The sequence below is a fragment of the Ruditapes philippinarum genome, unplaced genomic scaffold, assembly GCF_026571515.1.
Source record: "Ruditapes philippinarum isolate M1 unplaced genomic scaffold, ASM2657151v2 ctg211_1_1_1_1, whole genome shotgun sequence".
Taxonomy (NCBI): Eukaryota; Metazoa; Mollusca; class Bivalvia; order Venerida; family Veneridae; genus Ruditapes; species Ruditapes philippinarum.
Window position 1 is genome coordinate 599,506 of NW_026852000.1, and position 134,354 is coordinate 733,859.

Below are 134,354 nucleotides of genomic sequence, written 5' to 3' on the forward strand. Positions count from 1 at the left end.
CTTCTTCCCATAAATAGCTTATCCACTAAAAAAGAAATAAGGGGAGAAACATTATGTAGCTTACAGAGAGTAACTCTGTCACAGTTGTATAAAAAAATCAAGGTTTGAAGCCTCCCTATTTTATGCCTAAAAACTTATAAAAAGGGAGGTAACTTGTAGCACAATGAGACTAATTTTGTATCAGTTGTCACCCTTTAACAATACATGAGAAATTTTGATTTTCAGTCATAATTATGGTTTACTTCAATCATAAGTGTCCCTCATTTGATTTAAAAGACTTTTGTTCTCGTGAAATAAGTCATATTGCTATAAAACCACAGTCTGTTCTTTTATATAAGATTAGTTTGCCAAACTGGTCGTTCGGTGAAACTTTAACCCGTTTTCATTGATGCAGACACAAGGATAAGTAGAGCATCACAACTTTTCTTCAAGTGTTCAAGTTAAAATCAGCAATAATACCAATCAGGCTGCTGACGCATAGGCTTAACTATGTAAAATTAAATTGAATTTTTTTATTACTATCACAATTATTATTTAGACGAATATGATGAAAAAAATCTCATTTATGAGTACTGTAAAATATAGATATGTTCACAAGGCCAAAATTTTGTAAAATCAACATTTCAGTCCATCTGGTGAGGTTAGATATTTCTACTTTCAATTCTATTAAACTTGTATGGTAGATATTCAAAAAACATTTATTTTGTGAAAAATCTTAACTTTGCAACAGTTGCAAAATTTTATTATTTTAAGACAGTCAATGGGAGATAACATTATTTAAAAAAAATGAAGATAAATCAAGTATTAATTTGTTGGTAAAGAAAGTAAATCAGTAAAATAATTCAATGAGAAATTTTATTTTCTGTAAGGCTTTCTGTCCTAAATATTTAAATATGAATTTTTACACAAGAATATTTCATTTACACTTATCAGAAGTGGGGAAATCTTTTGCAAGGGGCAGGTGGGGGACCTCGGGAGATTTTGTTGCCAAGTCAACATGTATGTAATCTTCTTCAAGGACTGCAGTGCTTATCTTATTCTAATTCATGAAATTTATTATTTTCACAATGAAATATAATCCATATCTCTTACCCATTGTATTCACATTATATACATGTATATTTATTAATAGGAAAAATGAATGTGAAATTTTCTAGATTGTTTAAATATATCTACGTGTATCTTAACTGACATAATAATGACTTTTGTTCTATCCATGTTATTTTGAATATTTAATTTTCCTATTCTTTTCGTATCAGATACATATAGATACTTAACATACAGAAACTTACTTGCTCCAAGCAATAGAAACCATAACAGTAAGTGTAACATAAAACAATGTATGGTGGAATTAATCTAATGTCACATGAAAACACATAAAAAAATTCTCATTCTTATCACATTTATTGCACAGCATGTTGTAACAAGCACTTTGTATGTATAAATAAAATTTAATAAGCATAATATTCAATTTTAATATAAAATTCAATACATATCAATATAATTTTACATATCCATTATATCTTTTAAAGCTGCATTTTATACATATGTAAAAATATTTTGCTGTCGGCTTAAAAACCAAGCATTCTACAGTTTCATTAACCTGTTTAACAGCACGTTTTTCCGTGTTATAACGTCTGCAGAGTCCCGAGGAACGGTTGGCGCCCGAGCCCGGTAGGGCGAGGGCTCCAACAGTTCCGAGGGACTCTGCAGACTTTATAACACGAAATAAACGTGCGTTGACGCTATTATAGCATAAACTTTTCAAACAGATTCGTGATGTATAGTTTATGCAAAACACAATTACATTAAATTCTTGTGCTTGGACGGTATTTATCCAATTCTATGTTTTACGTATGCGTTTCATTTTTCCGGGGCCAACAACTTGGAAAATTCTCGGAACCCAACGAAATTTTGAATTTTAATTGATTTAACAAAGCTTGGCCTTTGGATATTTATTTTCTCAAGAAAAAAAAACGTTACATTACTCTACCTTCTACCCAAGACAAAACATGACCCTCAGAAATTCTTAGAGTGATTTCAGATTGACGATAGAAAAAAGATCAGTGACATCATCTTCAGTCAGGAATCGGTTTTTTTTTTTCAAGCAAACATGCAAGTTTATAAAAAAATCAGGCACTAAGCATTATTCTCTCAAAGAAATATAAAGATCATTTACCAACATTAACATAAATAAAAAACATTTTCTCATATTAATTTTGTGTTATCTAGTTTTGTAAGTTAATCGGAGTGTTAAACTGAATGACAGGTAGATTCTACTGTATTTGTTTACATTGACAACTGTCCGTTTCTTAGAAAGGGCGACAACCAAGATTAGCACCGATGTCTATACGCCGTTTTTCCGGCATAGTTACTGGAATATGCGACTGAGGCCCTCGAATCAATAAATCTCAATACAACAAGAACGAATGACTCTTCGGCAAACAGGCCAAATCGTCATTTTTTGTTTGTTTGTTTACTGGGCCCTGTATGTATTGCGCATAGGTGAAACCGGGCTATAACAAGAGCGCGTGACTATGTTAACACATGGTTTTGGTCCCGTTATAACATGGGCAACAAGAGCTGTCAGAAGGACAGCGCGCTCGACTTTTTTAGTGCTTGCCTATAAAACAAAACTTTGACAGTTAAGGGCACACAAGACTTTAACTAGGAATTTCTAAGTACAAATCAAGAAACATTTTCACAGAGTTATCTTCTCTTGCTTACAGATAGGTCTCATGATGGCACATAAGAACTCCAACTTCCAAAGTAATATCTCAAATGGTTAAGTCAACAAGTGGACAAGAATGAAAATTTTAACTGAGTTTCTAAGTCAAAAAGGGCCATAATTCAAATAAAATCCTTAACAGAATTACCTTCTCCTGCCCATGTTTTGGGACCATGATGGTAAACAAGTATTCCAACTTTCAATTTAATATCTCAACCAGTTCAGTCAAAAAGTTGACTGGTACAAAAAAGTTAACCAAGATTCTAAGTCGATAAAAGGCCTTAATTTTTAAAACAAATCCTTGACAGAGTTACCTTCTCTTGCGTACAGATGGGGGTAATGATGTGAAATAGCATTAAAAGTTTCAAAGCAATATCTCAAAGGGTTAAGGCAATAAGTGGATTTTACCCATATTCAATGTATTTTCTAAGTCAAAAAGGGGCATAATTCTGTCAAAAACCTTGACAGAGTTATGTCCTCTTGTCTGTTGATGAAGGTCGTGATGGTAAACAAGTATGGTCAGTTTCAAAGCAATACCTCCAATGGTTTTGAAATAAAGTGAGGTGGTACAAAAAACTTAACCAAGCTCAATACACTTTCTAAGTCAAAAAAGGGCCATAATTCTGTCAAAAACCTTGACAGAGTTATGTACTCTTGTCTGTAGATGGAGGTTATGATGGTGAACAAGTATGGTAAGTTTCAAAGCCATACTTGTAATACTTCTGAAATAAAGTGGGGTGGTACGAAAAACTTAACCAAGGTGTGACGCCAACGCCGACGCCGACGCCGGGGCGAGTAGGATAGCTCCCCTTTTCATAGAAAAGTCGAGCTAAAAAAGGGAAAAATAGCCGATTTTATGCTATAATAAATTAAATCAAATATTGCTCAGAAATTATAATTTTAAAAGGAAACCCTATGATAGTTTGTATATGAATTTTAACATGCAAATGAAGACTATAATTACCTCGCGTATACGTTATGTCAGTGTTAAACTGTTAGAAATCAACAGTTGTGCAAATTTATATCTTTTCATATCGCCACAATGAGGTTGCAGACATTTATGCTCATAAAGCTCATTTTGGTTGTCTGCACACCAAAATAAGAATGGTATTAGATATAAAACCCATTTTATTAATGAAATGTAGCTGTTTCTGTTTTTACATAATTTTTTTTTTACAAAATTTATAAAATGCAGCTTTAAATAACAGGATGTACAATATTTTACTTGGAATGATAATTACAGTATAATGGTTTAATACATAATATAAAGAATGAAATAATTTTGAATTTGAATATCATAAATAACCATAAAATAATATTTTAACTTTTGAGTGTTTAATTCATCAGTCTGGGTAAGTCAAGATTACTAACAATATCGGAACTAGAAATGTGTTCATAGGACACATATCCCCCCAAATTCCACAGCATGATGGACAAGGGCAAAACTAAATGCCCCCATTGTGGGGGCATATACAGTTAGCATCCTTGCACGGGGCATATACAGTTGGCATCCTTGCACTTTCTTTTAGTTTGGCATAAAATAAACAGGACTGTAAAGATGAGAAAAGTGTTGACTTTTTAAACCAATCAGAACGTAGGTTTATATTTCTTCACTTCAACCATCACATGATGAATATTGATGAGTTCATTTCGTATCTGTAGATTACGTAGTGGTCCCTGGTTCAATACTTTCTGGAATCTATGGTAGTACTGTATCAACTGTGTTAAAGCTCCCTGTAATATAACCCAGCATTTTATATACACTCAAAGTTTTGTAGAAGAACAATATTATGATGTATGAAATCATTATCAGTACAATGTCTGCTTAAAAAAGGTGAAGTTTTACGACATTCAATATGACCCACTAAAATCATGAGGGCCTTCTATTTTTTCCCACTTTAAAGAATTTATTCTTTTAATTTGTTTCATATTAAGTTATCAAAATTGTTTCATATCATATCATTATTTTCCAGCTATACTTTTGAAGGATAATTCTATTCCCTCGCTAAATGGCTATGTCCATTTTTTTAAACTTAAAGGTTTTGGATAATTCTAGCCACTTGCTATAAATATGTTATGACCATTTTATAAAATTTAAATTAAGTAACAAATACACTGTCAAGGTCTTGTGACCACGTTACTGGGGGAGGAGGACCAACTTTTACATCTAAAGTAGCAGATATGACAAAAAATGGTCAGGAAAAAAATCATGCAATGGGCATTTATAAACAAGGCACTGAACAGAACATGTATTTCAATGAAATCATTTAAATAGGTATGAAACAGTAAATGACAGACAATTATTTATAGGTAATTATCGATATATTGATGCATCATTGATATTTGTCATCAGATATCGATATATCGTTGATATGCTTTGCACTGAATAAATGGTAGCTATAATTGAGCCGCGCTATGACAAAACCAACAAAGTTTGCTGCGACAAGCATGGATCTAGACAAGCCTGCGTATCCATGCAGTTTGATCAGGATCCATGCTGTTCGCCTCCAAACCCTATTACAAGTAGAGAAACTGACAACAAACAGCATGGATCCTAAACAGACTGCGTGGATGCACAGACTGGTCTGGATCCGTGCTGGTCACAAACGCACTATGTTGGTTTTGTCATGGTATGGCTCAATTAATGTAATTTCTGGTAATAGTAGACATTGTACATACCTGTAATATTTGTGTTCCATTTTTAAAGTTGGTAAAAGATCTCATCACCTCTTGGTTTATATATTCTAGTGCACGCTTCCAGTCACTGTTAAAACCTCTCACAAGCTGTGTAACCCTTTCTGTGATAAATAGAACATATTCAATGGTTGAAGGTCCAATACTGAATTCCTTGCTTGATAATAATCATATAATGGGATCATCTAGCAAACATGATATTATTTAATTGAGCAAGTTCAATAAATTAAGTAATGAACTACACCAATTTAATATTTTACTTTACTTAATTGAGCAATTTCAATAAATCAAATAATGAACTACAGGAATATAATATTTTACTTTATTTAATTGGGTGAGCTCAATAAATTTACTAATGAACTACACCAATATAATATTTTACTTTATTTAATTGAACAAGTTCAATTAATTAAGTAATGAACTACACGCACACAAAATAAAAAGTGAACATAGTAAGAAAAGAATCATTTTTCATTGAAGTGGATTACATTGTAATGCTGAAATTTAGCAAACTTTTATGTTAAGTCTGTAAATAGAAATAGCAAATGACATCATGTCAAATTAATACACTAGTGAATTATTGTTTTTATTAAATGACTCTATCACACTCTTGCGCCATAGTTATGTAATGTTTTATAATAGCCAACAGGGCTATTAACTTTTTTTTAGCTTTTCATCAGATTCTAGTGGCTATTATCTTTATAATACCGCACGTTTGTAATGTCACTTTTCATTGGATGATCGTGATGTTTGTATAGTTTATATAAACAATACATGATGGCTGTGGCTGATGTCAATTTATGAACAAATCTCACATGTAACCCGAGCCTAACTCCCAACCTAGAGAGTGAGGGTTCGAGCCCAACTCGGGTAACAACCTGTTTCCTTAAAACAAAACAATAAATAAGTCTCACGTTCTTCATTACGTAGAGCCTCCATATTTCCACGCTCTATGTGACCTTCAAGATCTTTAACAAACATGATCATTCCGCCAAAATGTGGCGTAAGAACCTCCTCAATAAACTCGTGTGTACGTGCTGTCAGCAATTCTTTAAAACTCTCAGACTCCTTTGAATCTTCCGTTGTCCTTTCCTATACATTGTAAAAATCATGACATTTAAAATGTTTGACACTGACACTAATTCTATCTTCTTCTCTTCTAAGGTAAAGAAAGCATTTGATACAGCTTTATGTTTTTTTATATCTAGATTGGTATTGTGCCACTAAACCAACGAGTTAGTTTTTGCAAGCTTGAAACATTCATCTCACAGACCCAGAATAATGAATATCTAAATATGTTTTTATCTTGAAAAAATAAAATGTTAATTTAAAAATAGGATATATATCATTGAAACATACTGTAATAACGCCCAACATCATGTCATAGTTGTTGATCAGGAAGATAAGCTGTTCTTTTCTGTGTGGGAACTCTGCCGCCAGTTTTAAGATAAAATTTTCTACTTCGGTCTGTAGCTGTCCTAGAATTCTGTCTGCTCTTTCATCCGGGTAGGACTGGTTGATACCAAGGATTGCCGCTGAGTATTCTGCATATCGTCTTGTTATCTGTATGATAAAATATTCCCAGTCATGCTTAGTTAGTGAAGATTATACCAAAATATATTTAAAAAAAAAAAATGAAATTTTCAGTTTCCTTTCATTGTCTCCTCTAGGGATGTAACACACTATCCCAGTATCTGAAACCAGATAAACGTCAATTTTTTCTGAAGAAGACTAAACGTCGAAAGCTTAAGAAAAGCGTTTGTTTTTATTGAACTGATTATATAACAAAACATATTGTAACATGTAAAATGTCACGAAAAACAATACTGGATGTCATGATGTAATGGTAAAATGCACGATACTATTTCAGTTGCTATAAAATATTGTTCAGAATTTGGCATCATATCAATTTGTCTTTATTTTTTTAACTTACATAGTTTTGGCCTAACATAATTATGTCTTGAAACCTGTAACTTAAATAGTAATAATTCTTAAACCTAACAATGAACATAGTTTGGTCCAACATGAATATGTTCTTACCTTATATCTAACAATATACATAGTTTGGCCTGACATCATAATGTCTTTAAAGTCTGGCTGAGTATATAATGTCAGCAATGTTAAAACTTACGTAATTAGGTCTGACATCAATATGGCCTAACTTTTCGGGATCACAGTCTCTGACACTCTGAATATTGAGGACAAGAATATATTCAAAACGAGGCCACATTACATGTAACACACTATCCCAGTATCTGAAAACAAAACATAACTTGATTAAAAGTTAAAATTAAAAACTATTTGCTGAAAAATAATCTATTATATCATGCAACTGCTATGGTAACTTCCCGATAACACTTGCCTGATAATTATTTTTGATATCACGTCAGTAACCTGATATCAAAAATTAGCCCCGCCCATTTTAACGGACTTTTTTCAATTGCTTATATTCAAGCATTTTCATCAGCATGTGAATTCTACAATGTAATCTCATACCCTTACAAGTCTTGGATCAATATGCGAAATTTATTTATTTATTATTTCGATTTCAATTACGAATAAATTAGATAGCGAATAGTTTTAGCACCAACTAAATGAAGTGACGTCATAATTTATATTGCAAATGACATCATCGATGTTCACGTCATACTATACATGTAATCATAACAAACAGGCTGACGATTTTCTTTGAGAACTTGTAAATGTTTACTTTATTTCGCCGGATTATTATTTAATAAGTGAACAAATTGTTTCGTTTAAAAAATAAGACGCATGTTTGTGTAGCTTGTGTTTGATTGCCGATTTGACATTTCTTTGATTGAAATTATCGTGAACTTTTGAATTTGACAATTCAAGACAAAAATTGCAGTAAAGTTTAGTTTATGTGATTCTAAGCGGATTTTTGGATCGATGTTTAAATTAAAGGTAAGAATGTTATCGTATAAGGCCTACATTCTGTTGTATCTTTTACCCGAGTCGAAAGAAAAAATGGCCGCCAAATACAAATTCTAAGTGTCAGGGGCGGATGAATTTGTTTTCAAGAATTATTTCTTTGAACAAAAATTCTCCTTTTTAACAAAATTCGCTATTTAAAAGTAGATTATTTTGTTATTTTGACAGTTATTATGTGTAACATGATAAATAGAAAAACATGCTACTGTCTTTTGATATCAATTTTATCAGGCTCGGCTGATATGGGCAGAAAGGGCTCGACAAGCCTCGCCCTTTCTAGCCCATATCAGCCTCGCCTGATAAAATTGATATCAAAAGACAGTAGCATGTTATTCTCTATATATCACATTATAATATAACGGTTCAAGTAAAACAATATTATAAAATTTTGGAATGAAAACAGCAATTTTCCAGATATCTGACTAATTGCTTATTGAAAACTTTTGGAAGCAAAAACAAAAGGTTTTCCTAAGGAGTCTTGTAATTTTATACAATATCATAAGATGTGTACATGCTGTTACCCGATGTTTTCAATATTCAACTCCCTTGACTAAAGTGGCAGCCATTTTGAAAGCCATATTTCAATACATACATGTATATATTTGACCAAAAGAAAAAGAAAAAGAAGGTTACATGAAGATTAAGGAATTGTGAGAGATTTTCATGTAATGTTAAATAATATATATGCTATATAACTATCTTCAGAATGACCCTCCAAAGGATGTTATGCATATAATGCAAAAAGCATCTGAACAGACCTTTCAAGTGCTGGTACCCCTCTGTTTTCCATGATAGAACGGAACCGGTGTACTATATGAATTGACAGAAATATGGCGATGGAATCATAACATTCATTTATATGCTCTTCCATGGATTTCTGAAATACAAAAATCACTTAATAATCAGAAATAAACAGCTTCAAAAATCATCCATAGCAAAACAATTAAACCATTTCAGAAGATATTGAAGACTAAATTGAGATTTATCTAGGGGTGTCACAGTTAACAAAAAAGTTAACTGTTTAAACAGTATTTAATAACCGTGTTAAATGTTTAACCAACCGTACAAAAAGAATTCTTTTGATTTGTGACATCAATTATTTTTTATTAATATAAAGATAACACATTTTGTGTGTATTTTGTTGTATTCAACAACAATTACAAAACACATTCTATTATGTAGTAACTGTTTTCCATAAGGACCATACCATACATACATGTAAGATAGAATGCAATCGAAAAAAAAATTGATTTATAAACAAAATGTCTTTTCTTGACTAAAAGAAACAAATGTTATGTTTAAAATAAATCTGAAATTTCTTAAGATTTCAGCTAACCTCGGTTTTTGAAATTTCTGATCAGTTTTAGGCTAAAACCGAACGAATCTTCTAAAACTGATAAACTTGACACCCCCAGATTTATCACAAACAGCTATCTTATGTTTCCTGAATACTTATTTCTGAGCCTTAAATCACATCCAACACCATCTTATCATATTCTACATTATTTCCTATTCATTCAGTATATATTTTAAAATTTCCCCTAAAAACAATGAATGTTTTTGCCCAGTCTGAAATTTCAGATGGACAAGTCCATGAAAGATTTTTAGTGTAGAGTGGGTTAAGATGTCATATAATCTCTTACTGTCATAAAGCCATTTCATTGTTTGCAACTCTCAATATTATTATATTTTATCACGTTTGCAGAATTTTTATGTAAAAATAAAAATCTTTTAGGTCTACAAATTTAATCAACACGATGACAAGGAATCAGATATTTTCTCAAAGCAATACATTCGCAAAATCAACATTTCGGACTGATTGGCAAGATAAAAGATTTGTTTTACCTTATATTCGGTTGAATTTATATGGTACTGGTCGGAGACCATCAACCGGACACTTTTTGAACATTTTTCCATAAAGATTTCATAATTTCAAACCTAGAGACCTGAAAATTTGACACAGTACAGCTAGGTTCTTCTCCTAACTAACAAACTAGTTTGTTTATTTCTGATTATATTGACACTTATATCTGAGGCTCGTCAAGGAGGGTATCAAAATTACCTAAATTGTCTACACTACAGTACCATGTGTCCGGACAGATATGTACATGATGTGATTTAATTCATTTAAATGCTAGGGTGTTTAAATTTTTTATTTTTTAACATAATATACAATATTTCAGCAACAAATGCTGACGTTTTGGATATTCTATTAGTTTACTCTGCCAATAACTATAGCTGGTATATGATGCCAGGTATTGCACTCTTAACCCCCAAATTTTCAATGTCAGCATTCTTGAAATAGACATTAAAATATTACTGTTGAAATGAATTTAATTACTTAATTATAGAAGAAACATGCATGTATTGTTGATTTAAAGTGACTGATAGATCGACAACCAACGAACAAAGAAAAATATCTAAATTATGAATTTACGGGGCCGTCCGGGTTTGGTGGTTGTCCGGTTTTGGTGGTCCCCAACCAGTAGATACATAGCTAACAGTTATTTTTACTTAAATCTTCAATTAGTAAAAACTGATACCTCATGATAATTTCTGATTTTACAGTAACTATAGTTATCTCTGAACTTTATTAATATCCCTACAACACTTTGTCATAAACCATTTCTTTTTTGCACTTCATAAAAGACAAAAAACCTCATCATAGTTTATATTATTAGTTATAAAGATTTTTGACAGGTTATATGGCCTTACATAAATGGTTGTTTGTAAATATAACCCAAGCCGCTAGGCAAGGGTTATATTGCAAAACAACCATTTATATACGGTCATATAACCTGTCAGAAATATTTGTAACAATACAGCAAATATCATTTTTTTTAGATTTTTAGAGAAAAAAGTGAGATTTTCACATAAATTGACAACAGCTGTGTATATAAAACTATTTAAATGCCACAATTATCCAATGAAAAGCGATGTTACAAACATACAGTATTATAGAGATAACATACCAGATATATTGAGAGTGTTTTACCAAACACCGTATTAAACAAATCTATCGCAGAAGTTCCCGACGCCATAAAGAAATCAGTGAGGAACAAGTACTCCCTACAGGCATTATCCATCAGTGCAAAATGTAGACTGCGGAATAAACTCTCAAATGTGTACTGTAAAATATAGAACATATACAAATATATCACAAGAAAATATCACATTTCTTACCACTTACAATTTCAGTTGTTTTTTGTTTTTTCTGTTTTTTTTCTCTACAAATTGATAATAATAACTTGATAACATCAATTTATATTCACATCAAACAAAAATCAACATTAATATTGTAAGTCCAGTCATAAAAAAAAATTCTTTTTTTATAATTTCTATGGAAAATCATATTCTTTATGAATATGAAGATTTAAATATATGAATATACAATTCAGGGTCTCCATGGCAGAGGGGTAACAGGCGCTGTCTTAAACATATAACAATCATTGATGTGAATTTGAATCTTTCTAAATGAGCTTCCTACATTTGTAGGAACTTTCTATCTGTTAACACAGTATAAATCGTCCTATCCAGAAGCCTTTTCATGCCCTATAATAATTCATTGACTGCACCTTGGACTATTAAAATTCACAGCATTTTTGCGACTTAAAAGCACTACCAAATCGAATACGAACACCCCCCTGCCCCCCCCCCCCCCTCCAAAAAAAAATAAATACAAACCCTGTTTTCAGATTTTTGTGCAGCATGAGGTACAATGATTGGAGCTTCTAACTCGGTCGTCAGAACGTCACCACGGTTACCTACTGTAAACACTGTTGATCTGTTCTTTAATGTGCTCTTACTAGTGAAAAAACTTACTCAATGTTAAAGAAACTATCATATAAAATTGGAGAAGTTCAAAATCTTCTATAGATACAATTATAATAATCCGCAGAATTGATTTCTCAAGGACTACAAAACTATTCAGTAGAAGAACCCTATATCAAACAACAAAAAGAGCTGTCATTAGGACAGCAGGCTCTACAATTCTCAGTGCTTGATATTAAAACAGAGCCCAGATATTGTAAAAAATTTCTATTTTCAAAAAGGGCCATAATTCCGTTAAAATTTACATAAGTGTTATGGGTCTTGGACAGTGACCCCCTATTATGCACTCAGAGAAGTATGTCAAGTTTCAATCCATTCCCTTAAGGTGTTTTGGAGATAACAACTTGCACAAAAGTGTGACAGTTACTTGATGTCTTGGTGAGTACGATAACTCTCCCTATTTTTGGAATAGTCAACCTAAAAATTTAGGTTCTAAAGAATTTATACAGTAGCTCGAAATTCAAGGGACTGGGCATTTTACTTCGAGAGAAACGGAATTTGACTAACAACAATTTATCTAATATTTGAAGTGAATTGATTATCGGACGAAAACGAAAGTAGCAACTATCGTGAACCGGAAGTACATATTAATGTATGCAATATGACGGAACATTAATTATACAAATGTCATTTACGTTGATAACAAACATCAATACCTAGGCTGATATTTGACTAACACCTGTCAGACTGGCAAGAGTCAACTTTCTTTAAGAAATGTAATTAAATCTTAATTTAGTTATCTAACTGTTAAAACCAATTAAGTCCTGAAGCCGATTAAAGCCACTTTTACGACATGTTAATAATACATGATGACCGGCAATTAAAATTACTATAAAAAGTGTGAATCACGAGTGACAACATCTCACCTTGATGTTGCCGACCTTTGATCAGTCGGCTGTTTTCACACTTCGACTAATTGAGATGAAAATATGTTGGACTTTAAGCGACCGGACAAATTTTTTTTTCCCACTAAACAGGAGTCTCGGTAAGTCAAAATTTGACCTAAGCAGAGTTAAAATACAAAGATAAAGAAGGAAATTTGACGGGACTTTAGAAATTCTTCGACTAACGCGGAATTTTGAGTAAAGCGATTTTGACTTATCGAAAGTCAACTGTATATCATAGCTATAATAAGTCAAACATTGAATTTAAGTATCATATTTAAAAACTTGACATGTAAAATATAAAGGATATCTTTCTTTGCAGTCTCGTCCACTGCCATCAGATCATCTTTTGTTGCCCCTTCCTCAAACTGAAATAATAAAAGATCATTATGGTCAAAACAATTGAAATCTAGACAATAACAAAATTAAAGCTGGAAATTTATTAACAAGAGGGCCATGATGGCCCTGAGGTCGCTCACCTGTATTTAGGCCCCCGGAGCGGGGCTAGTTTAAACCCCAGGGCTTTTATTTGAACAAACTTAGAAGACACTCATTAGGAGATGTTTCAAGATGTTAAGTTTTTACTACACACATATAATGAAAAACAATGACCTCCCCCCCCCCCCCTTTGGCAGGGCCAATTTTAACCCAAGGGCTTTTATTTGAACAAACTTGGTAGACACCCACAAAAAGATGTTTCCTGCAATCTAACCTCTAGCTCATTGGGTTTTTTAAAAGAAGATTTTTTAAGTTTTTACTATACACATATAGTTAAAAACAATGACACCTCTGGGGCGGGGCCAGTTTTAGCCCCAGGGCTGTTATTTGAACAAACTTTGTAGACACTTACTAGAAGATGTTTCATGCTTAATATCTAAACTCTAGCTATTTGGGTTTTTTCAAAGAAGATTTTTAAGGTCAAGATTTTCCTTATATGTGTATAGCAATAAATTTTGACCCCAGGGCTTTTACTTGAACAAACTTTGTAGACACCCATTAGCACATGTTTCATGCTAAATATCTTAGCTCTAGCTCTTTGGTTCTTTAAAAGAAGAATTTTTAAGTTTTTACTATATGCATATAGGGAAAATCAATGACCCCCTGGGGCAGGGCCAATTTTGACACCAGGGCTTTTATTTAAACAAACTTGGTAGACGCTTATTAGAAGATATTTCATGCTAAATATCTTAGCTCTAGCTCTATGTGTTCTTTAAAAGAAGATTTTTAAGTTTTTACTATATGCATATAGGGAAAATCAATGACCCCCGGGGGCGGGGCCAATTTTGACCCCAGGGCTTTTATTTGAACAAACTTGGTAGACACTTATTAGAAGATGTTTCATGCTAAATATCTTAGCTATGGCTCTATGGGTTCTTTAAAAGAAGATTTTTTAAGTTTTTACTATATGCATATAGGGAAAATCAATGACCCCCTGGGGCGGGGCCAATTTTGACCCCAGGGCTTTTATTTGAACAAACTTGGTAGACACTTATTAGAAGATGTTTCATGCTAGATATCTTAGCTCTAGCTCTATGGGTTCTTTAAAAGAAGATTTTTTAGGTTTTTACTATATGCATATAGAGAAAATCAATGACCCCCTGGGGCGGGGCTAATTTTGACCCCAGGGCTTTTATTTGAACAAACTTGGTAGACACTTACTAGATGATGTTTCATGCTAAATATCTTAGCTCTAGCTCCATGGGTTCTTTAAAAGAAGAATTTTTAAGTTTTTACTATATGTATATAGGGAAAATCAATGACCCCCTGGGGCGGGGCCAATTTTGACCCCAGGGCTTTTATTTGAACAAACTTGGTAGACACTTACTAGAAGATGTTTCATGCCAAATATCTAAGCTCTAGCTCTTTGGGGTTTTTAAAAGAAGATATTTAAAGTTTTTTCTTTCGGTTGCCATGGCAACCAGAGTTCTGCATGGAATTAAATTCTTTGAACAATTTTTAAAGGTGACCACCAAAGGAACATTCCTGTGAAGTTTGGATGAAATTGGCTTAGTGGTTTATGAGGAGATGTCATTTAAAGTAAAAGTTTACGGACGGACGGACGCCGGACGAAAAGCGATCACAAGAGCTCACCCTGTCACTTTGTGACAGGTGAGCTAATAAGTGAATGCACAGACAGTGTGATTGTTATTTTTCAGCGTATACTAGTAATACAAGAGTCATATATTATACCCTATGACAGAGAATATTCTATGATCCCAACAGGGAATAATTCAGTAAAAATCAAAGCTACAGTTATACATTTCTGATCCTAAAGATATTGTGTAAAATTTCAAGGTAATACTGAAAAATACAGAACTTGCATGCAACACTTCAGCTTGAAATAATTTTTCAGAAGTGGTATATTTTTGAAAATATCTGCACAAATGTTACCAGTCTTGGACAAAAAAATGATTTCACAGGATATGAAAACAGTAGAGAGTGTCCTTGTCACCTTAGTGCAGTAACAGTTTAACTCCTATTAAATTATATAAGGAGTTAACCTGTTACTGCACTAAGGTGATAAAGTGACAAACTATTTGGTCATAAATATAATTGGAAAATATCTAACTGTGTCAGTACATACTTGCAGTTTCATTAACCTGCTAAGATAGCCCTTGTAATAGGAGAAATAGATTTTACTCATCGTATCCATGTATTCATCTCGAACTTCCTTAGCAACATGCCTCTCATTTGTCATCAAAAACTCATTGAAGAACCTGTCAAAATGATTGAATTTCATTACTTGAAAACAACAAAAGTAGCCTCATTATACTAGTACATGTACTATTATTGTATTTACCCAACCATAAGACTGGCTTTTCCCATAAATTTGAAAAAGCAATATTGTATGGGTAGCCTTATAAGCGGGCTCAAAGATTTAATATAAGATTTTTTTTACTGTTATTTTTAATCATCTCACTTACAGTAATAATAATAAAGTTTAGTATCACAGTAATCTCTCATTTACAAATCTGTATGCTTGAAAAGCTCAAATTCAACACGTTTTGTAATATTTATGCATAAAATAATAAATTAAATACATGTATAATTAAAATAATGACAAACCTAAATTTCAACATGGTGTCCTGAGGAATTTGATAGTTAGTCATTGGTTTTTTGAATGAATTAATCTTCATTAGAAGGAATTCTCTAATTTTAGCAATGGCCTGAAAATAAAGATTAATAAAAAATATACGAAAGATATACAGAGAGAACGCTCTTTCTCTATGATACACAGGTAATGGTAAATCAATAAAATATTTCCATACCTTTAAATATAGCACATTCATTATTTAAAAAAAAAATAATAAAGTTTTTGTTGGAGTTCTTTATGAAAACTTTAACATTTACCATTTTAATACACAATTCTTTATATCACACTTAAATAACAATTCTCAAAAAGTTTTTTAATCAATTTTAGTTTATCAACTTGCAATGAACATAATAATAAATACATGAAAGAATGGAACAATTTAAATTTAAACTCTATGATTTAATTAGAATGTAACACACTTTATATGCTTTCTTGTCTTATGCAATATCCTGGTCCAGCAAACTTTACAAGTTCCAGGTCAAAATACTCATAATTTTATAATTTTATATTTTAATAAACAAATGAAGAATTTACTACCGTATAACCTAGAACATTTTATTGTTTAGTACTGACTGTTTTGTTTGTATAAGCATGGATGTATTTTGAACAAGAGAAATTTATTCATAAAATAACCATGTTGGGACATAGATGGGTTTTTGTACATAATATACCTTTATTTTAAGTTTTTCCAGAATATCTCTCACATCTAGACATGATTTAGCATCCCTAAATGATTGTTCTTTCACAAAGTTTATCTTATGATTGAGCTCGTGTAACTGCTCTAGAAACTCCCTCTCTGTCACTGGTGTGTCCAATATATGACTGAAAAATTATAACAGCATGTTCAGAACATTATAAAATAGCTACATTTCTTAGTTATTTTTCATGTCTACACCCCAATCAGGGGTATGACTTCATTGACAGGCGAACAGACAGGCAGATAACTTTATTTCACTCAGCTATTGAGAGATAGATAGCTATGATTTAAAAGGCCCATGGTGCCCCAGAGATGCTTATATTTTCATTTTCAAAAAGCATTTTATGTGTGGTGTCTAAAATGTTACTCAATGGCCAATTATCTGAACCATCTTTTCCTTCTGTTCCTTTTTGGAAATAAGTAAAGTTATAGTGATTTTGTATTTTGCCTTTAATAAAGAAGGATTTTTTTTTCATTTCTAAGGCACTCTTAGCATGCTGGCAGCAATTGATTCTCTACCTATGCAACCAGTGCAAACCAAGATCAACTGGCAGATATGTGCCTTCTGATCAATTCACTATTCAGTATGAAATTTTACCTAAAATCGATGAATGGCTTTGCCTAGATTGAAAAATGGATGAAACTTATAAGGTATTTAGCATGGTAAGAGTTAATTAAGGCTCCAAATAGAAAATAGCTACAATTTATGAGTTTTTGTCAAGATTTAAAGATGGATACGTCAACTTAAGATATTTAGTGTGGTATTGCTTAACTCTAAGTCTTACTTTGGCAGTACAGTCCAACCTCGATTATTTGAATTGCGTGGGATTGAAAATTTACTTCCAATAATCAATGGGTTTGAATAATCGAAATTCAGATATTGTGACAGAAGACAACTATTCAACTTTGGCCATACGCCAATCATAGCGACAATAATAGGTGTGAAATTCTTTCATAACTGTATAAACGGGACCGAAATTTTAGTTATAAAAATAGGAGGTATTTGGATAATGCATTTTGAATAATACATTCGTATTTACATAGACTTATATAGAGATAAAAACAGGATCACCGATCTACTTCGGATAATGCCGGGTATTCCAATAAAGGGTTGTCGAATAACTGGGGTCGGACTGTATTTTAGCAATATACCAGTATCTACTACTGATTTTCTTTTTCACGGACTTTACATACTGTGAATCAAAACCGTATACAAGTATTCAGACGAGCATGCGCATCTGCACAGTCTGATCAGGATCCATGCTGTTAGCTATCAGTTTCTCTACTTGTAATAGGGTTTGTAAGCGAACAGCATGGATCCTGATCAGACTGCCAAGATGCGCAGGCTGGTCTGGATCCATGCTGGTCGCAAACGCATTACGTTGGTTTTGTTGTGACGCGGCTCACTCAGTCTTTGTTGATTAATACTTATTTCATATAAAATAAGACTTACTTTGCAACTCTATAATATATAAATAAATAATAAATAGTTTAATGTACTTACTTGATCATTGATTCTGGTATAACCATTTCATCTACAAACTGACTGAGCTCCCCACGTATTGACTGAAACATTGAAACACATTTTAGCAAAAACATTTTTACCAAAACTAAAACTACATAAATTTTGAACTTTTATCCTGCTGGCCATGATTGAATGTACCCATGCAACGAGTGCAGACCAAGACAACAGCTATGCCATCTCATTAGGGTCTACACTGTTCACTATTCAGTCAGTAGTTATCTTGAAATATGATTGAAAGATGGAAAAGTTTATTTAAGATATTTTCAGTAGTTTCTATTAAATTTCAATACTATCTTGCACAAAAAAAATGAATTTCACAATTTTCAGTACATTGATATTGTGCATGCTAAAGATTATAACATTAATTGGAGGATTATACATGCATAATATATATATTTATATCCTAAACATTCGTGTTTATCAATTATTGTTCAATCTTAACTTAAATAGTCAATCTTTTGAAATATACAACTAAATTATCTCAGTTAAACAGTGAAAATATGAGTATTATGTCATTTTAATAAATTCTAATATTTTTCATGCATCCAGAAACAAATTTCAGTAACTTCAGTACAGTATAAATATAAATCAGTGTCATAATGTATAAATTAATGAGCTGTGCCATGACAAAACCAATCAAGAGCGTTTGCGACCAGTATGGATCGAGACCAGCCTGTGCATCCACGCAGTCTGATCAGGATCCATGCTGTTCACTTACAAACCCTATAACAAGCAGAGAAACTGATAGCGAACAGCATGGATCCTGATTAGACTGCACGGATGTGCAGACTGGTCTGGATCCATGCTGGTCGCAAATGCACTATGTTGGTTTTGTCATGGCACGATATGATATTATCAAGATACCTGTCTATTCTTCAACTTGACATTCATGGCTATACTTTGTTCTTGTAGTGACTGTATCTCAGTACTTATACTGCTAAGATCAGACTGGAAACCATTCAACATCTCCTCCATCCTCTAAAATATAAACCAGTCCATCAAATATTACCATACATGTATATAGTACAACCTCTAAAGAGGAAGACAAAAAAATCTGGTTGTTGCTAAAAAAGGTGCAATTTATTTCATACTGCTGTTGTAAAGAGGCTATTGCTTTAGTTACAGAGGGCCACTATGCAGAGATTAAATCTATTTATTCTTTTACATATGTTTATATAAACTAGCCATTTGAAAAACATATGGGCAAACAAATTCAAGAGAAGTCAAATTGTTACTGATTGTCTACAGAGATATAGTTCAAAATAAAATTTGAAAAGATTTTTAGTTTAAAAATAGGCGCTTTTTCCTCATTTTGCACAATGTAGAACACCTACACATAGATTAATAGGGTTAAAATTCAATAAGAATTTATTTAAAAGGACTATAAGTTATATTTAGCTGGATAAGTATTTTAGTAATCTTGACCATCACCCAATTTCTTTTCTAACAACCATGAAGTTCTATTCCCAAACAAGAGGAAGTTCTATTCCTGAACAAGAGGTTTTGTTCATTCTGCTACCACATTAACACATTTTCTCTGCGATCACTTAACCCTTTACCTCATATATATGTGAAACAACACACTTTCGACCCCCCCCCCCTTTTTAGGCCTCAAATAGTATAAAAATGTCATATTTGGGCCCCAAACACATGTTTTCGTTTGAGAAATTTTGCTAAAAAAAGTGAGCACTTTTTTGGCGCCGCCCCCCATCCAAAAGATACATGAGGGGGTTGCCAGAAGGGGACTTGTAAGAGGCTATAAATGACCCCAGGTCCATCATAAGGTAACGTGTAACCAACCCTGAAAAGCCTTTGACTCTATCTCAATCCCTTGAGAAGTTGCAGCACTTTGAAATAAATTTTGATGGAAATAATCGAGGCAAAATAGTGATTTTTAGCAATTTTGAGATGTCCCCTCGTTGCCATGGTAACAGGAAATTTAAGACTGAGCATGTCGTTACAAAGGCAATGGGTCAATAAACATTTGTGCCAAGTTTGATTAGTATTTAAGCATTTTTCATAGTTTCATAGCAGTTTGAATTTGTAACAGGAGGCTTTTCAGTGAAAACGGCCATTTTTCACAATATGCTCATGAGGGAAAGGGTTAAGCGGCTGTTCTGGATAACTAGCAAGTGATTACCAATTTCTAAACAAAAGACCCACTACTAATCCTAGATAATTTCTGTTTCAGCAATGAGAGACATTGGCCAATATTGTTTGTTTGTTTGTTTCATTTTACGCCTTTTCCCAACAGTATTTCAGTCATATAGGCGGGTATAGTTTCCTAGAGAGTTACACAGGTACTAGACTACCTTCCTCCGCACTAAACAACTAAAGCATCTCCCGGGGATTGAACCCACGCCAGAGAGGTAACTGGATTAGAAGATATCGACTCTAACCCCTCGACGATGGAGGCGGTTCCAATGGTCAATATACTCCATGTCTGTTGTTAATTGTCACAAAGAAATTTCACCTTGCCTGTGGATCTATCTTAAGCTTGGTAGATATAGCATGAAATCCACTGCAATATTATCAAGAGAAAAAACTGTTAAATTAACAGTTTCTAAAAATATGACCTTTGACCAGCAAATCAATAGAAGGATCTTATGTTTTTTTATATTATTATTTCAGGTAGAAGCAAGCATCTAAGTAGAACCACTGACCATCAGTATGTAAGTTGAATAGTTGCCTTATGTGAAAGAATCAAGGCTTTGGTGGGACTCAAACACATAACTGGCAGGGAAAAGTGAAGTCAAGTCAGCAACTTTGACCACACTGACATGGAGATCTTGACTGACCGTCCAGTAGATGACATGGAGGTCCTGACCGACCATCCTGTCTTAGTTGGTTGTCTTGTAGATGGAATTTTCAACCATATTTATAGGATTGACTTTATACACACAACCTCAGCGAAGTATTGTAAGTGAAAGAAAATAAAAATGCTGAATTACCTCTAGTATGGTATCACAAGCTGCTATCTGTTTATGGAGGCTGGCAATATTCTCACTCTCCTTGATATCTGGTTGTTATGTTAAAGATTGATATTCTCCTATATACTGTACATTAATGATATCTTTAAAAGAATCAAATCAATAGGACAAGAGCTGTCAGTCAGACAGCATATTATTTATTATGTACTTACCAAAGGGGAAAAATTCATTAAAAGTCCATGTTATGAGATACATAAAATACGCATAGATAAATCCCCATCCTCAACTGCAATTATTTTCAAAAGCTCACAATGGAGCGTTTTATAAATACAACAAATCTTTGTAAGACCAAATAAAAAAAAGAATTTTTATGACCCTTTTTTTCTGTCAATAGATGTTGAGTGTGAAATAAATGCTACCACCAATCTGCATTATGATTTAGCCACTCAGATATAAATATATTTTTCCTGAAAATATCAAGTCATGTCTTGATTTCAAAACATGCAAAACAATAAAATTTATATCAATCCCTTAACTAACTTGATCTTCTTTAATAAGATGAATTATTTTAATTCACGAGTTGCTGAATACTTTTCCATCATATTTAATATACAATAAAATTAACATTCAAGAAATAACAACAAACTCCTTAGTTTCCATGATTTCGATATCGCTTTCAATGCTTGTACATATCATCCACCGAATTCTTTTAATCAATTTTCTTTATTTCAACACTGCAGAAGGAACATTTGTCATGTTTGAATGCAAGTACATGTATATAATATATTTAAGGATACAGTCCTGTATCGAAGCATTTTCTACCTGAAGTAATTCTGACTCTATCTGTTTAGAATATTGTCGTAGATCAACTCCCTGAAATACACAGAATATAAAATATTCATTTATATGTTATTTGTAAAAAAAAATGTTTTTTGAGTCTAAAGGGAGATTAAACTTAGAGCACCTGAATAATTCATCCAATAATGCCAGTCAAAGGTCAAGAGAGTGTAAAGCCCAACCTCATTTGCTCTAACTCTGAGGTACTCACAATTTTTGTTTTCAAAGAGCGTAAGTTCGAGCTTAACAGGGTTTAATATCAAGTATAAATTAGACTGTATTTTGGGGATGGAGGGGGGTTGAAGGGTAAGGAGATAGGGCGGCCGCATTGGTAAGTATACTGTTTTACATCATCCAAAAATGATGAAAATTTATTCATAGACAACCTCATTATGACATTACATTGTATTTCATCAGCTTGTGCTATCACTTACCAGGTATTAAGTTTGTTGTCATTAACTATTTTGTATTTTATAGTTGATGAAGAAAACAGTCAAACACACACACACACAATGAATGATGCATAGAGTAACAAATTGAAAAATCATTTTATGTCACAGATAGGTCACATTTTACCAATATTTTTTTCAAACATATTAAAGGTGAACAAAATATATTGTTTATAATTAATTCTAACACGACCCGCATTAGGTTCAAACTCGAGTTACAATAACGTCAGTATGTTAGTGAAACGCACCCCAGGTACGGCAGCATTTACTTGATGATGTCATGTTAGAATTGAAATAATATATCCAAATCGGTGATTTTTATCACTTGATAAAATCACTGTTTGTTGTTCGGATGCGCATCATTATATCACTCCGGCTGTGCCCTCGTGATATAATTCCTCGCACTCGAACCCCAAACAGTGATTTTCTTGAGCAATAACATCACAGTTTTGGATATATTATTTCTTTATTAATTAATACTTACAGTCTTTAATGCTTCCTTTACAAACTCATCTTCTAAATTTTCTTGAATATGAACTGTAGAAGAATAAAACAATAACTATGTTTATATGTACATGTATCACTTACATATTTTCATTGAATTCATCAAACGATGATGCATTTTTCTAAAATTTCTAAGCTCCATTTGTCAGGCTAAAAAGTACATCACTTAATATTTATTTTGAAATAAAGAAAGAATACATGAACCATAAAATAATAAAACATAGTGTATTTTTACCACTGGGCACTTGTGACATTGATCAGCACTTTTACCAATTATCTTTGCCCTTTATTTATATTTTATAGTTGATGCTTCAATACATTACTTATAAGGAGGTAGTCATACACACAAAATGAATGATGTACATGTATGCAGCAACATATAGAGAATGATTTGAGCAACAGAGAATGCTTTAAAAGTACATTATGCCTCAGAAAAGAGTATCTTTTCCTTCTTCAGAAAGGACAAAAAATGATTATATTACCATTTAAATGCTAGGTAAATGTTTATTATTGTAAGAAATTAGCATTGATTGTGAAAATTTATGTCAATACTAAGAGTAGCAAAATGTAAACAAAATAGTATTTTGACTTCCATAAAAATTACTTAAATCACTATAATTGTACTAATTGTCAGAAAGCAATAGAAGCAAAAGATGGTACAGTTAATTAACCAATGAACATCTTTTCAGAAACTATAACAGGACACCAAAAGAAAAGCCTTTGAGAAATAAAAATAAAACCGTATCTGAGGCATATTGGACATTTAAGACAAAACAGATATATAACTCCAAAAAAGCAATCCCCTCCTGATTTAACATTATTCTGAGGCTAAAATTTTCAGACCTTAATAGTGGAACCTTGATTTTTGTCTAAGTGGTAACAATCACTGAAATACTGATTACTTGCAAGCAGCAAGCCTCAGTGGCTCATTCCTGTGAGCTTAAATCTCACTAGTGACTTTCACAATTGAACGATATCCATTAACATGTAGTTTACATAAGCCAGCAGTTCCTCTCATTTCCCCAGCCTTGCTTGAAATAGTATACATAGAGTGGTGCAAGGTCTTCCTTCATTTGTAAAGCTAGATGGTCACAATATGACATAACAGCACAGGCATGACTTTAATTAAAAAGTTTACACAACCAAAATAAAATATATATTAACATATTATGGGAAAAAAAAGAACAAACACTGTCACAATATATTTCTTATACATTTTGGAATTGGATATAAAAACAAGTATCAAATACTTATGTAACACATCTCCTAAGCATGTTTAAGTTAAAGGTTAATACTCACCATCCACCTCTTCTAGTAGGAAGTCATCTGATGTTAAATCAAGTTCTCCTAGATTGAGAGCTATCCCTTCAACCTCCTGTAATTAATGCACATAAAATAGAATCCAAAATAATTAATGAGAGCACCGCTAGGCGGAGCATTATATGCCCAAATGTGTTTTTTTTTTAAGTAAGGATGAAGCATTTGTAAGACATGGGAATTAAAAAGTATTAGGTCCTTCAAATAGCAATCCTCCTATGAAGTTTGAACACTTTGGGCCAAATGGAACTTAAGTTATGCTCCGGGAAACTGTTTTCAGTTTGAAAGTAATAGTGACCTTGACCTTGTAACCCCAAAATCAATAGGGGTCTTCTAACTAAAATGGACAATCATCCTTTGAAGTTTGAACACTGTGGGCCAAATGGAACTTCAGCTATGTTCTGGAAACTGTTTTCAGTTTGAAAGTAATAGTAACTTGATCTTTGACCTTGTGACCCCAAAATCTATAGGGGTCTTCTACCCAATATGGACAATCATCCTAGGAAGTTTGAATATTGTGGGCCAAATGGAACTTAAGTTATGCTCCAAAAACTGTTTTCAATTTTAAGGTTATAATGACCTTGACTTTTGACCTTGTGACCCCAAAATCAATAGGGGTCTTCTACCCAATATGGACAATTATCCTATGAAGTTTGAACACTGTGGGCCAAATGAATTTCAAGTTATGTTCCGGAAACTGTTTTCAGTTTTAAGGTAATAATGACCATGACCTTTAACCTTGTGACCCCAAAATCAATAGGGGTCTTCTCCCAAATATGGACAATCATCCTATGAAGTTTGAACACTGTGGGCTGAATGGAACTTAAGTTATGCTCCGGAAACTGTTTTCAGTTTTAAGGTAATAGTGACCTTGACCTTTGACCTTGTGACCCCAAAATTAATAGGGGTCTTCAACCCAATATGGACAATCATCCTATGAAGTTTGAACACTGTGGGCCAAATGGAACTTAAGATATGCTCCGGAAACCAAATTGTTAACAGACAGACTGACAGACGGATGCCAGAGGGTATAACATAATATGCTCAAAATTCTTTCGGTGATCATCATTTCAGTGATAATTTGGTAAAATACAGCGTAAATCTCTGCTTATGTTTGTAAAGGGTCTAAAGTAACAGCTATGAAAATAGAGAGTAGCTAGCCGTACGGGCCTGTATGACTCGCCAAAAGTTCTAGCCGTACTTGAGTCATGTATGGCTAGCCAGAACACACAGCATTGTCTAGCTGTACAGCACTTTTCAGAATTATATGAAAGTAAAAAAAATGCATATGTTATTTTTTGTCTTTAACCCTTTACCTCATACAGACGTGTTTTAACGGCTTTTTGACACCCCCATCCCTTTCGAGGCATCAAACAGTTAAAAATTATTTAGACCCCAAAAACTGTTTTTCATTTGGGAAAAGTAACTGTTGCTAAAAAAAGTTATCAATTTTTTCGGCGCCGCCCCCTATCAAGATGGTACATCACATGATCAGGTGGTTGCCAGAAGGGGGATGTGCCCCCTTCTGTTTGGGGTGTTTGAAGAGGGGCAGTAGTCCCCCTCATCGCCAAGAAAATTTTGGACTTGTGAGAGGCTGAAAATGACCCCAGGTCGATCATAAGGTAACGTGTAACCAACGCTGAAAAGCCTTGACTCTATCTCAATCCCTTGAGAAGTTGCAGCTCTTTGAAATTAATTTTGATGGAAAAAATCGAGGCAAAATAGTGATTTTTGGCAATTTTGAGATGTCCCCTCGTTGCCATGGTAACAGGAAATTTAAGACTGAGCATGTCCTTAATAGGCAATGGTCCAGTCAACATTTGTGCCAAGTTTGATTAGTATTGAAGCATTTTACATAGTTTCATAGCAGTTTGAACTTGTAACAGGAGGCTTTTCACTGAAAACGGCCATTTTTCACAATATGCTCATGTGGGAAAGGGTTAAAATCCTTGTTTAAAGACATAGATCTACAATATTATGCATTTTCGACTTTTATATAATTTTTAAAATTGCCCTACGCCTAGACAATAAAGTTTGCCCTGGCTAGCCGTACTTGACTCGCGTACGGCTAGCATTTTGGCTAGACATACGGGTCTGTACAGCTAGCCACTTCCATGAAAACATAAGTAAACAAATAAAAAAACATTTTCCTCTGTTTCTGGATTTCTAAACAGAAATAAATGGCATTGTATTAACCAAAATAGACCAGTTTAAATCAAATTAAAAATGTCCCTTTGGGCATCATCAAATAGCAAACATAAAAACAAGCCTAGGTACGAAACTAAATGAGGACGAATCAAGGTGGTTGGAGAACAATTCACATTAGCATCACCCAGTAAAAACATCTTTATCTTTTTTAAAAGCAAATTTTATTTTCGAAAAAGTAATCATGAAAAATGTTTGCAAAAACAATCAATTTCATTATGATTTCGTGATTCTGGCAAAATAAAAATATTTACTCTGGTTCGATGACAGCTGTCCGGCTCCATTTTGTTAGGCTGTATCCCGGCTTGAAAATTCTTTACTTCAGAAGCCGCAAACATGCTCAAATGTAAGGGACCAGTATACAACAAACTTCCTTTTCCGCTGAACCACCAAAATGGTATGTCAGTAATAATAACACTACATCAAATCCATTGTATCACACTTGTTAACTGACTAATCGGTCCAAAATAGTTAAATTTATTATGATGTATTATATCACTGTATGAATTATCACATTTATGACGTTCCGCACGCCCTTAATTAGTATTATTTTGCATTGAGAAGTAGTGTAGGTAAGTTTTCTTGGATACTGCCGGATATAATTATAATCTGAGGGTATGCGGCATAATGCACAGTGGTTATTATAAGAAAATAGTTAAAATACTTGTTATTTGGGCCTTATCCAGGAAACGATCCCAGGAAATATACCAGGAGTACATGTAATGATGTATATAAGATGTTCATACCCTTCTACATCGGGCTTTATACTCTCTTAAAAACTCCCTTGTGGCTGAGGGGATGCAAGATTGAGGCATGAAAATTGCAGATACCGTGTATCACTGTGTGATAGAGTAGTTTGATTGTTTGAATTACCAGAGTCTATGCATTTCTTAGCCTCAGCAGGTTAGGTAGTTTCGATCTGGCACTGGTGTTGCTTTAAGTTTGTTATGCCTGAGGTTAGCCAGGTGATCTTTCCTGTTCAGGTACCATATGCCTTAATAGTTTGTTGGTGTGCCGTAAAGCCAAACAAAATGCAATAATTAATTTTCATTAAAAAAAATAATACATATAGGTCATTGTCATTGACATTATTTTATTGCAAAGAATTTACAAATTCAATGGAATACATGGATTGACAGTTTCCGAACTAGCAGACGACAGGCTTTTCTTATCAGTAGAATTGCAAGTAAAGATAACTGATTGCGTATCTCACTGTATTAAACATATGTAAAATGGTCTGACTTGTGGAAGGTTTAACTGTAAATTTAAATACCTTCAGTGTCAAACAATTTGTTGAAATATATACTGAGACGAAGCTAAGATCACAAGCTTTTCATTGGTGTAATAAATTTTAAAATCGGACATTAAATTACCCCAAACTAGTGGTTTAAAAATGGCTAAATTAACATTGTTTTGCATCGTTGACTTCAAACCACTTGCCCCTCACCTCTGTGGGTTTGAATCCCGACAGTGACTTGGATTCTTTCATGGGAGAAAGCTATCCAGCTAGCTTATGGAATGTCGGTGGTTCTATTCAAGTGCCCGTTTCTGCCTGAAATATTGCACAGAGGGGCATCTGAGGTCTTCCTCCACCAGTAAAGCTGGAACGTCACAGTATGACCTGTATACTGTATAGATGTGACGTAAAACCTAATCAAACAAACTGTATTTTCATCCAGTCCGGGAAACACATCCATTTTGTCTTTATGATCATTGTGAAATGGTATTTTATTTTTGCCTGTCTTTAATGATGATTACAGTGATATGAACCAACTGGTGTAAGATTTTTTTTAACTCTTATTTTGTATTTTAACATGTTGATATGGAAAAAAAATTTCATGATAATTGCATAATAATGATAATTATGATTTAAACATGGTATTTATTTGGTTGTCAGAAGTATGTTTGTTCGTTTCCTTATTTCCAGTGTTTAAAAGATGTCTGCTTTTATACATGTTATATTATTTTTTTGCTTTAAAAAAAGTATAAATTAATATTTCAGTCGTTGGTGATACCAGAGAAGTTCCAGCACATTCTTCGTGTTTTAAACACAAATATTGATGGAAGACGTAACATTATGTTTGCTCTCACGGCTATCAAGGTGTGTTCAGTTGTTTACAATTCATATAAAGTGTTTTATGATTTTGTAACTTTTGAAATAGTATAAGTTCTTTACAAATAATATTTAAAATTGAAAAATAAATGAGATGTTAGACAGTGAACACAGTACAGAGCTGAGTCTGATAATAGTGAACATGTGATCGTGTTCACTTATTTCTTCTGTCTGCAAAAGTCAGATATATAATAATTACCAAATTTGTTGTGGTGTTCATAATATCATAGGCAAAAATATAAACACTCCATGTTGACCCCAAACAAAAAATAATTTATGTACGAGCATCTAAATATGATTTTTCTGTTATTAACCATTTCCTTGTTATCATAAGTAAACCCCCGTAAAAATGTACATGCTCTATGTATATTACAGTAACCGGAGTGGGGTAGCTTACAGTTGCGCACTCAAGTTAACATGCCTGTATGGGTATACGATTTAACTCTGACACATTTTCATTGGAAAAGTCTCCAAACTATGATATAAGTATACTTACATGTAAATACTCGAAACTTTGTTTTTTTTTCAGGGTGTTGGTCGCCGTTATGCCAACCTTGTTTGCAAGAAGGCAGATGTAGATCTATCCAAGAGAGCTGGTGAACTTACTGAAGAGGAGGTAATTCAATATTCTTAAAAAAAACATTCCCTCTTTTCAGGGCTCGACATTAATTGTTGTTGGACTGCCTGGGATAACTAAAAGTTGTGTCAGGGCAAGTTAATTATCCCCCGCCGATGGAATCGGGAGGGGGATATAGTTTTGGCGTTGTCCATCCGTCCGTCCGAATTTCGTTTCCGGAGTAGTTCTCTGCAACTACTGGCTTGAATTCAACAAAACTTTATGGGAATCATCAATGTCAAGAGGAGATGTGCATATTGTCGGCTTGTTTCGGTCCGACCCTTCAACTCAGAGTTATGGCCCTTGATTAGTTATGTAGTATGCATATAGAGTACAAATCGTTTCCGTAGTAGTTCTCTGCAACTACCGGCTGGAATTCAACGAAACTTTATGGGAATCATCAATATCAAGAGGAGATGCGCATATCGTCGGCTTGTTCCGGTCAGACACTTTACCTCAGAGTTATGGCCCTTGATTAGTTATGTAGTATGCATATAGAGTAAAAATCGTTTCCGCACTACTTCTCTGCTACTACTGGCTGGAATTCAACGAAACTTTATGGGAATCATCAATACCAAGAGGAGATGCGCATATCGTCGGCTTGTTTGGGTCAGACACTTTAACTCAGAGTTATGGCCCTTGATTAGTTATGCAATATGCATATGGAGTAAAAATCGTTTCCGGAGTAGTTCTCTGCAACTACTGGCTGGAATTCAACAAAACTTTATGGGAATCATTAATATCGAGAGGAGATGCCCATATCGTCGGCTTGTTCAGGTCAGGCCCTTTAACTCAGAGTTATGGCCCTTGATTAGTTATGTAGTATGCATATAGAGTAAAAATCGTTTCCGCACTACTTCTCTGCAACTACTGGCTGGAATTCAACGAAACTTTATGGGAACCTTCAATACCAAGAGGAGATGCGCATATCGTCAGCTTGTTCCGGTCAGACACTTTAACCCAGAGTTATGGCCCTTGATTAGTTATGCAGTATCCATATAGAAAAATATTTGTTTCCTCGCTACTTCTCTGCTATTACTGGCTGGAATTCAATGAAACTTTATGGGATACTAAGAGGAGATGTGCATATCGTCGCCTTGTTCTAGTCAGATACTTATAACTCAGATTTATGGCCCTTGATTAGTTATGTAGTATGCATACATCTCATTGGCATTTCCAGATTTTACTATTTAACACAAAGTTATGGCTCTGTTATTGCCCTAAATATTTATCAAGTTAAAAGAATATTACTGTTTATGCCATGATTAATATATAAATAAAGCCTTATGTCTTCAGTTGTTGTGTTAATAATAAGCAGTACTCGGCGGGGTATATAAATTCAACGAATTTGCTTGTTTCTTAAGGTAGCTTGCCTGACAAGGGCATTTGAAAAATAAAAACACAATTGAACATATTTAAGTCTTAATTCTACAAACAATTTGAATTCTTGCAAGTTATGACTTAAGTGTCAAACTTCAAACCACTTGCCTGTCACCACTGTTGGTTTGAGCTGCCCATGTCTCTTCAGAATTGTTATGAGACAGCTATCCAGCTAGCTTACGTAAAGGAGATGGTTCTACTTTGGTGCCTGTTTGTGATTTAATTTAAAGCACAGAGGGGCACTGAGGTTTTTTCTCCATCAGTAAAGCTGGAAAGTTGCCATATGACCTTTTCTGTGTTTGTGTGACATGTAACCCAACAAAAAAATGCAAAGCACTTGAAACTGGATTTTGACATTCATAGTTTAAAGAAAGGCCTTCTTTCACTTTGCATCCACTTAGTGAAAATCGAACATGGCTGACAAAGACAAAATTTAATGAAGTTAAATTCAAATATTTTATCCCAAGCATTTGTCATTAAGTATTGGTCAATCAAATGTAATATACAATCGTTTTAAATATGTAGCTAATTAAGCTCAACATGACAACTGAAATATGAGCATAATGTCACTTCAATGTACATAACTGATGAGTTTCACTTTCAGATTGAGAGGGTTATGACAATTCTCCAGAATCCTCGTCAGTACAAGATACCAGACTGGTTCCTCAACAGACAGAAAGATGTAAAGGATGGTAAATTTTCACAGGTCTGTATTTGTAATATTATATAATGTCTTGTCTTACCAGGCCATTACATGTAGTTTAGTTGGTAGGCAATTACTTGTCAGCTTTGTGAAAGCCAACATGCTCCATCATCAGATCGTAAAATTGCATAAATTATGAAAGTTGATTTTGGGGCAGAATATCAATGGCCCCGTTCCCCTCCTAAAGTAGTATGTTTTTTCTTCTTTCTGAGAAAAAAATCCCCTTTAAAACAAAAAAAAAATCGGAAGGAAAATCACCCATTTAATAAACTTCTGGCGTAAACAAGGTTCCAGTTTTACTGCTGACTTGTCAGTCACGTCTTGTTTTACATAATATGTATTTGTAAGACTAATATTTATGTTTTAGACTTTTTTGTCGGCATGTGTGGCTAGCATTTAAGGTCAGCGACTTCAACCTGCTGGCCTCTTTCCATTGCTGATTTAAGTCTATTCTGGGACTTAAAATGTAAGGAATCTAGCTTGCGGAAGGTCGGTGGTTCTACACAGGTGCCAGTTTCTGCCTGAATAGAGGATTTCCATATAACCTTAACAGTGCATGTGTGACTCTAGGCGAAACCAAAAAATTAAAATTTGTGATCTTAAGTTATTAGTCCCCTACCGGTTTAACCGGAGGGGACTTTAGGTTTACCCTCCGACCGTCTGTCTGTCAGTCCGTCTGTCCACAAATCTGGATCCCGCGATAACGCAAAAAGTACTGAAAATATTTTTATGAAACTTGATATATGGATAGATGGCAGTATGGAGATTATGCACGTCTTTTTTTTCTTCCTATGTTGAAAATTCTGGTTGCTATGGCAACAAATAGTCTGAAAATATGGCAAATTTAACACATAAACTGGATCCAATGATAACTCAAAAAGTACTGAAAATATTTTTATGAAACTTCAAATATGTGAAGATGGCAGTCTGGAGATTATGCACATCTTTTTCTTTTCTTCCTATGTTGAAAATTCTGGTTGCTATGGCAACAAATAGTCTGAAAATATGGCAAATTTAACACATAAACTGGACCCAGTGATAACTCAAAAAGTACTGAAAATATTTTTATGAAACTGGAAATATGGGTAGATGGCAGTCTGGAAATTATGCACATATTTTTCTTTTCTTCCTATGTTGAAAAATCTGGTTGCTATGGCAACAAATAGCCTGAATTTCAAGATTTCTGATTTGAATTTTTCTGCTTTTTCACTATAAGTTCTTTTTTTCTTAAGGTGTTTACTTCAAACTTTAAATATAACATTCTGGTCATCAACCACAACATATGTGACCAGGTTTACAACTCTAGCACAAAAATTATCAGTATTACCTCCCTTGAACTAAGAATTTTTATCAAAAAAAATGTTGTCTTTTTTAAATAACTTCTTTATTTCCTAATGTATCTACTTCAAACTTCATATATATGTTTCTTATTATCACTCAACATTTTTGAGAAGGTTAAATACTCTAGCAAGACTATTTCCAGAATTATGTCCCCCTTGAACTTAGATTTTTTCGAGAAATTGGTATTTTTCACTCCAACTTCTTCATTCCTTATAGGATTTACTTTAAAATCCCACATCGTAATAATATGACAATATGAAAATATCACTGGTAAAATTGAATGGCCAATGGCCCATCAGAATGTTGCTGGGGTTCTAACCGGTAGGGGACTTATGGATTGCTTGCAATACTATGATAATTGCTTGTTAACCAAGTAAAACATGTGTGTATCCTTTCAGGTAATGTCAAATGGCCTTGACAACAAACTTCGTGAAGATTTGGAGAGACTGAAGAAAATTAGAACACACAGAGGTCTTAGACATTACTGGGGGTATGTTATAGTAGTTTGTTTATCCTTCAGAATGCAAATAAGTCATTCTTTGTTAGCAATTTTATGATTACTTCCTTTATGCTATATTTGGATAACAACGGAAACCAGAATGAAAGTTTTCAATGAAGCCATTTAAGACCATAAGAATAAGGAATGATTTCTATTGAGCAGTAAATGATTGTCAATATCATTTGCTATTGATTATAAATAGTTATTTCTTTGTAAGCCATTTTGTTGTGTATGTGGTGCAAATGTTTTGCTTCTATTAGGGTTGTTATTGATGGAAAATTTTGAATACTGAGGACATTGTGGAATCAAATACCTCATACTTTTGAAAAGGTTAAATATTTTAACTGTTACTTTATAACATGGTGTTATGCATGCTAAAAGAAAGTTTGCTACTAGGTTATTATTTCTCACCGACTTCTGAAAATTAAATAACAAAAAAGAGTGACAAAAAAGAGAGATTTCTTCATGGGAAAATATTCTCGCAAGACGGGGAAAGATAGGTTTTAAATTGTATTGATATTCTTAATTGTGAATTGATACTGAATATGAAGGATATATCGATATCCCATTGCCAATGTTCAATTTCAGCAATAACGAGCTTGAATAATGACCCAAGCTATATAATTGATTTGATTATGATAATTTCATCAGCTTTTAAATGTAATAAAATAATTGAACTTTTTCATATTTTTCAGTCTCCGTGTAAGAGGTCAGCATACTAAAACAACTGGTCATACTGGTAAAACTGTCGGTGTGTCAAAGAAGAAGTAAACTGTACATACATTCTGTCAATAAAAAAAGCAAAGAACTTCAGCCTTTCTATTTTAGTTTATACAGAACTTTACTTTAGTTCCAATGTGTAGGAAGCTTTAAGCTTATAGACACGAGTTATGTTGTGGCATGTTACACAGATGGAAATTTGGAAACCAATGCATAAATTCTCTAATAGAATATCTATCATTTTGCTCACCAATTCATTAATTTTGAGAAAATAAGATATTGCTGGAACTGTAAGCTGAAAACTTGCACTTTTGGGAATATTTTCTATCCCCTTCACTAGAAAATCTATCTCGAACATTGGACTAACTGTTCTTTCATTGCCATTCAGAAATTAAAGATTAGTAGTCGACACTTGTGGAAAAATTTGTAAGTACTGGTTAGTTAGCCAGGTTGATGGATCAGCCGTTGAGATAAAAAAGGTGTTTAAATCTGAGAATAAACCTAATAACTTATATAACTGTTTAAGAAGAGGATAATTCCTTTTATGAAAATGGTGAAATCCAATAATAGTTATTATATAGTTTTTTTCCCTAAATTAATAACTGTTGTGGAATGTCGGTGGTTCTACACTGGTGCCCGTTCGTGTCTGAAATATGCACGGAAGGGCACCCGAGGTCTTCCTCCACCAGTAAAGCTGGAACATCGCGATATGATCTATACTGTGTCGATGTGACGTAAAAACCCAAAACAAACAAATATGACCAAATTATTAAGGGTAGAGTTTAAGATTCCAATGAAATCAGAAATGATCACATAAAGGACTTGACAACACAGTGAACACAATAAAAAAACAGATTTTGTACTTTTATAAAATTGGTACAAAATAAATGACTGTTTTGTGCAAGACCCATGTCAAAAGGTCACAGCAGTGGATTGGACTTGCATGTCAAATGCAACTTTTTATGCCCCCGCCATAAAATGGCAGGGGCACATAGTGTTACCCTGTTCCCTCATCATCAGTTTCTGTTCATTATCTTGGTAAGGATTGCACACATTCAACAGGGTTCGTACAGTCTTAAAAAGTGCTTAAATTTGAATCCCTTTCTTAAAAAATGCTTAAAAATGTAAAAAGTGCTTAAAAGTCCTTGAATTTGCTTACTCTCTTGAAAAGTGCTTAAATTTGCTGAAAATGATTGAATGACATTGTGTTGATAAAAATCAACAGTTAACAAAATCAAAAGAATGATCCAATTAAGGATCAAAATCAAGAAAATGTTTGCTCGACGTAATAGTAAGTCAGGACAAATTGTAGTTGTAGTTGTTTTAAACTAATCTGTATTTGACGGGCCCTTTGTTATTGTTCTACGAAATCATTAAAATTATGGCCAGAAAATGTGCATTCAACAAAAAATGACAAAAAAACTATACTTCTTAAGTTGAAGATTGCATCGATATAATATGTGTAACAAATGTGCTTGAAAAATGGAAAAAATATGCTTAAATAGTGCTTTAAGAGTCCTTGAATTTTGGCATTGGATGTCTGTACGAACCCTGTTCAACTAAAATCTGACATAAGGATACATCAAAAGAATGCGCAGGTCAAGTTTGTAATTGGTCGTGGTTTAATGATTCTATGCAGAGTTCTGCCCCTTTCACTTTGAAAATAATATGAAATTTTCAGTTGCCGTTCATTATCGCCCCAACAGTTGTACATGTACATATGGATATGTCATAAGAATACACTGGTCAAGTTCGAATTTGGTCATGGTTTTGATGATAGCTGACAGTTATCCCTCTTGAACTTTGAAAAAGATCAGATATTTTTAGTTTCTGTTCATTATCTCCCCCAATGGTTGTACACATTCATCTCAAAGTTGACATATAGATACATCTTAGGAATCAAAGGCAGTCGGTGCATGGCTTGGACAGTATATATGTGCATGATCACGCCCCCTTATTTTTATAAATGATTTTTTATAAAAATAAGTGGGCATGGTCATGTACATATACACTATCCAAGTCACTGCCTGTGTTAGGAATAAGCAGTTCAAGTTTGAATTTGGTTGTGGTTCAATGATTTTGGACAAAGTTATCTCTCTTGAATGTTGGAAAAATTTTGAATTTTCAGTTTCAGCAGTCATTATTTTGGTTACAAATATGCAATTTACAAAAGGTTAACACTGAATAGTTTCAGTGCCTTGAACTTTGTATAAAATGGTTTGTGTTAACATTTAATAGTTTTAAGGACTTCGAACTTAAAATGAAAAAAAAAATAGTTTGTGCAAACAAGTTTGGAACTAAATATTATAACATAGATCTGAAATTTTGGCTGCATTGGGGGGGGGGGGGGGGGGGCATCCGTGGCGTGACGACACATTTCTAGTTTATTACATCACTACCAAATATATTTGCTGTTGGTTCAAATTCAGTATTACATGATGGGATACCATATATTTTTACAAAAAAAAATTGGAATAGTATTTGTCCACTGGTGTTCAGTAAAGGAGAAAAAATAAACTACTGTTAAATATTTTATTAAAAACATAACATAGTATTAATTTTAAATATTAATAAACAAAAAACTACAGAAATAAGAACATGACATAAACTGGAAAAAGAAACATTTGTCATTGGTAATTTACTTGAATGTCATGGGTAAAATGTATACATCAAAAAGTACCTTTTTGTAAATTATAATCGAAGAAAAATTCAAAGAAAAAGTTATGCATTATTTTATACCAATAAAGAAAATACTTTAGTGTCCAGTCAAGATGTAAATATTTTAAACAAAAATATATTGTACATAATTAAAATACATGTATATAACAGCTTTTAAAATACTAGTAAGAGATTATAAACATTGAGTACATAAAATGTGAATACTTTTACATAAAAAAACTCTATGAATCTTCTTACATGAGTAGAATGACATCTTGAATGGATTCAAGGTTTATTGAAGTGTGTCGTCTTTGAATGGGTTATAAGCTTCGAGCATTGTATTGGTATTAAACATTACTGTCCTCAATATCATAAATAGAATCGTCCAAAACTGATAATTTTTCGGGAAAATTACAAAATATGAACTGACTGAATAGCAAACAGTGCAGACCATGATCACATTGAGGCACATCGGTTGATCTTGGGTAAGATCTGTTGCTACCAGTGGAGTTAAAACTATGAGCATTATTAAGCATTTGTTTTTATTACAATTAATTAAAGCCATGTAATAAACTTTGACTATTTTATTACATCTCCGCCGTACTACTGTTTTTTATCGAGCCTTGATACCAGTTTTATTAACAATATGTGCGTACTGTGATCTTGTTAACAGCAAGGTGAAATAAGTTCAGAAAAAATAACTTGTGATGATATGGCAGATTAGAGGTTACTGAAAACACTACCAGCAATGTAATTATATGACAATAAAAAAGAAGGAACTAACTCGGATGAATGCATTAAAAGTAAATGGAGTATTATATAACGAGTGCGACGTTCTTCAATTGTAATACACCACTGCATTTACCTAGATATCAAAAGAACAATTTGTTGCTTTTTTCTACACAATGTACATACATTAGAAGTCATTATAACAAAGATATACAACTTGTATATAAATGCGTTCTATAAATACTGATTAAATGCAATATAATAATGTGATAGGTAAAAGGCTTATGTATGCATCTTTTGCTTTAAAGGTTTCCAAGTAAATTCCAACAATATTCATGCACGCAGCTCTCGTTTCCTCTTGCCGAAACAAAATGCAAGAATGAATATTGAGCTTAGCCCCAAACCTGCTGACTTCACGTAATGGAAGTGTCTCGCTTTCAATTTTTAGCAGTTAATTCAAAATTTTAGGTGTAGCCTTGTCTGGTTGGACGGATTTGCAGGCTGGCCTGGCGTTAAACTTATATTGGCGACACAGGTTAATCATTTGCGATTCAAGCAGATTAAGGGTTTATCTTCATAATTATTAACAAGGTGATTTATTGTTTAATAAATTGTACATCTGCCTTTCCCCTTATTGCCATCATGGTATCTTGACGAAACGAAAAACAAGATACAGATGAAAGGGTATTATGATTTTGTTGCAAGTTACTTTAAATTACTTACCCCTATATATGTGTCTGCTTCTCAGTAAAACCCCAACTTTCAAATATTTCGACCTGAGAAGCAATACTAAGGGGTGTGGAGAACATATTTTTATTGCTGGGAAAATAATTTCAAACATTTAAAACTACATATTCATTTCGCCTTCCATCCTAAATATTTCAAAATATCTTCTTAATTTCATATTTAACATGCACACATAAGCATTTTAGCCCACAATCTACTAGTATGGTTAGTAGTTAAAAACAAAACAAAATAAATATAAATACACTAAAATAATAAATAAAAAAAATACAACAAAGGAAAAATTTCGAAAAATAAATAATAAACTGAACTGCGCAACAAAAGATTCCGATCAAACATTTTATAAAAAAATGAAGAAAGTAACAAAACAAAAACTAGAGTCTCGAGCCTTTTTTCACACAGCAGTCTCACGTCTAGTTTTGTGTCCATCCAAAAGTCTGTAAACTGATAAGTACTTTTCGTAATCTTCTTCCTTCGTTTGTTCTCCAAGCTTTTGCTTGGCAATGCATAATGGTTTCTGACACTTTCTGTTTATCACCGACCTATCGGCACCAGCTTTGAGAAGAGCATTTGTTGCAAAGAAGTTCCCGTACTGCGCGGCTGTATGCAGCGGTACTTCATTCCTTTTGTTTTTAAAGTCTACCAATGAGTCATCCATTTCTAGCAAGTTTTCCACAAGTTTATCGTGACCGTGTTTTATGGCAATATGAAGCACCGTGTCATTAGTATCTAGTGTTACTTCGTTGATATTTGCCCCCTTTCCAACCAATCTTTTAAATGCGCTTAAATTTCCAGTAGCAGCCACCACGTGTATTGGATACAAGTTATCGATTGGTGAATTCACGTCTATGTTTTCATCTCCCAGTAGACGTTTGATACCTTCTATGTTTTGGCTTTTACAAGCAATTATCCAAGGAGACTGCCCATCTCCATCTTGCTTAGTTGTGTTTGCGTTGGCTTCCAAAAGACTGTGAATGACGGTTCCTTTACCAGATTCGGCGGCATAATGTAGAGGTGTTCTTTTCTTATCATCAACCACATCTACATCTACACCATGTGATATCAGACAAGTGGCTGCTTCATAACTACTATTGATAGCTGCGTGATGAAGGGGCTGTCGGCCTGAGCTATCTGTTGCACAAAGGATTTCACCGTCTGATTTCACGAGCAGACGTAACATATATGGTTTGTTGTGCCTTGCACATTCGTGAATTGGCAGTAGCCCGTGTTTATCGGCCTTTTTTTGGTCGGCCCCATGTTTCAGTGCAATGTCCAGGAATGCTGCCCTGTTTTTCAGAACAGCTTCGTGCAGTATAGTTTTTCCATGTACGTTAATTAGATTAATGTCTCCTTTAAAATATTCAAGAGCTACTATAACCAAACCGTTGCCGTCTTTAGTTGCAGTGTGGATGACTGGATCAACACCTTTTACTTTGTAGTCGACTGGTACGAATCTTTGAAGGACATTTATTACCTTAGTACGTTTCTTCATTGGCTTTTCAGCAAATTTAAGCAAGGCAAGCTCCATACATTTGCATTTCTGGTCGTCCGTTATATCTGCTGATATCGATTCCAAAATGTCTTCAACTATTATATATGATCCACATTTAATTGCTAAATGTAGACATTGATAGTTTATATTGACATTGTACTTATTCCTTAGTTTAAAATACATGTCTTCGTCGCCATGTTTGCAGCAGTACAGAATGATGTCATATTCCTTTTGTGTAGACCATCCGCGATAATTTTTTCTCTTCTCACCCCAGTTCTTATGAAGGAAAACGGACTTGGCCAAATTGTTTTGTCTTCTATTGAAGGATTCTGACTCGTGCAACGCACAATCAAGAACGCACTTTGCGTTTTCTTTTGAGGAGCTGATAATGAAACTCTTAAGCCAATCTTTAGTTTTTCCAAAATAGTCAAGAAACTGCATAGCAAACATTTCGTGTCGGAATAGTTTATGGGTTGCGAACGAATCTATGTCGCCGGCCTCGAAGAGTTCAATCAGTCTGTCATTTGCCTCAGAACATTGTGATTTGTCAGAAACATCAATATTAATGTATCGTTTGCCATCTTCTCCGAAATTAGTATCGACGCTGATATATTCCTTGAAGAATCGTATATCAGACAGTTTCATTATATATTGTGGAAAGTCCTGACCGATGGCTATCAATGTTGCATTTTTCACACAAGGGGCAGCAAAAACATAGATTCCTTTCACCTCTTCCTTTATATGGGTGTTTCTTAAAAGCTCTTCTCCCGTCCTTACCGATTCTAGCATGGACTTAGGGCATTGTTTTGCGTAGAAATTAACGATCTTTATCCACCACGGTATCTCATCTTCGCATAATTTTGCTTTGGTTTTTGCTTTTCCTCTCTTTTTTGAGTTCTTGTGCGTTACCGGTAAGACACGTTGACTACGAGAGTCATCAATCCTAGCGACATCTTCAAACTTCAGTTTCTCCCCACATATTGCAATCAGGCTTAATGTTAAAAATTTGTCACGATCATCTTGGCTTTTTGACTTTTTCATACAATTGAGTGCTTCAAAAAGATCCTCTGGTGGATGCGTAAAGAACTGCAGACCTTGTCTTATTTTTTCTCTTGTGTCTAGAAACTGTTTAAATTTCTTTGGAAAGCCCGAAGGATGAGCTGCTTCTGCGATATCTGAAAGAAGCGATTCTGAGATACAATGCCATCCTTTGCAATGTTCTGATCGGTCTTCCTTCCCATCACTGTTAACAAGTTTGACCTTCAACTCTTCTTTATGATTTTCGAGTATCGCCTTTGATATTTCAAACATCTCGTCACTGTCAAGCTGTATCTTTGGATCCTCCAAGTCCACTATGCATTTTCTGTAATCATCAAGCTGACGTTTGCATTGACTGGCAATATGGTGTTTTACGGTGAAAATGATCTTCACATTCCTTGAGGATTTCTTCCTTTTACACAACTTTACATATTTCAGACATGTGTCCAACGCGGTATCTTGCAGCTTTGCTTCTCCAAATGCGTCATCAACTAGAATTGTGACATATTCTTTTGAGTGAATGCATTTTTCAAAGTTAGAAAGTTCTATCAAGTTATACTTTTCTTTACTATTGGACTCCGAGAACACGTCCCATGCAAGATGCGAAGAACCGGAACCATTGTCTCCCATTATCATTACAAACCCTTCTTCCTCGAAAATCTTACGTGCTTTTTTCAGTCGTCTTTGCTCAGGAATTTTCACGCACTGTTCATGTTCTTCAAGACTGACCTTTGTGTGGGCTATGAAGAAACATAATTCATACTTTGATGTAAATTTTGCGGCAATATACAAGTTATTATTTAATGTTGCATAGAAACGTAAATAAAAAGCTGAATTACAAAATGTATTGATATTTGGAAACTTCTATACCATCACAATGCACAAAATTGACACCGTAAAATCGGGGCAAAGAAAACCATGTGTCGGATACGCTAAGGGGTCAATGCCAAACACTATGCGAGATACAATCAACAAATCATGCGTTGGTTAATGTAAACCAATGCACTAAACGTCATAAAGGGGCCATGCAAATCAACAAATGATATATCGATCGATACTGATTCAGGAGGCACTGTAAAAATCCATGTGCATGATATTTTAAGACTCAAAGAAATATTAAGAATGATACAATTACACTTGTGGAGTAATAAACAGAAACAACACACCTGCAATTGAATCTCGGATTTCTTGCTCAGACGAAGAAAACACCGCTGCAAAAACAGAAGGAATGAAAATATTTATCATTTATATAGAGGACGAAATGTTAGTCAAAATATATTGATCATTTTATAACTACTAATTGTACACGAAACAGTGTTAAATAAGTATGTTCTGACATGTGTTTACAGTAATTTTATGTTCCGGTCAACAAAGCTAAGCTGTTAAAAGAAATGATAATTTATAAATAATATGCATACAGAACTCTGATTAACAATGGAAGCATTGTTCATATATGGGAAATGTATTTTAAGAAAAATAACAGGAATTTAAGGGAATAAACGTATACTTACAAATCTGGCTCGCTGTCAAGCCTTCTGAATATCCAGACTCTGAAACCAACAATTTCGATATGCATATATATTCTTGTATATATAAATTACGGACATATAGCATTATCCGTGAAGTAACGATATTTATTAAAGGGGTTGGTAATAAAGTTAACAAGTTAATTATTATATGGCCACAAATTGTGTGATAATAAACAATCCGTACTGAATAAACATTGATTGATAAACAAACGTATGACTGAATTAAAAACGCAAGCGTTACTTACATAATTAAAATAAAAAGAAATAAATTTGATGCTAATATATAAATGACTTGTCAGATTGAGCAATAATTATGGCGCGGTTTTAACACTTGGATTACATGTATTTGCTTTTCTTTTTCTTCTCTAAATTAGTCACTATCACTTAATATATGTAAAGAGGGAAAATATTAAATTTACCCCCCCCCCCCCGAACATTTATGTAAGTACTTTGGCATGTAACATTCTGAGTTCATCTGTGTTTGTTTGTTGCCTATGTAAAGTCATACGTTTACATAATTATGTAAACGTATGACTTTACATTGGCAAAGTCACTAGGTTAAGGTAAAAACATTCATTGATAACCTTTAACTATTATCAAAGTAAAATATAAAACCACATACCAAAATTATGGATTTCTACATTGCTGCCGTTGATGTTAATTACATTGTCTTGAGAATATGTTTTTTGTTTTATAGGTTGTAAAACGGTTGGTTCTGAAACAATGATTTGTATACTGACATAAATAAATATAACAGCTCGATACATTCTACTCGGGAAATACAATCCGACGGAATAATATACATAGTCATGTTCAATTTCTTGTAATATTATTACGAGTAAAACTTTAAACAAAGCTGAATTAATGTTTTAGTAGGTTTCGCATCACTGACGTTATTTGTGAATAATTACATAAAAAACTTCGTGACATCACAATTGGAGCAATCATTCTAAGAGTGAAATCACAATTATGTTTTTATGTTTAAAAGTTGCTATTTTATCACTAGAAAATACCTCTATATATGAAATTTAATAAAGTTCTCGTACCGCTGAGATAGTGGTAGTATTTAGTTGACATGATAATTGTTAGGTTTAATAAATCAATTATTTTAATTAAATGTAACTTGGTATGAGCATATTAACGTAATAATACATATATTTGTAGTGAACAAATCAAATATAACATGTAACGTACCACTTGAGAACTTCTTGACGAGTGGAGCTTGTTCACTGTAAGGTATGGTCTCAACATATCTTTGTGTGTTGCAAACATCACTCTCATCTTTTAGTCTTTCTCCAGTCACGCTTCTCCGATCAGTGAAAGATCCGGTATAAATACCAGAGCTTCCATTGGATGTCGTACTTTTCCATCGCCTCTTCTTTTCATGAGTGATGCTTTCGTCTCTTGCATTTAACGGCTCTTTGTATGAACGTGGTGAATGATTTTCCGACACCTGATCTACGCCAACTAGGTGTGCTATATTACGGTTGGAACCGGGTAAGGGACCCCTTTCTCTGACACAACCGTTTTGAACCCCTTCTTTTGGCGTTCTTTGAACATCGGGCTCTTGATTTGTTTGGTATTGACGCCCTGTAGCCTTATTAGTATTAGCATGAGAAGTCTGGCTTGCATTTTCCAGCGGTCTACTTGTATCTGTGAACAAACCTGGTAATTTATTGTAATCCTCCCGAGTAAAGACGTATTTAATTTCTTTTTCACATAATGGTTTTTCTACCGAGTCATTACCTTTCCAAAAATTTCCTGGTTCACCATTTTGCACCCAATTGCTAGAGTCCTTTTTCAGTGACTGATTGAAGCCAGTTTTCCTGGGAAAGGGTTCTGCCTTAGCATCGAAAATGTTTTCGAAATAACTTGTGAGTTGCTTAACGTCAGCCATTTGGTAAACAGCCTACAACGAATAAAACAAGAATAGCTCTGAAGGCGAAGGTTGCACATTTGTCAATGTATTCAATGCACATAAGCCAATAAGGTAAAAGCGTAAATATCTATTTTATTTTTCAACAGTGACCCTAGTAATCTCTAGCAAAAGCTGTATGAGCTAAAGTGTAATAACCTATTTTAAGCATCAGTGTATTGGACCCTAACCCAAGTGACCAAAGTTTAAATATTATCCGGTGTATGTTTCAACCAAATATGTGAAAAAAGGCTGTGAATCATATCTAAAAGTGTAACAAGCATTATCAGTATTATAACAGGAGAAGATTTGTAAAACTCTTGGGGCGGCTAAAAAGAAAACCGAAACTTAATTGTATCCTGCGGACCAGTCGCCGGTGTCCTGACTAATGCCGAGGAAAGTGGCCCTTCAAACTAGGCAGGTTCGTCGAAGAAAGTTTGTTAGGGTGTTTGAGCCTCTAGCACAAAAAGTGGCGGCTTGAAAGGCTGCTGGTATCACAAGTCATGTACAGCCCTTTTCAGGGCTACCTCCTTTTTATATTGTCTCAGGTACTGTTCATTCAGGTTCTCATTGACCGCCGTACAGTCACCTACTTTTGGCTCAAAATCTATATATTTAGCTGATACTCCGTGGAAATTGCATGGAGGTAAATTATCACCACTCTATGCTTCAAAATTAACCCTTTAAGGGCATGATTCGGGGTCCGTACTCGACAGTGAAAGCTGCATTTTGTATCCTACACGGGCGGATGTGCTTCATCATCACTATAATGACAGATTGATGCTTATTTGAACCACTTCCGGACCCGCTTTTAACAGTGATTACTTTCAAAGTAATCTTATGATTGAACATATGGTTAAACTATTTGCCCATAACGTTCCATTAGTGTCCAATCGCAACTACTCGGCCCTTTCCGTCAGTCTTCGGATAAGGAATATTATAGTAATTTTTAATTGCCGGTCATCATGTATTATTAACACGTCGTAAAAGTGTCTTTAATCCGTTACACGACTTAATTAGTTTTAACAGTTAGATAACTAAATTAAAATTTAATTACATTTCTTTAAAAAAGTTTACTCGTGCCAGTCTGACGGGTGTTAGTCAAATAACAGCCTAGTCAAATAACAGCCTAGGTATTGATGTGTATTATCAAAGTAAATGATATTTGTATAATTAATGTTCCGTCATATTGCATACATTAATTTGTACTTCCGGTTCACGATAGTTGCTAATTTCGTTTTCGGCCAATGATCAATTAAATCAAATATAATTGTGTGTTTATGTTTCACTATTAATATACATGTATTAAATTTTGAATGATATATTTTTGTTCATTTATAATTTGTAGTTGGAAGTGATTTACCGTCATTTCAATGGTTAAATATTGCAGCTTGCCGCTAACAACAATAAGAAACCTACTTCTTTGCATATTCAATCATGTACATGTACGAAGTCAACGTAATGGCGGTAGTTCCAAGTTACTCGAATTCCGTTTCTCTCGAAGTAAAATACCTAGTCCCTTGGATTTCGAGTTACCGGGAGTCAACTGTATATATATAATAGCCGAGGCAGTTTCGAATGATTAGTGTCATTACACAATGTTACCCATTATCAATTTTATCGCTTGAAAGGTTGCCAAATAGTCACATGCATTGGAAACCCAGTGGTATATTTGATTCTGATGTAAAGTTAAGGTGTGTACTTTTGGCAAATTTTCAAGTCCTTACCTAATTCATACATTTTATTCATTTTATGGTTTCCCTTTAAAATGTTTGATAAATAAATCTAACCTAATACACCTCTAATTGTCAAAAAAGTTGTTTTTGATCGACTACCCGTTGTGACCAACTATACCCGCCATAATTTTATAAACTTTTACCTATGAAACACACACTTATCAAATCAATAAAAAATGTCGACAAAACGGCTTTTTGAGAAAAGAAAATATATACATGTACTGTGTGTATAAATTACTACAAGGTATATGTCTCAGCAACTGGTCTGACGTCAATATATTAAATGAACTGTTACCCGACTCCCTAGTTGAAATGATTTTTGGCCATTCGTAGTTGATCCTGCCTACTAGTATATTAGCGAGTTTAAGAAGGTCCATCCGCCCTTTGTTATTCCAGTTATATGAGGTCTATCTTCTATATATTACTGTTAAATGACATCCACTTGGCCTTTTGAGAACTTGTCCATCCACCCTTGATTGGTTTCATTAGGTCTACCTGCCCTTTCAGCATTTTATTTATAATACACCCACCCTTAAGCAATTTAATGAGGACTTGTCCATCCGCTTTTTTGATGAGGTATATACTTGCCGTTTCGGGACACCACTTAAGCGATTTCAATGAAACTTTACAGGATTGATTAAAATTATGTAAATTTAATAGTTTGAAAATTTTTTTTAAATTATTTTTACTTTTCTGTTTAAAATTAACGAAAACCGTCCCGTTTCACCATAAAGTGCATAACAGTTCGTACTCATTTTTACATCCAATGTCCATTTAAGATATTTTCTATGAAGTCGTCCTAGTTTTTCTGCTTGGCTAAATCCCACCAGTTCAGAACAATATGACATGACATAAAGATGTTACATAAGCATCAAAAAGGTAAAAGTTTTGGCTCTTGAATAAAAACGCATTTTGCTCTGTTTATGATTTTTGTGTCACCTACTACACCTAATCTCTCTTATTTTTACATGTCATTAAACCGCCTGCGTGAATCGAGTCCATTGAGATCCACACAGGGATAACTTACCCCATACATGCAACTATAGGTAAAGCATAAAGGGAATTATTTTGAAGAATTTTCATTTATCGACTTTATAATGACTTTAACTTTTAGCCTGCAGGCGGAAAATGAATTTACCCATGCGACTATGCCGTAATAAAAAGCCCTGGCACACAATTTGTTGGGCTAATGATGATAATGATATGTAACAATTGAAAAAATCACCAATAACAAACACCAACTGAAATTATAAAAGATAAAATGTCTTACCTGTTATATGCCACATCAATACATATCAAATTATAATAAACGTACACAGAATGTTATCGAAAAGCGATTTTCCGAATTAGAAAACGCCATCTTAGATAGGACGTTTTCCATTTCGTGTTTAAAAACTTAGTAGACATACGGACAAGATACCATTTTATAGATTCTATTTTTTGTGGTATCCCAAGATGACATCATTTTTAACCGGGTAGATTTCATAGGACTCAAAAATAAGCAAAAGTATTTATTTAAACTACCTACTGGTTATATTACGTAGCACGGCCGCCACACAGTAATTTTAATGCCTTTTTTCTTTACTTTTAACCATTCTGACATTAATCAATAAATTAGTTCATCATTCTGAATTGACATGAATATACAGGTTCATTTTTACATTAAGACGCACAAAAAGTGTAATATTATAATATAGTCAGTAGACTAGATATGACCTACTTGAACTTGATGACATTAAAATTATTAAAATATGAACTGTGCTTATTTATAAACTTCAATTTATCTTAGTATTGAAAGGTGAATAAAGATACGGGTGTTCAATGGCGTGACTTCTAAAATAGAAATATATTACAAGGATGAATAATTATATTTTAATACAAGACCTATTTATAAAATTTCAAACACTTTACAACTAAATGGTTCATATCAAAAACGTAATCACTCAGGAACGTATATTATATATATACCCCTGATGTGACTGAATATTAAACGAAGAAGAAAAATATTTTAAAAGGATAAAGTACATAAGGAAAATAGAATTTCATGTTACAAATTTAAATTAATTATAAAAGTCAATGTCATAATGTAAATACGGTATAAAAACACTCCTTTTTTCAAACGAGATAACAATACTCGCATGTATGCTTTAGGAAAATGCAAAAATATTTACAACCATGATGAAATTTTAATGGAGAATATATTAGAATTTACTATAATCACCACCCAGTAACTTATGGGGCATAACGTTATGGGCCATTTCTGTGGATAGTATTAAAGTGTCTTAGCATAGAAAAAAATATAATTTAATCACAATTATAGCTCTGGCCAAAAAGTCCTGCGTTTTGAGAAACCCGACACTACCTAATGTAACCGCACTGTAAGGTTTTGCTTAAACTGACTGACTATTTAAATAAATATAGATATTTATTACAAGGATAAATATATCCTGACCTAATATTTTATTGATATAAACAACCGAAACATATGAAAATCTGCACCGTCATCGTGGATTGATCAAACGATATAAGCTAAATAATGATAAAATCACATGAAATTCAGCTCATAAAGTCATTTAGTACATAGGGGAAAACAACAGCAATAATAATAACAACAACAACAACAACAACAACAAAAAAAAAAAAACTAAACAATTATTTCGAATTTTTATTTTCATCCACTTCAATAACATACAAAATTTGAAAAATCGCCTGATTTCTCACAAATTCACATTTTGCACATTCAAGGGCATATAGCAAGTGATCAGGTGAAAGCCAAAGTAAGTTTACATTTTCCCATAATTCTCTTCAATTTTATAATTTACTTTGGCATGAACAATGAATTACTCTCGTGGTCCAAGGAAATGTTTGTGAATATCAATCGGAATATACTGTAAACGTTCAATTTATGAAAAAAAGAGTGGGGCAGTCTTTTTTGTATTTTAGGCAGATTTATATTTTACCACTAAAGATTTCCAGTATCAGTGGTCAAGCACCATTATAACAGTCAATCTTTTGAAATATAAAGTCAATTCAGCTCAATTTGACAATGGAATAAAGAGCATATAATATCACCTTAAGGATGTTTTTAACAAATACATGTATAATCTGGTTCACTGTCCTATTATGGTTCCAATCCAAGATGGCTGCCCATAATAGGATCAGGAAACCCCCAAGCGTATTGGCAATGGACTGCGACGGAAGTGCACAGTGGACCAAAATAACACATGTAATGCTTATTTTCTAGACTTGTTTATCATAAAGTTTTAAGGTATATAGTCATGTTTCAGGTATAATCTTAGACTAAACAAAACTGAAATAACTGAAATAGAAATTATCTCCTAAGTATTAAATCTGTTATACCTTTGACAAAGAGTTATTTATATAGATATAACCACATAAATATTCAGTTTTATTTTACGTTTGAAATGATAGGGGTTATTATAAGGATGGTTGTAAAGGGGAAAACCCCAAACCGGGAAAAAAGGAAGGGGGATGGAAAATTTAACTTACATTGGGGTTTAAAAAAATTTTTTCGTAGTTTTTAAAATAAAAAGTTATAAAAAACTTTATAAAATCATTTTAAAACTTTTTAGAAATTTTTGAAGCAAATTAAAAAAGTTCACAGAATTTCTAAAACTTTGGGAAGTTGTTAGAAATAAAAAAATAAATAAAATAGAAAGAATAAACATAAAGCACCTGTGATTTTATTTGTGTAAAACGTCGCTATCACAATAATCATTAATTTGTCTGACATCCGTGTTTAATATAACTTAATGCCATGATCCGTCCCTCTATTTCCTACACTTGCCATAGCTTTCGCAGAAGCAGTGGGTCCATCGATCGCTGTGGCCATGGAGCATTTGTCGCTCTGGTGTGACTACCGTCGAAATGTGTGCTACCCAAAGCTTAGTCTATGGAACGCTGTTGCCCTGATTTTTATTTAAGGAAAACTTCCTGTTAAGTGATAACTACACTTGTTAGTTAAAGTGGTGTTTCCATCGGGTCATTTTCCATTACTTCGTTATATGAGGGAGGTGGGCTATCAAATGAATGACTGTACCTAAAATGCCTTGAATCATCGTCGTGTTCATTGTTTATTGAGTCGTGGATATCCATACTCGTGTTAATAGAAGTAAAATAGGTATCCGAGGAATACTCTGTAAATACAGGGGGAGCAGTGGGCGTGATGTAACGCCCATTAGCCGGTCTATCAAACCAGCCATCGTTGGTGTCACGCCCGTGAGAGTTAAGTACAGTGAATCCTGGCGATTGGTCAATTCCAGGCATTCCATATACCGGTATTTCATTTTGTGTAGGAGAATTCACGTTGTGAGGTTGAACAGGGTAGTCTGGTAAATCGCCTATATCCCCTACCAGTGGGCAGTTACAGCAACAAATGATATATAATGTTATTATTAGAATAAGCATTAAGCTCGTTAACACTACTGTTATAATGGCGAACGCTACCTGTGATTCCTTATTCAACCAACAACCTGCAAATAGAGTAATGCTCAAAGGTTATTTTACATTTGAGCCGTGTCACGACAAAACCAACATAATGGGTTTGCAACCAGCTTGGATCCAGACCAGCCTGCGCATCCACGCAGTTTGATCAGGATCCATGCTGTTCGCTTACCAACCCTATAATAAGTAGAGAAACTGATAGCGAACAGCATGGATCCTGATCATTAATCATATAAATGTTCATGCCAGATCACTTAGAACTTCATCAACATTTCTTTCAAGCCACATTTCATTAGAATATTAACACGATACATTTATATAGTTTTTATCAATATTTGAAATACTAATGGAAAATGAGCCTATTGTAGGCCAATCTACAATCATAGAATAAATGTTTTAGACTTAACTGCGTTAACGTTTGTGGAAAGAAAAAAATGGTGATTACACAAGTATGTATATGCCATCCAACAAATAGGCCAATAAAACTCAGATTTCCATTTTAATGTTTAAAAAAAATGACCATTAAGAATCCTTCTTTTATTCAGTTATTCTCCTTATGAATTTCAGGGTAAAAACAAACACACTTCGGTCGAAAAATAAAATTGACTGCACTTACGTATATGGTTAAGCGTTAATATTGTTAAATTTTACCGATAATCTAAAAGATTCTTCATTAAAATTATTGCGAGTCTATTGATTGGAAACTAACAATTAAAGCTGCATGCCTCCAGATGAGCCAAAATATTTTTAAAAATCAACCTTGAGAAAAAAAGATTAAAAAAAAAGTAAAAATGTTCAAAATTCATGTTTAATGAAATTAATAAATGACTGATTTTACAGTACTTATTGCTATATTTTTATTGCATGACTAACGGGGTGAGGGTTATTTTGGCATATTCTGACCTATTTGTTGGCAATTTTCGTAGATTTCAAGTGTTGTTCGCAACGTGTTAATTACTTTTTTGTTCACTTGACAATATTTTGCTTTCTGAAATATTTTAAAAAAAAGTTCAAGGAAATTGGCATGAATCTGCAGGCATGCTGCTTAAACTTGCTAAAATTGTGTAATGTATTTTTATCCTTTGATTTTAAAGAAAGGTTCCGTCGAAGACTAGCTAGGATATTTCAATATAAAATACAAGAAATCGAGCTGCCAACAATATTGAGCCTGGTTAGACTGCACATATTTGCAGACAGGCCTAGCACCATTCTGGTAGCAAATACTAATCACTTCCGGTTATAGTCGGGTAAGGGTTTTAAGCAATCGCAACTTTTCGACACTTTCCGTCAGTATTCGGATTGTTGATATTCTGATTCGGGTTTTTTAAGCAGTATCGTGGATATGATCAGATACTTATAGAATGAAGCCATAGTGTTTCATGATCAATTTCTATGGTTGTAACATTTATGTATAACTCAAAGCAACGGAATTTCTAGCTAGATTTGTTTTCCTCATCACTCAAGCGAATACAGGGATTTAAAAGTCCAATCACTCTCAAGAAAAGAATACATCTGCATTTGTTTTAGAGTATTAAATTATGCGCACATTGTACATCTACATTGTTATAATTGCCTTACCTGTTTCTTTTGAACGATTGTTACAGGCAATGATCGCCCCAATCCCATTTGTAGCAAGTCCGAATATGATGCCTAGAATTGCTATAAAACTCCAGAAAAACAATGCCATGCACTGAAAAAGAAACAGTAAAGAGTGAATAATACTAATAATAATAATAATAATAATTTTCCTAGAGACAAGCAGGACAGAGACAAGCAGGACTTCATATATTCAATGTTTCCTATGCTACATATATGTGATGTACACTTTATCAGCAGCAATCGGAACATCTCGGGGTATTATCAAAGTAACTTATCCGGAGTTTCACGGAAAGGGCCGAGGAGATGCGACTGTGTTTGGCAGTTAGAAGAATTGTCAATAATAATAGCTGGGACAGAATACTGTTAGAAGACAGTTACTTTATGAATATGCTGGTCATTTATTGTAATATAATTTACGAGGCAGTTGTAACTTAAGCTTCCACTTCTGAAGAAGAGCGGGGACTTCAACTTGTGACTATCAATCCTCTGATAAGGGTCCGCCTTTCGGGATCAGTCAAATGGTACATCCTCAAAAATACCTCCACAGTGTGTGCTGGACATTTTGCCCACTCCTTATGTACAAAACTCATGCATTGACCCAGCAGTTTAGGGACACACGGGCGATAAACCCAGCAGTTTGGGGACATACCAGAGATAAACCCAGCAGTGTGGGGACATACGGGATATTCACCCAGCAGTATGGGGAAACACGGAAGATTCACCCAGCAGTGTTGGGACATACGGGAAGATTCACCCACAGTGCAGATGGTGGGAAAACACGGGAGATTAAACCAGGAGTGTGAAGACACAAGGGAAATTAACCAAGCAGTGTGGGTCACACGGGAGATTAAACCAGGAGTGTGAAGACACAAGGGAAATTAACCAAGCAGTGTGGGTCACACGGGAGATGAACCGAGGAGTGTGAAGACACAAGGGAAATTAACCAAGCAGTGTGGGGAAACAAAAGGAGATTAAAAGGGCCAGTTTTCCGTGCACCCGGAGATTAACCCCCGGGATTGAGAACAAGGAATTACCAAACAGTTTGAATTTACAAAGTAGATTAACTGGCCTCATTTTAAAGTGCACAATCTATTTGACTTGGAAAATTTGTGTCCTTAACAGAAAAAAAGAAATTGTGTTTCAACTGATCATGACTGAAAGCATAGTGTTGTCGTTCATACTCGTATAATGCAACAAAAATTATTATATCTGGCATACTAGTACTTTTTTACGACCAAAAAAAAATAAAAATAAATAAATAAAACTTACACAGCAATTATATGAGCTCTTTCTGGTCTTCTGATATTGTTTGGCTTGAACTAGCATGCACATTGGACAAAAAGACAAGAATGTGGCCTGAAAAAAAAGGAATAAAAAGATCAGAAAAATGTGCATAACGAAGTGTATCTCAAAACATTGTCAATATATATCAAAAGGTCTTTTACTCTTTAATGGTGAAACATCTTTAACCATTAACCTGTTATTTTTTGGTAAACTGTCCACATTCAATTTTGTGCATTTTTAGAAAAAAAATCTAAAATCAGTCAATCAAAAGAAGATAGCTCGGATGCTTTGGTCATACCAGAGCGGCGACGTTCCTGAATATGTAACCAGTAATTACAAATTCCTCCGCCATTGACCGACTTTTAATCCTGAAAGATTTCTGAATCAACGGACCATTTGTCTCAATGTCACGGAGGAATTAGGTCTCGCCCGGGGATCGAATAGGTCACCCCTGAATTACTATACATGTATACAGGTTTATTGGGAACTGTTCTTGTGGCTAAAGTGAATCTTTTCCGGTTTGACCAGGATAAGGCATGATATATTGATCTCACTCGCCAAACTAGACTTTCATTAACAGCCAGTTAACTCGGGTACAATATTGGTGTTTAAGGGTACTGGTCAACAAAGTAACATTTATTCATTCCCTTTTGTTTAGTGCTGTAGATGCAGGCATCCGCATGATGTGCACTTTCCATAGGCTCGCTAGCGTGTCAACAGAAATGTTATTAAATTTTACAAATTCGACATTTATTAAAATGTATTTGAAACAAACAACTTTCAAATGTATTAACATTGATTTAAGACATTAATACGATACAAACAAGTGCCAGTCACACATGTTCCTTCGAAATCGAACACAATAATATGAATATGCAGAAAGTAAATAGTATTTCGGTTTGCATATTGCTTTAAGGGAGCTTTGCATATTGCTTAGGTCAAGAAGCATAAGAACATAAAAGTTTAATTCTGTACAAAGATCAAGCACAGCACTTTGAAATGGAAAAATCTGCAAAGGATAGTAAAGAAATATACCCAGAATTAATAAAAATCGATTGTAAGTGTTGTTTTTTTTGTATTTTGTTAGCACGATTTGAGTAAAAAGCTTTACAACGCTTTTCATTTTATGACCATTTTGCACACACAGAAAAAAGATAATTCTGGAAAAACGGGGTGAGGGAATAATTTGAAAATTTGCACGCAAGTTATTGGTTAAGATCTACATCATTTGGTACATAAATCTCAGAGAAATATTTCCTGTTCCGTCTTGTCAACAAAAAAAACCCTCAGTGAAATCCCTTTAAAATATAACCGTTTAATACATGTACGTTCTCATTTTTCACTACAGATGTCCAATAAATACATTATTACTCATTATACAAAGATAACATCTTGTTCATTCGTTTACATTAAAAGTCATATTAAGAAAACATATATGGTCCAACAAAATCCAAACGAATAGTCAAACTTACCACAATGCCAGCAATGATTGCTCCCCCAGCGTTAAATGGGAATTTCCCCCCGGAATATGTCAGAGCCATGATGCCAACCAACAAAGTGGCGACTGCAACCGTCAAGATTACACACGAAAGTTTGCACATTCGTTTCAGAACCACAAGTCTTTCTTCAGCTACACATGTAAAAAAAATGATTTTAGAAAGTTTATATTGTTTTATCTTATAATTATAGCATTGAGGGGATTCATTGAGACAATATTATTGAAGAATTCTGTGCTTTCAGTTCACAGTTCACAAATAAATGTTGAAAAGGTGATACGTATCATGCAGTAATGCTTTGGAGGTTGCTTTATTGATTGTGAAGGATATTTGTATAGACAAAAGACAAAACAGAAAATTGTGTATCAGTGCGTGCGCGCGCATTTGTGTGTGTCTCCTTCTGGTCCCCAGGGCGAAACATATGGACCTGAAAATCTGCGCCAACGCCTGTCCGACTTGCACTTATAGATATTGCACAATAGATAGTTAAGAGGAGACAAAATGCATCCAAGGCATCGTTGTGTTAATACAAAACGGCTTTTGATAACGCCACCCACCCAAGTTAGTCACAACACCAATCATCTCTGATCCTTAGGATCATTTGACCTTGACCTGCCGTGTGCCTTCTCCGCAACGGAAGGACTTTGGGAGAAGAAATAGCATTTTTTTTAAATGTTATATAACTGAACAACACTTAAACGGTATGTTCTGGATCTGATTTCGTTTCTTTCTAATACATGAGCATGTATTTGGTAATATGGCGAGTTCAAAAAGGTGACTTATCAGACACATAGGAAACAAAAATGTACAAACCTTCATCTTCCATTTCGTGTTATTTTGTGCAAACAATCGAGAGCCAAGATTTCTTTCAGTACTGAAATGCATTGAGAAAAAATTAAGAAGAAAAAAACCCAACAACAACAACAACAACAACAACAACAAAAAACAATATGCATTGGCACTGCGGTGGGTATATAAGTTCAGTGGAAGATCGGAATACATTTCACCCAGTGAGCACCAAAAGGTATATTTTTTTATTTTAGATAATATAGTAAGCATTTGTCTTGCGTATTTATATGTTATAGTTGGCAGTGGTCTTACATTGATAGATAATATATAGTAAGCATTGGTCTTGCGAAAATATATTTTAGTTATTATTGGTCTTACATTGATAGATAATATAGTAAGCATTTGTCTTGCGTAAATATATTATAGTTAGCATTGGTCTTACATTGATAGATAATATAGTAAGCATTGGTCTTGCGTAAATATATTTGAGTAAGCGTTGGTCTTACATTGATAGATAATATGGTAAGCATTGGTCTTGCGTAAATATATTTAAGTAAGCAGTGGTCTTGCATTGATAAATAATATAGTCAGCATTGGTCTTGTGTAAATATATTTAAGTTAGCATTGGTCTTACGTTGATAGATAATATCTATTGGTCTTGCGTAAATATATTAAAGTTAGCAGTGGTCTTACATTGATAGATAATATAATAAGCATTGGTCTTGCGTAAATATATTAAAGTTAGCAGTGGTCTTACATTGATAGATAATATAGTAAGCATTGGTCTCGCGTTTATATATTAATACTAGCATTGGTCCTACATTGATAGATGAAAGTAAGCTGATATATCTCTAGTAAGCATAGGTCTTGTATTGATATATTACGGTCAACAGATATTGGCCATTCACTGATAAATAATAGTAAGTAGATAACATATTAATTGTTGCATAAAGTATGTATAAAAAATATTAAATTGTCGATCTGTAAGTTTGAAATAGATTAACTTTGGTAACACGGAAGCACAGGTTACCGTGATTATCAGACCCTATCATATGTATATATCAAATAATCAATGTCCGATATCAAACAGTTAAACATAAATTGCAAGATGATATCTAATTTGGCTAAAACAAATGTTTACAAATACCTTTATCATCTGTTAAAATTCCTTACTCGTTCATATATAACATTCACATTCTCTTATCAAGCAATTTTGTTATAGGTCGTATGTATTTTGAAATTGTTAATCCGGTATAACGAACTTATAAAAATACCATATAAGCTATATTTTGAAATATCGGAAATAACGTCAAACTCTTAATAATGCTTGTAGTTGGGTTTTAGTACAAACTGGGTCAATTCTGATAACACTAAAGGTCAATAAAGAGACGGTTAAACGCCACTAAATTAAGTCGTCAAATAAAATGTTTTAAATTTTAAATAAAGTATTAGATATCCGTAAATTATTACTTTAATAATGATGTTCATTTGAGTTATAAGTCGAGCGTGGAAATTCGTATACAAAAATGTAAAAGGACTTATCTACCTCTTATAGTGGTGTTCAACTCTATAAACTACGTTCCAATTTCAATATGCATAGGTCTCAATTTAGGAATCTCCTTTTCCCACATACTTCAGTTGACACAAGTACGAAAATGTTGTGATGTAACCAGACAAAATACTTCTTATGTGATCCTAATATCATCACCCGTTTTACTTAAGTGATCTTTATATCACCACCTGTATTTTAAGTCTATCACATAAATAAGCAAAAAATATTTCCGCTTAGAACGTGGGACATTCTTAGCAGAATTCGGGTTGCTATAGGAACAATATAATCCTGAAATAATTGGGGAAAGCATAACAGCTTAGGTTAATCAAACGTTGGAACAGAGATACGTAGCAATATGGAGATTGTCACAGTAATCGTAAAAGAAGCATTCTGATAACACTTTAAGCATAAAATACATACAAAATGAACATGCCGCGGCGTAACCGTGCTTATATTTTACATGTATTTGGTTTTAATTGTCACTAAATTAAGGTCCATGTTATAACAAAACCATGGAATTACATTCTTTCGAAATTTCAAAATCAAATCATAGACCTGTATTGCTTGGAATTTAATATAACGTTAAATTCACATCACACGCGATTTTCGTTCTAAAAATCGCAATATTTAGAAATTGCCTCCCACTGTTAACAGTGACTGTAAATTTATATTTTCATTCTCACACTTGATTTTGTTAAATGTTACAAGTATGCATATGAATAGAGTTTCAAATTTAAAATCAGTATAGTATCTATTCAGTATATAAATACTGAAAAGATTTATTTATAAAAAAAAAAAATATAATAAAAATGAGTTTCGATTTTTTATTAAATGCGTTTACGCTTTGGTATATTACTTTTTGAAAAAGCACAGACTTATTTTTGATGATATTAACAAAATTAAGTTGAAATTGAAAGAAATATCTTGTGTAGATCTAGCACACTAGCTTACACAAATAAGTGTTGCATAATTAAAATAAGGCGCGCATATTGTAAAAACGGATGATAATATTAAGATCACCTAAGAAGTAAAAACGGGTGATGATATAAAGATTATCTAAGTAGAAAAACGGGTGATGATATAAAGATCACCTAAGAAGTAAAAACAGGTGAGGATATAAAGATCACGGAAGTAGTAAAAACGGGTGATGATATAAAGATCACGTAAGTAGTAAAAATGGGTGATGATATAAAGATCACGGAAGTAGTAAAAATGGGTGATGATAATAAAGATCACGGTTAAGTAGTATAAAAACGGGTGATGATATAAAGATCACCAATATAGTAAAAACGGGTGATGATATAAAGATCACGTTAGTAGAAAAAATATGGGTGATGATATAAAGATCAACGGAAGTAGTAAAAACGGGTGATGATATAAAGGTCACCTTAGTAGTAAAAACGGGTGATGATATAAAGATGACGGAAGTAGTAAAAAACGGGTAATGATATAAAGATCACCTAAGTAGTAAAAAATGGGTGATGATATAAAGATCACCTAAAGTAGAAAAAGTGGGGTGATTTTGATATAAAGATCATGTAAGTAGAAAAAATGGGATGGGATGATAAAGATCACGGAAGTAGTAAAAACGGGTGATGATATAAAGATTGCACCAACATAGTAAAAACGGGTGATGATATTAAAGATCACGTTAGTAGAAAAAATGGGTGATGATATAAAGATCACGGAAGTAGTAAAAACGCGGTGATGATATAAAGGTCACCTAGTAGTAAAAACGGGTGATGATATAAAGGATGACGGAAGTAGTAGAAAACGGGTAATGATATAAAAAGATCACCTACTGTAGTAAAAATGGGTGATGATATAAAGATCATGTAAGTAGAGAAAATGGATGATGGTATAATGATCACCTAAGTAGTAAAAACGGTGATAATATAAAGATCACTTAAGTAGTAAAAACGGGTGATGATATAAAGATCACCTAAGTAGAAAAACGGGTGATGAATATAAAGATCACCTAAGTAGTAAAAAGGGGTGATGATATAAAGATCAACCCTAAGTAGTAAAAACGGGTGATGATATAAAGATCACCTAAGTAGTAAAAACGGGTGATGATATAAAGATCACCTAAGTAGGTAAAAACGGGTGATGATTATAAAGATCACATAGTAGTAAAAACGGGTGATAAGTAATTAATTTTGTTCGCTTAGCCAACAGAGAATTAAAGGCAACACATGCTTTTTGAAAGATTTTTTAAATTTATTTTTTGATATCACATAGTTATTGATCACAAACAGTTTTTTTAAACAACAACGATACAGAAGAAACATACAAGGTTTTCTTGTGTGTAATATGCACCTGTGTTATTGAACAGGGAATACATTCTTATGTGTCCCAGGTAAGGGTTGTGGTTTGTAATAAATTATTAAAGACATAAGCTTATTTTTCGCCTCCATATTAAAAAAAATAATGTAGAAACCTCAAATACTAAGCTCAAAATTTGTTACTTTTTTAATCCTAACAACATTTATTATTTAGAGACCTATATAAATCAGTGATGTGAGGACTCGAGCCTTTGTTTATTTAAGTCCTTTAATACCAAAGTGTAAAAGTTTAGCAAAACACAGTTCATAGTCTCGTGAGACTGATAGGTTGAGCTTTCTGGTCATAATGCTGGGCTGAGCCATCCTTCAAAATGCTGGATTGAGCCGTCCAGTCAGAATGCTGGGTTGAGCCTTCTGGTCAGTATGCTGGGCTGAGCCATCCGGTCAAACTGCTGAGTTGAGAGGTCTGGTCAGAATACTGGGCTGAGCCGTCCAGTCAGAATGCTGGGCTGAGCCGTCCAGTCAGAATACTGGGCTGAGCCGTCCAGTCAGAATACTGGGCTGAGCCGTCCAGTCAGAATACTGGGCTGAGGTCTAGTCTGAATGCTGGGCTGAGCCGTCCGGTCAGAATGCTGGGCTAAGCCGTATGGTCAGAATGCTGGGCTAAACCGTCCGGTCAGAATGCTGGCTTGAGCTGTCCGGTCAGAATGCTGGCTTGAGCCGTCCGGTCTGAATGCTGGGTTGAGCCATCCGGTCAGAATGCTGGGATAAGAGGTCTAGTCAGAATATTGGGCTGAAAGGTCTAGTCAGAATGCTGCGTCAAGCTTTCTGGTCAGAATGCTGGGTCAAGCTGTCCTGCAAGACTCTATTCAGGTGATATATGGCCAGTATTAAAATAGGTAACCAGTTATCAGTAAATCATGCCCATTAAAAAAACAACAACAAATGATCTGTTTCAGCCGGAAAAGTAGTTTGTGTGGTTAACATTATAGTCATGCAAAAAAATAAATAAACATAACTTATACTGTACTTGTACTTTATATGTAGTATCTGGGATGATAAGGGATCTTTGGTTACATAAATAAACATATGAGTACATGTGCACAAGACAATTTTTTACCTCATGGTCGGATATTTTTGGTGGATATTAAGTTTTTGGTTACTAAATTAAAGCATGTCAAAATCAGCACCATAAATGGACAATCAACAACAATTCTAAAGTAAAAAGAAGAAGAAAAACTTATGCAATAAATGTGATCACAAATCCTGAGAGATTATACATTTTATATATGAAAAGATTTAAACCCTAAATCTGTTGAATTTGTGATGTGAGCCGCGTCATGACAAAACCAACATAGTGCATTTGCGACCAGCATGGATCGAGACCAGCCTGTGCATCCGTGCAGTCTGATCAGGATCCATGTTGTTCGCTTGCAGTCTATAACAAGTAGAGAAACTGACAGCAAACAGCATGGATCCTGATCAGACTGCGCGGATGCGCAGGCTGGTCTGGATCCATGCTGGTCGCAAACCCATTATGTTGGTTTTGTCATGACATGACTCATATATTGATCTGCCCCTGCATTGAATTTAGAACATTCCAATTAAAGGCCCATTATGTCTCAGAAATACTAACATTTTTGTTTCTCAAAAACTTTTTCATGTTTTTCATTTTTTTACAGGGGTTTTTAATTTGAATATCATTTTTTTAAAAATTACAACCCCTATTATTTTTTGGCTGCTTTTTTTTTTTAGCCCAATTTGGTTAAAAGTTTGAGTGAATTAGTATTTGTTTTTGGGAAATTTAAAAACAAATTTTTTTACCCTTTGCCTTTTTTTTTACAACACAATTTCTTTATGTTTTAGCCCCTTTCTTCATCATTTTTTAAAAATCAAATTTCCCAAAAATTTTCTTTAATCCATTATTAAAAAATTATTAAAACACTGTTTAAATTTTTAAAAGGGAAATTAAAAAAAATTTTGCGATTTTCTGGAGGCCCTGGAAAATGGGTTTAAAAATTTAAGGGATTTCCCCAAAATCAAAATACAAAAAAAAAAAAAAACCCCCAAAAAGTTACTTTCCAGTAAAGAGCCCTTGTGAGAGAGCAAAAGATAAGCCCCGAACTGGGTTTTTAAGTCTTCACTGATGGGCCCAAAAGGGGCCCCGCCAACTCCGTGCCCGTAAATAAGGATTTAAAAAAAGAATTTCCCAAAAAAAACCCAAAATCCCCCCCCTCTAAAGGAAGTTTTATATGAACCCTAAATCACCCGTTAAAAAATTATTTCAGTAGAAGGTAGTAAAAATTACAACACCCCAAATTTTTTGATTTAAGGGGACTTTTCAGCCACAGATTTGGCCCCTGTGCCCCAAAAATCACAGTTTACTTTGCCCAAAACCTTAACAAAATTTGTATATATCAAAACAGTAAACAAAAGTGTGCAGTAAAACACCATAACAAATATTTAAAAAAAAAATCTGAATAAAATGGAGGGTAACTTAATCTTTTAGTAACCTGTCATTCAATCCATCATATAATCACAAACCATCATAAAATCACAAACCATCATAAAATCACAATTCATCATATAATCACAATCGATCATATAATCACAATTCATCATATAATCACAAACCATCATATAATCACAATTTATCATATACTCACAAACCATCATATAATCACAAACCATCATATAATCACAAACCATCATATAATCACAATTTATCATATAATCACTATCCATCACATAATAACAATTCATTACATAATCACAAACCATCATAATTTTATAATCACAATTCACCATGTGATTACAAACCATCATATAATCACAATTCACCATATAATCACAAACCATCACATAATCACAAAATAATAATTAATTTGAAAATAACACGAGATCCACTACGATCAGGATGTGCGTGAATATTAAATAGTAGCATGCCAACAGAGATTAAAAATATGTAAATCTTAAAATTAAATCAAAAAATTTTGAAAACTAATATTTAAAGTTTAAGAAGTGTATAAATATTCACAATTCAGGTAAACTGTTAAATGCCTTGTGCAAAATATGAAAGAATTACCAAAATTCTACTAAAAACAGTTGGGAAAAATTAAATTTCTGAGTATTTTGACAAGGTACTGGCAATTTGTTATACTAAATGCATTCTGCCAGTATTTATTACTTAATTAACAATAATTCTAAACTTTTCAAAAAATTAACACAAATCTAGAGGCTTTAATGCTTAAAAAAAAAAAAAAGATAAAAATTTACACAAATCTGGAGGCATGCTGCTTTAATGCTTGAAAAGAAAGATAAACATTTACACAAATTTGGAGGCATACCGCTTTAATGCTTGAAAGAAAAAAAGATAAAAATTTACATAAATCTGGAGGCATACCTCTTTAATGCTTAAAAAAAATGAAGATAAAAATTTACACAAATCTGGAGGCATGATGCTTTAATGCATGAAAATAATGATATCAGCAGTTTTAGGTTAAATAATGCTTCTGGTAAATGCATTACAAAAATCTGACAATAATCATACAATATGTTCAACCCTTAACCTTGCTGAATTCATGTAATGTATTTGTGCAGCTTTGAATTTGGAACAGTCAAGTCAAAGATTAAAGGCCTATAATGACTCATGAAAAATTCTATTATTGTTTTCGTGTACTTTTATAGTATCCAAAAAGTTACTCATTGGCCATTTACCTGAACCATCTTTTTCATCTGCTTCTTTTTGGCAATAAGTACAGTTATAGTGAATTGGTATTTTGTGTGGAAGTCAAAATACTACTTTGTTTACATTTTTCTACTTGAATTAACAAGTTATTTCACATTTATCACTACTTTATTCAGGAAACAAGCATCTAACATACTCTAAAACCATTATTTAAACATTATAAAATTTGTGTTTGTTCTTTCTAAAGAAGTAAAAATTGCTGTGTTTCGGAGGCATTATGCACCTTTAAAGGATTTTAAATACAAGAAATGATCTTACTTCTTGTTATAATAGTGTATGGGTAGACTGTACAGAAAAGCTGACCTGATCATGGTCTGCACTGTTTGCTATTCAGTCAGTGTTTATAATGAAATATTTCCCCAAATTGATGAATGGTTTTGTCCAGATTAAAAGATGGACAAGTCCATTTCAGATATTTAGCAAGTTCAAGGTTTATTAATTAAATAATACAAAGAGACACATATCCAAAAACACATTCAAGTCTGATTTCCAGATGGAAAATATGTCATCAAAAATAAAAGTAACTTACAAATACTAGTATCAACTTTTGTAACCCAGGAAAATGACTGACATTTAGGAAGACAGATTGTGATATCAATAATTTACTCAGATAATTATTGTTACAATATTGTATTGTATTAGTATTGCTTAAGTACTGTGAATTCAGTTAAATTTGTGGACATGAAATTTTGTATATGTGTCACAAAAAAAAACATTTTCGTGGGTACTTAAATTTGCGGACTGTTTCTTTTTTCAAAAGGTAAAATGGAAATGATGTGATGCAAAATAATCTTACAGGAGACAAAATGAAATTTCTTTGGATCTCAAATTGGTGGATTAACCTATCCATGAAAAACCACAAAAATAAGTGCCCCACAAATAATAATGATTTTGCAGAATTGGAAATATAATAACATATGTATTGGAAAGGAGATATCTTCTGATATAAAAAGTCCATGTTATGTCAGGAATATTAGGCAAGATAGTGTTCTGTAAAACTAGTTCAGTCAGCAAGAAATGTGAAAAAGAAAGAAGTTAAAGCTGAGGCCCACACGGAAGATCGGGAAACCGAATGTGTAAGCCTCATTAAAGTTGTTACTTACTTACTTACCTTGTGTTCACAAGTCATTCACATAAAAGTTTTGTTTCTTGGCTTGTGACATAAGACATTTATTAAGATTAAAAATCTTTTAATAAAATTAAATTGAAGTGAAAACACATTAACGTGACTTCAACAAGTGGGATTTTATACATATATAGAATTAACAATGTGGTTTAAAATATAAATCAGTATATTTCTCCAAAGGCACAAATTTCAGACATTTCACCTTATATTTAAGAAAGACTTAAAAAATAATGTTTTCTTAACATGCAAATTTATGCACAAATCAGGAAAAAAAATCTCCCAACACTTTGTGCATAATTATACAGTAATACCTTACAGAATGCTGACACATGTATCTCTTCTCGACTTCTAAATGCATTAAAAAAAGAAAATAAATAAAAAATCGAGAAAAAAAAATCAATCAATCACATTAAATCAAAATTATCACATTATGCTTCATGTTTAAATTTTTTAATTTCCTCCTAATCCTATACCACTACTAAAAGTTCGCCAGTTTGTACTTTTCTTTTTTCCAGGCGGAGTTATTAATTTTTCTCGTCTAACTCCTTTTCCACCGTACTGAGGTTTTGGCTTAGGTGGCGGTAATGGGAGCATTCTTGGTCCATCATATTTTAAAGTTTTTCTGTCAAATAATGCTGACTTTATTTTTGTATTGACCTGAAAAGGAAAGCAGAATAATTGATGAAGAATCTTGTTTTAATCAAAATGTTGCCTTTACTTCATGATTTTAACAAGACTTAAAAACAATTCAGTTCAATTCTGAAGAACAATTCTGCTTTAATCGAAGTTTATTTCAGAGTTTTAACAGACTTATAAAAAAATTCATATCGATTCAATAAAAATCAATCAATTCAATAACTAGAAATGTGTCATCATGCCACGGATGCCCCCGCATGCAGCCAAAATTTTTAATGTTATAATATTTAGTTCCAAATTTGTTTGCACAAATTATTTTTTTCATTCTAAGTTCAAAGCCCTTAAAACTTTTCAATGTTAACACAAACCATTTTTATACAATGTTCAAGGCACTGAAATTATTCAGTCTTAACCATTTTTATACAATGTTCAAGGCACTGAAATTATTCAGTCTTAACCTTTTAAAATAGCATATTGCATATTTGTAGCCAACATAATGGCTATATATATTTCCACAAAAGTATGAGTGCTGAAACTGAAAGTTCAAAAATTTTTCCAACATTCAGGAAAGATAAGTTTGTCTAAAATCATTGAACCACGACCAAATTCAAACTTAAACTGCTTATTCCTAAGATGTATCTATATTATTTTCAAAGTGAAAGGGACATAACTCTGCCAAAAAATCATCGAACCATGACCAAATTCCAACTTGACCTGCGCATTCCTTTGACATATCCATATGTCAATTTTGAGTTGAATATGTAACACTGTTGGGTTGATAATGAACAGAAACTGTAAATTTCATATCATTTTCAAAGTGAAAGGGGCATTACTCTGCCAAAAATCATTGAACCATGACCAGATTCGAACTTGGTCTGCGCATTCCAAAAACATATCCATATGTCAAATTTGAGTTGAATGTGTAATATTGTTGGGGAGATAATAAACGGAAACTGAAAATTTCATATTATTTTTAAAGTGAAAGGGGCATAACTCTGCCAAAAGTCATCGAACCATGACCAAATTTGAAATTGACCTGCGCATTCCTTTGACGTATCAATATGTCAAATTTGAGTTGAATGTTTAATACTGTTGGGGAGATAATAAACAGAAACTGAAAATTTCATATTATTTTCAAAGTAAAAGGGGCATAACTCTGCCAAAAATCATCGAACCATGACCAAATTTGAACTTGACCTGCGCATTCCTTTAACGTATCGATATGTCAAGTTTGAGCTAAATGTGTTGTACGATTGGGGAGATAATGAACGGAAACTGAAAATTTCATATTATTTTCAAAGTGAAAGGGGCATAACTCTGCCAAAAATCATCGAACCATGACCAAATTCGACCTTGACCTGTATTTTCTCATGACATATCCATATGTCAAGTTTGAGTTAAATGTGTTGTACCGTTGGGGAGATAATGAACGGAAACTGAAAATTTCATATTATTTTTAAAGTGAAAGGGGCATAACTCTGCCAAAAATCATTGAACCATGACCAAATTTGAACTTGACCTGTGCATTCCTTTGACGTATCCATATGTCAAGTTGGAGTTGAATGTGTTGTACCATTGGGGAGTTAATGAACAGAAACTGAAAATTTCATATTATTTTCAAAGTAAAAGGGGCATAACTCTGCCAAAAATCATCGAACCATGACCAAATTTGAACTTGACCTGCATTTTCTCATGACATATCAATATGTCAATTTTGAACTGAATGTGTTGTACCGTTGGGGAGATAATGAACGGAAACTGAAAATTTCATATTATTTTCAAAGTAAAAGGGGCATAACTCTGCCAAAAATCATCGAACCATGACCAATTTCAAACTTGACCTGTATTTTCTCATGACATATCCATATGTCAAATTTGAGTTCAATATGTGCAAGGGTTATAAAGATAATGAACGGAAACTGATGATGACGGAAGGACGGAAGGACGGAATGACGGAATGACAGAATGACGGAATGACGGAACAGGGTAACACTATATGCATAAAAATAATCAAATAAAAACATTCTGTAATTATTCTAAGCTATTGAAATTATTAAACCAACTTACATCCTGCTTCATCTCAACAAGTTTTATGTTAAACTCCTGTTCATTCATCATCACTTTGAAGTCTGATATGGTTCCCGGCCTCCACATTGGCTCCGAGTCTTCACTTGTAGCACCAGTGGAACCAGCAGACTGGCTCTCTGTTTCTGACTTCCTGCCGTCTGCTTCACCACCTTCCTCACTGTAACACATTATTATAAAATTATACAATAATAATAATAATAATAATAATAATAATAATAATAATAATAATAATAATAAATATAACAATAATAATTATAATAGTAATTAAAATAATAATAAATATAATAATAATAATAATAATAATAATAATAATAATAACAACAACAATAATAAACAAGAGCACCACTATGCGGAGCATTATATGCCCGAAAGTGGTTTTTTTTTAGTAAGGACGAAGCATTCATTAGACATGGGAATTAGCTGTTCATCCTATAAAATATTACAGATGTAGGTTGATTAATACTTAAGTCATTAATAATGACCTTAACCTTTGACCTTGTGACCCTAAAATCAATAGGGGTCTTCTACCTTATATGGACAATCATCCTATGAATTTGAATATGTGGGTCAAATGGAACTTAAGTTATGCTCCGGAAACTGTTTTCAGTATCAAGGTAATAGTGACCTTGACATTTGACCTTTTGAGCCCAAAATCAATAGGGGTCTTCTACTTAATATGGACAATCAACTTATGAAGTTTGAACATTGTGGGTCAAATGGAACTTAAGTTATGCTCCGGAAACTGTTTTCTGTATCAAGGTTATAGTGACCTTGACCTTAGACCTTGTGACCCCAAAATCAATAGGGGTCTTCTACCCAATATGGACAATCATCCTATGAAGTTTGAACATTGTGGGTCAAATGGAACTTAAGTTATGCTCCGGAAACTGTTTTCAGTATCAAGGTAATAGTGACCTTGACCTTTGACCTTGTGACCCCAAAATCAATAGGGGTCTTCTACCCAATATGGACAATCATCCTATGAAGTTTGAACATTGTGGGCCAAATGGAACTTAAGTTATGCTCCGGAAACCAAATTGCTAACGGACAAATTGCTAACGGACGGAAACTGTTTTCAGTATCAAGGTAATAGTGACCTTGACCTTTGACCTTTTGACCCCAAAATCAATAGGGGTCTTCTACCCAATATGGACAATCATCCTATGAAGTTTGAACATTGTGGGTCAAATGGAACTTAAGTTATGCTCCGGAAACTGTTTTCAGTTTTAAGGTAATAGTGACCTTGACCTTTGACCTTTTGACCCCAAAATCAATAGGGGTCTTCTACCCAATATGGACAATCATCCTATGAAGTTTGAACATTGTGGGCCAAATGGAACTTAAGTTATGCTCCGGAAACCAAATTGCTAACGGACAAATTGCTAACGGACGGAAACTGTTTTCAGTATCAAGGTAATAGTGACCTTGACCTTTGACCTTTTGACCCCAAAATCAATAGGGGTCTTCTACCCAATATGGACAATCATCCTATGAAGTTTGAACATTGTGGGTCAAATGGAACTTAAGTTATGCTCCGGAAACTGTTTTCAGTTTTAAGGTAATAGTGACCTTGACCTTTGACCTTTTGACCCCAAAATCAATAGGGGTCTTCTACCCAATATGGACAATCATCCTATGAAGTTTGAACATTGTGGGCCAGATGGAACTTAAGTTATGCTCCGGAAACCAAATTGCTAACGGACGGAAACTGTTTTCAGTATCAAGGTAATAGTGACCTTGACCTTTGACCTTTTGACCCCAAAATCAATAGGGGTCATCTACCCAATATGGACAATCATCCTATGAAGTTTGAACATTGGGGGCCAAATGGAACTTAAGTTATGCCCCGGAAACCAAATTGCTAACGGACAAATTGCTAACGGACGGACGGACCCAGCCGAAATGGAATAAGGGGCCATTTCTTTTGTTATTTTCTATTGTTTAATAGAGGGCCAATGGCCCCTTACTCTATTGTTACGGAATGAACTCTATTGTTCTCTTTTGTTCTGTTTACAGTTAGATGGCCCCCTATCCCTATTCGGTAGTGCGGACAGACGGACGGACGGACGCCAGGGGGTATAACATAATATGCATATAATAACAACAACAATAATAATAATAATAATAGTAATAATAATAATAACAATAATAATAATAATAATAATAAATATAACAATAATAATTATAATAGTAATTATAATAATAATAAATATAAAAACAATAATAATAATAATAATAACAACAACAAGAACAATAATAATAACAACAACAACACCAACGATAATAATTATAATCATAAACATCTTTGCTTATTTAATAAAACATCATTTTTGAGTAAATAGAATCATTTAAAGTGGGAATATTTGAAGATATTAAGATGTCTTGCAAAAATAGTCAGGTATCAATGGATCTAGCCATTATAGGCTTTACGAATGTACAAGAGTGTTCAACACTTATGACATCAACACATTCAAATGACAGAAATGCATGTTAAAATTAATAAAAGGTCACAGATATTCCCCAAAATGTTCAAACATACCGATAATCAGATTATAATAAACAAGAGCTGTCCGTAAGACAGCGCGCTCGACTTTTTTATTGCTTGCCAATAAAAAAAGTTTTTGCAGTAAAAGGCAATACAAGAATCTCTGTATTTTTAAAGTGAACAATGGCCATGAGCATTAAGATATTTAGTGAAGAATTATTTTACTGAATTGTGTGATACCCTTGAACACTGCAGCAAAGTTTGAAATGTTTAAGTCAAAAAGAGGGCTGGTAAGAAAGAAAAAAAAACTGAGTTGACGCTTAAATAAATTTAATAGTATTAAACCCACTTTGAGAGAATAAGGTATTTTTACGTCACTCAGAACACCTTGGTAAATGACATAATAACATAATTTTTCAAGAAATCTATGCCAAGGAAGCAGTATATTTTTGTACAATCAGCATAATATATAGATTTGACTTTGTATCAAATTAATATCTCAAACAGTTCAGTCAAAAAGTGGACTGGTACTAAAAACTTAACCAAGATTCTAAGTCGATAAAAGGCCTTAATTTTTAAAACAAATCCTTGACAGAGTTACCTTCTCTTGCGTACAGATGGGGGTAATGATGTGAAATAGCATTAAAAGTTTCAAAGCAATATCTCAAAGGGTTAAGGCAATAAGTGGATTTTACCCATATTCAATGTATTTTCTAAGTCAAAAAGGGGCATAATTCTGTCAAAAACCTTGACAGAGTTATGTCCTCTTGTCTGTTGATGAAGGTCGTGATGGTAAACAAGTATGGTCAGTTTTAAAGCAATACCTCCAATGGTTTTGAAATAAAGTGAGGTGGTACAAAAAACTTAACCAAGCTCAATACACTTTCTAAGTCAAAAAAGGGCCATAATTCTGTCAAAAACCTTGACAGAGTTATGTACTCTTGTCTGTAGATGGAGGTTATGATGGTGAACAAGTATGGTAAGTTTCAAAGCCATACTTGTAATACTTCTGAAATAAAGTGGGGTGGTACGAAAAACTTAACCAAGGTGTGACGCCAACGCCGACGCCAACGCCGACGCCTACGCCGACGCCGGGGCGAGTAGGATAGCTCCCCTTTTCATAGAAAAGTCGAGCTAAAAAATCCTGTGTGATTATCACTTGACACACCTGATACAGGATCTTCATATAATCAGTAATGAAACTAGAGGATGCTTTTGTAAAAAAGCGCATGTCTCCCCCACTGCTGAGAATAACTGTGAATGGAAACAAGAATGGAAATGGAGATAAAAGAACAGAGTATATAAAACCAGACAACTGATATATCACTGATATATCAATAATAGTTAAATGTCCTCACTGATAAGAACTCTAGTTATCATCCGGAAATGAGAAAATGACCAATGGTCACTGTGACCTTAACCTTTGACCTACTGACCCCATAAACAAGAGGGATCATCTGCTCAATAAGACCAATCATCCTATGAAGTTTGAGGGTTGTAGGTCTAAAGGAACTCTAGTTATCATCCGGAAAGGAGAAATTAACCAACGTCGCTGTGACCTTGACCTTTGACCTACTGACCATTAAAACAATAGGGATCATTTGATTAATAAGACCAATCATCCTATGAAGTTTGAGGGTTGTAGGTCAAAAGGAACTCTAGTTATCATCCGGAAAATGAGAAATTGACCAACGGTCACTGTGACCTTGACCTTTGACCTACTGACCCCAAAAACAATAGGGATCATCTGCTCTATAAGACCAATCATCCTATGAAGTTTGAGGGCTGTAGGTCAAAAGGAACTCTAGTTATCATCCGGAAACGAGAAATTGACCAACGGTCACTGTGACCTTGACCTTTGAACTACTGACCCCAAAAACAATAGGGATCATCTGCTCAATAAGACCAATCATCCTATGAAGTTTGAGGTCTGTAGGTCTAAAGGAACTCTAGTTATCATCCGGAAACGAGAAATTGACCAACGGTCAGTGTGACCTTGACCTTTGACCTACTGACCCCAAAAACAATAGGGATCATCAGCTCTATAAGACCAATCATCCTATGAAGTTTGAGGGCTGTAGGTCAAAAGGAACTCTAGTTATCATCCGGAAACGAGAAATTGACCAACGGTCAGTGTGACCTTGACCTTTGAACTACTGACCCCAAAAACAATAGGGATCATCTGCTCAATAAGACCATTCATCCTATGAAGTTTGAGAGCTGTAGGTCAAAAGGAACTCTAGTTATCGTCCGGAAACGAAGAATGGACGGACGGACTGACGGACGGACGGACTGACGGACGGACGGACGGACAGGGCAAAAACAATATGTCTCCCCCCGAGGTGGGGGAGACATAATAAATTTGGTAAGTTTCATACGAGTATATATTCGGATTAAATTAGAATGATAATGATCAAAGCAGATCCTCAGTCACATAGAAAACAAATAAGACGGCTGTTAAAACAGAAAGTCTACTTTACCTCACTTCACTGCCCTCCTCATCTTCGTCCTCAGACTTCACCTGTCTTGGAGGGTCAAATATATTCCTGATGGCAATTTTGGCACTTTCCGCAGCCCGGCTTGCTAACACATCGCCTACAGACTTGCCAGGAAACAGCCGTGACAAAATTGATATCACATCTTCATTGTTGGGATCTAGTAATAATCCCATCAGAAGGTCTCCCCGGGCACCTGTCATATTCTTGAATAAACAACATAGAGCATTATATTTAAAAGAAGAACAAAAATACAATCAAGAAAATAGTAAAATATTAAGTTTCAAGGGAATATACCTTAAGTTGTTTTTAAGATTGATATAGCTTGCAAAATTTCAACCTGCCATTTTCTAATTTAATGAAGTAAGATCAGTCAAAATACAGAGTTATTTTTTGGCCTTGGATAGTGACTTCATGTTATGATTCAGAAGACACATATTAAGTTTTAATGGGCGTGCCTTTTCTAGTTTTCTGATGTAAAACTTCTACTAGACAATAAAAGTTTTAATTTTCTCTTCATTTCTTCATGCTGTAAGAAATATCTCCCCCTAGCTTTCATAATGTACAATGAGCCGCGTCATGACAAAACCAGAATAATGGGATTGCGACCAGCATGGATCCAGACCAGCCTGCGACCTCCGCGCAGTCTGATCAGGATCCATGCTGTTTGTTATGAGTTTCTCTTCTTGTAATACAGTTTGTAAGCGGACAGCATGGATCCTGATCAGACTGCACGGATGCACAGGCTGGTCTGGATCCATGCTGGTCGCAAACCCATTATGTTGGTTTTGTCATGACGCGGCTCAAATAAATACTGTGGCCTGCTTTAGTATATACAAGTGTTGAATATAAAAATGTAAACAAATACCTACCTCAAGCATATACCTTGCCCTCGCTCGTGAGATATAATACTGGCCAACTTTAGGGTGAAATTCAATTGCCTGGTTAAACTTGCTTTCTGCCTCCTGTAACATTATAATGAGATTTTTTTTTTTTTCAATTTTCAAAACAACCTGTGACTTTCTGAAGGGGGAAATATACCACAATAAATCAGAAAAAGGAAGAAAAACATGAAATCAAATTGAGAATAGAATTGACCCACACATTTGATAAATTTTCAATTTCAATTCAATTTAATTTGCATGGTACATAGCAAAGGCTAACTATTGAAACAGCTTTCTGTCTTTCAGTCAATTAAATTTATCAACCTTCTGATATAAGTCGGCTGATGTTAAGTTATGGTTCTGGTGAAGAATGTGCACAGGGCATTTCTGAGGGGAAAATATAGCATTTTTAAGGGAAAATACATCTATTATCGGCTAGGGGGCAAGCCTTTATTTGGCTGTAAAATATAGGGAAAAATATTACTGTTAAATAAATTATGATCATTTTCTTCAATGATAAATTTGTTCAAATATTCAACAATTGACAGATCACAAAATTAATGAGTTTCACAATTTAAATTTGCTTTAGTTTTAAGTCTCACATAAGTTTTAAGTCTCACATACACTTTACTGGTCATAGTCAACAGCTTTAATGGTAGGGGAAGACCTCAAATGCCACTCTGTGCATTATTTCAGGCACAAGTGGGGTCCCATTTTCCGCAAGCAAGGGAGCTGGATAACTTTCACATGAATGAATTCAAAGTCTGTGACCTGATTCAAATCTACAGCAGGGAATGGCATGTCATTTAAAGTCAGCAACTTTAACCACTCAGCCACAGATGTCCCTGACAATTTCATATAATTATTATATATATGTTACATGTAATTAAATAAATTAGGTCGGACAATAATTGCTATTAAATTTTATGAATATGAACTAAACAACAGAAAGTGTTACAACTTATATAATCACTTTCCAGTCCTCTTCTTGGAACCATCCAGTACTGGTGTCATATGAAGAAACATGGTAGTGTTCCAAGCAGGACCCGAACCCATGTTTCCTAAGCTGAGAGGCAGATACCTTAACCATAGCCTGCATGCAGCAACTGAATATGCTCATATAACCAGTGCAGACCTAGAGCTGCTGGCACACCTGTGCCACGCCATCTGATCACAGTCTGCACTGTTTGCTACGCAGTCAGTACAAAAAATTTAAAGTCTAAAAATCTTCCCTAAAAATGATGAATGGTTTAGCCCACATTGACAGACAAACTAATCAATTCAAGATATTTAACATTATAAAGGTTAAAACTACATGTATCATAGATTGTCTTACAGAAAATCTTTTCTCCTGGTAGGCTGCGACACCAAATTCATTATGTATGACTGATATACGTGATTTGATGGTCTCATTTGTTGGGTCAAGTTCCAGGGCTTGCTCATAATCCTGCATAGCAAAATTATACTCCTCTTGCCGGAAGAAACAATCTGGAAAATAATGATGTATAAAGGTACGCAAGTATGGAATAACATTACAATACAATTACATTTATACATTTATATGTTAAAAAATCCTGGTCTCTATATCTTTTTAAACAAAATATAAAAAGAAAAGAAAAAGATACATGTACTTGATATGTAATATGAATGAATCTGATGAATGCATGTGTCTGCCGATTAAAATGCTTTCACCTGGTGTAAGATGGTACTTGGATAGAAGTATCAACATTCTTTAAGCAAGCTGAATACTTTCCTCAAATAAAGGAATTGATAGTCCCTCAAAAGTGGCGAGGGGCAAAAGGTTTAACCGTTTAAAGCCAGCAAATGAGCCACGTAGTCCCTTGCTATTTTTTTCATTTTTGTAGCATACATGTATAAGCAGGATATATATCGTCACCTTAGTGCAGTAACAGGTTAACTCCTTTTAAATTAAAGAAGGAGTTAATCCATTTCTGCACTATTATGACGATACTTGATGTTCAAAAGTTGTGACTTGCTATTGACTAATTTTACTTTAAGAAAACTATCTATACAAAAATTATCTGGATAAAAGGGGAGACAATCCACACATACCTCCTCTATTGATGTATAATCCTTTTTCACGCTTCTCTCCCTTTATTGCTTTATTTAACAATATAATAGCTTCATCAAAGAAGCCTTTAGTAAAACATTCAACAGAAAAGTCATTGTATGTGAGTAACAACTGTCTCTGGGAATCTATGTATACTGGACTCTCTTCGTTATGATCACATTTGTCTAATGCTAACAGGAAATCGTCTATAGCTGCATTATAATCGCCTAACTTCCGATGTAACGCACCCCTGTAACATAATATTAAATCCTCTACGTACATCTTTAAAATTAGATTAACAAACATGGACTTGTGCATTATTGATGAGGACTTCAAAACAAAAATATTTTGATTATAAAAATGAATACTAAAATTGAATTTTCAAAACAAATTAACTACATGCATGATGGATAGGATTTCCGTGTTTGTTTATTAACAAAGATATAAGTCTGCCTTTAAACTGATGCAATAAGAAATGCTAACTAAAAATGAAAGTTTGAATTATTTAAGAAATAATATATCCCAAACTGTGATTTTATCGCTCAATAACATCACTGTTTGCAGTTCGGATGCGAGAAATTATATCACGAGGGCGTAGCCCGAGTGATATAATGATGCCCATCCGAACTCCAAACAGTGATGTTATCCAGCCATAAAATCACCGATTTGGATATATTATTTCGATTCTAACACAACATAAACAAATAAATGCTGCCGTACCTGCTATTAAGCAAAATTGCACTTGATTTGTTTCCGTACTTATTTTAAGCGCATCGGATTTTATAGTGGTTACGTCACATGTATAATGATTACATCACATGTCTAAATATAGAACGTCAAACAGTGACTCTATTGCATAATAACACACACTTTTGTTTCTTCCATGTTCAATGGGGTAAAATGCGGGTCGTGTTAGAATTGTTTATTATATATTGTGGATTATATCATTTTACATTGTTTTTCTGTTGTTTTTTAATGCTGATTTTAGCACATTTTTGGTCATACCTCGGCAATCGATCCACCTAATTAGCTTTCCTGTATATCTAACAAGTAATTACCCATTTCTACACAAGTGACCCACTGCATATCTCACATGATTTCTGAATCATCAATAAGAGACAAATGACCATTAATTGTCACAGATCATTAAATTTTGTCCCTGAGAAATTTCGCTTAGCACGAGGATCAAACCCTTCATTACTAATTTGATGCTTTTTATCATTTAATTTCTTCTGGGTTTATCAAAATATCACAAATTAGTACCAATAGAAATATTTTACTTGAAACCATTAAAAATACCTGAGAACATGAAAATCTGCAATAGCGGGGTCAGTTTCTATAGCAATGGATATTTTCTGCAAAGCTTCACGATGTTTGCCCATCAGATTTAGTTGCATGGCTTGTCGTTTATTTTCCTGGGCTATCTTCTGTAATTTACCCATCATTCTACCAGCTTCAGGATGAGTTTCCTCTATACCTAGAGCATCTTTAACATCATAATAGCACAGTGTCGTCTGCAAGAACAATGAAACATTGATATACCTAGAGCATCTTTAACATCATAATAGCACAGTGTCGTCTGCAAGAACAATTAAACATTGATATAGAACAGTGTTGTCTAGAATACGAATTTATCATTATAATAGCACAGTGTCGTCTGCAATAAGAATTTAGTATTATAAGAGCACAGTGTGATCTGCAATAAGAATTTATAATGATAACAGCACAGTGTCGTCTGCGATAGGAATTTAGTATTATAAGAGCACAGTGTGATCTACAATAAGAATTTATAATTATAATAGCACAGTATTGTCTGCGATAAGAACAGCACAGTGTTGTCTGCAATAGGAATTTAGCATTATAATAGCACAGTGTCATCTACAATAAGAATTTATAATTATAATAGCACAGTATTGTCTGCAATTAGAATATATTATTATAATAGCACAGTATTGTCTGCAATAAGAATTTATAATTATAATAGCACAGTTTGGTCTGCAATAAGAATTTCGCATTACAATAGCAGTGTGGTCTGAAAGTACAATGAAACATTGATATAAAACCGTGTCGTCTACAATAAGATTTATCATTATATAAACATTACAGTATTGTCTGCAATTAGACTATATTATTATAATAGCACAGTGTGGTCTGCAATAAGAATTTATCATTATATAAACATTACAGTATTGTCTGCAATTAGACTATATTATTATAATAGCACAGTGTTGTCTGCAATAAGAATTTATCATTATAATAGCACAGTGTTGTCTGCAATAAGAATTTATCATTATATAAACATTACAGTATTGTCTGCAATTAGACTATATTATTATAATAGCACAGTGTTGTCTGCAATAAGAATTTATCATTATATAAACATACAGTATTGTCTGCAATTAGACTATATTATTATAATAGCACAGTGTTGTCTGCAATAAGAATTTATCATTATATAAACATACAGTATTGTCTGCAATTAGACTATATTATTGTAATAGCACAGTGTTGTCTGCAATAATTATTAGACACGATAAGTGTCTCATAAGCAATAAGAATTCAAAATCATTAGAGTTGTATCAGCTGCATTAAGAATTTAACATCATATTTGCAGTATCTTTTGCGATGAGACTGTGACATTATAGAAGCAATTTATTACCCTTCCAGATTTTGTCCGCCTTTTTGATTGGATATTGATCACCCGAAAAAATTGATATAACCGAGTCAGACGGGTAATATACAAATTAAATGTCCCCGTTGGGTACCCAACATTGTAAATGACATGCGCTGAGGTGATGCGCTTACGGTTCGATTTTACGCGGTGTAAATTCCGATTTACAAGCACTTTTTAACTGTCAAATGATAAATATTTACCAAAGTAGAGTAATGATACAAATTCCCATCAGTATTGAAAACAAATATGACCTTGTGAAAGCTTGATATTAATTACAAAAAAGTGCTTTCAATAGACTACTCCTTTTCTCTTGTTTACATTCGTTAGGTACGGGAAAAATACGTCATGTATTTATGTGACGTCATGTTGTGATGAAGAGGTACCCTAAAGGGAATCTTATTTCGATGTTTCATTTGAAACAGCAATGATTTTTTAAAAAATTGTTTAAACTCGGCAGGGGAAGGGTAATAAAATTATCATTTTGGTTTTGGAGTGATATATGTGGACATATTACCTGCCAAGATAAAATATCACCCTCGCCTAACGGCTCGGGTGATATAAAATCTTAGCAGGTAATATATCCACATATATCAGTCCAAAACCAAAATAACATATAATCTAAAGATTTATTTTCTCATACTGTTTCTGTACAACTTACATTTCTAAACATTTCATGAAGTCTGGCCCGCATAACATAGAGGTCAGCATTATCTTTGTCCGTCTCAAGACGTTTGTTAACCAATGCCAAACATTCTCCATGTCTCTGTAACGCTGCCAAACATGTTATACTGAAAATATACCATGTTTTGATATACAATATTGGAAATAAACCACATCTTAATATATGATAGTGAAAATAAACCACATCTTAATATATGATAGTGACAATAAACCACATTTTAATATATGATAGTGACAATAAACCACATTTTAATATATGATAGTGACAATAAACCACATTTTAATATATGATAGTGACAATAAACCACATTTTAATATATGATAGTGAAAATAAACCACATCTTAATATATGATAGTGAAAATAAACCACATTTTAATATATGATAGTGACAATAAACAACATTTTAATATATGATAGTGACAATAAACCACATTTTAATATATGATAGTGACAATAAACCACATTTTAATATATGATAGTGAAAATAAACCACATCTTAATATATGATAGTGAAAATAAACCACATTTTAATATATGATAGTGAAAATAAACCACATCTTAAAATATGATATTGAAAATAAACCAAATTTTTGTGCTGTTTGTTTTCAATGGCTTAGAATAAGATATATGGCATCCATAAAGCCTTCTTATAACAATTTATTGATTTTGTTTGCAAACATTTTCTATTATCTCAATTTCATTATCCATGTGTTAATGGACAAAGACTCTGATTTTATAATGTTTTTAATAAAAAGACATGAAAACAATTAGATGGGGGTGTGGCCGAGTGGTTAAAGCAGACACTGGACTAGTAATCTAAGGATTGCTGACCATGTGGGTTCAAACCCTGTCAGGGGCAATCCGTGGCAATCTGTTGTTTCCTTGAACAAGAAACTTTACATTCATTGCTCAGGACTGGTTGGTTCCAGGAACACATTAGAGTGTTTTAATAAGCTTATAGCTTCCAACACAATTGACCTAAAATAAATTTGTAAATTTGAAAACAATGTGAAAATACAGTTTTTGACATTTATTTAGAATTTTATGCCAGTCATAGCTTTATATTCTTCCCATAGTAATAATTTCAAATAAAATAGTACATAATTTGGATAATAATCTCCCTTAGAAAGCAGAACATATGACTCGGATTGTAATGGCATGCATGTTTAGTTACAAAACAGAAAGAAGATTTGAGCCATGTCATGACAAAACATAGTGCCTTTGTGACCAGCATGGATCCAGACCAGCCTGCCCATTCGCGCAGTCTGAATTGGATTCATGCTGTTCCCTATCAGTTTCTCTACTTGTAATAGGGTTGGTAAGCGAACAGCATGGATCCTGATCAGACTGCGCGAATGCCCAGGCTGGTCTGGATCCATGCTGGTCGCAAACCCATTATGCTGGTTTTGTCATGGCGCGTCTCATTTATTTTATGATATACAGCAGAGTTAACAGTTCATATATCAACTAACCTATTGCTGGAATACCCTCTTGCCTTTATCTCCAAATTTTGTGTCATTTTTTTCTCAGATTTATCTTTGTTATTTTGCAAAGACATTTTTGGCACTTAAATATTATTATAAAAAAATATAACACTTTCACTGCCTTAGAAATGTAATTTAAAAGGTATAAATATAAAATGTCCTGTTTAAATTAACTTGTATCTTTTTTTTTTTTCTATTTTGCACAATATTTTTCATCTCATTCCATTAAATATCATACTTAATCTACAGTTATATAACTTTTAAGCACTTTTTTTAATTCATTCCAAATACTTTATTCCTCTGTCTGTATCACATAATTTAACATATTAGCCGAGTCATGACAAAACCAACATAATGGATTTGCGACCAGCATGGATCCAGACCAGCCTGCGCATCCGCACAGTCTGATCAGGATCCATGCTGTTTGCTATCAGTTTCTTGTCTTGTTATATGGTTAGTAAGCAAACAGCATGGATCCTGATCAGACTGTGCGGATGCACAGGCTGATCTGGATCCATGCTGGTCGCAAACCCATTATGTTGGTTTTGTCATGACACGGCTAATATTAAAATAACACTTTTATCCATATCAACATGAAGAAAGATAAAATAAAGTCACAAGTCTTACAGCTCATGTGTTATATCTTAAAAGTTTAGAATGATGTTTTTTTTTCCTTAATCATAATTGTTAAACACCATGTTTCAGATTACTTAAAACTTTAATTAAATTTAACAAAAATCATAAATTCCATGTAAAATATAATGCATGTATCGGTATTAAAAAAAATAAAAAAATTTTACCATTATTTTAAAGATTAAAAATTACATTGTCAATAGTATTGATTACAAATAATAGATGGTTATATTTAACTTGGAATCTTGTCATAAAAGATTTTTATCTCTAAATTATTATATCATGCCATTATATATTATATGCATACTTCATTTTGGCTGTTGGCTCATGTCTACAATTTATGCTTAAAAGTATATATATATTTATATGAGGCCAACTACATGTATGACAAGAATAATATTAAAGTGTTTATTATCAGTTATGAACCTACATGAATATAATATTTATCACAAACCCAAATTCAAGACTGTTTAAAGTGCAAAAGAATCATTTTTCATTGACGTGCTTATAGAGTAATGCAAAAATTGAGTGTGTCTTAACACTATGTTTGCATAACTCAAAATAATATACAGTGTAACTTCCGAAAACCGAACACCCATGGGACTTGTCAAAAAGTTCGGATTTCAGAGGTTTCCGGAATTCAGAGGTTTATGATAATGTGGACGAGACTAATCCACTTAATATCACTAAATGTCAAGGACGATGTGGCCATTACTGCAATATCATATCAGTTTGTAAAAATGTTGTTAATTGCATAAACTAACATATCGTCCGATGCTAGTTAATTAATTATTACATCAAATGCAATAAAATCCCTAAAGACGTTTGATGCATACATTGTCCCATTAATTGTCATTTAATCCGCTAATAAACACTTCAAATTAACTGACCGCCGTAAATTACTTTGACTAACCGCATCACTTCAAACATACCATTTCAGTTTGTGATTTTAACGCGTGTCAAATTACACGATCACCGCTAATTAGTAAACAATCGATAGGGAGATTAAATCTTCCTGCAGGGTTTACAATGTATTTCACACCTTTGGATATTTCCGGTTTTTGGAGGTAAAATTGCATTGATTTGACTCTAATTTGTCGAAAATATCATTCGGAATTCAGAATTTAGAAGTTCTGGAATTCAGAAGTATTATATTAATAGAAAATAGAAGGGAAAAATCGGGACCGAAAAAATTGTTCGTTTTTTAGAAGTTTCCGGATTTCAGAAGTTCTGGAATTCGGAAGTTACACTGTATTACATTTATCACATACCCAAACTCAAGACTGTTTGAAGTGCAAAAGGATCACTTTTCATTGACGTGCCCATAGAGTAATGCTAAAATAGAGTGCGTCTTAACACTATGTTCGTATAACTCAAAATGATGTCACATCAAAATATATGCACGGCCTTGCAATACCATCTTTATTTAGCCACAAAATTGGCACTGGTATGTGATAACATCAATTACTGCTTGTTATTGTATATAACATGTATATTATCTAGTGGTAGACAACACAAAAACAGTAAACATCCTTATTATTTTGATGATATTTCAAATTTTTACGTACCTTCTGATATGATATCCGATATTGTCCGGTCTCATCTCTGCCGCACGTGAAAATGCCTCGAGAGCTTCCGGGTATAATCTTTGATCAAACAGAGACTGTCCTTGAAAGTAATAGAGAAATGACAGTCTATTATAGAACTGTTCATTTGACGGGTCTAGCAAACACGCTTTCTTATAGTTCAGTATCGCTGACTGAAAATCGCACAGTCTCAGATACGCCTCCGCCCGTTCCACGAAAAAACGCACATCATCTTTACGAATTCCCATTGCCTTATTGATGAAAAGAATGACTCCTTGATAATTTCCTTCCTCCTTCATCTGTATCGCTTTATTGAAGCTGTAAATAATAAATATTTATGCAGTTCATCTCTTTATTTACATGATACTTGTTCCGTGTTTTTAACCCTTCAACTGCATGATTAACCTTTACCATGCTGAATTTCTTAAATGAGCTTTCCAGCTTCCATTTTTGGACATGTTCATTATCAATTTTGGGAATATCAATATCTAAATTTAAAGTTTATCAGCCAACAGTATAGAGCCTGGTCAGACTGCACCGATGTGCAGGCTGGCCTGGCTCTATACTGGTGGCAAAGGCTTATCATTTCCGCTTCCAGCAGAGTAAGGGTTAATGCAGTAACGACTACTTTTTGCAATTTTTGACCTCTTTATGATAATTAACTTCAATTGTAAGTGCCATTTGATATGTGTAAATTTCTTTCTCTGTTCACTATACAATATTTTACTTTTTAACAACATTGTGAAAATTTTTCATGAAAATTAGCATGAATATGGAGGCGTGCTGCTTTAAGGGTTGAACATAAAGTACTTTCAGCACTATAAGTTGAATAACACTTACTGTTTAACAGCTGTTTCGTCCATGATTTCTTGCATGCTAGGTTGTGGCGGTTTTTCCATCCCCCATTTCTCTGTGTGGAAGATACTCTGATTCTGACGCAGTTTCGCCTCTTCTAGGGTCTTCTCATCCACAGCTGTACTAAATACACCTTCCCCACCACTTACTGAAGTCACCTGAGTTTTCTTATGAAAAAAAATGACATAAAGAATTACATCTTTCCTGCATTATGTAAAACAAAACTATAACTAACATTTTTATTTAAAGGAACTCCACTGAGGTGCAAAAGCATAAAATCATATTTTATTTACATACATCAAAAGGGGCACTTGAAACAGAAAGATATGCAAAATATAAATAAGAAATATACTCAAGATTTAATTGAAAATCATGTTAATGTGCTATTATTAGCCAGATTTGAATTTTATGTCATGAAAAAAGTTATTCTTGAAAAAAAGAGTGAATGAAAGATCTGAAAATTCTCACACAAGCTATTGGTCTATTTCCAAAACCATCATGTCAAAAAAAGCTCAGTGGAGTCCCTTTAAATTGCAAACAACACAAGTTGTCATAGAAAATTTAATTTCTACCTCAGGAAAACAAACAATTGCACTGTCTGTACATGTAATAAAAAATCAGCTAACTTTTTATCAACATTTATCAACATAAAGGCTATTTTTTGGCTAATTTTTTTTAATTAATAAAATAACACAAGAGTCTCGCAATGAATTTGCTAAACTGTCATCCAAACTTAATTAAAATTTTCAATTACAAATTCACTTTAATCTGGAACACAAATTCTTTTTACATCGTAATATCTCTCAGCTCAAAAAAGCTGAATTTTGACCTCAATTTAGCTGAACCATGAGCTCAAATAAAATTAACATTAAGCTCAAAATATAAGCTGAACTAAAAGTTCAAATATGAAAAAAATTCTCAGCTCAAATAAGTTGAACTTTGAGCTTAAATGAGCTGAATATTTAGCTAAAAATAAGTTAAAAGTGAGGATTTAATTCATTAATGTGAAAAAATTGCATGTGGATATTTGTGACCAGTGATATATACATAAGTTATAAACTGCAGTAGTTGTGAGCATAATGTTCATATTTTGATTTCAAGACAACAGTACTTTAAATGACAGGTCAAGAAATGACCATGACCTCTGTCATACACACATTGTTTCTTAAGCCTTGAAAGGTTCTAAGCAAGCGTAAGCAACAATTGACAAAGTTATAATGTATAATTCAATCAAAATGTTTACTTTCAAATAACTGACACATGATGGTCACAGAACAGCTTTAGTGTGTCTGTACAAGATGAATGGATCTTTTACCTCAATTTTTATTATTTATTTTTAGAAATTATAACATTCTGAAACAAAGGTGAATGTCAAGTAGTACACAATCAAAGTGAAGAGGTCTGGTTAGCAAGAGAGATTTTGTCAAGTTAAAATTGAAAGGTCAACAATAGGTATGCAGCTGTAATTTTTCTAGTTTAAAGGTCAAAGACATATACAACAGGCTAAAGGTCAAGGACAGACTGAAATAAGATAACTTTTTAGGCTTTTAAGGTAAAAACTCTTAAGCACAAAGGTAAAGGATAGAATCAGCTTCCCGGATCATTTAGGCCTTTATATCAAAAGATAATTAGATGTGCAGAATGGAATATCTTTGGTCAAAGGTCATGGATAATGTTTGCAGGAAGGGTTTTCTGAAGAAAGGTCAAAAATAGCATGAGCAGGTAAGTTATTTTAGACTTAAAGGTAAATGCAGAATTAGCCAGAGATAATTTAAAGGTTGTTATAGTGATTACCAATGTTAATTAAGATATAAATGCAAATGAAAAAAAAACAACAACAGTATATTGTAATTTAGTCCAAGTTTTCCTAGTAAAGAATTTTTTTTTTGTCATATATGTAATAAGAGGTTAATATATGGCAGAGTAGGGCAAGAAAGTGATAATTGGCCTGCAAAATGAATATTGGCCCTTGAGCATTATTCATTTCAGGGTCGATTATCACTTTCAGACCTGTCTCTGATGTTCTTGAAGTTAGCTTGCTACTTTCCGACCGAAATGTTTAATTACTGTGTATTTTTTGTGTGTCTGAAGTGAATTAAACACAAATATCTGAAAGGATTAACTACTGTATTAAAGGGTTAAGGGAGAAGTTATTAGTAACTTGATAAACGTATAATTTGCATAAATCTCCCGTGAAATCAGGTATTCATTTTAACTATAAACTACATATATAAAATACATGTAATAACATTATTGATACTAGAGTATCACAGAAGATGTTAGTGAACTTTTTCAGCTGAAGGCATATAGCTTATGAAGGTTATTTCACAGCTACACATATCTCATATTAGGGCTCTTGTTTGGTAAAATTTGGGGCCAAATATGGGCCCCATTCACCCTGTAAAAAAGTGTGTTTTTCCACCCTAAAACCAAAAAAAAAAAAAATCTCCCTGAAAAATAATATTTTTTTATACAAAGTATCAAAGATGTATTCAATTTCATTAGAAATAACTGAAATATTTCATGACAACAGCTTATTGTTGATAAATTTGTAAACTGAATCTTGTTTTCAGTGGTTTTTAATGAATTAATTTTTTTTCTGTTGAAATTCCCCCTTACAAGAAAAATAGTTAAAAATCATGCAAAATCCCACCCCCCTTCCCTTGCATGGACCCTGGCCCCAGTCTCAAAATGCTAATGAGAGCCCTTTTATCTCATATAACTCAGCATATCCATGCAGTCTGACTAGGAACTATACTAATGGTAACTTAATTAATTTTAAGATTCTGATACTGAAGTGAATGCCCTATAATTTTGAAATCAAGGCAGGACAGACTCATTGCACAAATTCAGCCATAAAAAGTCATCATTAAATCAAAAGGGGCCACAACTCTGTCATAATACAGATATACAAAAAACTGGCATGTGTGCCTAAATATTCTTTCAATGTAAAATAAAAATAATTTAATTTCAGTATTAATAAATATTAAAGATCAACCCCATATATTTGCAATAATTTTCTGTCAGATTAATACAGCTGTGAAATTACCTCCAATTTTTTGTGATGAAGAGTATTTTGGAAAGGGGAGATAAGCACATACCCTACTCTGTCTACTTTCCTGCTCTACACTAAGTCTCCAACGTTCCATGTAGTAAAGGAACTATAATATCACTAGTAAAGTTATAATTGAGCCGCGTCACGACAAAACCAACAAAGTGCGTTTGCGACCAGCATGGATCCAGACCAGCCTGCGCATCCGCGCAGTCTGATCAGGATCCATGCTGTTCGCTGTCAGTTTCTCCACTTATAAGAGTTGGTAAGCGAACAGCATGGATCCTGATCAGACTGCGCGGATGCGCAGGCTGGTCTGAATCCATGCTGGTCGCAAACCCACTATATTGGTTTTGTCGTGACGGGGCTCATATCTAGGTTTGTCTAACACAGGTATGATACATGTATATACATGGGACAATTTATTATAGGGAGCTGCAATTATCATACAAGTAATTTATATATTTACATTATCAAAATTCCTATTTTTCAACTCGATAAAATCAACATTCATTTAAATATATCACATTTGATCAGTTTTTAAGAACAGCTATCTTTTTTAGTTTAATATTATTACAGTCTGGTGCTTTTCAATGGATCTATCATATTTTCCATACATTCAAAATTTTAGTTAATTTCAGCTCCCTAAAACTACAAAAATAACCCCCTTAAAACCCCCATGTTTTGACAGAATAAATTCTAAAATAGTGAGAGAGAAACAGATGAGATTAACATGCAAATATTTAATTTTACACATTAACATGCAAATATATAATTTTACACATTAACATGCAAATATATAATTTTACGATATAATTTTACACATTAACATGCAAATATATAATTTTACGCATTAACATGCAAATATATAATTTTACACATTAACATGCAAATATATAATTTTACACATTAACATGGGAATATATAATTTTACACAGTCATTAACATGCAAATATTTAAAAATGAACATGCAACAAAAAACGAATGCCAGGATAATGAAATAAATAAGGGTGGTTATGATGTCTTCATCACTAGGTTTTGTAAACCTATTGTACTCATTAGAGATCAAACACTTAACTTTATTTATTTGATTCATTTAAAAAAACAGCAGTGACATCCAAATACATGTGTATCACTACTGATAGTTCTATATTGACCTATGATATAACACTGGCTCGACTTTGACTGGGGTTTTAGAATGATTGTCATCCATTAATTTTCTATAACAAGAGCTGTCGGTAGGACAGCACGCTCGACTATTCTAAGTGCTTGATAGCAAAAGAGCCTTGATAATGTTAAATTTTTTAATATCACAAAAGATTATTTTTTTTAATAAATTCATGTTATAGGCCTTAGAGAGAGTCTAATTATACAGTATTGGCTTGACTTTTCGGAAGGTAATGTCACAAGGTTGTTTTATTGAGTATAATAATACTAATTACCTATGAATACATAAATTTGACAGAAAAGGTACGAAGGCTTCTAATTAAGATGTTTTATCAAGTAAATCACTGCTTTATTATTTTGAATGCATAAAATTGTCCCAAAAAAGGCACAAACCCTTCAGTAGTAATTGAGATAACAGCTTACAAGCAAAACTTTACCATGAATTTCTAAGTTGAAAAAGGGGAGAAAAATCAGCCTAAATGCAAGATAGAATTATGGATCTTTGTCAGTGACCTACAATTATGACCCTAAATGCATATGTGAAGTTTTAAATAAATATCTTAATAGTTATTGAGATATGTAAAACTTGCATGTAAACATTAACCAAGAGACTAAGTAGAAAAGGGGATATGAATCAGCCTTAATGCAAGATAGAGTTATGGAACTTGGTCAGTGACATACAATTACGACCCTCCAATTATGACCCTAAGTGCATGTGTAAAGTTTCAAGTAAATATCTTTGAAGACCTTTAACCTTTAACCAAAATTTCTAAGTTTCAAAGGGGCATATAATTCTTCAAATTTTGCAGGCAGAGATATGCAATTTTGCAAACTGATGTACATTGTTACTATAAAAAAGTATTTTAAACTTCAATTGAATATCTCATGCAATAATTGAGATATTTGACTTTACAAAAAAACTTTAACCAAAATTTCTAAGTTCCAAAGGGGCATAATTCTGTCAATATTGTAGGCAGAGTTATCCAACTTGTCAATCTGATGTACCTTGTTACTATAAATAAGTATTGTAAGTTTCAATTGAATATCTCAAGCAATAATTGAGATATTTGACTTTACAAAAAACTTTAACCAAAATTTCTCAGTTAAAAAGGGGCATAATTCTGTCAATATTGTAGGCAGAGTTATCTAACTTGTCAATCTGATATACCTTGTCACTATAAATAAGTATTGTAAGTTTCAATTGAATATCTCAAGTAATTATTGTGATATTTGACTTTACAAAAAACTTTAACCAAAATTTCTAAGTTGAAAAGGGGCATAATTCTGTCAATATTGTAGGCAGAGTTATCCAACTTGTCAATCTGATGTACCTTGTTACTATAAATAAGTATTGTAAGTTTCAATTGAATATCTCAAGTAATGATTGAGATATTTGACTTTACAAAAAGGTAGAAGGTGCTTATAATCTCAAGACATGTCACACAATGAATTGCATAGGCTAGCAAGACAAAGTGCTTCATCCAATATGATAACGATCTGATTTAACTCATTAGGATCGGATTTAACTCACTACAGTGTTGGAGTAGTACCTCTCGACGCTTGCAGAAATCATGATCACAGAGTAGAAAAATATCGCTTATTTCATCAATACTGTTCTTACACTCTATCATTTATTATCGTATATAACTGCAGTGTGAACTGATAAATTTAGATGTCTTAAGAGTGCATTTCAACGAGTGAAAAGGCGAGATTTTAGCATTTAATCATTCAAGCGCCTTGTCCAGTATATACCAGAATACCATATTTACAATGTAGTGTGGTACTCCAGTACTATTTTTGGTCTCACTCATTACGATCATGCTGTTTGTTATATATTTCTATCCGAAGATCTTTTTATTTATCCAAAGCAGATTACCATTTCCATGATTCAATAAGTTTAAGTGAGACTATTTTAAACTAGTCAAACTCTGTTTTTGACAAATTTGAAGGAGCATGTTTGACTGTTTGTTTTTTGTGACAATCTACCATTGAAATTTTTTTTTAAAGATGCATGCCTCTAGATGAGACAAAATATTTCCAGAAAATAAAAATTGAGAAAAATGTACATTTGTACTAAGATATTGAGAACAGTAAAAAGATGCACAGTAATAACTTACATGTAAAGTGCAGTTAAAAGACTGACATTGCAGTATTTATCACCATATTTCTACTTCGTGACTAATGCAGTTATAGGGCTACTTTTACATATTTAAACTTCTTTTTGGTTATTAACATGGGTTGTAAGTACCTCTTGCAATGTGTAAATTACTTTCTTTGTTCAATTCACAGAATTTTAAACTTTTATAATACTTTTTCAAAATTTTTATGAAAATTAACATGAATTTCGAGGCATGCTGCTTTAAATAATCTACAAAAAGTCTACAGGAGATATCATATATCGTCCCTTTAGTGCAGAAACAGATAAACTCCTATTAAATTTTATAAGATGTTACCCTGTTACTGCACTGAAGTGACGAAATATTAATTGCTCATATTACCTGTGGATCGGAGGAGTTATATTCGTCTTCCTTTGACCATGGCGTACCTGACACGGTGCTGGGAACCAGGGCCATGTGACTACTCCTTGAGTCTGGCTCCTCAATCGTGTCTTTACCTGATTTCTCATCCTGAAAAAACATTTAATAAACTGAGACTTAATTTTCATATCACTATTTTCTTTATTGTTTTCCTTCAAAGGAACAGAAGATTTATCAAATTTTACAAAAGAGCTAATATACTGTTCCATGTTAAAACTGAACTATATTTATAGCAATAGAAAGAGTTCAAAATTTTTGAAAACTGAAGTATATTGTGAAAGACAAACCACTGTTTTGTTTTTCCTTCTTTATTTAGTTAAATAACAAGAGCCACAGCCAGCCGCCAGGCAGGGGCAACACTCGACCTTTTTACTTTGTCTAAAAAACGGCAACACCGTTATGGTTCTAACAATACCTCTATTTAAAAAAAAAAGAAAAAAAGAGAGAGCTAAAAACCAATACCAAGTTACCAACCTTCTGACCATTGTCCTGTGTATGATGATCTTTCATGAACTGGTGCTCAAGTTCCGGATAAAACTGGTGAACATTCACTTGATTTGGATCTTCTGTTATCTAAAAAAAAAGAAACCACTTCAGTTGTAAAACACTTATCAGTGTATGTGCCTTATGATGTGCCTCTAAATGTTTAAAAAAAACATTGTGATTTTCATTCACGGCAACCATATCACATGATGTATGATGTCATTATTAGGGTATGGCATGCAGCAGTTTCGCTTTGATTGACAGAGAAAATGGCTGTACTTTTTTATGTCACCACCAATTTTAGTGTATGCTAAGTGAAGAACTGTTTATCATGATACCTTGAAATGACATCATACACAAGGTTGGTATAATTAATGATAGGTGGTAAATACTTGTAAATATCAACAAGTCAAATGACAGCAAAATCTAAGCAAAGAGAAAAAGCTCTGCATTTATGATGAAAAATTTGAAATATCATTTCAGCTGGAATCCTATACTCAGTTTACCTTAGCTAAACAATCTTCAAAGATTTAGAAAATTGTTTATTTCATTGACAATACATTTAGAATAATAATAAATAATCATGTAATAAAAAAACATCCCAATAGAAAATATATATTTATAAAAATTAAATTACATGTAAATATGAAACAGACTTTGCTAAATAGAAATATATTATGATCATAAAAAAGCATAATGAAATAATAAATATATATCATGTTGTTTTTTTTTTCATGTAGACCTTTGACATCTTTAACTAATTTTGCAATATAATTGCAAGCAATAATTGTGTTACAATAAAATAGTCCATTCTCTTAATAAACAAATATTCTTCAAAATAAAACAGACCGATTATATTCAATCATTTATATTTATAAATTCTACCCAACAGTTGCATTGTTCAATTTATGAATTTCTATTGGCGATTCCCATTAGAAAAGACCCTGAGTCCAACTAATTGTACTATGTGTTGAGATATTGTGCTAAGGGCAAAAATCTCCCCTCTAAAGCTAGAGTCTGAGATTTGTGAACAAAAACAAAAATATATCAGAATCTAGCTTTGGCATGTCAAAATATTTTGACTAATAAAGACCCCTTATTTTAAAGGAACTACACTAAGGTCAAAAAACCTAAAAACATAAAATTTGAATTTGTTACATAGATCAACTGAGAAAGATGCAAAAGATAATTAAGAAATGTAAATAGAAATTAATTGAGAAATCACATTTTTGTGCTATTTTTAGCCAAATTTTTGGTGTGAGAAAGTAATCTGAAGTTTTGCACACAAGCCTAGACCTACAACAAATCAAACATTAATCTTGAGAAATTATTTCCTGTCCATGTCCTGTCAAAAAACCTCAGCGGTGAGTCCTTTTAAAAGTGTCAAATTTAACCTTTCATTGTGGTAATTGTTAATTTCTCTATAGAAATCACATTTAACCAGCAGATGATGAAATACACAGTTTCAGTGTTCATAAAAAATACTTGGCAACTTAATATTAAAATCACATTTGAACAGGTAATTGTCACATAACAGGTTGACAAAAACTATACAATTGTCTTTTTGAATATATATTTCTGATATTGGAATAAGATGTGAAAAAAAATATGTGGATATAGAATCAAGAAGTGACAAGGAGAGTGTGTACATTTTGCATTGACAAACTATAACAATTTTGATATAATGTGAGTGAAAAAGAGTGTCCCCACTCAAACTCTTGCCCTCACCTTAGAAAGGGTTAGCTGTAAAAAGACATAACTGAACGCTTACAATTCAAAAGCAATACAAATGATGTCAGTTACAATTTTTCAAAAGCATATAACATCAAATACAAAAATGAGTTATCCTAGCCCAACATCTATACATGAAAACAATCAAATACTGTAGAACGCTGTAAATTCATGTTGTCAAAATTTTGTGTTTTATTTTTGTCCAAATTGCAAATTTCTTCTTCATTCTAAAAAGCATCACATTCAAAATCAAAAATTTTGTTGAATTAAAGATATTCACTAAATTGGGTTTACATATGATATTTATTCACAATAATTATAATTTTTTCAATTGATTGATTTACAAATATATCTATGGCAGCCAATATTAGCGAAAATTAATATAATACGAAAAAACCCAGTTCTACAGTACTTTGAAAGGCGCAAATTCAGCAATCTTTGAAAAACCATAACACAAGATGATATAACATAGCATCTACATTTATATTTGGAAATTACTTTTTACATCCACGCAAGTGACTCAATTTCCCCTTTACTTACTGAATGCATGTAAGTTTTGATTCAGTAAGTTTTGCAGTTCTTGCATGAGAAGAATTCTTAATGTGATGCAAATGGCAAGTTGTAAAAATAAATATTGCAGTGCTGTACAATTTTTAATGTATTGCATATTCTTTAATCTGAAATTCTTTAAGAAAAAAAATGTAATTGCAGGGCTCTCGTTTGGTAAAATTTGGGGCCGAATATCGGCCCCATTCCCCCACCCAAAAAGTGTGGTTTTTTTTCCCTAAAACCAAAAAAAATCCCCCTTGAAATTAATATTTAACTGGCATAGAAAATGCCGATCGGCGAATATATATTCCGCAAACGGCAACCGGAAATTAGAACGTATTCCGCGGACGGCAATCGGAAATTAGTATGTATATATAAATATGACGCTCTGGACAGTTTTTAGCATTCCAAAATGTCGCATAATTTCAAGTCTTACTGAAAAAAAAATTCCCCCTTGAATGAAAAATATTTGAAAATCATGCAAAATTCCCCCCCTTCATGGACCCTGGCCCCAGTCTCAAAATGCTAACAAGAGCCCTGAATTGTATGTACATATACTGTATGTGGTTCAGGACTGTTCAAAGCATTTTATCAATACAATATCGTGAAGTAATTTCATTTTCCTGAAAACAACTTCTTTTAGTGACTATAGGGCTTAATAATGTATTAATAATTGATTTAAAACATGCTACATGTACATGCTTATCACCTGGATAGAGAAGAGCTAGAAGTGACATACTTTGTCATAACAGTGGTAAAAAGTAAACAATGTGGCATTTTGAGTTCTATACAAAATACTAAATCATCATAACTCATATCTAATACAATGTATTTTTCACACCAAAATGCAAGAAAAGCAAGGGTGGCTCAGCTTTTTGGTCAATGAAAACAGTAACAGGCCATTAAGATTAAAAAATTTTGAGAAATAAAAAATAAAGGGTTTTTTGGCTTAATGTGCCTTTAAAGTTATTTTCATTATAATCAAAAAAGTAATTTTCATTATAATCAAAAAAGTAATTTTCATTATAATCAAAAAAGTAAGTTTCCTTAAATTGAAAAAAAAGAGTAATTTCCATATAATGAAAAGGTAATTTCCATATAATGAAAAGGTAATTTCCATATAATGAAAAAGTAATTTCCATAATTATAATGAAACAGTAATTTCCTTAAATTGAAAAAGTAATTTCCATATAATGAAACAGTAATTTCCATATGATGAAAAAGTAATTTCCATATAATGAAAAAGTAATTTCCATATAATGAAAAAGTAATTTCCAAATAATGAAACAGTAATTTCCATATAACATTTAGCTTGATCATCTTACTCTAGAATCTGAGCTGACTGTAGATTTCCTTTCAATCACCTGTGGTTTATACAACCAGATTTATAACACAATATCAAAACAAATTTATGATCAGGAAATACAACATATTTTTAACTTTTTTTAAACAAAAGTTTAAAAGCAATAAGGCATTCAATAATGATGAAATTTATGCAAAAAGAATCATTTTATCAAAAGGTGTGTTCATCTTGATAACCCACAAATTAAATCCTAGTATACATGTATAAGTGGTAAATTCTATTTGCATATAACCTCAGTCAGACTAGAAGATATAAAACTTACAAAATACAAAGATACATGTTGTACCTATAGGCATCCAAGATAAAATTAAAAAATATATCTCCAATAAAAGTATTTCTCTTAAATTTAGAAATATTATACCTCTTAATTATCTAAAATTTTAACTTTATGAAGATTTCTAGATTGAAATGATAAACTTTACCTCTGAAAGCTGAACATCAAAAACATGATCATCTACTTCCAACTCTCCACTACTTTCTGGTCTGAAACTTTCATTCCCCTCCCTTTTCATTAAAGTGGGTGTGTCTATACTGATTGGTGTTGCAGGAGACTGGCCAAGGTCCAATCCCCGCCCACTTGTAGGTGTGTCTATTTCCTGTTCTGACATACCTAGTGGTATCAAGTCATCTCTGTTTTCTATTTCACTTCCTTTAACAATTGAAAAGAAAGCATTTGAAACAGATAAATTCATACTACACAATGACATTTATTTGTCAATTAGGAAACCATCAACCGGACATTTTTTGAACATTTTTCCATCGATACAATACATATTTCATAACTTTAAAGCTGGAGATCTGAAAATTTGACACAGTACAGCTAGGTTCTTCTCATAACTTACAAACTAGTTTTATTACTGCTAATTATGTTGACACTCACATCTGAGGCCCATCAATGAGGGTATCAAAATTACCTGAATTGTCCGCACTACAGTACCATGTGTCCGTACAGATATGTACCAGTACATGACGTTGATTTAATTCAATAAAAGCTTGGGTGTTTAATTTTTATTTTTAACATTCAGCAGCAAATACTGAAGCTTTGGATATTCTATTGTTTACTCTGCAAATGATAATAGCTAGTATAAGAGGTCAACTATTGCACTCTTGATGTCCAAATTGTCAACGTTTTTGAAACAGACATTAAAATATTACCATATACAAGGGTTGAAATAAAATAAATTACTTAATTGTAGAAGAAACATGCACTTATTGTTGATAATAAAGTGACTGATGTATCGATAACCACTGAACAAAGAAAGTAGATAATTCAGGCATTTTTTGGGCCATCCGGGTTTGGTGGTTGTCTGGTTTTGGTGGTCCCAAACCAATATACTTTAACAGGATGGGTTTCTAGTCCAATTTGCCTAGATGGGTTTCTAGTTAAAACTATAGGATAAATCTAGTTTTAAGCAACTGTCAGGCTTTTCCCCCCTATCCCATGGGTCCGAATATGGGCCCCATTCCCCATTCAAATTATGGATTTTTTTTCCAAATCCAAAAAAAAAACCCCCAATCTAGAAGTCTGCATTTTGAAAGAAAAAAGTACCGAATTTTAATTTTGGTGTTTCGAAATAGCGTTACGGAATATATTCATATTTTGTGAATAAAAACAGGATTTTTAATTGATATCAGTTTTACATTTGTACACATTTTAGCCTGTCCTTGTATTTTTGATATGACAGAAAAAGCTGAACAGTTTAAGTAAGATTTATTTTAACAATTGTTATAGCGAGCTCAACGAGCTGGCCCGAAGGGCCTGCTCGCAGGTAACGCGAGTACCTGCTAGGTGATGGTTTTGAAAACTTTCGCCCGAAGTACTGAATTGGACACATCGCAACTTTTCAAATTACAAAATAACGATAAAAGCTGATGTACTCTGATTGAAAACGGAAGCGTAGACTGGTGTCCTGGGCACTTATATGGGAACTATAATAGAAAGGGGGGACCAGAATAAACGAAAGCAGTGTATAAAATACCAAACAACAATTTTAAAATGGAAAATGTAAAATAAAAATCAACGATTATTTTAAACTATTTTACGGTAAAAGAAAATCGAGCTCGCTTTGAGGCTTTGCCTTTTTCATATTACCTTGAAATTGCTAGCATATTTTCCCAAATTGGCAAATTTCACGATACAGTAACTTTATTCCCAAATTGGAAAATTTTACAACACAAATTTCCCGACTGTGATTATGACACCTATAGTTACTTGCCCTATTATTTAAGAATCACTAACAGTGTTCTTTACTAAGAAGGTTTTCTATTGGAGATTATTGATTTACATACAAACATGATAAAAGATGCTACAAATAGTGTTTGATTATTTCGCTTTTTCATGTTTTTAGACTTATCATGACATAATCATCAAGATGAATAAATTTACAGTGTACATACAACTATACTTCGAATAACTTTAAGGGGTTCTTTCACGAAAACTTTAAAAATAATTCCTATTGTCATACTTTAAAGGGACAAACATCAATATAAGCCAGTTATTCACATTTCATGATGACTTTTACGCCATGTTGTTTACCAATAACCATGAGAAACGCGCATGCGTCAGAATCCTACCTGCGCGATCTTAAAATGTTTTTCATTGGCCAGTTTATGGGATTTCCAGGATTAACTATTTCACAAACTAATCAGAATTGGCAATACATAATTTATTACGTATCGAATGTAAACTAATATGGCGGACATGTCACATTTCATCTGAAATAAATAAATAAAATGACAGTAGCATTTCTCTAAATTAATTATTCAAATATATCAAGATGGATTTTGATTACAGTAATTTTATAGATGAATCTCATTTGGATCAAACTGAGCAAATAAAGTCAATTGCAAAGAAGGTATATTGACTGGTCATTTTTATTTTTTTTTAGGTTGATCAGTTCACATAAATGGTCATAATATGAAATTAGGCAAAGCCTATGAACGGGGAAGTCGTTAAAAATTCCTTTTCATTCTTTCCGTTTTAAAAGGTGTCATTCGATATTATATGCACCGCTTCCGTTTTCACTCGGAACACTCGACGATTATCATGTATCCGAAAAGTTGAGATTTGTTCCGTTATCGGAATACCCCGCCTATTATCATTGCGTTATATTGTAAATGGCGCCGCCCGACTAGAACTGACACTGAAAATTTCATTGATAGGTATAGAATTCTATATATTTTTTAATTGTTTTTTATTTGATTTTCTTTTAAATATACACGTGTAGTCTATAGCCGGGCAAGCCAAAGCCCGGACCCGCTTCGCGGGCCCGGTCTTTGACTTCCCCGTAATATTCATATGTTGTTTTACGATCATGTTAATGAGAACGAGACATTAACAAGTGAAGAACTAATAGTATTTCACAAATTTTAATTATTCCTACCTACGTACCTTAACCCTATATACAGACGAATGTCAGACGTTTCACTCCCAAGACATTTCACACCCAAGACGGTTCACACCTAGACGTTTCACTCCCATTTTGTCAATTGTATGGACGTTTCACTCCCAATTTTTAGAGATGTTTACTAGGAAAGTTAACAAATTTTAATTTCATTAATATCAAACAGTGTAAAAAGGAAATTCAATTTAATGTTTCATTTTGTTGATTTCAATGGTATAGTTAATACGAATTATTAGAAGATTACTCATTTAATTATGGGTTGAGTGACAAGAGGTGTAAATGAAAGACAAATTTCTGAAATATCACTTTTATTTTAAGTGTAACAACATGATAAAATTCTATTTATAGTAAATTTAAAAAAAAAATAGAATAACATAGAAAGAACAATAAAGACATAATATGAAATTAGGCAAAGCCTATGAACGGGGAAGTCTTTAGAAATTCCTTTCATTCTTTCTGTTTTAAAGGTGTCATTCGGTATTACATGCACCGCTTCCGTTTTCACTCGGAACACTCGACGATTATCATTTATCCGAAAAGTTGAGATTTGTTCCGTTATCGGAATACCCCGCCTATTATCATTGAGTTACATTGTAAATGGCGGCGCTCGACTAGAACTGACACTGAAAATTTCATTGATAGGTATAGAATTCTATATATTTTTTAATTGTTTTTTATTTGATTTTCTTTTAAATATACACGTGTAGTCTATAGCCGGGCAAGCCAAAGCCCGGACCCGCTTCGCGGGCCCGGTCTTTGACTTCCCCGTATTACTTTTTTTTTTATCTTACATGCTTTGGAGGCTGTTAGTATGATATTTCAATAATAATTTATTTATACGCGCAAAAACATACTTAATATGATTAGTCGCCCCAAGATGGCTAATAGGCAGAGATGATACTACTGTACTAGTCATTTACATACCAAAATAATATGTAATTAGGCAAAGCCTATGAACGGGGAAGTCGGTAAAAAATCCTTTCATTTTTCTGTTTTAAAGGTGTCATTCGGTATTATATGTACCCACTTCCGTTTTCACTCGGAACACTCGACGATTATTATTAATCCGAAAAGTTGAGATTTGTTCCGTAATCGGAATACACCGCCTTTTATCATTGAGTTACATTGTAAATGGCGGCGCCTAACTAGGACTGACACTGAAAATTTCATTGATAGGTATAGAATTCTATATATTTTTTAATTGTTTTTTATTTGATTTTCTTTTAAATATTCACGTGTAGTCTATAGCCGGGCAAGCCAAAGCCCGGACCCGCTTCGCGGGCCCGGTCTTTGACTTCCCCGTATTATAAGTATCAGTTTAAATATTGAAATCACTACCAGTAAAGTAATTAATATTATTCAAAAAATAAAAAATATCAATATATTAAATATATGATATTGACTATATAATGATTATTTTTTGTAAGTCTTTAACAATGAAATGCGAAACATGTGTATAAAATAAATTATTTTTTAAAATTATTTTCTTCATCAATTTATTAAACAATAGCCATTAAACAAATTTAAGTAATTGTGGTGTTATCTCATCGCCTAATTAGTTGTATAAACACTGAGAGAATCAACTAACAGTTTGACACCACTATTAAATCAGTTGTATAAACACTGCACTTCAACAGTTTACTAATTAGTTGCTTATTGGACCATTAAAATATTTTTTGACAACAGCCAATTTAAACACAGAAACTTCACAAAAAAATGATTTATAATACATGACAAATATTGAAAAGTCCCAATGCTTCTAATCTAATTTAAAGATATTTCTGATTTCAATGGCCATTAAAATTTTGACATTTATTGAAAAAGCATTTTACTACAGTAGCATTAAATAATTTAACAATTTTTTATCCCATGTTTAACATTAACAACAAAAAAACATGTTACTCTAGGTTAATTGTTGCCACAAGATTGTTATGCTTTAAATTAAAATTGCCTATTGAGTCCATGTTTACAATAGATCTGAAATAATAGAACTTAAAAGTACTGAGTTTTTAGTCATTGACAAAAAAGTGAAATCCCCCTTTTTAATTTATTTTAATTAATTTAAGGAATATTTTAGTTCAATTCAATATTTTAGGTCTATTTTAGTATATCATATGTATCAAAATGATTTTGGTATAAAAAGGGAGTGAAACGTGTTGGTGTGAACCGTCTTGGTGTGAACCGTCTCAATAGTGAAACGTCTGTCTACCATACAGACAGAGCCTCAGAGGCATAATACAGACATGTAGCGGTATTCTTTTTGCATTCAATTGACAGACAATCAATACTGTGTATTGATAAGCACGTAATATGAAACTAGGTGAAACAGTATGGTCAGAGTAGATATTCCATTTTTACTGCGGACAAGTTACAACCTAATTTTTTCTATGGCCATAGGAAGGGGCAGACCGTGATTGTAATGTTAAAACAGTTACTTCTAAATTTTAATTTTTAAATCTTTTAAGATTAATATAAGCATAAGTTTATTGTCAATTAGGCTATTTAAATCTTATGAATAACTAGACAAAAATAATTAAACTAGTGATGTATCTAGCACATTTTAGTAGGGTGCAGGTGTTATATTGGGGAATTTTTACCTCTGTGAGGGGGTAAAAACGGGGAATATTAGGCAACAGATTTGGTAATTCAAAAGTAATAAACTGCTTTTCTAAATGACATCTCTATTATAATATTGAAGTAAAATTTTGATAAAGAAATAATACGGCAACGGATGCTTCCCCAGACACAGAGTTAATTATTTACAGTGATACTAGCAGAGCGTAATGTTTATTCAATCTTCATCTTAGCTTGTGTTGGTTTTTGTATTTGAAGAATAATTAATTTAGAATATAATTTGAAAAAGGAAACAACAATTATCTTACATGAACTGATTGTTGAGTGTTGTTTCAATTTCTATTATCATATGAACATTGAATAGGTTCATAAATAGAGGGCTTCTGGTGAGTGACATACAATGAAAATCAGCATCTTATTTTCTATTGCTGAATCATTTGAATTTCATTTAAAAATATAGTTTAGGCATTTACTGATTCTTGATAACAGAATCAATATTTGGAAAATGCTTAGGCCATTGTCACACCAATAATGTCCATTTTGATTATTTAATGTGATTAACAAATATTTTTAATAAGTACATAAAATATGGATGCCCCCTTAATATTATTAAGAAAAAGTTATTTTGAATAGCAGTCACTAGTATAAAAACTTTAAACCTTTTTATTACCAATATCATATTGCAAAAGTCTATATGGAATTCAATGATTATTATATTATATTTCTGTAAGACACAGTGATACTTTATTTACATGCCTCTTGCTACATGTACCTTAGCATATTTCAACTTTATCATCACCTGTATGCTAAATTTTTTAACTTTAAATGAAATCATTAGAAAATATGCATCTGTTAATTTATAACTTTAACCTACCTGGAGTATCTGACAGGATTTTGACTTTTTAAGTTTTAGGTTGTCAAACCCAGTCAAGGCCACATTTTTGTGATTCTAACTTTTTTTATAGAAGTTGCATTACTGAATGAAAGTTTCTACCATTGTTACTTTTTTTTGGCACAAGGGATATTGTTTCTCTGATCATGGCAACTGAATCTTCTTTGATAAAGTTTGATATTGATGACTGTCAGTGTCTGTAACAGTCATGAGCTGAAATGACTGGAATGATACTTTTGATTTTTTTCTGACTGTGCTAGTAACTGTAGCTGAACACCTAATGTATTAATTCCATTCTTTGCAGACATGGCTAAATTCAGCATCTACATCGTTAGCAAATTTGGACAAAGTACAGACCAGTGTTTACAATGTAGGATTAGCAGATCCTAGAGATCTTAAAGCAACAAATCTACGCAGTAGGCGAAAGGTTGATTCAAGTGGTCAGCCTAGTGAGTTAGGTACAGACAGAGGCAGTATACAGTCAGGATCTGTAAGAACATGGTAAGTTGTTTTATACTGACTTATTATACCGTATTGTCTCCATTGAACGCCCAGTGGGAATTTTTTTAAAAGGTAGTACTTAGAACTATACAAATGTGCTTTAAAATATGTTTATTAAAGATACAAATAAATATTGTAAATATCAAAATTCATTATTATGAACTAATACATTGTATATAATATAGGATAAATCCTTTTTTAAATGATTTTCCAGTAATTGTCATTTTTTAAATAAAAATTTTAGTATGTTTTGGATTGCTCTTTCATTAAAGATTATAAATCTATAAGGTAAGATTTTTTTTCCTACAAAATATGGGGGGGGGGGGGGTGCGCTTATAAGAGGAAGGGCGTTAATTGGAAACAATATGGTATATGGAAATAAGTAAATTAAATTGCCTTTAATATGTAATGTTTTTAAGATGAATTTAAATCAATTAATTAATTATCAATTATATTTTTCTTGTTATGTGAGGGAGAAAAATTGTTTGGAAGAGAAGATAAAACCATAGGTATTTAGCTTTATTAATCATTTTGAAATTAAAATATACATGTATTAAAAAAAAAAAAAAAAAAAATAGATTTTCAAATATTACATGTACCTAATTACCCAATTATTTGATGTTTTTCAGTTAAGGCAGATTTTTTGTCATATATGTATTATTCCTGATTGGTAGATACCTTCTTTGTCTTTTCACAAACATTTTGTTAGTGATATTTCTCACTATTTAATGTGATTATTTCTCATGAATGTAAGAAATGGCACCCGAGGTCTTCCTCCATCAATAAAGCTAGAAAGTCGCCATATGACCTATATGATATTTGTGCAATGTAAAACCAAACCAAAATAAAAAAACCCATCTCATAAATTTATCACATTTTTTGTCATCTTCAGGGGAAGTAACACATCAATTCCTGATGCAGTTGACCAAACTGTTTTGCCAAAACCACTAAGACCAGCTAGTGCTAAGCTAAGTAAAACGAGACCTCCCAGTGGTCGTAAACCCCGCCCTCAAAGTGCAAAAGAACCTCTGCCTAGTGGTGTAGTGTCAGAACAAGCTTTTGGTGGTAAGTGGAAAAAATAGAGTTTGTTTTTATTGAATTTCGATAGTTTTCCAGTGGTACTCTGTTATATCAAATATTACACCCTCTCCAAGTGAAATTATTGTCAAAATATGACCTGTGTATAGACAAGAATTTGGATTGTTTAAAATTATAATTTAAATACGGTAAATACACACTAGTTGCAGTAATTTCTGAGTGGCATATCAATAAGTGAAACTAAAATGGCTTGTGTTGAAAAAACATGCATAGTATGCCTGCTTAGTACAATAGGGAGAGCACTGCATTTGTTATCAAGGAGCTGCTTGTTCAATTCTCGGGGGAGGGAAAAATTCTTGATAACTAATGATATGGTCATTTGTTTTGTCACTTTTTGTCACTTACGGGGAAAGTTGGTAATGACTGGTTAGTTCCTTTAAAGCCGGTTAGGCGGACGGACTGCCGAAATATTACCAAAAGTATGTTGAAATTGGGTGAAAAATAGATAAACAAATAATGAAAACTAAAACCTTGCATGTAAGTCAAACACATATAAGTTTTGTTACTTTGTTTTGCTGGTTTTCTGCCAATTGTGACTACTGCATCACATGTTTTTATACCTTATTTGTGTTAGAAAAAATATAAATTTTTAGATTTTTAACATGAATAGTGAAAATGTACATGTATTTGTGCCTTGAGTTAACATCATTTATATCTTTTCTATGATGGTGATTTTTGCATGTAATATAGTGTATACAGAATTTATGTCAGTTTGATTGTGTAGGATGCTATTATAACTTGAAGACACACTCTTGAATCCGTTCCTTGAATCAACAAGTATTAAAGCAGCATGCCTCCAGGATCATGCTAATTTTCATGAAATTTTTTAAAAATGTGTTAAAAAGTAAACTATTTTCAAGTAAACTTAGAAAGTAATTTACACATTGCAGATGACACTTAAAATCTACAAAAATTACTAAAAATATTTGAAAATATACTTTACTTTGTTAGTCATGCAGTACAAATATAGTGATATTAAAATACTGCAAAATCTGTCAATTAGTGCATATAACATGTAAATTATTACTTGAATCATTCTTTTTTTTATACATTTTTCTCAAGTTAGATTTTCTTGAAATAGTGTTTGCTTATGTGGAGGCATGCAGCTTTAAGCATTAATTTTAAAGTTTCTTGCTCAAGGAAGTAACAGCTTAATCATCATAGCGCATTGGGTTAGAGGGCGAGACTTGTAATCTCAACATTGTGGGTTTGATTCCCGGGGTAGCCAGCTAAAATTCTTATCAGTCTTTCGGATGTTACTTTAAATCACGGTCCTGTGTATGAGTGCTTAAACACTTGGCAGGTTAATGAACCAGGAGAAGCTTCTGGAATTGGGGCATCTTTCTGTATCTGTATCTTGCACTATCCTCCAAAATCTAAAATGACTAATACTCTTCTGGAGGCCTCGCCCATATGGGCAACTAGTGGCAAGTATTTTGAAACTCAAATACACACAAATAATATTTCTCTTGAAAACTTGAAATTATCAATTTATTTATGATATAAACTTTTTTATTTGATATATTTCTTTTATTGACTTCATTTCAAGGAAGAGAAATTGATACATATTTTAACAAGATGAAGAATATCCCCTGTGAATACTTAACTTAGACTGTAAATGATTTACTTGTAATTTGTACATTTTAGAACATTTTTGAACTTATTTTCATAAAAATTAAAACAACTGTGAAGATGCCCTGATTTAAATAAGAGTCTAACAGTTTTGAATAACAGAACAATCTCTACAGATCAACCACCCTTTGGGAGGCATTGAGTTTGGTTGTTATAGAGAAGTGATGCTCTAGAGATGCTCTAGAGAGGTTAAATTTAGTGTTAGTATGGGAAGAACTGATTGTGTTGTTATAAAGAGGTTATTGCTCTACAGTGTGGCCACTTTACTGAGGTTATACTGTAGTATTAAACTATCTTTTTTTCAACAATCTTTAATTTATATACTATATCAAGGATTAGAAGTTCATGGAATATAACCAAGATCATTTTTGGACATTTATTTACATCTTTATTAAATCAAACAATAAAGAGTGAGGGGCTAACAAACAATAGGGATGTATTTGCAATGTAGAAAGTGCTTGTTAGTACAGATTAGAGAGGTTTATTACAGATAAGCTTCTCTAAGTATGATCAATAAATTGATGAAATATCGATAAAATTTACTCGAGTATCTTATAAACTATATTTTATGAAGTGCCGACATGAAGAGGGACTTGATTATAAATGTTTTATAAATTAGAAAGTTTTGTGAAAAATAATGTCTCTAAAAATGAATCAAGTTTCTTGTGCTTAGAAAGGGAAGAATGTGTTCTTGAAATGTTTTAGAGATTTTTTTTTTATTCTGCAGGCAAAATTTAAACAAAATATTAGAAAATAAGAAAGTGAATTATTTCTTTTTGCAAATCAAGATTTATTTAATTATAAAAATGGAAATTATAGTTGTGATAACACTGGATTTTGTTAAAAAGGAATCAAGTTTTCATTGCTTAGAAAATTAAATTTATGTTAAAAATCTTTTCAAGTTGATATTGTTCTTTTTTTTTTCTAATAAAAGAAGAATATAAAATGACATTTTTAGAGAATAAAAGATTTTAATCAGGCTGCGCTTTATTTTGATGATTTAATTTTTGGATATATTAACCAAAAGAACTTAATTATTCAGAATAACTAGTAAATAGCATTTTATATTTTTAAATACCTTATCCATATATTTTCTGGTGAATACTTTGTTTACAAAAAAAAGTATTATAGTATTTTGAGGCTAAGATGGTGCTAATCCATAGGAGTTCTAATAGAAATGGTAATAAACATATGTATGAGAGGAAAACTGTGCTTCAGTACAAGAAGTATCGTTTTATAACAGGTAATTTTTGTGTCAATGTGAAATTGTTCATGATAATTGTTAACTGGTATCCTGCTTAATATTTTTGTAAACGAGGGACGGAGAGTCTTGGTTCGAATATTACAGGACCATTTGTGTAACTAAATAAAAGAAATGAAAATAAAAGCAAATACTACTTTTATGAATTGTATTAAATATTTAAAACATCACATTTTCATAGTTTACATAGATATGAAATGAATAAGGTTGGGAAATAAAAAGATTGGAAAACTTCTGAGAAATAAAAACAACAGCTTACCGCAATGGTGATCAGAGGGTTTCTGGTCATTTATGACGTCCAACCTTCATGCTTAATGTAGAAGTTTGACATCATAAACTGATGTCATAAACACGTTCATTAACAAAGCACTTGCTAATAGCAATTAACGCACAGAATGAGATAAATTTACATTTACAATACTGATATGTTTAGCAGGAGTAAAATAATTGCCTAACTTTAAACAGAAAAAAGTGATCGTATATTATTCCAAAAGTGTCGTATAGTAATTCCAAAATGAAAATTAAGCTATCAGAAAAAAAAATAGAGGTTTAGTACATATGTAATAATGTTGAGTAAATTTTGTCATCTATTACATTTTAAATAGACTTGTCCATATTTCAAATCTGGATTAAACCATTTAAAAAATTTTTGGAATAATTTTCAAAAAATGTAAGGACTGAACAGTGAAAAATGCGGACCATGGACATACAGCACAGAATGATGTCATGTCTGATTTGGTCTGCACTCAGGTCACATGGCAAGATTTTATAGCCACTAGCAGGTGGACAACTAACTATAAAGTTAAGTTTCCATGAAAAGGACTACAACTTAATTATAGTTGATTTTAAAAAAGAAGTAAAACCAAAAATTAACAATGTTTAGAAAACACACACAAAAAACCCCAAAACTTGAAAAAAAACCCAAGCAGGCAAGTTACATACCTACAACTATAAAATAAAGATGAACTACAATTATTGTATATTGTTAATTGTACATTGAATGTACAACTATAAAGCAGAAATTCAAAGATGAACTACAACTCATCATCAGTTACCCATGGTATATATTCTGTACATACTACATTCTAGATAAGATAATAATGTAGTAACAGAATATATACCAACTATACAATACAAATGTGTTAGAGATGAACTATGAAAAAAAAATTGAAGATGGATTCAAAAATAAAAGCAATATAAAGTATTTTGGTCAAGTGTAAGGATTTCTTATCACTGATACTTAATAGATTGTAAAATAGTGTGATATTTATTTGTTTCAGTGAAGGGTGCCAAGTATGATCCCAGTGGTAGACCACCTAAAGGAGTATCTCATACATCATCTATAGGATGGGTCGGTCCGCCAGCCGGACTCAAATACCCAGACAGACCACCAGATGGTAAGTTATCATACATGTCCATGAGGTAACATAATATGGTTTTATTTATAGCAGTATCTTTATTTGTCAAGAGTGGATTTTACTAGGATAGGATGTCACGAGCAAAGAAGCATGGATAGTAATCCGTTTTTGTAAAATCCACGATAGCCAAATACAAGTATCTCACACGATCATGATACACCTATAGTACCCCTTTAATATTGTATATCTAGTTGAAGTTAAACAACTATAACGAAACACTGGCAAAATGCCATCTACATGGTTCCAGATCACACTGTGGTACAGACTTTTTTTCTGTCTTTTCTTCAACTTGATACCTATATATTATGTTATATTTCATAGCTACATGCTTTTATGTTATATTTCTTTATCATAGCTACATGCTTTTATGTTATATTTCTTTATCATAGCTACATGCTTTTATGTTATATTTCTTTATCATAGCTACATGTCTTTATGTTATATTTCTTTATACCTACATATCTTTGTTACATTTCTTTATACCTCTGCATATCTTTATGTTGTATTTCTTCATACCTACTTGTCTTTATGTTATATATAATATATGTTATTTTGGTTTTGGAGTGATATATGTGGATATATTACCTGTCAAGATTTTATATCACCCGAGCCATTAGGCGAGGGTGATATTTTATCTTGGCAGGTAATATATCCACATATATCGCTCCAAAACCAAAATAATAATTTTATTACCCTTCCCGTTCCGAGTTAAGACGATTTTAAAATAAATCAATGCTACTTCAAATGAAACGTCGAAATAAGATTCCCTTTAGAATACCCCTTCACCATAACATGACGTCACATAAATACATGACGTATTATCTTTCGAACATAACGAATGTAAACAAGAGAAAAGGTGTAGTCTTTTGAACACACTTTTTTGAAATTAATATCAAGCTTTCACAGGGTCATATTTGTTTCCTATACTGACGAGAATATGTATCATTACTCTATTTTGGTAAATATTAATCATTTGACAGTTTAAAAGTGCTTGTAAATCGGAATTTATATCACGTAAAATCAAACCGTACACGCATCGCATGGTGCATGTTGTTTACAATGTGGGGTACCCATCGAGGAAATTTAATGTGTATATTACCCATCTGGCACGGTAATATCAATGTCTTTCGGGTGATCAATATCCAATCAAAAAGGTGGAAAAAATCTGGAAGGGTAATAATACAGTATATTTTTATACCGATTGTACTTATATCATTGACTTCCTGTCTGAATACAGGAGTTGCCTGGCAGATGGATTTACCACTTGAGGAAGATACTACAGAGGAGGATGTGGGTGTGGCTAATTATAGGGCAGTGAATCCAGAGGCCCCGCCTCCACCTTTTACCTCACCAGCACCTCCATCACCAGAGCCAGAAGAAAGGTACATTTTTACATTATCACATATAACGATTAAAGTTTTGGCTATTTCACAGAATTCTTCGTCATGTGAAAGCATAGCGCCAAATTTTATATAGAAGAATGGCATTTATTCAAGATGGGTTTATAAGAGTATTAGGAAAGCTTTATACTATAATGTAAGATCTAAACTTTAATTGGTTTAAATAGGTCAGTAGGAAGATTCGTTGATCTATGGAACTGGGATTATGAATGCTAATAAATTTTGGGACACTAATTAGGTATCTCTTGGATGTTACTGTTTAGTTTAACTGAAATATAAAATTATAAGCTAAAAGCTGGCTAAAAGTCCTTCTGACATTGAATTCAAATTCAATTATTATTGTTATTAGAAATGATAATTGTAGTAATAAAGATAAACAAAAAACTCTTCCTTGCTTTAATTTTATATTCAAAGCATCTATGTTTAGTTTTTTTACATTGCTTAAATAATTTATGGCATTCAATCTTACGGTTATCATTGAAAAAAACATTGTTACGCCATGACATTTCTTACATTTCAATATGATGAAAATTGATTACAAATATTTTCTTAACAGAACAAAAAGAGTATTTGAATTATTCATCGGGGATCCATACAACGTAGCAGATGATGACGATTTGATGGACAGCTCAGATGATGAAGATTTGTATGACCTTTCTAGTCCAAAAGGTTACGCCCAGTCTAATGTCAATCATACAGAAAGCCACTCCCCTGTGCATGTCAATTATACAGGAAACCACTCCCCAGAAGATTTCAGTCATACAGAAAGCCACACCCCTATGAAGGAATCATTACGGTTATCATTACCAGTGGCTGATGATGATCATGATGAGATGGATGATGTAGATACGGAAAGGTAAATTAACCTAACCCATAACCTGCTGAATTTCTTCAATGCACTTGTCCAACTTTCATTTTTTGGAACTGTCTATTTAGGAAATAGATTTCAATTTTGAGTGCATTGTTGTTGAATAATTTAATGCATGGTAAGAGTTCAAATGCGCAGGAATATAATCCTGAAGGCCGACAGGTCTGAGTGATTAATTACAAAGCATTAATTTTGAACGATAAACCATACATTATTATACCGTAATACAAGAAAAATTAATGTCTATTTCCATTCTAAATTTTTTATAGATATTCCTGACAAGTTTATGATCAAGTTTTATAACCTTACATAAAAGGTTGTTTGCAGTATTTCTAAATAACCGTTTTGTATAGGGCCATATAACTTGTCAAAAATCTTTCGGACTTACAATATGCATTGATTTTGTACTTGCTAACTCATGACATTATCCCAGTAGAACTTAAAGAGGACATTTAATTGTTCATGTTTTATATTTTCAGGTTGTTGGCAGAAGCAGAATCTGTGTCTAAGAAATTTAATTTAAAGAGTATTATTAGTGCAAATAAAAATATTCCAGTGTCAACCTTGGAAACAGACTATACTTGTGAGTCTGACTTGACCAATCAAAATAAAGAAAATGAGGATGACTTAAAAATAACTACACAAATAAATATAGATGGACTAAATAGCAAACAAAAGGCAGAGGAACTAGTGTCTGAAATAATCTCTGAAAATAGACTGGAATTCGAAAAAAGTGAGAACAGCAATAAAAAAGTGGATAGAGAAAAGTCAGCCGTGAAGTTCAATGAAAATATAACAACTGTAAACATAACACCAAGGAATATAGGACGTAAAGTTGAAGAACTTCATCATAATAAGAAAAAGACTATACATCACACTGCTGATAGTTTTGTGGACTTGATTGAAATTAAAAATAGAGTAGAACCAATTCTGTCTACAGGCAAAGTTGAGTTTACGGAGAGAGAGATGAAATCACCACCAAGGGGGTCCCCCCCTAGAGGAGAAAGGAGACCACCATCAGGAAAAACCATGGTAACAGAGCAAGCTAAAAGCTCTAAGCAATTTATATATCAAAATAACGATAGGAAAAATATTGTAAATGTTCAATCAACAAAAACCAACAAAGAACAACCTTCAATGCCCTGTAATAAGATACAATCCAACCAAACCAGACCCAAGTCTGCTAGTGGTCCTTTAAATCGTTCTGCAAAACAGATCACTACAGTAACTGTAGATTATGGAGAAATTGAAAAACAAAAAAAGGAAAAACCTATAAATGATGGAAGTAAAAAGAAAGAGAGAAAAAGAAAAGATGAAGTGGTGACTATGATGCAGAAGATGGGCTTGAATGAGTTTGAAATTCAAGATCACAAAGAAAGAACAAACGTTGATGGTCATTTGAACAAGAAAATTGAAACTGACAAAAAGTTTATTACGCACGAATCTATTGTGTCAGCACCAACTGTTGTCAAATCTGAACATGAAAAGAATTACTATGAAATATCAAGACATTCAAGTTTGTCTAAAATACCTGATTCCGAAATGAAATCAGATTTAGATGTGCCTGTTTCCAAGGAAACCACTGTGTATAAGACAACAAAAACATTAGAATTTGATGAATTAGAACCAAAAGAAATAACAGTGAAGAGTGTGATAGATGCACATCAAGTGTCTGTGAAAGAAAAGGAAAGATTTTTAGCAACAAGTCCCGATTTAAAGCAAAGAAAACCACCAAGTAGACCATCAAGTGCTAAGGTAAAATTTTTTTTTTTTGGTCTAAAACTTGTTCATAAAATAAGGGTTTACTTTCTTCTAGCTCTAGTTTTTCACAGAGAGCACAGAAGTTCATTTTGGAATTTAATTTGTTGGACTTTATTTGGAAAAAAAAGTAAAAAGAAGAAAGTATTATATTTTACTTTTAAGTTTTAAGCATAACAGAAGGTATGATAACTTATACCTATACCAAATATTTGAACATCTGTTAATTTCTGTAGAACATTTTGCAGCCACCAGTCAGTAAGAAGATCAACTCAGCAGATGACCTTGAGAGACCTGGGTCAAGGTTAGGGTTTGTTGCTATGGCACCAGAGGAATCATTACTTGATAAATCAAAGGTAATTTGTATTAATTTGTATTAATTTGTATTAATAATTGCTTGGAAATAATGCAGTGATCAGTTTTCCCAGATAGAAATACTTTTTTAAAAAAATTTTATGTAAAAATGAATTATTTTAACAAAATTTTTCATATTTCGTGAGGTAATGTGTTATTTGACAGTTATCCTAATTCTGATAACCACTGAATCAAATCTTTGAAATATTTAAGATTTTACGGTAGTTGTCAGTTTTACACATTAAACATTACCATTCTTGATGGTAGGTAAATTATGTAACATACTGTAGGATCTTTGATCTAATTAATGGCATTTTAAAGAATAAAGAATAATAAATATGATTATTTACAGTCCCTCAACCGTCCTGCGTCTGCACCCACATACAGACGGCCAAGATCTGCTGTCAAAGATAACGAAAATAAGACAAGTGTAAAATGTAAAGCAGGGAAGACAGAACAGGTTGATCTTACTACAGAAGAAAGAGAGAAAGTTATAGACAATCTGCTAGAAAGAACAAAAAATCTAGCTGGTGATAAAGAGGTATAAAATTCTCTAACTATTTAAAATGACATTACGCTACTTTTTTTATATAGAATAAATTGACCTTTATAATGGTCATAAACCAAAAATTGAAAAGAACTTTAGCAAAATGAAAAGTTATTTTGACTTTTACTTGTAACCATTTATGTATGGGCATAATTTCAATTAAAATCATGTTTTCAGAGTGTTTAACATTTATTTATATCTTAGTAAATGATAGACAAAACAGCTAGACCTAATGTTAATATCTCAATAACAAAACTTCTAAACAGCTGTAATTAACCTTGAATTAAATACTAACAAAAACAAAACAGCTGAATTTGTCACTTACAGCTGTCAAATCCTACAAACAAATACGAAAATAAAAATAGCTGGGCTAGTCACTTACAGCTGTAAATATCATTTGAACAAATACTAACAAAACAGCTGCATTTGTCACTTACAGCTGTAAATATTCTACAGAAAATGCTAGCTAAACAGCTTGACTGTCACTTACAGCTGTAAATATTCTACAAATATTAACAAAATAGCTGGACTTGCCACATCTGTAAAAGTTCTACAAACAAATACTAACACAATTGCACTAGACATATACTACAATTTATCAAATGCTCTCATATTATTACCTTTCTGAAGAGATGCCAGAAATCTTAAGTTTATTGGGAAACTACTTTCTGGTGATAATACTGTTTTATTGTTTATCTTGACCTCTGTAAGACTCCAACCCACAATTCCTGGATTTAGTAGAAACGGACACCTCAAACGATGGGTCAGCACACTCCTAAGGGCTGATTTAAAAGCATACAAGGGTAAAAAGTGAATCTTAAAAAAAAAAAAACAATGTTATTATTTTGAATTTGACTATGTAACAATAAATGTATATTAATGTACATAGGAAGTAGAAGATGGAGAGGAGAAGACTAAAGTGGTGAAGAAATCACTTGTTGAGAAACGTAAACCAAGACCACTTTCAGCACATGTAGGACTGTTGTCAAGGTATGATGTTGTTTGTGTTACTGGTCTAACGGCACAGTCTAATTAAGGTACCGTAAAATTCCTATTAAACGCCCCCGGGGGCTAATCATTTGCCAAAAAGGGGGGCTTTTATTACAACACAATTTTTCCTAAATGCAAAAATCATTGTAAATACATTTAGTGTCAGCAAGTGTTGGAAATAACATTTAAAAGGGTTAAGGTTTTAAAGTTTTAATGATACAAATTTGTGTTTACTGTAACATAAAATGGATTCTGAAGGGTTTGAATAAAATTATGGATCTACTCATGTGAGTGGATTTTTTTCCAAAAAAGGCTGGGGGCCTTTATTAGGGGAGGTGCATTTATTAGGAATTTTATGGCACCTGTTTGTATTCTAGACATGGCATGAAACATGTTGTTAGAAATATGATGATCATATGTATATTTTGTATTGACTCTCTTAAAGTGCCATTGATGGTAATTACAGTCAATGCCACAGGGACCCTGAACTTTAGTGCCCTGACTGCCTTAAAGCTGCATGCCTCCAGATGAGCCAAGATTTTAAGAAAAGAAAAAGATTCAAGATTTAAGTAATACAAGTAATTAACATGTTATGTGTGATTTATGATCTACTTTTCAGTATTTATACTATTACATGTATTTCTACTGCGTTTCTAACACAGTTTAAGATTTTGACCTAATTTTGGTAATTTACGTGGGTTGTAAGTGCTGTTTGTAATGTGTAAGGTACTTTCTTATTGGTAATTTCACAATATTTTACTTTAATAAGCATTTTCAAAATTTTCATGACAACTAGCATGGATCTGTAGGCGTGCTGCATTAAAAATTAAACTAGTATAGAGTTGGGACTCACTGTTGAAATGACTTGAGGAAACTTTAAATCTAAAAATTAGTTTATACAGCCTTACCTTTGGCTTCAGATAAGTTTTTAAGAAATAAACAATAAACAATTACAAGTCTCTGAGACCTAAAGTAACTGTTTAAAGCAGCACGCCTCCAGATTCATCCTAATTTTCATGAAAATTTTGAAAAAGTATTTAAAGGTAAAATATTGTGAAATGAACAAAGAAAATACTTGACACATTACAATCGGCACATAAAATCCACATAAATTACCAAAAAGAGGTCAAAATATGCATAAATAGCCCCTACTGCGTTAGTAACCCAGTAGAAATATGGTGATAAATACCACAGAATACAGTCCTTAATTGCACATAAGATATAAATTATCACTTGAATCTTTAATTTGTTTACTTTTCATAAAGTTTAAGTATGTTTTTTCCAAGTTTAATTTTCTTGAAATATTTTGGGTCATCTGGAGGCATGCAGCTTTAAACCAGACTTTAGCAGAATGTATTGCCATATACATTTATTGTTACCTCTACATTGTATCACACAACTGTATAATAAGGGAAATTTATCACAATTCATTAATGCATCGTTGATTATCAGATCATTTCTAGACTTGTATAGATCCAATATTGTTTATTATACCCCCGCACAACGAAGTTGTAAGGGGGGTATACTGGAATCAGCTTGTCCGTCCGTCCGGACGTCTGGCCGTCCGTCGGTTTTTCCTTGTCCGCCCAATAACTTAAGATTCCTTTGACCCACAGTCTTCATATTTGGCATGGAGGTTAGTCATGACAAGTAGATGACCCCTATTGATTTTGAGGTCACTGGGTCAAAGGTCAAGGTCACAGGGGCCTTGACTATAAAAAGCTTGTCCGCCCAATAACTTAAGATTCCTTTGACCCACAGTCTTCATATTTGGCATGGAGGTTGATCATGACCATAAGGTGACCCCTATTGATTTTGAGGTCACTGGGTCAAAGGTCAAGGTCACAGGGGCCTTGACTATAAAAAGCTTGTCCGCCCAATAACTTAAGATTCCTTTGACACACAGTCTTCATATTTGGCATGGAGGTTAGTCATGACCATAAGGTGACCCCTATTGATTTTGAGGTCACTGGGTCAAAGGTCAAGGTCACAGGGGTCTTGACTATAAAAAGCTTGTCCGCCCAATAACTTAAGGTTCCTTTGACCCATAGTCTTCATATTTGGCATGAAGGTTGATCATGACCATAAGGTGACCCAATTGATTTTGAGGTCACTGGGTCAAAGGTCAAGGTCACAGGGGCCATGACTATAAAAAAGCTTGTCCGCTCAATAACTTAAGATTCTTTTGACCCACAGTCTTCATATTTGGCATGGAGATAAGTCATGGCAAGTAGATGACCCCTATTGATTTTGAGGTCACTGGGTCAAAGGTCAAGGTCACAGGGACCTGGACTATAAAAAGCTTGTCCGCCCAATAACTTAAGATTCCTTTGACCCACAGTCTTCATATTTGGCATGGAGGTTGGTCATGACAAGTAGATGACCCCTATTGATTTTGAGGTCACTGGGTCAAAGGTCACAGGGGCCTTGACTATAAAAAGCTTGTCCGCCCAATAACTTAAGATTCCTTTGACCCACAGTCTTCATATTTGGCATGGAGGTTGATCATGACCATAAGGTGACCCCTATTGATTTTGAGGTCACTGTGTCAAAGGTCAAGGTCACAGGGACCTTGACTTAAAAAAAGTTTTTTCCCCTCAATTGCTTAAGAATGCCTGTCAGCAGTGTATTGATTTTGACATATTCACATTTGAAGAATGTAGAATACATAACTTAGCAATGCAATGGCTTAGTAACCTCAGATTTGGCAGGGAGGTTGTCCTTGAGCTCTAAATGGCCACTGTTGATTCTTACAAAGTGGTATGAGGGGGCATTCACGCCATGTTAGTGGCAGTTCTAGTTGAATGTGTCACGTTTTCAGTTGCATGCTAAAACAAAGAAAGATGAAAATATATAACCATCTTATTATCAGCTTTGATCAGATCAGTAATGTAAAAGTAATTTTATCAAAGGTCAGAATGACTATGTGCAGTTAGAACTATATTAAAATTGTTGAAGATAAACTGTGTGTATGCATGGACGTAAGGTAGATTATATAATATTCTTGATTAATTTAACAATTTTAGAACAAAAGAGGAAACAGGGAGGACATCAATTTGTAAAAGACCCATGTCAGCAACTACATCAAGTCATAGTAAGTATTTCTCAATGATAGTTAAATATTGCTGCAAATTTCCTGCAGAACATGTGTAGAAAAAATGTACAGTCTCGACTAGGTTTTTAGCTCGGCTATTTGAAGAATTATTGAATAGGGAGAGGTATTTAGAACATTCAAGCACTGAGAATAGTCCAGCAAGCTGTCCTACTGATAACTCTTGTCTTGGGCTTGATTTTGAAGATTTTAACATCTCTAGAGTGAACTAACCAGCACTGGTGTCATATAAGGAAACATGGTTGTGACCCTAGTAGGGGCTCAAACCCATGATCCCTCATAGGTTGAGAGATAGACAAACACTAGATCACTGCTTCCCCTTTGATTAATTACCTATAAACATATTTATGTAAGCTCAATTATCAAATGAATTCTTCTAAATTAAATTAATCACGCTCTAGTCTGCTTCCTGGAAGTTGGAACTTACCCGTACTTGTGTCATGCCAGGAAACATGATTAGTTTAGTTTATAAAAATTTATTTTTAGGTTGATGTATAGGTAGCTATAATATAGCTTATTGAAACACTCAAATCTGTTCAGTACTAAGCAATTAGTGAAAAGTTTCTTGCTCAAGGAAACAACGACTTGCCTGTGATCGAAATTGAACCCATGCAGCAATCCGTAGATTACTAGTCAGATGCATTCAATCAGCCATGTTGCCACTATTAAACATAGTTGTGTCCCAATTTAAGCAACAACACATCGTTAAAAAGTCAGACACCACTTCCTGTTAGGTTGATTGAAATGATAACTTTATTTTTTTTTGTTGTGAAAACATTTATTGTTCCAATGCAACTCTTTATACGTATGCTTTGGTGTTACTAATTATTTTATTTAATAATTTCAGAACATTATGCATCTTACTCACGTTCAAGCAGTACAGGATCTGCCAAACCAAAAAAATCTTCTAACAAAACACGAGTGATTCTCACAGAGCCATGTATCATAAATACAAACATACCTTACTTTGTAAGTACATTCTCTTTTTAATAAAAATATTAACATTTAGTGTTAATACTATATTTTATAACAAGAAAACATTTATCTATATTTATCATGTAAACCACAGCACAGGAGTGTAATAAAGCCATTTAATAAAAAACATTTTTACACTAGTGTAATAACACTTTGATGTGACTTCATTTGCATAATATACAAACACAGCATTAAAGCGTGCTGATGTAAGCTTTACACTATATGGACGTAAACGAAAAATGACCCTTTTTAACTCTTTATCATTCCTATTTTGGATTATGTAAAAAATAGAATATTATATTCATGTAGATTCATTCAATAGATTGAGTATAAAACCTACACTCATTCAATATCCTCTATGTCTTATTAGTTTATACCAATTTATTTTTAGTTTGATTGTGTTGGAAGCTATAAGCTTACTGAAGCACTCTCGAATCTGCTCAAATCCGTTCCTTGAACCAATCAGTACTTAGTAATGAGTGTAACATTTCTTGCTCACAGAAACAACAGTTTGTCCCTGATGGGGTTGAACCCAGGCAGTCAGAAATCCTTAGATAATTAGTCTGAGGCATTAACCACTCAGCCACTCTGTCTTATTGATAACTATAGATAAAATCTTTGAATAATTCTTTTAATCTAGGAAGAGTGTAACAATGATATTGATAAACAGATTATTATGTACCTATTTTCATCATGTAAGATGCATTAATTGGTGGAAAAGTAAGATCATTTCAAAATACTTCAAAGTAATGCTAAGAATCTTTGTAACAGAGAATGATAATTCTAATTGCTAGAACAATTGTAGTTGGAGGTCACATTATAATTAGAACATGACCTTGACCTTGTTACAGGATGAAGAAGAAACTGAGGAAGATCTTGCCTGTCAGAAAATGGAGAAAGAATTAGCAGAGAAAGGTTTACATATCTCGGCGGCAACATTACAAAAGTTTGTAATTTGTATATTTTTGTTTTAGTACTGTATGTTTGTTATGTTGCCTAACTATAATGTTCTTTTGTCTCTCACTGCTATTGATTCAGGAATTATATGGGAAAAGTAGTTAGACACATGCAAAGAAATTGGTAACTACATGTACTTGTTAGTTATCCAGAAAAGCTGTGTCACCTTAGTGCAGTAACTGGTTAACTCCTATTAAATTATATAAGGAGTTAATCAGTTACTGCACCAAGGTGACAAGCTGGTAAGATGGCCAGGGACATATGACCAAAATCTTTATAAATTATATTATGTTAAATTCAGCAAAAAACCAGACATAGAAACAAATCTCACTACGTACGAATTATTCTGCTAATCATAGACAGCCTCAAAAAGAGTTTTAAACCCTTTCAAGGTATGCTGTTAAATTTCATGTTAAGTTTTGTTAAAATATTTTAATGATTTATATACTTTGTATACAGAGCTCTGTACCCGCCATCCGGAAAATCGAGATATTATGAGATAACAGCTAATCTACCGAAACAGTCATCTCTCTCGTAAGTTTTAATAACTAATGCCATTTGTATAATTTTATATCAAATAAAAGTTTAAGTTCTAACAGGAATTTAATGTGATATAATGATAATTGTAAATGTATCTGCTTTTTTGAACATGTATAGTAATATGTTATAGTCATATGCAATCGGGTTTTACTTAAGTTTAAACAGATTTTATCTGGCTTATTTATAAGCATTTATCATTTTACATCACATTATATATGGATTGGAAAATGAGCATAGCACTTATATTAATTCCTTTCCTTTACTTTATGATATGAAATGAATATTCAAAAGGTAAATTGAAATGAGTATGACTGTCCAAGTTAAATTGGTGGTTTTTATAAAAAGTCTAAATTATAATTCATAATAGTTAATTAACTGTTGTTTAACCAAAGTCTGTTGTATTATAAGACATAATTTGTGGCCGAGTGGTTAAGGTTGTTGACTTCAAAACACATGCCCCTCACCTGACTGAGTGTTCAAATCCTTCTAAAGACATTCTTACATTAAAAATTTTGAGAAAGCTATTCAGCTAGCTGATGGAATGCTGGTGGTTTTACTCCTGAAATAATGCAGCGAAGGGAATCTGAAGTCATCCTCTACTAGTAAAGCTGGAACATCGCCATATCACCTATATTAAATTGGTTTGACGCAAAACCCGACAACAATTAAAAACATAAAATAATAATTTAAATGTTACAGGTTGTTAAGTCATCCAAAGGTGTGGTTACCAGAAGAACATAAAAGACTCGTCAAAGCTGAAAAAACACTTGGTATGTAATTATTTGTTACAGAAATAACATACCTTATTGCCATAAATTTAGAGGTCAATCTCACCATCAGATTGATATTTTCATCTTTACAATTTGGAAATATATTGCTGGCTCTATAATAAAAATGTTGGCCTCTCAACTCATGAATGTGGTGGTATGGCTGAGTCATTAACAGTGTCATGTTAGACTAGTTATCTTAAGATTGCTGGCTGCACAAGTTCAAACACCGTCAGAGGCAAGCTGTTGTTTTGATGAGCAAGAAACTAAAATTTACACTTATTGCTTAGTACTGGTTAGTTCCAGGAACAGATTTAAGAGTTTTCAATAAGCTTCTATCTTTTTACACAACCCAAACTAAAATAAATCAGTATAAACTAACCCATGAAGGTGAATTTGAGTTGTACTGGCATCAAGCCTAAAATTTGTATCCCTGGAAGTAACTAGTACTGGTAAGTTCTAGATAGTGGAGCTCAATTTGGTCAAGGTCACTTTTTTACGTTTAAAGGCACATCATGCCTCAGAAATCCGTATGTTTTAACTAAAATGTGTTCAATTATGTTTAGATAATGGATTAGTGCATGTTAAGATGTTTTACAACTTAAAAAAAGTAGAGCTGAACATGCAGTTATGTGTCGTAAAGGTATCAAAATGTAAACAAAGTACATGTAGTATTTTGGCTTCCATCCAAAATACTTATTCTTTATAATCATACCAATTGCCAACAGAACCAAAGATGCAAAAGAAAGTTCATGTAGTTAGCAAATGAATATTTTTCGAAACTGTTACAAGATACCAAAAATAAACAGTTCTTGAGAAATGAAAACGATAGAGTTTCTTAGGCATAATGGGCCATTAAAAAGATATTATATTTTAATTGTTTTTTCTGGACATCAAGGAGTATCCATTGCAAGGACTGATGTTATTATTATATAGTGTACACATGTGATTTATAATCTCTTTTTATTATCTATTTTACAGAGAAAGCCAATGAGCAAATGTTTCTACAAGAGAAGGCAGAGAAAAGACGAGCTTTCCTCGCATCACTTACTCCGGAACAGAGGAAAAAACTCAAACAGAAGGGGAAAAAAGGGAAAAAGGGAAAAAAGGGAGGGAAAAAGTTGCGGAGAAGTCACAGTACACTGTGATAACAGTTTGCTTAGTAGGGGGTCATATAGTTGTGCAAATCACATGAATGCAAGGTGGGAAAGCTGCTGTAGTTAAAGCAGTTGGGAGTAATCAGTGCAGTGGGTCATAAAATTTTGTGCTTGTAGTGGAAATATACAGTTCAACCTTTGGAAAGCAACCACCCTGTGGGAAACATAAACTTTGGTAGTTGCTGAGAGGTGTTTCTCAAGAGAAGTTAAATTTAATGCAAAGTTTAATTTTGGGAAGAAGTTAAGTTGTAGGTTAGAATGCTGCTTTGCAGAGACTGCACTGTAAGTTCTTGGTCTTAATTAATGTCGCTGCCAAAAACGAAATTTGTAGTTTATAGTTATAATGTTAACAGTTACAGAAATGAAGCAACCAGGTGCGATTGATACAGTAGTTACAAATAAGCACTGTAAGTCTATAACAGTATTGTTATTAAGGTTATTAAATGGCCATTGAACTCATTGGACCTGTATGGCCAAGTTGTTGCCTTTGTTTCAGAAGAAAATGTCATACATTTATTTATGTGGCCTAGTGTGCCTTTAAAGTGAAACAAGAATACGATCATATCATCTCATGATGAAATTTTTTTACAATATTTATTATATTTAGTTGTCTGCTAAGAGGGTCAAGGTCATTCTCACATTCATGTGTATTGTTCATGGATATTCATAGTAAATTAGCTGTAGTGTTTGTAAAATGACTGTTTCTTCATGTTATATAACATTTTCATTTCTGGTGTGTTCAACAAAGTATGCATTTAGACATTATAATATGCTAGATGGTATTATTTATTATATGCTTCATCAATGTAGAAATGTTAGATTCAAAAGACAAAACATATAAAAAATAGCAAGTTTTAACTTTTTTTTAAGAAAAAATACCAAACTCCCTCAAGGGCATTGATTGTATGCTGAAGTTGGCAAGTATTATTTCCAAAATACATTTGTATCTCATTTTTAATTTAATTATGACCAGTTGAAGTTGTCTCCTCTTTGCATTTGTTGCATATAGCATAAATCAATGTTTAAGTACCACCCAAAATTTCTTTCATTGGCTTACTTAAAGTCCCTTTTTCAATCTGGACAAAACCATTCATTTCACCTTTTTACAGAAAATTACAAAATAAGATATAAAACAAAGAGTGCAGACCATGAGGGTGTCAGCTGATCTCGGTGACATAGGTAGTATCTGTTGCTGCTGGCAGGGCTAAGCAATAAAATTAGTTACCAGTCGGTCATGTTTCCTTTATTAAAATCATGTTTTTGCTCCTCTAAGACTTACTTACAAATAATTGACATATAACTTTTGATGAAGTTCATTCTAGCCAAGTAATTTCCCCTACTTTTATTTTGTCTTAAGTATATTTTAATCATATAGAATTCTGCAATAATTGGGAGTGGGCAAACTGATTGTGATTTTTAAATGATTACTTTTATGCTAGTATTTAAAATAGAAATGCTTCTGCATTTATTGTATTATTATTTAATTAATTATAACTGCTGTGATGCTGAAATTTTACATGAACTAAGTATTTATTTAAATAACATTTCAATGTTTACATTTTACATGAACTTAGTATTAATTTAAATAACAGCAATGTTAACATTTCATATGAACTTAAGTAATTTTTTAAAAACATTCCAATGTTAACATTTTACATGAACTAAGTATTAATTTAAATAACTTTGCAATGTTTACATTTTACATAACTTTATCATTACTTTAATAACATTCCAATGTTAAATTTTACATGAACTTAGTTTTTATTTATATAACAGCAATGTTTACATTTTACATGAACTTAAAGTTTATGTCTAAATAACATTCCAATGTTAACATTTTACGTCAACCGAGTTTTTATTTAAATAGATTCCAATGTTACAAATTTACATGAACTTAAAGTTTTTATTTATTATAAATAACATTCCAACTTTTAACACTGTTTAGGTGAAGTACCTTAAAACTATTGTGATATACATTATTTTATACATGTGGTTAGAAATAGTATATTATTTGTTAGAATTATGGAATATTTTATGAAGATGTAGAAATAAACACACAAAAAGGGAATGCTTTTCTCGATTCTACATGGAGGGGTCAAGAATTACAAGTATCTTTCAATGAAAAAATTGAAAAATGCAAAAATATTATAACCTCTTATAGGTTATTTTTGAAGCAGTGTTTGTTTTTAGAGCTAATATCCAACACATTGTAGTTTAGGCGTTTTTGAAATAACATGCCATTAAAAGATAAAATTTCACCACAGGCCCGTGCATTTATATGGTACTAGATGATTAATACAATTGTCTTGTGTGACCAAAAAAAAATATCTGAGTAAAGTTTTTGCAAGTTTTATACTGCTGTAATTTTAAACCGTTGCACATATTATTTTGTATTGACATAAATTATAAACATACCCATTAACTGTTTGAAAGTAAATTAGTTGGTCGAGGGTCAATTGTGCGCTTGGTAAGTTTTTTTTATTGTGAAATCAATTGCTTAGAAAATGATGTCTTTAAAAAGAGACAAAAAAAAAAAAAAAAAAAAAAAAAAGAGGACCATACTTGGGTAATCCAGTTTAAAATTGACATTTATATATAAACTTGTTACATGTAAACAGATTTGATAATAGGGGTGTTTATACATGCATCTGTGTCAAGTGAAATATCATAAAAAACCGTTATGTCCCAGTTATCTCATGGAAACTGCAAATTTGACTTCTATGCATACTTAATAACTGTAAACAAATATGTTTATGTTTTCTGACCTTTCTTCTACTCTGTCAGTTCATTTATAGGTCCTCAAGGTGAAATATTAATTTAGAACATTATCATTTATCTTAAACTGAACAAATAAGTGATAAATATAAAAATTTTAAGATATATTCTTACACAACCCGCATTTTTCCCCAGTGAACATAGAAGAACCAAAAGTGTGTTATTATGCAATAAAATCACAGTTTGATGTTCTATATTTAGACATGTGACATACTCTTTATACTCTTGACGTAACCACTAAAAATGCGACGCGCTGTGTATGGAAGCAAATCAAGTGCAATTTAGGTTAATACCAGGTACAGCAGCATTTATTCGTTGATGTCGTGTTAGAATCAATATAATATATCCAAATTGATGATTTTATCGCTTGATAAAATCACTGTCTTTCGGATGCGCATCATTATTATATCACTCGGGGCTATTCCCTCATGATATAATCCTGACATCTGAACTCCAGTGATTTTTTATAATTGATAAAATCACTGTTTGGGATATATTATTTCTTAACAATGTTGTGTAACTTTAATCAGAAATATTCTAAGTTCACAAAGGGCCATAATTCAGTCAAAACCCATGCCAAAGATATGAGCCTTGGAAAGTGACCTACATTTATACCCCAGAGATGTGTGATTTTTAGTTACACCATCAATAGTTGTGAGAACTGATCTGATCTTGGGTGCAAATATTTAACCAGACATTTTCAAAGTTCACAAAGGGAGGTAATTCAGTTAAAATGGCATTTTAATCTTGGCAGGAATTCAACCGATAGTGATACAAATGTATTTTTTTTTTATACACAAAAAAACACAGAAATACATAATTAATTTTTTATTCATGAAAAAAACCAATATAATCAAGTTTCATTGTAATATGATGCTAGAATCAGGTGTTGATTGAGGTACATGAAGCATTTCTACTTAAAACAAAAGCTATTATATATAAAAACAGAAATAAAGTAGCAATAATTCCTAATAAATCGATTATCTTCAATCAATGTGATTAACTTACCTGTAAACACTATATAACATGTAACATTAACAAATTGTAGATAACTGTGATCAATATAAACAAAATATGTCACAAAGAAAATATTGAAGAGCAACAAGAGATGTTTATAAAACATAATATCCTACCACTACAGCTTGTTTTATTGAATATTTTTTTTGTTTTTTGTTGGGTTTTATTATCATACCAACAAGGTATAGGTCATATGGTGACATTCCAGCTTTACATGTTGAGACAGACCTCTTGTGGCCCTTTGTGCATTAATTTAAGTAAAAAACAGGCACCTAAGTAGAACCACCGGTATTCCGAAAGCTAGCTAGATAGCTGTCTCACATTAAAGAATATGCTGGCGAAGCTTGAACTTACAGACTGCTCTATCTATTTACTGAAATAACTCGCATTATCTATGGTTACTTAAAAGATATATTAACCTTTCTTGTCTTAAAATGAGCCGTGTCATGACAAAACCAACATAATGGGTTTGCCACCAGCATGGATCCAGACCAGCCTGCGCATCCTTGCAGTCTGATCAGGATCCATGCTGTTCGCTATCAGTTTATCTACTTGTAAAAGACTTGGTAAGCGAACAGCATGGATCCTGATCAGACTGCGCGGATGCGCAGGCTGATCTGGATCCATGCTGGTCGCAAACCCATTATGTTGGTTTTGTCGTGACACGGCTCAAATGCTACATACTATATTCACAAATACCTTAGCAAATTCTGTGCATATCTATTCCTAATGGACGTATAAGTAAGATGTACACACATAAAAATGATGCATGATGAGTGAAATATAGATAATATCTCACTATGTGAAATATATAGATAATATCTCACTACACAATCAACTGAACACATACTTAATTTGATGCAAAATTTTTCTCGAGACAAAAATAACTTTCATAACAAAAAAATTTGTCAGTTAAAAGTACTTAAGAAATCATGTTAAAACCGGGAATATTCATAGAAAGAACATTTTAGATATATCAAATTAATGCCAAGAATTGAGAAAATATGCAACAAATTGTAAAGATTAAGTAAGAACTTTCACTTCGACTTTTGAGTAAAATTATTGAGTGTGAAATACTTATTGAGAAGTGAAAAATATTCTTACAAGCAAAAGTATCTAAAATATTAAACAGAATTTACTGTTTTTACACAATAAATAGATATTTCAAGATTGGGGAAGGGTAAAAAATGGAAGAAGTGTAAAAGGGTATGTAAAATATAATCAAGAAAAATGAATGATCGGATAAAATGAATAATTGTATGAACAAAGAAATTTCAAAGATGAAAATAATCTAGCAAGTTATCTTATACACTAATGTATAGAAGTAACTTGTCCACACAGTATCATAGTAAAAACTAACAAAAGAAATGCAAAATATGTATGTACATGTTTAAAAATACTCCTCCTTCACTGTACAACAGCTAGTATGTTCAATGAAATTTCCTGCACCAGAGAAAGTGGATGATGACTTGATAAATAGGGCATATTCCCAATATGTCAGACATTTCTGAGTAACCAATCAATAGAGAAGGTTGTCAATACATTGTTTTACATGTATATTGTAAACAAGACTTTAACCTTTAGCCTTCTGATTGCAACTGATTCTAACCATGCATCCAGTGCAGACCACATATAGTGCAGACCGCATCCAGTGCAGACCAAATTTTTGCTGTCTAATCAAGGTCTGCGCTGGTCAGAAAAAAAGCCAACTTCTTTTGGCAAGTTTTGAAAACTACCCCACAGAATGCCTTCAATCTGGACAAAACCATTCATTTTTTTACGGTAAAATTTCAAAATATTGTATTGAATGAAAAGCAAACAGTGCAGACCATGATCAGACGGTAGGTAAATGACTGTTGATCTTGTTCTGCACTGGTTGCATTAGTTTATACCATTGCTGCCAGCAGGCTAAGAGTTAAAAATTTGTTATTTTTATCCGGCTATTATCTTAAACTGCTGAACCCATTATTATATGAATATTTGGTGTGTGGATTAAAATATTTGAGCCGTGTCATGACAAACCCAACATAATGGGTCTGCGACCAGCATGGATCCAGACCAGCCTGCGCATCCGCACAGTCTGATCAGGATCCATGCTGTTCGCTATCAGTTTCTCTACTTGTAATAGAGTTGGTAAGCGAACAGCATGGATCCTGATCAGACTGCGCGGATGCACAGGCTGGTCTGGATCCATGCTGGTCGCAAACCCATTATGCTGGTTTTGTCGTGACGTGGCTAATTTATGACTTTGAAACTGTTTTTGTGACCAGCAATTTTATGTACACATTACCAATTTCCAATATTAAAACATACCTGACCCCCCCCCCCTTTCTCATGATATAGAATTACAATGTGAAGCTTGCGTCTGTACACTACATTATATCATGAAAGCACCAAAAATCACAGATATTTTTCTAAACTTCTATAACACTGCAGACATATCTGGATAAAAAAACATGATGCACAATATATTTCTTTATCTACAAATGATTTAACTTTCAAATATATAAGGAATATAAATGAACAAAGTTTATTTTGAAATATCTAGCCAGACATAGCAATATTTTTAACTTCAAAATTTAATGTTTCTTGTTGTATTTTTCTTCTTGGCTGTGAGACCAACACATAACAAAAACATGTCATGTGACTTTTGATGTTATATTTAAGCACATGGCCATAACATGCACATCATTTACACATGGTCATGTGACTAACTTATCTTTTGGTAATGTGACTTATATTTTTTACACATGGTAATGTGACTTACATTTTCTACACAAGGTCATGTGACTTACTACATTAACATATGGCCATGTGACTAACATCATTAAATTACATAATCTTGAGTCTTACTTCATTATTATATGGTCATGAGATTTGCATTACTGAATCATGGACATGTGATCATATGGTCATGAGATTTGCATTACTGAATCATGGACATGTGACTAACATCATTAGCATATGGTCATGTGACTTACATCATTAGCAAAGGGTCATGTGACTTACAGCATTAACATACTGTCATGTGACTGACATCATTAGCATATGGTCATGTGACTTACATCATTAACAAAGGGTTAATCAGAGAGAAAGAACAATAAAATCATTGATGAAATTTAAAACATGCTAAAAATGACTATTCTTTTCAAAGTTTTTTATTTTCAATTAAATAACTATATTTGTTTTACCTTTTTCAGACAAATGGTTTTGATTATTTTACAATGTAGGAATTTAGTAAACAAAGTTCTTTAAATTACTTGTTTTGAACAAAGTTACAATCGATCAAAAATGAAGATACAAAAAAATTGAAGTAACACCAAGCCCATAAATTATTTTTGCTGTAAAAGTCATCTTAAAAGGAATTCTTTCAGAAAAACACTTGGTTTTAAAGTTTTTTTAATTACATTTTATCACATACATACATCTTACCATTGTTTTTAACTTTGTTTTAAAAATTGTTTACTACAAACTAATGCCAATAAAAGAAAAAGCTATTCAATATGAAAGCTAAAAAAACCCTTCCAGTATTTCCCCCAAAATATTTACACACCCACAGATATAAATAGCTATATTTTGATAATTATAAATGTATGTCTTTGATACTTAAAGGAACTCCACTGGGGGTTCTAAAGCCTGTTAAAAAACAACAACAACATGAAGTTTGTATTTCTTGTGAAAATAATCAGGGGCACTCAAAACAGTAAGATATGCAAAAGAGCATAAAGAAATATACATATTGAAAACCTTATCTTTGTGCCATTTTAGTACAGTAAGAGTAGCCTTTGAATGTTTTTCATTTTTGGGTCATTTTTTACAATTTAAGGTAAATACATACTCTGGAAAAATGGTATGATAGAATAATCTGAAGTTATTCATCCAGACCTATACCAGAAGGTAAATAATCTGAAAAAAAAAAAAAAAAAAAAATTCCAGTCCTGTCATGGCAAAAAAACCTCAGTGGAGTTCCTTTAAAATTTCTCCCACCAAATGCTTTTCTTGTAAACAAGTTATTCGGGATTCTGTGATTTTTATTTAAATAATATACTTCATAAGAATTTAATTGAAAAAAAAAAATAACCTTAAAAAATGTTTGTGCCTTGTACATAAGTTTTTGTTGTTGAGCTTTACATCGCACCAACACAGTATAAGTTATATGTCGACTTTCCAGCTTTTCTGGTGGAGAAAGACCTCAGGTGCCCTTCCATGCATTATTTCAGGTACAAACTGGAACTAAGTAGAACAACCCATGTGCCGTAAGCTAGCTTGGTAGCTTCCTCACATGAAAGAATCCAAAGTCCCTGCAAGGATTCATACCCACAGCAGTGAGGGACAATTGAATAGGTTTGAAGTCAACGGCCTAACCCACTCGGCCATGGAAGTCCCTTGTACAATACATCTGTTTCCAGTTTAAGTTGTGCCTTGAATTTCAAATATTTACAAAAATTTACCATGCTGGATGTCAGTAACCTGTTTATGTGATTTGACTCTCATGTAACCCTGGTTAAGCAAGTAACAAAGTAAAATTCTAATTTATGCAATATGACTCTATGTAACCTTTGTTAACCAAATAACAAACGTATACTTTACAATAGATAATATCATATTATAATGAAAAGCATAAGACACTAGCTAAGCTGTATCATGTAGATAGATATTGTATACAATCAATACAGAACAACCTCTGATGAGCGACCACCCTTCGAGAGACAAATGAGCCGCGTCACGACAAAACCAAGGTAATGCATTTGCGACCAGCATCCACGCAGTCTGATCAGGATCAATGCTGTTCGCTATCAGTTTCTCTACTTGTAATGTAATAGTGTTTCTAAGCACACAGCATGGATCCTGATCAGACTGCGCGAATGCCCAGGCTGGTCTGGATCCATGCTGGTCGCAAACGCATTATGTTGGTTTTGTCGTGACGCGGCTCAAATATTTTTGGTTGTTACTGAGAGACGTTGGTCTAGAGGTCTAGGTTAAATTCATAGTTAAATCTGAATTTTCAAATTGTAAGGTTTTATCTATGGAATTGTTACGTCTTATCTTTGGAAATGTTTGGTTTTAACTTTGGAAATGTTAGGTCTTATATTTGGAATTGTTGTGTCTTAACTTTGAAATTGTTAGGTCTTTTCTTTGGTACAAATGATATGGTTGTTATACAGAGGTTATTGCTCTACAGAGGGTCTCATACTACAGAGGTTGCACTGTACTATGTGATTGTACTTTTAAACTAAAGGCTTTATGACTGTATAAAATCTTCAGAATATTTGATAAAACAAGTATTTACAAACTCTTCATTGAAACAAGATATGTTTGTAAAACATGTATGCCCCCTATCAGCAGCCAATTAGTCATGTGATAAGGTTATTATGCATGACTTCTGACCAAGTGATCAAACAATTAATAAGGGTTATCAAGTATCTACTGGTCATGACCTTAACCTTTGACCCCTTGACCCAAATCTCAATAGGGGTCATCTGCTGGTCACGACCAATCATCATACAAAGTTTGAAGTTCCTAGGCCTAAGCGTTTTTAGTTAATTGATCGGAAACCGTTTTTACCTACAAGGACAATGTGACCTTGACCTTTGACCCCTTGACCCAAAATCAATAGGTCATCTGCTGGTCATGACCAATCACCATACCAAGTTTGAAGTTCCTAGGCGTAAGGGTTCTTTAGTTATTGATCTGAAACCGTTTTAACATACAAGGTCAATGTGACCTTGACCTTTGACCCCAAAATCAATAGGGGTCATCTGCTGGTCATGACCAATCACCATGCCAAGTTTGAAGTTCCTAGGCCGAAGCGTTCTTTAGTTATTGATCAGAAACCGTTTTTACTTACAATGTCAATGTGACTTTGACCTTTGACCCCTTGATCCCATAATCAATAGGGGTAATCTGCTGGTCATGACAAATCACCATACCAAGCTTGAAGTTCCTAGGCCTAAGCGTTCTTAAGTTATTGATCAGAAACCTTTTTTACTTACAAGGTCAATGTGACCTTGACCTTTGACCCCTTGACCCAAAACTCAATAGGGGTCGTCTGCTGGTCACGACCAATCATCATACAAAGTTTGAAGTTCCTAGGCCTAAGCGTTTTTAGTTAATTGATCGGAAACCGTTTTTACCTGCAAGGTCAATGTGACCTTGACCTTTGACCCCTTGACCCCAAAATCAATAGGTCATCTGCTGGTCATGACAAATCACCATACCAAGTTTGAAGTTCCTAGGCCTAAGGGTTCTTAAGTTATTGATTGTAAAGCATTTTTACCTACAAGGTCAATGTGACCTTGCCCTTTGACCCCTTAACCCCAATATCAATAGGGGTCATCTGCTGGTCATGACCAATCACCATACCAAGTTTGAAGTTCCTAGGCCTAAGGGTTCTTTAGTTATTGATCGGAAACAGTTTTAACCTAAGATGTCAATGTGACCTTGACCTTTGACCCCTTGACCCCAAAATCAATAGGGGTCATCTACTGATCATGACCAATCACCATATCAAGTTTGAAGTTCCTAGGCCTAAGGGTTCTTTCCTTACTGATCGGAAACCGTTTTTACCTACAAGGTCAATGTGACCTTGACCTTTGACCCCTTAACCCCAAAATCAATAGGGGTCATCTGCTGGTCATAACCAATCACCATACCAAGTCTGCAGTTCCTAGGCCTAAGGGTTCTTTTGTTATTGATCAGAAACCGTTTTTACCCAAGAGGTCAATGTGACCTTGACCTTTGACCCCTTGACCCCAAAATCAATAGGGGTCATCTACTGATCATGACCAATCACCATACCAAGTTTGAAGTTCCTAGGCCTTAAGGTTCTTTAGTTATTGATCGGAAACCGTTTTTGCTTACAAGGTCAATGTGACCTTGACCTTTGACCCCTTGACCCCAAAATCAATAGGGGTCATCTACTGATCATGACCAATCACCATACCAAGTTTGAAGTTCCTAGGCCTTAAGGTTCTTTAGTTATTGATCGGAAACCGTTTTTGCTTACAAGGTCAATGTGACCTTGACCTTTGACCCCTTGACCCCAAAATCAATAGGGGTCATCTACTGGTCATGACCAATCACCATACCAAGTTTGAAGTTCCTGGGCCTTAAGGTTCTTTAGTTATTGATCGGAAACCGTTTTTGCTTACAAGGTCAATGTGACCTTGACCTTTGACCCCTTGACCCCAAAATCAATAGGGGTCATCTACTGGTCATGACCAATCACCATACCAAGTTTGAAGTTCCTAGGCCTAAGGGTTCTTTAGTTATCACTCGGAAACCATTTGGTCTACGGACCGACAGACCGACAGACCGACGGACCGACGGACCGACAAGTGCAAAGCAATATACCCCCTTTTCTTCGAAATGGGGGCATAATAATACCTCAACTCCAATATGATCACACTGAAATACTGTTTCCATGGTAACATGATATAATTATAGACAAATTTTACATTCATACATGTATAATATTACCCCAAAAAACAGCACCTTCTAATACATCAATTTTTAAGCAAGTTGTCCCAAGCAAAAATGCCCACTTTAAATGGAAGGAAGTATAAAAGAACACATTTAAATGAACATGAATCAAAATGTTTATAAAAGCCATACAAATACAGACATGCCTTTTAACCTGCTAAATTTATTTGAGCCGTGTCACGACAAAACCAACATAATGGCTTTGCGACCAGCATGGATCAAGACCAGCCTGCGCATCCGCGCAGTCTGATCAGGATCCATGCTGTTCGCTATCAGTTTCTCTACTTGTAATAGAGTTTGTAAGCGAACAGCATGGATCCTGATCAGACTGCGCGGATGCGCAGGCTGGTCTGGATCCATGCTGGTCGCAAAGCCATTATGTTGGTTTTGTCGTGACACGGCTCATTTAAACTTTTTATGATTTTACTCTCCTTTGAATTTGGAACAATCAATTTGACAATATATAGACTTTAACATCAAAATACAAAACATTTAGCTACCAGCAGTATAGAACCTGGTCAGACTACATGGATGTGCAGGCTTGCCTGGATCTGTACTGGAGGCAAAGGCTAAAATCATTTTCAGCTCTATCAGGGTAAGGGTTAACTCTTTGACTGCATACAAGACTGGTATTCAGATTTCACTAGCTTTATCTGCTAACCAGTCTTCAGTTTAAGGAAAAGTTACCTTGATTTATTGATGGTGCTTTTTAAGGTGAAAGTACAATGTATGTACAGAAATTTTAAATATTTGTTTGACTTTCTATGTTCATTTTTCTTGCACAAGTATTACAAGTTTTATATACATGTAGTCAGTACATAGCGTATACTTCTTTTCATTTTTTTTTTTTTTTTGGGGGGGGGGGAGTGGGGGAGGATAGTTGTGTTTTATGTTGCACCAACACAAGTAGAGGTCATATGGCAACTTTCAAGTTTTACTGGTGGAGGAAGATCTCGTGTGCCCTACCATGCATTATTTCAGGCACTAAGGGGCACCCAAGTAGAACTACCAATATTCTGTAAGCAAACCCCTCTATTCTTTTTCTAACAGATTTTTTTTCATTAATTCTTATATTTCTGGTAAATGCGCGAAATTTTGTGATTTTGTCACAAAGAAAATTTTCGTAGGTTCTAAAATTTGTTGACTGTCTATTTTTCCAAAAGGTAACATGTAAATAATGTGATGCAAAATAATCTTACAGCAGACAAAATAAAATTTCTTTAGATCTTAGCTTCTTGGATTGACCTATCCACGAAAACCACAAAAATGAGTTCCATGATTTTTCAGTACAGTAAATAATTAAAGAAAAAAACAAAGCAGAACCCTATTTGAACATGAACAAATAACAAAAAAAAAAATATTTACACAACATATGGCACAAACTGCAAAAATGTTTAAACATAGAAACTACCGCAGTGATCCTGACGATATCAAAATCTGAAATTCACATTTTGAGAACCTGTTTGAAAATCGAGTAATCTGATTGGTGGACAATTCTATGAATGACCAATGATATAAATGGAGTCAAAGTGAGGCTGATATCCTGTATCATTATATTTACTTAAACCTAGATATTATATTGTACCTTTATATTATAGGATATCTGGACCATGCATTTGACTTGCTTGTTTTTTACTAGGCCAGGATCACAATTCTAATAAAATCCTTGAAAGTTAAAAAAATGGAAAATAATCCTTGAAAGCCAATTAAATGGAAAATAAATCATCAAAAACGAAATAAATGTAAACTAAATACTTAAAAGCCAAAATAAATGGAAACTATATCATTGAAAGCCAAATAAATGGAAAATAAATCCTTGAAAGCCAAATAAATGAAAAAGAAGTCCTTGAAAGCCAAATAAATGGAAAAGAAGTCTTTGAAAGTCAAATAACTGGAAAATAAATCATTGAAAGCCAAATAAATGGAAAATAAATCTTTGAAAGCCAAAATAAATGGAAAAGAAATCCTTAAAAGCCAAATAAACGGAAAATAAATCATTGAAAGCTTTAAATAAATCCTTGAAAGCCAAATATATGGGAAAAGGGAATAAATCCTTGAAAGCCAATCAATGGAAAAAAGTACAACCTGTGCAGAACAACAACCTTTGGGAGACACAGATTAAGATGTTACTGAAATATGTTGCTCTAGTGGGTTTAAATTTAATGTGAAATCTCACTTCGAGAAGATCTGTTATTGTTGTTGTAGAGGTAATTGGTCTACAGAGGCGCCACTCATCAGAGGTTTCACTGTATATCCAAGTACTCTTATTATCTTGAATTAAAACTATACTTTCAGCAAGAACATAACATTACATCAGCAATGATATTCTGGATAATACTTGTAGCTATATATAACATAGAATTTAATTCAAAACTTTAAATATTTTCAGTGGTAGCTTACCTTCTCATTAAAAAGTTATGGAAAACAATTTACAGACTTATTAAGTTGTGAAGACAGTCTACTTTTCAAGAACACACAGTTTCATTTCATGAACACATGCTTCAGGAGGTAGAGTGATGTCAAATATATGCCTTTTCATCAACATATATGAGCCATGCCATGACAAAACCAACATAATGCGTTTGCGATCAGCATGGATCCAGACCAGCCTGCGCATCCGCGCAATCTGATCAGGATCCATGCTGTTCGCTTACAAACCCTATAACAAGTAGAGAAACTGATAGCAAACAGCATGGATCCTGATCAGACTGCCTGGATGTGCAGGCTGGTCTGGATCCATGCTTGTCGAAAACGCACTATGTTGGTTTTGTCATGGCGCGGCTCAATTATATGTAACTTAGCATAGATGTGTGTAGGACTAAGCACACTTGCAAATACCAATACAGTTATACCTCATTTTTTGTACTCTCCATAATCTCCTGAAATGAACTTATCCTTCCAAAATTTTGAACAGATTAATTTTTTAATATAGGTAAAATTTATTAATGATAAAAATACTGGACAACCTAAAATCTGGTTAAACAAAATTTGCATAACACCCGGGGCGAGCCCCTGTACCGGTATAAAAGCATGGAAAAATGTTTTTTCCCCTTTTTTTAATTTTTTCTAAAAAGGATTTTTTTAAAAAATTTTTATTAAAAAAAAACATACCCTCTCCTAAAGTTCATCCCCAAAAAATTTATGGTCTACAAAAAGAATGCAGTAAAATTCCCTAAATGAAAATTGGGGATATGATGTGAATGATATAAACAGGGTT

At 33.1% G+C, this 134,354-nt stretch overlaps 6 protein-coding genes across 9 annotated transcripts; 2 read left to right on the forward strand and 4 right to left on the reverse strand.

The window, feature by feature from the left end:
* Window positions 1-3,740: 3,740 nt before the first annotated feature.
* Window positions 3,741-27,022, reverse strand: LOC132745865 (vacuolar protein sorting-associated protein 52 homolog). The gene is made up of 19 exons (XM_060734869.1): window positions 26,902-27,022; window positions 24,425-24,500; window positions 23,106-23,158; window positions 22,133-22,208; window positions 21,357-21,424; window positions 19,270-19,383; window positions 18,385-18,446; window positions 16,855-17,005; window positions 16,156-16,256; window positions 15,674-15,806; window positions 13,400-13,457; window positions 12,059-12,192; window positions 11,347-11,502; window positions 9,133-9,251; window positions 7,554-7,677; window positions 6,782-6,985; window positions 6,337-6,514; window positions 5,408-5,526; window positions 3,741-4,462 (listed from the first exon to the last, which is right to left on the reverse strand). Exons 1-19 carry the CDS (start codon window positions 26,983-26,985, stop codon window positions 4,316-4,318), a joined length of 2,157 nt encoding a protein of 718 aa, XP_060590852.1. The 5' UTR covers window positions 26,986-27,022; the 3' UTR covers window positions 3,741-4,315.
* Window positions 26,994-34,112, forward strand: LOC132745873 (small ribosomal subunit protein uS13). The gene is made up of 6 exons (XM_060734882.1): window positions 26,994-27,044; window positions 28,650-28,748; window positions 29,290-29,376; window positions 31,361-31,462; window positions 33,199-33,290; window positions 33,995-34,112. Exons 1-6 carry the CDS (start codon window positions 27,042-27,044, stop codon window positions 34,068-34,070), a joined length of 459 nt encoding a protein of 152 aa, XP_060590865.1. The 5' UTR covers window positions 26,994-27,041; the 3' UTR covers window positions 34,071-34,112.
* A 2,425-nt stretch (window positions 34,113-36,537) lies between these two features.
* On the reverse strand, window positions 36,538-47,287 carry LOC132745881 (uncharacterized). The gene is made up of 6 exons (XM_060734894.1): window positions 47,131-47,287; window positions 43,404-44,118; window positions 42,832-42,924; window positions 42,192-42,230; window positions 41,847-41,891; window positions 36,538-41,420 (listed from the first exon to the last, which is right to left on the reverse strand). Exons 2-6 carry the CDS (start codon window positions 44,104-44,106, stop codon window positions 38,545-38,547), a joined length of 3,756 nt encoding a protein of 1,251 aa, XP_060590877.1. The 5' UTR covers window positions 44,107-44,118; window positions 47,131-47,287; the 3' UTR covers window positions 36,538-38,544.
* Window positions 47,288-49,825: 2,538 nt separating this feature from the next.
* Window positions 49,826-56,866, reverse strand: LOC132745645 (uncharacterized). Its single transcript, XM_060734596.1, has 6 exons — window positions 56,640-56,866; window positions 55,517-55,577; window positions 54,680-54,837; window positions 53,193-53,279; window positions 51,903-52,014; window positions 49,826-50,353 (listed from the first exon to the last, which is right to left on the reverse strand). Exons 2-6 carry the CDS (start codon window positions 55,527-55,529, stop codon window positions 49,842-49,844), a joined length of 882 nt encoding a protein of 293 aa, XP_060590579.1. The 5' UTR covers window positions 55,530-55,577; window positions 56,640-56,866; the 3' UTR covers window positions 49,826-49,841.
* A 5,178-nt stretch (window positions 56,867-62,044) lies between these two features.
* LOC132745891 (tetratricopeptide repeat protein 16-like) lies at window positions 62,045-96,229 on the reverse strand. 4 transcript variants are annotated; one of them, XM_060734901.1, is made up of 16 exons: window positions 96,124-96,229; window positions 94,081-94,307; window positions 93,621-93,659; window positions 90,007-90,105; window positions 89,494-89,622; window positions 85,878-85,937; window positions 82,762-82,943; window positions 81,904-82,239; window positions 78,195-78,324; window positions 76,162-76,376; window positions 74,865-75,112; window positions 74,128-74,279; window positions 72,780-72,872; window positions 71,893-72,113; window positions 66,907-67,084; window positions 62,045-64,860 (listed from the first exon to the last, which is right to left on the reverse strand). In XM_060734901.1, the coding sequence occupies exons 2-16, from the start codon at window positions 94,264-94,266 to the stop codon at window positions 64,654-64,656; spliced, it is 2,475 nt and encodes an 824-aa protein (XP_060590884.1). In that variant the 5' UTR covers window positions 94,267-94,307; window positions 96,124-96,229; the 3' UTR covers window positions 62,045-64,653. The 4 variants fall into 4 exon arrangements, with proteins under 4 accessions (XP_060590884.1, XP_060590891.1, XP_060590899.1 ...); XM_060734908.1 differs by having other exon boundaries at window positions 96,162-96,180; XM_060734916.1 differs by lacking the exon at window positions 93,621-93,659.
* A 134-nt stretch (window positions 96,230-96,363) lies between these two features.
* LOC132745919 (muscle M-line assembly protein unc-89-like) lies at window positions 96,364-120,697 on the forward strand. Its single transcript, XM_060734937.1, has 16 exons — window positions 96,364-96,513; window positions 100,833-101,029; window positions 101,922-102,094; window positions 106,301-106,417; window positions 107,676-107,820; window positions 108,395-108,694; window positions 109,186-110,461; window positions 110,713-110,820; window positions 111,171-111,359; window positions 112,255-112,355; window positions 115,382-115,449; window positions 116,315-116,436; window positions 117,294-117,388; window positions 117,859-117,933; window positions 118,639-118,709; window positions 119,688-120,697. The coding sequence occupies exons 1-16, from the start codon at window positions 96,436-96,438 to the stop codon at window positions 119,852-119,854; spliced, it is 3,282 nt and encodes a 1,093-aa protein (XP_060590920.1). The 5' UTR covers window positions 96,364-96,435; the 3' UTR covers window positions 119,855-120,697.
* Window positions 120,698-134,354: the final 13,657 nt, after the last annotated feature.

Excerpts from the sequence above, each read along its gene's own strand:
- LOC132745865 (XM_060734869.1), bottom strand. The coding sequence starts at position 26,985 with ATGTTTGCGGCTTCTGAAGTAAAGAATTTTCAAGCCGGGATACAGCCT. Across the intron at positions 13,458-15,673 it reads GCAGGTTAATGAAACTGCAA|TTTGAGGAAGGGGCAACAAA; the intron begins GTATGTACTGAC and ends TTATTATTTCAG. Across the intron at positions 5,527-6,336 it reads GGCTCTACGTAATGAAGAAC|AAAGGGTTACACAGCTTGTG; the intron begins GTGAGACTTATT and ends TATTTATCACAG.
- LOC132745873 (XM_060734882.1), top strand. Across the intron at positions 31,463-33,198 it reads AGGATGGTAAATTTTCACAG|GTAATGTCAAATGGCCTTGA; the intron begins GTCTGTATTTGT and ends GTATCCTTTCAG. Across the intron at positions 33,291-33,994 it reads GGTCTTAGACATTACTGGGG|TCTCCGTGTAAGAGGTCAGC; the intron begins GTATGTTATAGT and ends CATATTTTTCAG.
- LOC132745881 (XM_060734894.1), bottom strand. The coding sequence starts at position 44,106 with ATGGCTGACGTTAAGCAACTCACAAGTTATTTCGAAAACATTTTCGAT. Across the intron at positions 42,925-43,403 it reads CGTCAAGAAGTTCTCAAGTG|AACCAACCGTTTTACAACCT; the intron begins GTACGTTACATG and ends TCATTGTTTCAG. Across the intron at positions 41,421-41,846 it reads AATCCGAGATTCAATTGCAG|CCCACACAAAGGTCAGTCTT; the intron begins GTGTGTTGTTTC and ends GTTTCTTCATAG.
- LOC132745645 (XM_060734596.1), bottom strand. Across the intron at positions 53,280-54,679 it reads CAATCATTGCTGGCATTGTG|GCCACATTCTTGTCTTTTTG; the intron begins GTAAGTTTGACT and ends CTTTTTTTTCAG. Across the intron at positions 50,354-51,902 it reads CAATCGTTCAAAAGAAACAG|GTTGTTGGTTGAATAAGGAA; the intron begins GTAAGGCAATTA and ends CTCTATTTGCAG.
- LOC132745891 (XM_060734901.1), bottom strand. The coding sequence starts at position 94,266 with ATGTCAGAACAGGAAATAGACACACCTACAAGTGGGCGGGGATTGGAC. Across the intron at positions 89,623-90,006 it reads CACAGGACAATGGTCAGAAG|GATGAGAAATCAGGTAAAGA; the intron begins GTTGGTAACTTG and ends ATGTTTTTTCAG. Across the intron at positions 76,377-78,194 it reads TTCATGAAATGTTTAGAAAT|ACGACACTGTGCTATTATGA; the intron begins GTAAGTTGTACA and ends TTGTTCTTGCAG.
- LOC132745919 (XM_060734937.1), top strand. The coding sequence starts at position 96,436 with ATGGATTTTGATTACAGTAATTTTATAGATGAATCTCATTTGGATCAA. Across the intron at positions 111,360-112,254 it reads ATCTAGCTGGTGATAAAGAG|GAAGTAGAAGATGGAGAGGA; the intron begins GTATAAAATTCT and ends TAATGTACATAG. Across the intron at positions 117,934-118,638 it reads CCGAAACAGTCATCTCTCTC|GTTGTTAAGTCATCCAAAGG; the intron begins GTAAGTTTTAAT and ends TAAATGTTACAG.